A 138501-nucleotide genomic window follows, 5' to 3' on the forward strand; every position below is an offset into this window, starting at 1 on the left:
TTAGATTAATCTATCCAAAGAATTATGTTCCAGAACTGGGATGGCTTTTTTAGATGTTTTATGGCAAAATCTGGCCTTCCTATTCTTGAGGCTGATGAATGGTTTGCACCTTGTGGTGAACCCTCTGTATTTGCTCTTGTGAAGTCTTCTCTTTATAATAGACTTGGATAAAGATATGCCTACCTCCTGGAAAGTGTTCTTCACTTGGCTGGATGTTGTGGAGGGGTTTTTCTTTATCATGGAAGAGATCCTATGATCATCTACCACTGTTGTTTTCCGTGGATATACAGGCCTTCTTGTGTTGTAGAGCTTACCAGTGCGTTCTTTATTTCTCAGAATGTACCAAATTGTTGATTTGGCCACTCCTAATGTACCTGCTATCTCTCTGATACACCCAGGCTTTTTTTGAAGCCTAAGGATGGCCTGTTTCACTTGCATTGAGAGCTAATTTGACCTCATGTTGTGGGTCCACAGCAACAGTTTCCAAATACAAATGCCACACCTGGAATCAACTCCAGACCTTTTACCTGCTAAATTGATGAAGAAATAACAAAGGAGTAGCCCACACCTGTCCATGAAATGGCTTTTGAGTCAATTGTCCAATTACTTTTGGTCCCTTGAAAAAAAGAGGGCTACATTTTAAAGAGCTGTAATTCCAAACCCTTACTCCAATTTGGGTGTGAATACCCTCACATTGAAGCCGATAGACTACACTTTAGGCACACATTCATTATTTAACTGTAACTTGAATATATTTTGGTAAACAGCCAAAATCACAAAACTTGTGTCAGTGTCCAATTATTTCCGAACTGTATGCATGACGGTTATTAAACAATTTCCTAATTTCAGACAGACCACTAAATATTTTAGTAATGTTGGATAATTAATTTCACGACTGATATAACATATGCTTTCATCAAATAAATAGTAATTGCATGTTTTTTCTTTCTTGAGTTCGATACCAATCTTAAGGCAGTGACCTTAGGTGCGTTGAGTTCACTTGATCATTACCTAGCTACGTTGCAGAACGCTCTTACAGGAACCACACGTTTAACGTTAACCTGTACTGAAATATCACTAAAAAACAAACATAAAAAACAATAATTGGTTGAGAAATGCTGTCTGTATTCCCACTGCACGTCCAACCAAACGGGATGAAACATCCCTCAAAGTCTTTAAGTACGATTTTCCAGAACGCCAGAAACGCTCAAGCACCGTACCGTTCAATTGAACGTCCCAAAACGTAAACGGAACGCAGCTTCCGTGGCATTACGTGAGCGTGCGCGCTTCTGCAATCTGCACAAAACAATTCAGCGAGGTAAAATGGCGTCGGGTGCCATTTCAACGGAGTCAAAAAAAATAACAGATTTACGAGTAATAGATCTCAAATCTGAACTTAAGCGAAGGAATTTAGATGTCACTGGTGTGAAAAATGTTCTTATTGGCAGACTGAAACAGGTAAGCATTTCAAGGACGTTAACGTTACCAAACGTGAATCGATGAGAGGCCGTCCTCGCTTGCGACTTTTTTTTTGCACAATGACGCCAGCTATCGTTACGCGGTCAAGTTCGTTATGAAATTAAGGTGTTACTACGTACAGCTCACTACTATTTATGCGAATACACGTTCCGCTTAATAACTAGCCAGCCACTCAACATTACGTCGCCTTGAATTCGGTGTTTGTTTTGGAACTGCTGTTCTCGTGCATGCAGCATTTGGTTGTTTTCTCATCTACTAACTACAGACAGCACTTAAGCTTAATCGATGTGTCCAGTGGTGCATGGTTATTGGCTAAGAAGTTATTCTCGACATTTTCATAATGGATGTAGAAAGAGGTTTTGTTTAGAAAACTAGCGTTTTTCCAAGGCCCAGGTGGCACCGATTTCGTAAAATTGTTTGATCAATTAGCTAGGTAGTTAGCGTTCCCATCATCATGCTGCCCAAATGTCAACAAGCATATATTTTTATTATTGTTTTATTTTGACAGGCCATTGAGGAGGAAGGCGGAGATCCAGAGACCATTGAGATTCCACTCTCAGCAGACACACCTACTAGGAAAAAAGTTAAAGGTAGTTTGACACTTAAGTATACTTTTCTCATGTGCTGTGTTCATTGTTTCTCTTTCCAATGTGTATGATATTACACCATTACTTCCTTAGGAAAGAAAGTTGATTCAGACACTGATAACCCAATGGAAGATGAGCCCTATTCCAAGGGAGATGAGCCCCACCCCATGGAAGATGAGCCCCACCCCATGGAAGATGAGCCCCACCCCAAGGAAGATGAGCCCCACTCCAAGGAAGATGAACTTTTCTCCTTCTCCAGGGAAGATGTGCCCCACTCCAAGGAAGATGAATTTTTCTCCTTCTCCAGGGAAGATGGGTCCTTCTCCAGGGAAGATATAACAGATTCCAAGACCAGTGAACCTCATACAACAGAGGGAGGATCTTGTACCAGGGCAGAGGAATCTCCTACCAATGCAGAAGAATTGCTTACCAATGACGATGCAATAGATTCCACAGAAGACAACTTTCTTTTTAAGGTGATTGTCACATTTACAGTGCTGTGAAAGTATTTGTCCCCTTCCTGATTTCTTCTATTATTGCATATTTGTCACAATGAATGGCTTCAGATCTTTATTCAAAATATAAGACTAAGAGAACCCAAGTAAACACACAATTTTGTGTTCAAATTATAACTTTCTTCCTTCACAAAATGTTATTATCCAACACAAACTGACCCTGTGTAAAATAGTGATTGCCCCCTTAGTTACTCAATGAATCCATTAACCAAATGTAATTGATCATTAGATTGAATTACAGCAAATACACCCAGGCTTGATTACTGCCAGCCCTGTTCAGTCTAAATGTGACTTCTATTGAATCTCACCATCAGTGTGAAGTAGGCTACAAGGTCTCAACAAGCAGCACACCATGTTATGATTGAAGAAAAATTCCGGAGCAGATGAGAAAAACATTTGAGACATATCAGTCTGGAAAGGGTTACAAATCAATTTCTAAGGATTTGGGACTCTTGCAAACCACACAGAACCATTATATCCCAATGGAGATGGAGAAAATTGAAGCATTGGGGAATCTTCCCAGGAGTGGCCTGTCTACCTATATTCCTCTGAGGGTGCAGTGACGACTCATCCATTAAGTCATAAGAGCACCAATCTGAGCAACATTTAAGGGACTGTAGGTCTCTCTGGCCTCAGCTAATGTCAGAGGTCATGATTCGACCATTAGAGATGGCAAAAATGGATTTCATGGGAGAATTGCAAGACACAAACCACTGCAACCTAAGAGAAACAGTGCTTGTCTCACATGTGCAAAGAAGCATTCTGATGACCCTTAAGCCCTTTGGGATAATGTCCTGTGGACAGACAGACAGACAGATATGATGGTGTGGGTGTGCTTTCTTGCCTCAAGGCCTGGAAGACTTTACATCATTGGAGGAACTGTAAATTCTGCTCTCTAGCAGAAATGTCCGAAGGAGAATGTCTGATCATCAGTCCGTGATCTGAAGCTGAATCGTTATTGGGTTATGCAGCAGGATAATTAACCTTAAACAAGCAGTTCATGCCTGAAAACCCTCCAATGTCTCTGAATTACATCAATTCTGCAAAGAAGAATGGGCAAACATTCCTTCACAACCATGTGAAGGACACATCTCCGATTATAGAAAGCGATTGGTTGCAATTGTTGATGCTAAAGGAGGTGCAAGTTATTCATTTCAGTGGGGCAATCACATTTTCACACAGGACAAGTTGGTGTTGGGTAACTGTTTTCCTTAAATACAGCTATAATTTCAACACTGAATGTTGGTTACGTGGGTTCTCTTCATCTCATTGCATTTTGTATGAAGATCTGACACCACTCAATGTGACAAATATGCAGTAATAGTGGAAATCAGGAAGCGGCAAATACTGCTTGATGGCACTGCATGTTGGTATTTCTTTTAGATCATTGGTACTCAGATTTGTTTACTCTGCTTCTGAGTATTTTTTTAATTGTATTCTTTTTGGTCTCTTTTCAGGATGCAGACGAGAATGATGTTGAAAAAGGTATGTTAGTTTTAACATTCTACTGACTTACCCTTTTTCCAGGTATTCTAGCAGCCTTTTCGTTAAGGTGGGAAACAGCTATGCCCCCTGTCGCATTTATGACTGGCATTTTCCTGGTTTGCTGGCTGGACTTCCAGCCGGCTACATATCTAGGACTCATAGTTAATGAACACCCAACACCAGAGACATCTGGATTGTGGAGGACTTTTATTATTTTCTTTGGGTCATATTCCGCCCTTTGATGCTTCCTGATTCCTCCAGACATGACGAGAGGGCTCTATCAACTATACAGACTGCATGGTACATTCCTTTAAGATACCGATATCTGGAGTCAACAGGCTTCTTCAATCACAGGAAATGGTGTGCACCAAAGATGCAAACTAGGATGAAAGGGAGATTCTGTGGATACAATTGGGGACTCCAGCCCACCACAGTGTGTTCTCCCATAGTATCCTGACTGCAGGACAGATGTCTTGGAAGGAGAGAAGAAATCCTCACTCAGTATGTTTAAAGACCAGCCAGGACATGATGTTACAACTAGAGGACACATTTGATAAGGACTTGAGTCAGTCCCTACAGTCACAAGGATGATTAAAGATGTATTTTTTTCCCTAACCATCCCAAGTCACTTGATGAGACAGACTTTTACGAAGGAAAGAAGACCTGGGGAATGGACAAAAAGACTAATGGGAGCCCAGGGCTGTCCAACAGCCATAAGACGTTACTGATTTTGACAGCAATGGCTTCAGGCAGATTCTTTTTTGTTCTGGAAGAAGTGATACAGACGTCCTTCTCGTTTTAACAAGTGCCCTCTATTTAATCTGAAGAACGGGAATGGACCTCAAGCTGACAAGAGCGTTGAAGAGTAACTTCACTGTACAGTACCCATAAACTGTCAGGACCACAAAGGAAATGTGTGTGGTGAAAATGACGTGAAGATTAAACCCCACCACCATTTTTCAATGAGGAATGTATGCTTTGTATGTTCCTGTGGTTTTCTACCCTTCGATGACGACTAATACTAAACTTGCTTTCTATTCTACTTTCTAGGTCAAGTAAGAGACATGCCAATGTTAAACATTGTTTTTTTGCCATGTTTTATCCTTATTAAATCCCTCAGATGTAACTGATACAGATGATGGTACTCGCGAAAATTCTATACCTCCACCCAGTGAGGACGGCCTCCCAGAAGCCGAGGTAGAAGCCGAGGCAGATGCCGAGGCAGAAGCCGAGGCTGAGGCCGAACAAGAGCCGGAGATCGAAACTGAAGCTGCCATCTCCACAAAAGAAGATGAGGATGATAACATATCGGTCATACTCCAGAATGAAGATGCCATCACGCTGGATGTTGATGGCGATGACCTCCTGGAAACAGGTAAACATGTGAAACTTCCAGATTCAGAGGCAGACAAGGGCTGTGATGAGCCAGAGGCCTCTGCTGAGACGAGCCCCGAGGATGACATGAAGATGGAAGTGGAGGGCCATAAAGATGGTAAGAAAGATGACGGGACGAAGGTTGACTCCTCCAAGAAGGAAAGCAGAGATGCCTTGAAGAAAGCAGAAATGGGAGACAAAGACAAGGATTCTGGGAAGAAAGGCCCCTCGTCTACTGGGGCATCAGGTCAAGCAAAGAGGTTTGTCTTTCTATGTCAGTTCTTTAAGATACCAAGTTCCAGCTCACTATGAACGCAGCATTGTGGGTAGCCTCAAGATTTTTTTTCTTTTTTTAATGAGAAATGTTCGTTGATGTACCTAATGATCCTTCAATTTGTTACTTTCTTTTGGTTGTTTTTTTCTGAAGTTTGGTAATTTGTGGCATTAACCAGGAGCTGAAAACACGCCTGTTACTTTCACCTTTCCAGCACTTTTATTGCCTTTTCCAGTTCCCACATAGGGCTTAAAAATGCAGTAGTTCCTGTGATGTCAGTTTGTCAGAAACCTATGAAATCATTTGCTGTGAAGTCGAACGCACTCCTGAAGATCTCATTGGTCCGGGGAGTAAATTGGCTCAGAACATGACCCATAACACCCGTGGAAAAGCAATGAAAGAAGCCAATATGGGAGTTTTGTCCGAATGCAAACTTTGCCTTTGGGAATTAAAAAAATATATTTAAACCAAGATGTGTTTTTGTACTTAAGTTCCACAAACTATACGTCAGATTCCACAGGGTCTTTCATATTCCGGCACTCATATCTTGTTTCTTGTTGTTTATGTTTGCTAAATCTGCTTTATAGTTCTTCAAAGGACAGAGATGGAAAGGCTACAAAAGATGACAAAGGTAATTTATTTTATTAATATATTTCTCAAGATGTCAGCAGCAGACTTATTTAATCACTCTAGCCCCAGGTAGTTATTGGATAAATGTTGGGATCTTTGGGGAAAGTGTGCTTACAATGGTGCTAAGCCTATAACATCTGGTTTTTAAGTATTATAAGTATTCAGGAAAAGATTTGGCTTCAACTCTGTGTGAAATAATAATTTGCATATAGAAAATAAAATAAAAATTAATTATATTCCACAACAGTCATACATTAAGCAGAAAACACTTAACATTGAAACAACAAAACATGTCAAAGGGATGTAATTTATGGCCTTAATACACTAGACCATACACTAGACTATACTGAGTAACAATGTAATTTTTTCCAGCCAGCATGGTTGTTGTTGCATCATGGTATGCTTAAAGGGGAAATCTGAAATGTGTATATAAATGGATTTCTTTATCCTAAAAATTCGCACTCGAGCTGTTTTACCCAACCAGAATCGATAATATCAGCTTACTTTACTTTTAGTGTTCGTGAACAAAGTAAATTAAATACTCTTATTTTAAAAACCTACCCCCCTAATAATGTTGGTATATCATTTATTTATTTTCTATCAAGTCTTAAACTACAAATAACCAAAGATATATTTCCCAGAATAGGTAACATATTTCTTAATCCATTTATGTATATGCCTATTCTGTCAAGGATATTTTATATGTACAGTATAAATTCTTGCAGCCACCCCCTCCATATTGATAACTATTGGTCTAGAGTTAAAGACTCTGACAGAGTTGCAGCTTTTGCAATTAATACATCCACTGATATGGGCGTGAAACAGACCATGTTAGGAAAATAAATATAATTTGGAGTGCATCATCCCTAATGTGCGGACACATTTTGCATTTGAAGTCTCTGAGGGTGTGCATGTATGCTTTTGAAATGATCCTTTTTCAGGAAGCAGCAGCAGCAGTAGTACAAGCAGTCGCAACATATGGGTGAGCGGCCTTTCCTCCAACACCAAAGCAGCTGATTTGAAGAACCTTTTTGGCAAATATGGGAAGGTAAGCCAAGCACTTGAAACATCCATAAATGGTCCCTTAAGTCGGGGCACTGCAGTTTTAATGGTTTAATGTTTTTACTGAATGGTTGTCATGATTTGTGCTTGGACTTGAGCAGTGTCTACTCTTTTCCTGCAATACATATGCAAGGCCCACCGTGCCTTAAATTAAATGCTGTTGTCACAGGTTTTTAGTGCCAAAGTGGTAACTAATGCTCGCAGTCCTGGAGCCAAATGTTACGGATTGGTAACAATGTCATCTAGTGCAGAGGTGGGAAGGTGTATCTCCCACCTGGACCGCACGGAGCTTCATGGTCAACAGATATCTGTTGAAAGGGTAAGTTGACAAAATACTGTTTAAGTTCACTTAGAATGTATAGAATCTTATATTATTTACTATCTTTCATAGAATATATTTTTCCCCTTTTGGTTTTTCTCTAATCGTTTTGTTTATGTTGTCTTATTAGGTTAAAAGTGATCCTTTCAAGAAAGAACCTTCAAAGAAGGAATCAGAGGACAAAATAAGCTCTGGCAAGTCGAGTGACAAACGTAGTGCTGTGTCGAGTAGCAAGTCTAGCACTGGCAAGTAAGTTAAATAAAAAAATGCTTGGGTTTTTAGAATGTACTGTTTTGAAAAACTCAGTACACCACTGTACTGTTCACCATATGTAAATATAGGAGAATGTCATATAATGGTTAATCGATGGTTTGTGGGTCAATGACGTCATATTTCAGGAGGATATCATAAATATCGGAAACGCAGCATGGAAAATGACTTACTTTGAAGTAATTAAATCACAATTAAAACGTAGCTGCAAAGATTAGATTGATTGCCAGTAAGCAGTCAGTACTTGGATATTTGAGTTTTAAAAGAAACATGAGGCAACTAACAGAGTTCCAAAGAGGCCGAGTTGTCAGTGTCTGAATTTCAGGTGTATCGGTCATTGAACTACCTAATTATTCAACAGTGTCAAAAATCATGACTGCATATGCCGAACATGGACATATTGCAACGGCACAAAGGAAATGTGGTCGAAAGTCATTGCTCACTGACGGAGACCGACACTTAATAGAATTGTTGCTGAATACCACAAAACTACAGCCTCCAAAATTACCACACATTTAAACCAGCACCTCTGTGATGCAGTCTCAACAAAAACAAAACATCATGAGCCTCACAAGCTGGAATTTATGTCAGGGTGCCATTGGGAAACCACTTGTATCCAAGGCCAATGCACCAAGATTCATAACTTGGTGTGAAGAGCATAATGTCTGGACCCCTGAGGAATGGAAAAAGTAATATGGTGTGATGAGTAATTTTTCACACTTCTGGACTGGTTTACGTTTGGAAAGCGCCAAAGGATGCGTTAAGCCCACAGTGTCTGCTGCCAGCTGTTCAAGATAGTGGGGGATCCGTAATGGTTTGAGCGGCCGCCTCGCAGGAATTCCTTGTGTCCAATGATTGCTCTGCATGGTGGTATAAACTCCAAGGCCATTTTAGAAGAGTAGGGCAGCTCCAGTTCTTGGAATGCTGTCATACAAGTCCTGAACTGTATGTAGTGGGATTATGCATCTTTCTTGAAGAAGTAAAGAGAGAGAGAGAGAGAGAGAACTTTGCATAAATGTTCAATGATATTCAGATCTGGTAATTGGGGAGGTCATGTAAGGCATTTGACATAGCTTAGTCCTGGCGTTCATAAAACCACTCATGAATTTGTTCAGTGGTGCCACTTACTGGTTTATGATCCATGGCCCTACTTCTTTTTCTAAGATATCTTAAACCAGCAGACATCTGTATTCCCACAGAAATTTGCCGATTAGGGCCTAATTGCTATTTCAGTTGTTGGAGCAGTTGACCATTTCTGAACAGTGTTGCTAACCAGATGTAGGGATGCAAATAACTATTTAGTTAGTTGCAACTATTACTAACAATTTTGATTATCGATTAAACTGTTGATTAATACTGTGATTCATCTGATAGAAAAAATACATTACTTTCAAGTGTTTTATTTAAAATTATGTTTTCAGTTATTCTCATACTTATACAATGCCTTCATTAAAACAACTGTAGGCAGTAGTTACAAAACAAATAAGTGTGCAAAAAGGGTTGTCATGATAGCATTTTGATGACTGTTGGAAATGCATTGCTAGGTTCTATGTGAAGCTGGTTGAGAGACTTTTGACTGATACTGTAAATGTTAATGCAAATTGTAATGCATTTACCTACCTCAGCATTTCTGTTGTGGAGAAATTTGATTAGATAAAACTTTGTCATTGAGCAAGTACTGTACGATGAAATTCAGTTAGCATCTGACCAGAAGTGCAAATAGAAGAGGGCATAAAATGTACTAGTATTAGGGTATGTGTACTACAAGTGGAATGTTAGATGTGCAAAGAAGGCAAATGCAGTACAAATGGCAATAATAAATGTGCACTTAAGGCAAATGGAGGAGGGCAGAACATTTAAATATAGTGTATGTTACAAATGGGATAAAAATGGCCATTCTAAATGGCATTCTAAATGTGCAATCTAGGCAAGTTGAAGGAGTAAGGTAACATGTGCAGAGATGGCAGCAATGAGGTCCTGAGGTAGACATGTATTATGCAACATCTGGAAAAAAGCAAGTACGATGGCAATTCAAAGTGTGCATTGAAGGCAAGTTGAAGGTGCAAGGTGGCATGTGCACTTAAAATGCAGGGATAGCAGCAGTGAGGTTCCCAAGGTAGACACGTACCTGTAACAACTGAAAACTACCTTATCAGACTTTGCAAGGCAGTGTCAGAGTCTGGTAGTACAAAGGGAGTAATGCAACAAGGTCCCTGAGAGGTGGGGGGTATGGTTAGTGATGGGTCACAGAGTTCAGCAGGGTTACAGTAGAAACTGTTCCTGATCCTGCTGGTCTTGGAATGAAGAGACATGTACCGCCTGCCTGAGGGTAGGAGAGCAAACACTTTGTGGCATAGATGTGAAGGATCCCTGATGATGCTGTGCGCCCTGTGCTGACACCGCTTGTGCTCTACGGTTTTCACCACCCATTGCAGGGACTTCCGATCATCTACGGAGCAACCACTAAACCACACTGTGGTGCAGTTAGTCAGAGTGCTCTCGAATGTGCAGTGGTAAAAGTTCAGCCTCCTCAAAAAGTACAGGCGCTGCTGTGTTTTTGTGACCAGGGCTGAGGTGTTCAGGGTCCAGGAGAGTTCCTTGGAGATGTGGACACCCAGGAATTTGGAGCCACCTTCGTGCCATTGATGATAACTGGCGCGTGACTGCATCCTTTAGACTTCCTGTAATCCACAATGAGCTCCTTGGTTTTCTTTGCGTTGAGGGTCAGATTGTTTTCAGCGCACCATGCTGCCAGGCGCTTGCCTGACCACCTCTCTGTATGCTGGCTCATCATTGTCACTGATCAGGCCTACCATCTTAGTGTCGTCTGCGAACTTGACGATGATGTGAAGAGGGAGTACAGGAAAGGGCTCAGCACACTGCCTTGTGGAACACCAGTGTTCATGATCAGGGTGGAGGAAGTGATGTCTAACCTGACAGATTGGGGTATGTTGGTTAGGAAGTCCAAAGTCTTGTTGCAGAGAGGGGGGCTGATCCCCAGGTCATGGAGTTTGTTGAACAGCTTAGAGGGGATGACCATATTGAATGCTGAGTTAAAGTCTATGAATAGCATTCCCACAAGACGTGGACATATTTGACACCATGTAGATAACCAAATAATCAGATAACGAGCGATGGATTAAAAATGGAAATAGTATATTTTAAAACTGAATTAGTTAAAAGATCAATGAAAAATAAGCTATTTTTAACCTAGGCCTGTATATAAAATAACAAGAAATCAATCGGACTCAACATTTTTGGATGAGTATGCCTACTACATTTAAATGAGGCTGACAACGCGCTCTGCGGATATAGCCTACCATGAATAGTTTATACAACCATATCAAATATAAATAAACAATCCGCAAAAGCAAGTTTCAGACTCTAACATATGGCAAGCTGATCTGATATCCAAGCAAGCATATTGATATATTTTTTAAATTGCTCAGGGGCGAGTCGCGAGTGCATGGGGGTTACGGTCCAGCAGTTAAACACCCGCTTGGAAGGCACTGAGGTCGCAGGGATGGGCATGTATTGCCAGGGGAATCTTCATTTAGCCTACCTTCCACCAGTGTGTTTCCATCCCGCGGTAGTAGAATGTCCTGCAGAAACTTAGTTCATCTCAGTAGCGCCTTTCTATGCTACCAGTGACTGCACCATGAAAAGGAATGCTACAGTGGGGAGAACAAGTATTTGATACACTGCCGATTTTGCAGGTTTTCCTACTTACAAAGCATGTTAGAGGTATGTAATTTTTATCATAGGTACTCTTCAACTGTGAAAGACGGAATCTAAAACAAAAATCCAGAAAATCACATTGTATGATTTTTAAATAATGAATTTGCATTTTATTGCATGACATACGTATTTCATCACCTACCAACCAGTAAGATTTCCGGCTCTAACAGTCCTGTTAGTTTTTCTTTAAGAAGCCCTCCTGTTCTCATTACCTGTATTAACTGCACCTGTTTGAACTTGTTACCTGTATAAAAGACACCTGTCCACACACGCAATCAAACAGATTCCAACCTCTCCACTATGGCCAAGACCAGAGAGCTGTGTAAGGACATCAGGGATAAAATTGTAGACCTGCACAAGGCTGGGATGGGATACAGGACAATAAGCAAGCAGCTTGGTGAGAAGGCAACAACTGTTGGCGCAGTTATTAGAAAATGGAAGAAGTTCAAGATGACGATCAATCTCCTTCAGTCTGGGGCTCCATGCAAGATCTCACCTCGTGGGGCATCAGTGATCATGAGGAAGGTGAGGGATCAGCCCAGAACAATACGGCAGGACCTGGTCAATGACCTGAAGAGAGCTGGGACCACAGTCTCAAAGAAAACCATTAGTAACACACTACGCCGTCATGGATTAAAATCCTGCAGCGCACGCATAGTCCCCCTGCTCAAGCCAGCGCATGTCCAGGCCTGTCTGAAGTTTGCCAATGACCATCTGGATGATCCAGAGGAGGAATGGGAGAAGGTCATGTGGTCTGATTAGACCAAAAAGCTCTATATTTGTCTAAACTCCACTCGCCGTGTTTGGAGGAAGAAGGATGAGTACAATCCCAAGAACACCATCCCAACCGTGAAGCATGGATGTGGAAACATCATTCTTTGGGGATGCTTTTCTGCAAAGGGGACAGGACGACTGCAGGGATATCACGAGATCTTGGCCAACAACCTCCTTCCCTGAGTAAGAGCATTGAAGATGGGTCATGGCTGGGTCTTCCAGCATGACCACGACCCAAAACACACAGCCAGGGCAACTAAGGAGTGGCTCTGTATGAAGCATCTCAAGGTCCTGGAGTGGCCTAGCCAGTCTCCAGACCTGAACCCCAATAGACATTTTTTGGAGGGAGCTGAAGGTCTGTATTGTCCAGCGACAGCCCAGAAACCTGAAGGATCTGGAGAAGGTCTGTATGGAGGAGTGGGCCAAAATCCCTGCTGGAGTGTGTGCAAAACTTGTCAATACAGTTAACCATTTTAATATTATTTGCAAATAAGAGATGCGTCAAACGCTTACCAACATAATCTTCCGAGGAGTCTCTGACTTTATACATGCACAATCCATATGTATTACAGTGAAAAGGGGTGTGGTAAGTTGTTGCCCATCTGTCTTGTGTCACAAAGGCTTTACCCAAAGGGTGGGCTGTCCCCTCACCTAATCCTTCCTGCCAAAATGTTTACTGTTGTGTTTACCTAAAGGAGCCAACTGATCTTACTTCCCCCCCCCCCCCCCCCCCCCCCCAAGGACCACATTCCTAAGGAACAAAAGACTGACACCCTTCTTTATCTAGGCATGAGGACATGGCCCAACTACCAAATTTTGCAGGTTATCAAATACTTCTTCTCCCCACTGTATATCCTGGTTCCACCTAATTCATTAACCGCCAAAAACATTCACGGTAAATAGATGTTTATTTAACACTTCAACAAACAGTGTGGCTCCACAAAACGAAAGAGTGACTTGCTTCTACCAGGTGTTGCAGTACACACTGGAGAGAGAGAGACCTTGTGTAATTGCTCTCCTTCCTTCTCACACATGTAATATTACCACTGTCACATTTACAAACCTAAATTAGGAATGCAACCAAGTGCAGAACCAGTGTACCTGCAGGGCCATACGCGATGAGCTCAACACCACTGAAGGCAACAACGAAGTGGAAAGACAACTTTTTAGGGATACAGATCCATTCTATGACAACTTTAATAGATAAGCATGGACACACTGACACTTGTCACCATCTATATCAATTGATTCAGGACAAAAATATGACCAATGCACGGACCAGCACCACAAAGGCAGGATGATATAATATGCTTTCACTCACCAAAGCTGAGGGCTCACATGAAGAGAGGTGGCACGGCAGTTCTTCATCTGGGGAAACTTTTCGATGACTTTGGGAATGATGTCATGTAGCTGCTGAATCAGCTGGCTTTTGATGGACGAAATGGCTAAGGCGTTTAGTCGCGGCTGTCCCATGGTATTGCAAGTGAAGGTTTTTACCCTCTTCAAGGTGGAAAAGTTCCTCTCTGACTCGGATGTCGTTATAGGTGTTATGATCATTTTCAGCAGAGGGACGGTTTCAGCAAAAGCCTCCTAGGTTGTTCTCATGGATGGATCTTAACAGAGACAGGGCCGTCTTACAATTGTGAAGCACAGTGTGGCAGTACAGAGTGGTCAGCTCAGACTTCAACTTTTCCTTGTTTCCTAGAGGCCATAGTTTCACTGCACAGTCAAGCTCAGATGTAGGGAATGACAGGACACATTGTGGGAAGAGCGAGCTGTCAACCAGCTTGGCAGCAATCAGGTGGTCACTTTGAAAACCTCTGCTCCACCTGGGAGATGACTGTGTCGCATGCCTTCATCACCGGCGCTGTGTTGGTTACTCGTTGGCCTGGCTTGTGTTTTCCATCATGAACGATGGCAGCCCATTCATCAGTTTGCTTCCGCATATTCTGGACATTCTCCACTGCTAATCCCAGATGCATCGATGCGCCGTTTTTGCAGAGTGTTGTATAAAACATCAACTTCTGGCATAAGGAATAAAAAAAAATTCCAGCAGCTGCAGAAAGACTCGGTCCCAGAGTTTTATTTGAGAGACTGTAGGCCTCACTTATGGTGGCCTTTATCCCATCCTGATTGTGTGCATATGTCCTCCATACACAGGAGCAGCGCAGAAGTTTTCACAAACTGCATTGACAGTTCTACTTTTAAAGTTCTACTGTTGCCTCAGCAAGTGCCGCAACACGTTTTGGAGCGCCAGAGAAAAAGGTAGCAAAAGCAGTTGAATCTGCAAAAAACACCTTGAGGATGCGTATCCTTGCTGAACAAAGTTTTTTCCCTGACGGTACCTCTCTGTCACTGTATTTTTAGGCAACATCTATCGCAACACAACCACCATTTGGGATCTCCCTGTATGGCATCAAATGTCTCGTCCACTTGCTTGGCTATCTGCTCCCGGTACACTTCATACATTCAGTCTAACAGTTCATTTTGCACAGTGCAAGATGTCCCTTTGAAGATGGGCTGAGCTTCATAGTGCCTCTGAAGTCTTGAATCGCCCTCACATATAGTCTCGAATGCATCTGAATATTCCAGGATTCAGGGAGTCCGTCGACTCGTTGTGCCCCCGCAGTGTGGTTTCACATTTTCCACAGTTAAGTACATGTTACGACCCGACTGGTAACGTACTTGTTTTCCTCCACCTGTTTGTTATACTGCTCAATGGAGCGCCTGTATGCACTGTCAACTTGGACATTTACCCTTCCAAGTAAGCCCAATTTCACAGCATTGTCCAGATGACTCCCACTGCTCTCATGTTTTGCAATCCTCTCAGAAAGATGTTTCAAATCTTTGTAACCCGTCCTCAACCAAGTATCATCTCCACCAAATAGCAGACATGGAAAACCACTTAAACCACGTTAAACCTGTGGTTACTTTTACCAGCAGTGAGTGATGACAATATCCTGTGGCTGATGGGCACCAAGTCGCTTTACTTCAATTTCTCCCCCAAATTAAGAGTTTCAAACTGGAGTATGAAATCCACTTTATTCATTTTCTCAAGTTATCTGGTGTTTTTAAAGCTAACAACCTAGCTAAGACCATCTACCCTCCTCGCTCTTCTTGCCGACTAATGTTTGCGCCAGATAGACAGCCAATCAGGTCTGAAATACAAAATGACGCTGTAGTGGGGTTACCGGCTGTCAGCCCCACTTGGCATCAAATGTTTGTGATCTACATTGATCACACTAACATTGAGCATGCGTATTAATATTTACGTACAATATACATTGCATTGTGAGAAAGTGGCTTGCCCCACATTCACGCTTAGCCTATGGCCTACTACTGTGAACTTGAATCATCAGAACGCAGTATGAAGAGGTAAGGCAGGGACCAATGAGCATGAAATAAAATCCTAACACACGATGTGCAATTTAGGAAAATGCTATATTCATAGATAATAAATTGTAGGAAGTAATCTTTGAGAAATAAAAAATATTTTTGCTCGCTTAATCTTTCATTGGATTATACCGCAGTAGTTTATTCAGAGGGTTCCCCGCCCAAATTAGTTACATTGCGTTCTCTATTAATACCAAACTGAAATTGCCTACGTCGATCAAATAAATGGGCGTCAATCCAATTCTTAGCGACAATTAATCGATCTTTAATTAATCCGCAACATCCCTAGTTAATCGGTAACTGAGCGAATGGTTAGCTAGCCGGATCTGCTCAACTGTACAGAATCTCAACGTGCTAAAGGTTCAAAAGTTAGGTAACTCAGCCATGCATTCAATATTAGCTATTTCTCAATTAATACTATTTCAAGAGGAACTATTTCTCAATTAACTTCATGAATACCAAGTTAAATGAATGACGAATTCAGATGCAACCGTTTATGGCTACTGTTTATTCCTGTTCACATGGAAACTGTCAGCGGGTTAATGTGCTGTATCACAACAATTGTAAGTGTTTGGGACTGGTGGTGCAGTCAGGTGTTTGTGGCGCTTTATAGTCTGAGGCGTGAGATTGCCCATGCATCCGCATCAGTTGCTTTTAGAATGTCGTTTGTCCTATGTGAAAGAGATTTGCGTGAGTTCTCCTGTCCATTTGTATGTTTGACTTGAATGCCTCTGGGTCAACCTAGTAATGTAAACCATACACAATAATAATGTAATCCCTAATTCTATAACCGGAAATTGTCTACATCCCCATTTCCCAAAAAACAGAATGCAATGATGTGCAAATCACATATCCCTACATTTTATTGAAAAAGGTACAAAGACAACTTATGTCAAATGTTGAAACTGAAAAATACATGCACATTTTGCATTTGATGACAGCAACACATTTAAAAAAAGTTGGGACATGGGCATGTTAGTTACTGTTATATCACCTCTTCTTTTAACAATGCTGTGTTTGGGAACTGAGGAGACCAACTGCTGTCGTTTTGCTTAAAAAAGAATTTCGGCTGCTCAACAGTTTGGGGTCTCCTTTGACATATTTTCTGTATCATTATGTGCCAAATGTTTTCAATGGTGACAGGTCTGGACTGCAGGCAGGCTAGTTTAGCATCCAGACTCTTACCATGGAGCTATTGTTTTACGTGCATAATGTGGTTTGGCTGAAATTAACAAGCCCTTCCCTGAAAAAGATGTTGTCTGGATGGCAGCATATGTTGCTCCAAAACCTGTTAATGTTGTTCAACATTAATGGAGCCTTCCAGATGTACAAGTCACTTGTGCCATGTGCACTAATTCACTCCCATACCATCACGGATGCTGGCTTTTGAATTGTGTGCTGATAACAAGCCAAATGGTCCCTCTCATTAGTCCGGAGGTAGCAGCATCCAAAGGACAGTTTCCCACTTCACCTCAGTCCATTTTAAATGAGCTCAGGCCCAGGGAAGACGGAGGCTGTTCTGGATCTTGTTTATGTCTGGTTTCTTCTTTGCATGGTAGAGTTTTAACTTGCATTTGTGGATGCAGTGACGTACTGTGTTCACAGACAGTGGTTTTCAGAAGTGTTCCTGGTCTGTTTTTAATGCAGTGCTGTCTGAGGGCCTGAAGATCACGGCCATCCAATATTGGTTTTCGGCCTTGTCCCTTGCATAGGGATTTCTCCGGATTCTCAGAATCTTTTTTTAATGATATTGTGTACTGTAGATGAGATCCCCAAACTCTTTACAATTTAACGTTGAGAAATGTTATTCCTAAATTGTTGCACTATTTGCCTGCGCAGTTTCTGACCTGTTGCCAGTTGACCAAATTTGCTGTGTGATATTCCACCAGTTTTTAGCATTACGCAACTTTTCCAGTTTTTTTTGCCTCTGTCCCAACTTTTTTAAATGTGTTGCTGGCATCAAATTCAAAGTTGCCATATATTTTTCAAGAAACAAAATGTCTGTTTCAACATTTTCTATTGAATATAGGGTTTAAATGATTTGCACATTAATTGCATTCTATTTTTATTTACATTCTATACAGCGTCCCAATTTCTTTGGAAAAGGGTTTGTACATGACTGGTTATTGGGATCCTGGATGTGCAAGTTATTCATAGCTGCTCTTTTTCATCCCCCTGTAGAACCCAGCAATTTTCAAAAAAAGAGGACAAAAAGTGTGACAAATCATCAGACAAAGATGGAAAAGAGTCATCCAAGAAGCAGGAGTCTAAAAGCACAAAATCTGAGGCAACATCCTCAAGCTCAGGTCCAGATTCCTCAAAGAAAGATGATAAAAAGCACAGTGGAAGTATGTATGCTCCATCTCTGGTTTATTTTTCTGTTTAATGTTAAAGGATGGATGAGCTAAACATCTCTTGCTTTGTGTAGGGACCAAGAGCCCTGGCAAGATGGTAGTTATTGATCATGCAAAAGGAGACCCCAACCTCAACAAAATGAGAGCTCCTTTTCGAAGGGGAAGATTTGACAAGCCAGGTTTCACCAACAACACCCATATGATGCAGCGGAGACCCAGATATTTCATGCCTTCTGAAGAGGTTTCTAGCAGTTTTTGTTGCTTACTATGTTATAGTATCCAGGCATCTATGTTATTTATTCTACTTTCTACAAATTTGCCTCAACAAATTTGCCTTTCCTAGATGGAAATGAATAAAGGGAGGCTTTTCCCTAACAAAGGAGGGAGCAAAGACATCCTCCCCTTTGAGAAAATGAAAGAGCAGAGACTGCGTGAACGTTTGGTCCGACTGGAACGTGTCCGCAGAGCTGTGGAGCTGCGCAGGTTAGCCTCAAACACACGGCACTTGTTAAAACATTACTACTGTGAAGGTGCTGCGTAGGAATATTTCTGTCACTTCTTGTACCATTAGGCGGCGTGAGATTGCTGAGCGGGAACGCCGGGAGCGTGAACGTATCCGTCTGATTCGGGAGCGGGAGGAGAGGGAGAACCTGCTCCGGGAACGCCAGAGGCTGGAGGTAGAAAGGCAGAAACTGGAGAGGGAGCGCATGGAGAGGGAAAGACTGGAGAGGGAACGGATCCGCATAGAGCAGGTACTTGTTGTACTGCTGTATCTAATCATTAAGAATATTTAGTTGACCAGGTTGAATCAAATCGCTAAGAATGTTTACCAGGTGGAATCGAATCACTAAGGATGTTTAGCCGACCAGGTGGAATCAAATCAGTAAGCATGTTAAGCTGACTTGGCTGAATCCAATCGTTATTATTATTATTATTTTAAAATAAAAGATTTACATTAAAGCAATTTATTTTTAAGGAACATTTAACAACTGTTATGGTAGAATGTTACTTTGGCCTTCAGTGAGAGCTTTTACGTTGCTTAGGCCTTAAGTCTTTGAACAAACATATTGAATGAGATTAGAAATCTTCTACTTTATATATTAACTTGCTATAAACTATATATGTATTTTCTTTAATAAAATAAAATGGTTGAATATCTTTTTGTAAAATATACTGGGGTATGCAACTCCTAGTTAGGCAAAATAGACCTTTCAGACAAGAGAGAAACATCCACTGGAAAAGTCCATGCCATGAATTATGCCATTACCTGCTTGTTTTCACATGAACACAGCGTTACTATATATCTTTGCATTAAGCTAGCTAGGCTATGTGTGGCATTTATGTCAAATAAATGTTCTTCAGTTAACAACCTTTAACGTGCATTATTGCCAGGTGTTGTTGAATTCATGTAAGTAGCCTAAGAAAGATGTCATTTGTAAAGGCACAAAGGCGCTGATGTTCCGTTGTCTTTACATTACAGGAGCGCCGTAAGGAGGCAGAGCGTATGGCCCGTGAACGGGAGGAGCTGAGGAGGCAGCAGGAGCAGCTCCGATATGAGCAGGAGAAGAGGAACAATCTGAAGAGGGGCCGGGATGTTGACCACAGGTACAAATGGCTACACTGCAGATGGGATGTTTGTCTGGGGTTCTGCTTTTTGTACTCAGTGCTGTTGTTCCCCCTAGACAGGCAAACCCTGTCTCGTACTGTCCCAGTAGGTCTGCAGACTGGGCTTCCTGACCATCAAGCGAACATCTTAAGATTAATGTCTCACTAGTTTACTTGGCACCTAGTTAAAGAATGGTCTACATTGAAATATTTCAGTCGAAGGGAAGATCCCTATTGGAATGCCAACAAGAAGATCCAGCCAGAGTCTGAGGGCCGACTCAACCAGGGATCCGACTACAACCGCCAGCAGAACCGCTTCACCGAGTTCAGCCCCAGAGAGAGAGAGAGAGGCTTCCCAGAGACTACAGCAGTGGAGACCAACACTTTTGGAAGGTGAACATGATTTATTTTTTTATTACTTATTCCTATAGTGCTTTTTGCAAATACAGAAATGTGAAATATAAGTCAAAGGTTTTTAAAATGGCCTTTTCTACATCAATGATTTTCACAAACTGCTTAAACAGAGATCCTGCCTAGCAATCATATTTTAAAACCTTATCAAAGAAAGAGTTTAAAACAGGCAGAAGCCTACAGAACATCTGGGTTCCAAGGGGCACCCAGTCCTTGCTGGGCTGTGTTGTTAGCCAAATCTAAAACGTACAAGTGACCCATGGGTCTAAAATACCTACCCACTAAATCTGGGATTATGTAGGGCACAAAAAGTCTGTTCCTGACGAAAATCTTTTTCAGAGGTGAGTGCTGAGGTCAAGACATTTTATCTCGTTTGTGAAAACTATGTGAAAAGCCACAATGACTATAGAAATGAGCTACCTAATTGGCTACAACCCTGTCTCCCAAAAAGTTGGGACACTGTGTAAAATGCTAATAAAAACTGAATGCAATGATATGCAAATAATTTATCTCTGTACTTAATTGAAAATAATACAAAGACAACAAATAAGCTATTGAAACAGATTTTTTTTATTGTTTTGGGAAAATTACAGCAACATATTTCAAAAAAGTTGGGACAGGGGCATGTTTACCAGTGTTGCATCACCTCTTCTAAAAATATTCGGTAACTGTTTTGGAACTGAGGAGACCAATTGCTGTAGTTTTGAAAGTGAAATGTATTTCCATTCTTGCTTGATATAGGATTTCAACAATGCTCAACAATTTCAGTGGCTCAACAATTGTCGTATTGTTCGTTTCATAACGCGCCAAATGTTTTCACTATGTGCAGAATGTGGTTTGGCATTGTCTTGCTGAAATTAACAAGGCCTTTTCTGAAAATGACGTAATCTGGATGGCAATCGGTGTTGCTCCGAAACCTGTGTATATTGTTCAGCGTTAATGGTGCCTTCACAGATGTGCAAGTCACCCATGCCATGTGCACTAATACACCTCCAAATTATCACAGATGCTGGCTTTTGAACTGTGCGCTGATAACCCGGATGGTCCCTCTCCTCTTTAGTTCAGAGGGCGTGGCATCCATGTTTCCCAGAAAAAAGTTAAAATTTTAATTAGTCAGACCACAGGACAGTTTTCTACTTCCTACAATCCCTCTTAAATGAGCTCAGGCCCAGAGAAGGCAGCAGCATTTCTGAATCTTGTTTTTTTTTTCTTTGCATGGAGTTTTAACTTGTCCAGCGTTGTCCAGTGTTTACAGACCGTGGTTTTCGGAAGTGTTCCTGAGCCCATGCAGTGATTTCCACTACAGAATCCTGTCTGTTTTTAATGCAGTGCCGCCTTAGGGACTGAAGATCATGGCCAATTAATATTGGTTTTCGGCCATGTGCCTTACATAGAGATTTTTCTGGATTACTCACTTTTGAAAATCTTTACACAACTTTACAAGTGTTTTGTGCCTGTGTCCCAAATATTTTGAAATGTGTTGCTTGTATCAAATTCAAAGTGGGTATATATTTTTCAAGAAACAATAGACTGTTTCAACATTTTATATATAGATTTTCTATTGAATATAAGGTTTAAATTATTTCTATATAATTGTGTTCTGTTTTTGTTTACATTTTACGTAATGTTTTTGGAAACGGAGTTGTAGTACTGTCTACCTATTAACTATCTAGTTAGCTTGTGTTTGGCTCTGCACACCTGCTCCTGGGTTCTGCCACTTGACTTAACTAGCTTCCCATTGGAAATAACAGTATCTGTCTTGGGTTAGTTCTAAAAACATCCTCACGCTTTGGTAACAACAGGCATAATAGTTAAATCCTGTAATTTTGTTTTAAGGCGGAACCGCTTTGACGGTGAGCCTGAGGCCAAGAAGACCCGCCCCGCTGCTCGTAGGGACAGCTCTGGGTTTGAGCGCTACCCCAAGAACTTTGAGGCTGTCCGCAGAGCCGAGCCTCCCCCACCTCCACGCACCGACATCAGGGACACAGACCGTAGAGAGATTCGAGACCGAGATGAGCGCCGGGCCGTGCCCATGCCGGAGCGCCGGGCCGTGCCCATGCCGGAGCGCCGGGCCGTGCCCATGCCGGAGCGCCGGGCCGTGCCCATGCCGGAGCGCCGGGCCGTTCCCATGCCGGAGCGCCGGGCCGTGCCCATGCCGGAGCGCCCAGCAGGGGGCAGAGCACCCATGCCTGGTATGTCTCATACTGGACGTTCCCCTAGAGACACGGGTCACACAGGGCATGCCAGTCATTCTGGTCATACGGGATGGAAGAACGACGTCCCTAAGGGGGACATACGGTGAGAACAGAAGGCTGTCTAGTGTGCTTGAGTGATTCTAAAATAGTAGTCAAGTTTCTTGGTTTAACACGTGACAATAATCATCTCTGGTTATGGTGTGTAGTGGAGCTGTGCGTACCGGGGGTATGCGCCCTGAGCGGTCAGGCAGAGGTGGCCCGGGGCCGGCTCTCAGAGGAGGCTCCTCATCCAGCCGCGGTCGGTCGAGCTTCAGTAGCCGAGATGGAGGAAGACCCATGGTCATGGCTGACCAGGTAGGCACCTCACAAATCCTGCCACGACTCTTTATCAACACATGCGATAACCTTCATTTTGTCTGTTGTGGGTTACACTTGTGCTCAAAAGTTTGCATAGCCTTGGAGAACTGGTAATATATGTACCAATTGTAAAGAGAACTTGAATGAGCAGGCAAAACATGTCTTTTATTTTTTATGGGATTCACATTCAACTGTAAGTCATATCAGAATGGCACAATCATAAAACAAAACATGCCAACAAAGAAACAAGAAACCAGGCATGCCTAGTTCAGCTGGCCCGCAATAAAAAGCGATGATCATTGTTGGCCTCTTTGGATTCGAACTATGGTCTCCCACGTGAAAAGACGAGAGAATCGTGTAGCCAGCGAAGGTTTTGTTTATCCTGAACACATTGTAATACATCATTCGAAAATCCAAGCCTTGTGCTTAGGGTCATTGTTGTGCTGGAAAGTCCAAGAGCGTCCCATGCGCAGCTTTTGTGTACCAGAATGCAAATTGTCTGCCAGTATTTTCTGATAACATGCTGCATTTATCTTGCCGTAAATGTTCACAAGATTCCCTGTGCCTTTAGAGCTCACACACCCCCAAAACATGAGTGAGCCACCACCATGCTTCACAGGGGTGATGGTAATTGTTCACTGTAAGCCTTGTTGACCCCTCTCCAAACATAGAGCTTTATGGTCACAACCATAAGTGCTATTTTGGTCTTGTCACTCTAAATTACAAATTACGGTATGGTCACGGGGGCAGCAGCTCCAGTAGGGGACCCCAAACTTCCCTTTCCCAAGCCACATTTGCCAGCTCTGACTGGGGGATCCCGAGGCGTTCCCAGGCCAGTGTCGAAATATAATCTCTCCACCTAGTCCTGGGCCTAACCCGAGGTCTCCTCCCAGCTGGACGTGCCTGGAACACCTGCCTAGGGAGACGTCCTGGGGGCATCCTTACCAGATGCCCGAACCACCTCAACTGGCTCCTTTCGATGCAAAGGAGCAGCGGCTCTACACAGAGTTCCTCACGGATGGCTGAGCTTCTCACCCTATCCCTAAGGGAGATGCCAGCCACCCTTCTGAGAACTCATTTCAGTACCTTGTACTCGCGATTTTGTTCTTTCGGTCATGACCCAGCCTTCATGACCGTAGGTGAGGGTAGGAACGAAAATTGACCGGTATATCGAGAGCTTTGCCTTCCGGCTCAGCTCTCTTTTCGTCACAACGGTGCGGTAAAGCGAATGCAATACCGCCCCCGCTGCTCCAATTCTCCGGCCAATCTCCCGCTCCATTGTCCCCTCATTCACGAACAAGACCCCGACATACTTGAACTCCTTTACTTGGGGTAACGCCTCATTCCCTACCCGGAGGAGGCACGCCATCGTTTTTTTTTTTTTTTTTGCTGAGAACCATGGCCTCAGATTTAGAGGTGCTAATCCTCATCACAACCACTTCGCACTCTGCTGCGAACCGGTCCAGTGAGTGCTGAAGGTCACAGACCGATGATGCTATCAGGACCATATAATCCGCAAAAACCAGCAATGAGATCCCCAGCCCACTGAACTGCAACCCCGACTACGCCTCAATATCATGTCCATAAAAGTTACAAACAGGATTGGTGACAATGCGCGGCCTTGGCGGAGGCCAACACCCACCATGAACGAGTCTGACTTACTACCGAGAACCTGGTTTTTCTTTGTATTTTTCTTTGTATCCTGAACAATTCTTCTGGCAGTTTTGGCTGAAATCTTTCTTAGTCTACCTGACCTTGGCTTGGTATCAAGAGATCCCCGAATTTCCCACTTCTTAATAAGTGATTGGACAATACTGACTGGGATTTGCAAGGCTTTGGGTATCTTTTGATATCCTTTTCCATCTTAATGATGTTCCATTACCATGTTAAGCAGATCTTTTGACAGTTATTTTCTGCTCCCCATGGCTCAGTATCTAGCCTGCTCAGTGCATCCACGGGAGAGCTATCAACTCATTGACTATTTATACAGAGACACTAATTGCAATTTAAAAAGCCACAGGTGTGGGAAATTCACCTTTAGTTGATATTTTAACCTTTGGGTGTCACCTTATTTGTCTAAAACAAGGCCAAACATGCAAAGGTATGTAAACTTTCGATCAGGGCCATTTGGGTGGTTTCTGTTATTATGATTTAATAAGGAGCCAGACAACTGTGTAATAATAAATGGCTTCATATAATCACTATCCTTAAATAAGACAGTTTTTTTGCATGATCAGTCAATGCCAAAATGTTACAATTTCTGCCAGGTTAGCCAAAGTTATGAGCACAACTGTAAGTTAAATATTCTCTCGCCCCAGCATTTCGGCTCTGGTCGACAAGTGGTGGTGGAGCGTCATGGCCGGGACCAGCCGGCCCCCAGGAAGGACTGGCACAGTGGCGCTGGTTCCCAGGGAGGGGGCTTCCCGGACAGTCGCAGGATGGGCGACAGCCGCGGGAGCATAATGGCCCCACACTCAAGGTACTGACAGCACATTTTGGATCTTTTGAGCTTCGTGGTCTTTTCCTATAATTTTTCTGTACACTTATGTATTTTGGAAGATCTAATGAATGCATGTGTTTTTGTTTTTCCAGCCACTCTTCATCTGGAATGAACAGAATAGTACAAATCACCAACACCAGTTCCATGTCCAGCAGTGTGAGTGGATTCAAGCCCTTCAAGGGAGCGCCTCGACGCTTCTAATCACTTCTCCACAGATCAATCTATGCTTATTTTTCAAAAAAAACAACTTTTTATAACTTAATTTCTCTTTTTTTAATTGAGTGTTAGGTGTTTTAAGAGGCTGGCTTCTAGTCTTAAGGTTGACATAGACATTTGTTTTTGTATAGATTGTTACCTCATTGTAGGGTTTCCTAACAGTTCTGTTGTGACCATAAAAACAACCCAGTGCACATATGTTCCACTTACCTTAAAGAATTTTACAGTTTTAGTTATTTGTAACAAGTTTGTGATGTTAACTGCGCCTCCCTGAACTGAAACTGATGTACGTAATGTAAAATGTCAGCAGCTCAATGTATTCCACAAACGTTCAACTATGCTCCGGGTGCTGTGAAAGGTTATTTAATTAAACATCTTGCTAATATTGTCTTTGGCGCCCTACATTTGAGTCTCATGAGCAGATTGGCATTTATCATGACACACGTACTGAAGGATGCTCTGCCTTGGAGGCTGAATTAATGTGATTGAACGCATCTCATTAAGTGCATATACAAGACATCACAAGATTTGAATGCTTGTAAAAAGAAAACAATTTTTGTAAATATTGTCCATGTACTTTAATAATCAGGCTGAATGTCCCTCGTCTAAGGCATTTTGTTACAGAAGAAAAAAAACTCTATATTTTGCAATGGTACTGTAATAGGCTACATGTATATAGATAAACATTTGAACCATCCAACACTGGAGTATTGAACTGTTCATAATCACAACATAATAGGTGGTTCCTTTTTGCTTGTGGTTTAACGTACGTGAAAACATTAACAGAAGACATACAATTGCAGTTATTCTCTGAGGATTGCTGAATGTCAATAGGTAATGTTTTCATCTCGTATTCAGCACTACATGCATTACAAAGTAATATTGGGATTCATAAATTAGCATTGCAGCTTGAGAACACACAAAAATAAACTTATACAGAATACATTTAATCAATATGGGGACTCTGCTCCAGGGCTGTTGTTTAAAGTTCTCAACCTGGATTTTGCCTGTAGGATCAGATGCATATTGTAGAATAAATATAAAAGACATAAATTGCTTCAGTGGGAACTCTTATTTGTATTTATTTAATCCTATCGAAAATACAGGATGATCACTTGAAACACAGGCCCCTGAGTATTTGCTGTAGAATATCTGAAATATAAATATTAAATTTATTATGTGAAACTACTCATCTATCCAATCACTAATCAACACGTTTTGATAACTTTTAAAATATTCCGTTCTCCCCTGGATGCCCACTCAGCTCCAGAATCACATTGGTGACATTTTTATGTAAAAAGCAATGCAAGCAAACATCATGGCCATGTCAGATGAACAGGGGAAGAGCTACCTGATGTTCAAGTTGCAGCAATTTTTATTGAAAGGGGCTACACAGTACTTTGTGTACTTAAACCAAAATGTTTACTTAGCCCTTTCATACCTGCGTTCACCAAAGAAACAACATTTTCAGCATTTAATGTTCAAATGTCTGTTGAAGACCTTCTGTTATACCATTGCCAGGCATTATTCCAGTATTCCATTACAAGGTACCCAAAGAACAATAGCACTCTAGCACATTTTCTAATTCTGTATAAAATGAGGTATTTTCTCTTCTCTTAGTAGTGCATATCAATGTAACAGTGCAAAACCAATTACAATGACTACATGTTCAAGGACTACCTTGTTAACAGATTATTGTCTACAGTATTTACCCCACAACCACTAACAAATCTCACAAATAATAATGTAGAGGTTCCAAATACAAAATCCATCTGATTAATTAATTTGAGGAACAACAATCAAATTCAAACATAAAAAGACATCTAGATTCTGGCAAATAAGGTAGTGTAATAGTCCAAAAGCAAGCTTATGCACAGTAATTCAAAATAATAGTGTGAGGCATGCATGAAACCTCTTGCTCCCCTAAACATATTGAAACAGTCAGAGTGTGGGCCTATGTGAGACTAACTGTTGCCAAGGTAAAGTCATCACCTATGGGTTAGGCCATTGGGAAGAGGGTTAAACATTAACAAACATAATGTAAGCTGAGACATGACCTTTAGTGTGATATTTAAATTGGTCTTGTCTCATGAAAAAATTATATGGATGTTGTCCCTGACACTCAAAGGGACACTGACCTTTGACCTAGCCACACAATTGTTACAGATTTGTGGGCTTTTATGATTGGTTTGCTCCAATGGAATCAAATCATTCATTTAAGCTTGCAAGATCAGTGTGGCAGACTCAGACAATTCTCCCAAGTTTCACAAAATCACTGTAGTCCTTAATGTAAATTACTCTGGCATTCCATATCCATCTTTTTCACACTTGTATCAACGTTGGTGTTTCTCTTGAAACCCTTTTTACTCACTCAGTACGTCTGGGGTAGTGATAACAACACAAAAACAGCAGCTTAATTTGCTCTGCAGCCTTGAATTTCATTATGGGTAAACCTATTTTAGTGTGAAGACAGGCCTGAGAAAATGTCATTTCTGAGACTATTATATCCATGAACCTAACTAGCAATAATTATGCACAACCTGATAATATAAAATAAGTTGACCTAGCTAGCTACCATGTGTTGAAAGCATGTGTTACTTATATGTGGTGGTTAAACATTTACATTACAACTATTCTCTTGAAAGAGTGACTACAGGGTATATTAAATACTTTAAATTTATACTGGTCTATATCAAGAATTGCTGTTGCCAAGGCAGCTAATACATATCAAACAATTTGCAAAAGACACTCAAGGATATGTCCCTTCAGAGAAGGCCTGAGAGCATTTCTGATTTCTACATTAAAATCTACAGATTGTCTCATTCTGGTAATACACCTGTTTCCTTTTATCCTTAAAAAAGATATTGTACATGTAAGGCGTTTTATATACAGAGTATGTGTGGTCTTGCACAAGCCATTTAGACAGGCTGAGCTAACCCCAGTCTTTAAGTCCAGCCTGCAAAGAAGTTGTACTGCTCCAAGAGGAAGCCAGTTGTCAGGTAAGAATAAATACTAATTACAGGACTTGTCCTTAAAGGCTGGGGTTGTCCATTTCTGGACAATGAGAACATTACATGTAACAAAACAATGGGAGACCCCTTAGCTAGCTACACTGTGAGCGGTCTCCCCTACAACTGGGTTTCTACATTTGACATACAACACAAAGCTTGAGTAAAGGCATCCAGCTGGAATGTATAGATAGAAGACTGTTAGTTTCTCAGGAGGAGGCAGTACCACAGTAGGCAAACCACTAGTTGGCTCTGTCATAAATGCGTATTAGGTAGCCAAATATGTACATAACCTATACGAATTAGTCTGAAAGTCGGATGTTGTCAGAGGAGCACATTGATTCAAACACAGCTAAAGTAGATCCTATTTCCGGAGCTCAACTAGGTCATGACTCAGGAGGCTTCAGGTTTCCCACAATTAAACCATTTTTGTCATATCTTTACATTGAGACATTTTGTCTGCCAGCAGAGCTATTTGACATTGGGCCCTTCAGACTATGAGTTTGGGACACCAGTCAAAAGCTACGTTTCTAAGGGCAAACGGCAGTGAGTCACCCCTGTCAAATTAGTTACACGGTCTTGTGTTTCCATGGGTTTGTCTGGAATTATCCAGATTGTTGAAGATATGAAGCATATAAACCAAAAAAATAAATACAAGGCATATCTTGCAGTCCAACTTCTCTTACACATTGTTAAACAAAGAAAAAGTAATTGTTTGCTATTTCCAAGTTGTAATGAAGAGCAAATAAATTAATGCAGCTAAGCAAATCAACCACACACACATCAGAATAAAAACACGCCGTACTCCGGAAAGGCAAATCTGTCTTACGGGCAGATAAGGTTTGGTAGAAACAGCACTGCATCTATGTGACTTCCAGGCCTCTCAGGAAGAACAGGGATGTGGGTAGTATTTAGTGGGGATACAAAAGGCTTGTCACAATGGGGTCTTACATTAATTTCTAACTGGCATAAACATAAATTAATCCCTTTCAATTTAAGAAAATACTAAAATAAAATATCTCTGAAACACACACGCGCACACACAAAATCACAGATGCAAACACACACAAATGCTAACACACATATAAATTAGTATTTTGGCATCCAATAATTTGGCAAAAAATAGGAATCCAAAGGGCTTAGATATTTCACTAACTGGTATCCCCTATGGTTGCAAAAAGAACTTTCAGAAAACCCAGGAAATGTATGAGAAGTTCCCAAAATATTGCCACCCTAGGTGATAGGGGCATCTGTAAGTGTAACATATAAGCACTCATGAGTGCAGGATGACCTTTTAAGGGCACCCTACTGTCACCTTATTCTTTACCCTATCCGACTTTAACCAAACTCTGGATTATCTCCAAATGGAAGGAGCTAAATGAATAGCCAATCAATAGCTAGCAAACAAAATGTAACCAAAATAGGACACAAATGTACTGTAAATGTTTCCAAAATAGCTTATAAACAATGAAAATTAATGAAAATGGTTACCTTGAAAAAATATGGTGACATGAGTGATATTTCCGATTCTGAATTTTTTCCTTCCCGGCATCCAGTTTCAGTGATTTTTCTAGTGTTGCTATAAAATCACCCTCAATAACCTAGACCTCACATCACAAATATATTGCACTGTGCGACTTGTAACAATGTTTGGCCAACTGTACAAAAGATTTGTGGTAGTTGTCATAGCGTCCCTTCCTCTCTTGTCCATGGCCCACTGAGGGTAAGGATGGCAGGCACCAGTGGCTTAGGAACAACAACTCAGCAGTTTGTCTCGTCGCTATCTCTTGCTCTTCAAATGGGGCTGTGCGTAGGGTGTCAGGTCAAAGTGAAAACAAATGCTGCCCCCCTCCCCTTCTTTCTCTCTCACAAACACAAACACACATCCATTCTCTGTTACAATATAACACATTTGTCTTTATCCTTGGCCTCTTTCTTGGGTTTACGCTCCCCGGCAGAGGGCTGTTTCCCTGGGCTGGGTGTAGTTCCAGCTGCTGTTGATGATGCCGCTGCTATTGATGTTGCTGCTGCTCCAGGCGCTGTGGCTCTGGCTGCCTCATCAGCACCCTCTGCTGGCTGCTGCTGTCCCTGCTGCTCAACACACAGGGGAACAGGAGTTTAGGCTGGAGCAGTGCTCCAGAAAAATAGCTCAAAAAATGAATTGCTCTATCCAGTTCAGGGTTATATCAGGCTTCTCTTGACCAGATGAGGGAGTTGCTGAGTTTCTGGTTCCATAACGTCTGGTTCTCGTTTAAATTATAAGGTTAAGTAAGTGAAATTTAGGTTATTGGCTTGGCAATATATATCATAATCGTTGGGAAGTGCTCTATGAATTAAAAGCATTATTATTAATAATCACCCATGTCTTTACGTGAATTTGATTATTAAATCATGCCTCGTCATGTACAAATTTACTGTCAGTTATTTTTTGTCAGTTATTACTTGGGAGAAAAAAGTAAGAGACAGAGTTTGTATAGTCAAAGCAAAGCCAAATGTACACCGGACAGTCAACACAAGGCCGAATCTACACCAGATAGTCAACACAAGGCCAAATCTACACCAGATAGTCAACACAAGGCCAAATCCACACCAGATAGTCAACACAAGGCCAAATCTACCCCAGATAGTCAACACAAGGCCGAATCTACCCCAGATAGTCAACACAAGGCCAAATCTACACCAGATAGTCAACACAAGGCCAAATCTACACCAGATAGTCAACACAAGGCCAAATCCACACCAGATAGTCAACACAAGGCCGAATCTACCCCAGATAGTCAACACAAGGCCGAATCTACCCCAGATAGTCAACACAAGGCCAAATCTACACCAGATAGTCAACACAAGGCCAAATCCACACCAGATAGTCAACACAAGGCCGAATCTACCCCAGATAGTCAACACAAGGCCAAATCCACACCAGATAGTCAACACAAGGCCAAATCCACACCAGATAGTCAACACAAGGCCAAATCTACCCCAGATAGTCAACACAAGGCCAAATCTACCCCAGATAGTCAACACAAGGCCAAATCCACACCAGATAGTCAACACAAGGCCAAATCCACACCAGATAGTCAACACAAGGCCAAATCCACACCAGATAGTCAACACAAGGCCAAATCCACACCAGATAGTCAACACAAGGCCAAATCCACACCAGATAGTCAACACAAGGCCAAATCCACACCAGATAGTCAACACAAGGCCAAATCTACACCAGATAGTCAACACAAGGCCAAATCCACACCAGATAGTCAACACAAGGCCAAATCCACACCAGATAGTCAACACAAGGCCAAATCCACACCAGATAGTCAACACAAGGCCAAATCCACACCAGATAGTCAACACAAGGCCAAATCCACACCAGATAGTCAACACAAGGCCAAATCCACACTGGTGTTGCTTACCAAAAGTATGGTAAATGTTTCTGAAGCCATGTTACAGTTTATAAATTAATCTGTTTTAAAATATATGGCAAAACATTAAAATTGCAGTCGAGCCAACACATTGGTAGAGCCACAAGAAAGAGTAATGGAACAGAAACCCACAATCCAGTTGTGCATAGGTTTTAGAGACTCAAATGTAATTGCTACCTGTGTTCCTAACATGTTGAATATTGATCTAAGTATATTAGTGTTTTATTTTTCATTAACATTTTGACATTTCAATTACAACATTTCATATTCAAAAAAGTTAATTAACTTTAATCACAGTTTTTAACAACAAAATTCTTGAAAGGAGGGTGAATACTGCAATCCTTAGATCCTGCAATCCTAGAAATTGACCAACCTCACCATACCACTCAGCTTGTTCCTGTTTCAGGTTTTTCTAAAACTACCTCTCTGATTTTAATGAGACCTCCTTCCTCCCCCTTCCCTCCGTAGCCACCTCTCTAACCTGTGCTTGTGCTGCAGCGGCTTGCTCCTGCTCTTGTTCCTGGTAGTATTGGGAGGCTCGACGGTCCTCCTCCTCCTGTAACTTCTTGGCCAGCTCCAGGTCACTGATGCCCTCAGGAAGCGCCTCCCACTGCAGGTCCTGACTCTGCTGTTCCTGCTGCAGTGACAGAGCCATCAGGTAGTCCTGCATGCAACACACAGAGAGAAAAAGAGGAAAAAAAGACCAGGTCAGTGTGTTTCACTTAACTGTGTTTACACTGTTACTAGAGTGAGAAAACATTACCCATTTTCGGGGCTACACAACTGATAATTAATTCATAACCCTCATGTAGAGTGAAACCAATTGTCACATTTGTCAGCAATGATTTTGAATTTTTAAGCTCTTGAGCTTAAGACTGTCTAGGTCTGAGTGGATGATAGTGTCTTGATCAGAGTGTCTGGGCCTGAGTGGATGAGAGTGTCTTGGTCAGAGTGTCTGGGCCTGAGTGGATGAGAGTGTCTTGGTCAGAGTGTCTGGGCCTGAGTGGATGAGAGTGTCTTGGTCAGAGTGTCTGGGCCTGAGTGGATGAGAGTGTCATGTTCAGAGTATCTGGACCTTAATGGATGAGGAAGTCTGGACCTTAATGGATGAGGAAGTCTGGATCTAAGTGGATAGGACTGTCTGCATCTGAGTTGATCAAAGTGTCTGGGTCCGAGTGTATAAGACTGGCTGCGTCCGAGTGTATAAGACTGGCTGCGTCCGAGTGGATGACAGTGTCTGGGTCCGAGTGGATGACAGTGTCTGGGTCCGAGTGGATGACAGTGTCTGGGTCCGAGTGGATGACAGTGTCTGGGTCCGAGTGGATGACAGTGTCTGGGTCCGAGTGGATGACAGTGTCTGGGTCCGAGTGGATGACAGTGTCTGGGTCCGAGTGGATGAGACTGAGCAGAACGTGTGGACCATGGCAGGTTGGCCGGGTCAGCCAATCAGCCGTTGGCAGCAGGGATAATGAAGCTTACAGGGGTCACAAACCCACATGCATTATTCAACAGCCGAATGGAAGTGCGCGGCGACACAGCGCAGCACAGAGAGGGGCGCCACACGTCACTGTGATCTTCTCATCAGGCATTCAGGCATCTAAACCTTGAGAATGTGTGTGTGAGTGGTGGGGTGGAGAGGCTTTCATCATCTATTATTTAGGAACTTTCCCCTACTACGTCTCCAGAGTAGATCAGGCCAGGAAGCCGAGGGGAAACAAAGGCCCAGATAGAGAGGATGTGTGCAATATTTACTGTAGCCTATTTTACATGCTAGTCTGTTCATCTTTGGAAGAGATATGTAGTGAAACAGGCAGCAAAATGGTTGCCTGTTTTAACTAGATGGGCGTACTGCTTTGTTTGTAATTGTTCTTATTACTGAAGTGGATCTGCATCAGAGGGCCAAACTTGTGGTGGTCTGACCTGGTCTATCTGGTCCTGCTGTCCGCGGTATACTGTCTCTGGGTCTGACGGGGGTCGCAGGCGGAACTCAGAGTCACAGAAGTTGCCATCCCCATCTACGTTGTGTAGGCTCTCCCACACCACCTTCTCCTCCGTCAGGAAGCCCTGGTCAGTGACCAGAAGGTACAGCTGGCCCTGAGCACACCAAATACACACGTAAGACCAACAACGCGTGTCAAATTTTAGACAAGGCATAGACAAAATGCAGTTTGAGAAATGGAACAGCTGCATAATGTAGTGAGATGTTAAAATGTTTTTACATTGTAAATACCTTGATCATTGACTGTATTACAGAACAAAAACACCTGAATAATGCATGGACAATACATGGAATCCAGACAAATATCTTAATCTTTCTTTTAATAAATGTTAACTGCACTTCGTACTGTTAGTTGCCCTGGATAAGTGAGTCTGCTATATGACTAAAATAAAATCTCATATATTAGCATGAAATTACTCTCCATCAAACCAGCCTTTTCATGATGAAAAGTATTTTCCCGAAAGACAATTTGTAAACACCCTCTCACAATCTCTTTCACCATGGCTTGTTTCCAATGCCAGCAACAATATAACCAGAAAGTAGAAATACTTTGTACCAAAATAACCCCCATCTTTTGGAAACGTATACATAGTTATGTACTTTCGTTTTTCCTCAGTAGGGTAAAGACATACCAAATACAGTGTGACTGAGCTGGTAAATATGTGTATTTTTGCATTGGCTTTATTTTGTGACTGGTGAGTTGGTTTAGATTATCATCTAATCAAATAAAAACATTTCTATCCCGTTTTCTCTTCTCTTTGGCAATGTAATTGCTGTGTCAGTACTTTAATCCCATGAATATATCAGATTTGATAACAATGTGGGTCAAAATGTTTTTTTAATTACATTTCTGATTTCCGACTAAACCCCATCCTTTTGCAACTGTGGTTCATATTTTTCCCCAATAGCCAGATCCAGCAGAAAATGTGGTTTGCATAAGTAATGGTGTGAATATGGTCAGCCCCTGGATAATTGTCTGTTACTGAGGATGGCTTTGGCACTGGTAAAGCTCTATCTTGAGGTCATGCGTGCAACATACTGCTTGCTTCAACTGGCAATGATGTTCTTATACATATACATACAAACCCGATTCCAAAAAAGTTGGGACACTGTACAAATTGTGAGTAAAAAAGGAATGGAATAATTTACAAATCTCATAAACCTATATTTAATTCACAATAGAATATAGATAACATATCGAATGTTGAAAGTGAGACATTTTGTAATGTCATGCCAAATATTGGCTCATTTTGGATTTCATGAGAGCTACACATTCCAAAAAAGTTGGGACAGGTAGCAATAAGAGGCCGGAAAAGTTAAATGTACAGATAAGGAACAGCTGGAGGTCCAATTTGAAACTTATTACATCAATTGGCAACATGGTTGGGTATAAAAAGAGCCTCTCAGAGTGACAGTGTCTCTCAGAAGTCAAGATGGGCATAGGATCACCAATTCCCCCAATGCTGCCACGAAAAATAGTGGAGCAATATCAGAAAGGAGTTTCTCAGAGAAATATGGCAAAGAGTTTGAAGTTATCATCATCTACAGTGCATAATATCAAGGGAGGTGTTCCAGGCACGTCCAGCTGGGAGGAGAACTCGGGTTAGGCCCAGGACTAGGTGGAGAGATTATATTTCGACACTGGCCTGGGAACGCCTCGGGATCCCCCAGTCAGAGCTGGCAAATGTGGCTCAGGAAAGGGAAGTTTGGGGTCCCCTACTGGAGCTGCTGACCCCGCAACCCGATACCGGATTAGCGGATGAAGATGAGATGAATTTGCATTTTATTGCATGACATAAGTATTTGATCACCTACCAACCAGTAAGAATTCCGGCTCTTACAGACCTGTTAGTTTTTCTTTAAGAAGCCCTCCTGTTCTCCACTCATTACCTGTATTAACTGCACCTATTTGAATTCGTTACCTGTATAAAAGACACCTGGCCACACACTCAATCAAACAGACTCCAACCTCTCCACTATGGCCAAGAACAGAGCTGTGTAAGCACATCAGGGATAAAATTGTAGACCTGCACAAGCCTGGGATGGGATACAGGACAATAGGCAAGCAGCTTGGTGAGAAGGCAACAACTGTTTGGCGCAATTATTAGAAAATGGAAGAAATTCAAGATGACGATCAATCTCCCTCGGTCTGGAGCTCCATGCAAGATCTCACCTGATGGGTAATCAATGATCATGAGGAAGAACTACATGGCAGGACCTGGTCAATGACCTGAAGAGAACAGGGACCACAGTCTCAAAGGAAACCATTAGTAACACACTACGCCGTCATGGATTAAAATCCTGCAGCGTACGCAAGGTCCCCCTGCTCAAGCCAGCGCATTTGTCCAGGCCCGTCTGAAGTTTGCCAATGACCATCTGGATGATCCACAGGAGGAATGGGAGAAGGTCATGTGGTCTGATAAGACAAAATAGAGCTTTCTGGTCTAAACTCCACTCGCCAGGTTTGGAGGAAGAAGAAGGATAAGTGCAACCGTGAAGCATGGAGGTGGAAACATCATTCTTTGGGGATGCTTTTCTGCAAAGGGGACAGGATGACTGCACCGCATTGAGGGGAGGATGGATGCGGTCATGTATCGCGTGATCTTGGCCAACAACCTCCTTCCCTCAGTAAGAGCATTGAAGATGGGTCGTGGCTGGGTCTTCCAGCATGACAACGACCCGAAACACACAGCCAGGGCAACTAAGGAGTGGCTCCGTAAGAAGCATCTCAAGGTCCTGGAGCGGCCTAGCCAGTCTCCAGACCTGAACCCAATAGAACATCTTTGGAGGGAGCTGAAGGTCCGTATTGCCCAGCGACTGCCCCGAAACCCGAAGGATCTGGAAAAGGTCTGTATGGAGGAGTGGGCCAAAATCCCTGCTGCAGTGTGTGCAAACCTGGTCAAGAACTACAGGAAATGTCACTCACAGTTGACGAGTACCTATTACAGACTTCTACATGCTTTGTAAGTGGGAAAACATGCAAAATCGGCAGTGTATCAAATACTTGTTCTCCCCACTGTATGTAAATATGTAATAATCATTAAGAAGCCTGAAAAAAAACATATACATGTTGTGATAAGTTGCTTCGATTACCACTCCAGTAATGGAAATCCTTTATGCTGAGTAGACCAATAGCATATAGGAACACCAGAGACATTCATGGTTCTCAGAGTGACAGAATTAATGGACATGCTCAACAGCGGCTCTAACAAATTTCTTGCGACACAATGGGCCATAATACAACTCCTTTTACTCCTCAATAGAATAGAAATATTCCTTTTTTGTTGGAAGGCCATAAAAATACCAGGAATTCAGATAAATGATTACTGGTGCTTCCTTCTGCACGCTACTCCTAACCAACAACACCTCTTCCACTTTAATAATTTAAGCTGGAGAGACATAAACAACTTTTCACATAGTCAGGCTATTCCAACTTTTATTTATAATATTTGTATAATATATTGCTTCTCTTTCATCTGAGTGGCAGACATACAGTTGTGCTCAAAAGTTTGCATACCCTTGGAGAATTGGTAATATATGTATTTGTAAAAAAAATAAATAATAATAAACATAATTAAAAAAAACATGAGAAGGCAAAACATGTCTTTTATTTCTTATGGGATTCAAATTCAACTGTAGGTCAACATTCACATTCAGCAGAATGGTACAATCATAAAACAAAACATGGCAACAAAGCAAAAATTAACTGACCCCTGTTCAAAAGTCTCCATACCCTTAGTTCTTAATACTGTGTATTGCCCCCTTCAGCAATAATGACAGTGTGCAGGTTTTTGTGCAACCAGGTTATTATGAGTTTTACATTTTCCCCCCTCAAAGATTTCAGTTTGTTTTTCAATTTAATTGTTCAATGGTCATATTAAAGGTGGAAAAAGTTCTGACATGATTTATCTTTGTCTCATTCTTTTACATCACAAGAACCTGGCATTTTAACAGGGGTGTGTAGACTTTTTATATCCACTGTAGCTACCCATTTGTCTTGGCAAAATGCCTCCAAGTCATGCAAAGTCTTTGGTCGTTTTGCATGAACCGCACTTTTGAGATCTCCCTGTGGTTCGATGATATTAAGGTCAGGAGATTGTGATGGCCACTTCAGAACCTTCACCTTTTTCTGCTGTAACCACTGGAGGGTCAACATTGTCATGTTGGAATGTCCAAGAGCGTTCCATGCACAGTTTTTGTGCACAAGAATGTGTATTGTCTGCCAGTATTTTCTAAAAACATGCAGTATTAATCTTGCCATCATTTTTCACAAGATTCTCTGTGCCTTTAGAGCTCACACACCCCCAAAACATCGGTAAGCCAACACCATCCTTCACAGTGAGGATGTGTATTCTGTTCACTAATAGGCCTTGTTGACCCCTCTCCAAACATAGCGCTTATGGTTGTGACCATAAAGCTCGATTTTGGTCACTCCAAATTACAGTGTGCCAGAAGCTGTGAGGTGTGTCAAGGTGTTGTCGGGCATATTGTAACCTTCAATTTCATAAGAAATGTTATTCAGTTTAACACAATGCTTAGTGGTGTCTAGCAAAATATTCTAACTTGGCGTGATGTCAATGTATGACAAAATGATCTAATGTTGAGACACAATTTTATGACAAGTTAGTGTGTCTCAAACGGCCCCATAATTGTGTCTCAAACCGCCCCTCCAAATCAAATGAGCAAATGTAAATTAACAACATAAAAAATCTGATTTTTCTTTATATTAGAAAGGTTCTTTGCATTAACTTACTGAAGCTCTAATAATTTCTCAATGTGCTCCATTTATCATATTCTTGACCTTATATAATAATTATTTAAATAGTCATTTGTTTAATTTATATTTGACCCCACATATTTTTCCTTTGAAAACATAAACAATACATACAACCCAATGCAGACATTTATTTTGAAGGCAGAATACGAAAATCTGAAGTCTTATTGTTGCTACCTAATGTACTGTATATAACGTTTCATCACAGACATTTATTTTGAAGGCAAAATACGAAAACCGGAGGTCATATTGCTGCTGCCGAATCTCTAACGTTACCTACATTACGTTATTCCATTGTGGCTATCGAGTTGTGAAACTTGGCTAGCTAGCTTCTTACCTTGAGTTGTGGCTTAGACGATGTTGCTCTGCTCTGATGTCCGTGTGATAGTAAACGGTGCATGATTCATTGAATCTTTTCATGCTCTGCTCTTTCATTGTTTACAGCAATTTAGTTCATATGAGATAATCTGAATTTGTAAATGAAATATGTAAATGTACATAAATTACACTGAACAAAATTATAAAAACTTCTGTTTTTGCCCCCCATTTATCATGAGCTGAACTCAAAGATCTAAGACTTTCTCTATGTACACAAAATCAATCAATCAAATGTATTTCAATCAATCAAATGTATTTATAAAGCCCTTTTTATATCAGCAGTTGTCACAAAGTGCTTTTATAAAACCTGGCCTTAAACCCCCAAGGAGCAAACAACAGTAGTGTTGAATTTCAAAAGGCCTATTTCTCTCAAATATTGTTCACAAATCTGTCTAAATCTGTGTTAGTGAGCACTTCTCCTTTGCCGAGCTAATCCATCCACCTCACAGGTGTGGCATATCAAGATGCTGATTAGACAGCATGATTATTGCACAGGTGTGCCTTAGGCTGGCCAAAATAAAAGGCCACTCTAAAATGTGTAGTTTCACTGTATTGGGAGGGTCCGTGGGGGCCCGAAAACCAGTCAGTATCTGGTGTGACTACCATTCGCAGTGCAACACATCTCCTTTGCATAGAGTTAATCAGGTTGTTGATTGTGGCCTGTGGAATGTTGGTCCACTCCTCTACAATGGCTGTGCAAAGTTGCTGGATATTGGCAGGACCTGGAACATGCTGTCGTATACGCCGATCCAGAGCATCCCAAACATGCTCAATGGGTGACATGTCACATGAGTATGCTGGCCATGCAAGAACTGGGATGTTTTCAGCTTCCAGGAATTGTGTACAGATCCTTGCAACATGGGGCAGTGCATTATCATGCTGCAACATGAGGTGATGGTCGTGGATATATGGCACAACAATGGGCCTCAGGATCTCGTCACGGTATCTCTGTGCACTCAAAATGCCATCAATAAAATGCACCTGTGTTCGTTGTCCATAACACACGCCTGCCCATACCATAACCCCACCGCCAACATGGGCCACTTGATCCACAACGTTGACATCAGCAAACCGCTCACCCACACGACGCCATACACACGCTGTCAGCCATCTGCCCTGTACAGTGAAAACCGGGATTCATTCGTGAAGAGAACACCTCTCCAAAGTGCCAGACGCCATCGAATGTGAGCATTTTCCCACTCAAGTCGGTAACAATGATGAACTGCAGTCAGGTCGAGACCACTATGAGGACGATGATCATGCAGATGAGCTGAGACAGTTTCTGACAGTTTGTGCAGACATTCTTTGGTTATGCAAACTGATTGTTGCAGCAGCTGTCCGGGTGGCTGGTCTCAGACGATCTTGGAGGTGAAGATGCTGGATGTGGAGGTCCTGGGCTGGTGTGTTTACACGTGGTCTGCGGTTGTGAGGCCGGTTGTATGTACTGCCAAATTCTCTGAAACGCCTTTGGAGACGGCTTATGGTAGAGAAATTAACATTCAATTCACAGGAAACAGCTCTGGTGGACATTCCTGCAGTCAGCATGCCAATTGCACACTCCCTCAAAACTTGCGACATCTGTGGCATTGTGCTGTGTGATGGAACTGCACATTTTAGAGTGGCCTTTTATTGTGGCTAGCCTAAGGCACACCTGTGTAATAATCATGCTGTCTAATCAACATCTTGATATGCCACACCTGTGAGTTGGATGGATTATCTTGGCAAAGGAGAAGTACTCACTAACACAGATTTAGACAGATTTGTGAACAATATCTGAGAGAAAAAGGCCTTTTGTATATATTGAGAAAGTCTTAGATCTTTGAGTTCAGCTGATGATAAATGGGGGCAAAAACAAATGTGTTGTGTTTATAATTTTGTTCAATGTATTTAGAATCAGTGTGTTCTTTTTCTAACATTTAAAATGTCATGGTCATTTATCACATTCCAAAATGTTTCTGCATACTGTATAAGAACAAGCCGAATTCTATATAAAATCTTTAGGGGGAAAAAATCCTATTATTCGCTCAGCGCTTTCGGACATTCAGTCACCTACAACAACATTTCGAGCATGCTGTTCCACAATCGCAGGTGGTAAAGCACTGGATCAAAGCTAGCCAACGCTTTTGAGTGGTCAGTCACCTTAAACTTGATCATGGTGCTGAAGTGGTTGTTCCTGAAGAACACACAGAGTTCTCCTTCCTGCACGGTGGATGTGAGCTCACACAACCCATGGTAGGTCAGCTGGGTGGCTGTGCTGTGCAAAAACTGCTCCGCCACAAAGCCTGCAGGCAGAGAGATGGAGGGAGGGTATGAGTCAGTGACAAATGTACCGAGCAGGGACGCATTGGAGGAGCAGTTAACGTACCAACAGAGACTCCAGGACTGACAAACAGAGATATAAAGTGATGTACAGACAAAACAAGAGGATAGACTGTGACACAACCACCGAGAAATAGACACAGAGAGAGATAGATGTGTATTGAGGGAGGGATTGGCATAGTGAAGCCAATATAAAGAGTTTGAAAAAAAAACTGAGGTGCATCTCGCCGCCTCAGGGACTGACTCACTCTTTAGTTTTTTTAGTTTTTGTTTATTTATTTGATGATGCAACTGAAAGCAGAAAATAATCAGACCAGAAGAAAACGTGCCTGAGACAGAAATACCTCTGAACTGCCCTGGGTGAGCAACATGAGCACCGTGAGAGACAGGAAGAGAGCTCAACTAAAGCCAGCCCTGCGTTCATCTCCTCAGTGCAAAAGGAAGAAACGGAGGAGTGAATTATCAGCCGCACGGAGTACCCTGCCAGTCAAGGCTGGGAGAAAGAAAACAGCAGAGAAAGAAAGAAAGACAGACAGAAATCGGCACAAGGCCTGGCTAGTCATGTCCACCCACCTTCGCCAGCCAACTCGCTGCTCACTGACTGTTTGCAGGAGATGATCTTCTCCACCAGCTGGTTGTAGCTGCAGTTACCTACTGCCTTTACAGTGTCACCCATCTGGAAGAAGGGAGAGAGAATAAATCAACCTTGGTTCTGTTCTACTATGCACTATAGAACAAGCTAAATTGTTATGTTCCCAAAATATCTACAATTCTTGAGAGGAGCTGTGTACTAACCGATCAATCTGACAAAAAATGTGTTTCATAAATAATGACTGTAGTTGGTTTAGTGTCAATATTGCAAACAAACAGAATTTGACAGAAATAGCTACATAAGGTAGTAGATACATAAAAGTAGACACAGCACTCCAACATTGGTTTGAGGAAGACAGCAATAAGTGACAAGACTTTGATCTCACAGTAAAGCAGACTTCTGCAGAAGTGCATGATTATGTTTCAAGCTTCTACAACGTGCTAGCAGCTGGACCAAAACAAAACAAAAATGTATCTATGTCATCTGGCTGAGTGTACCTTAAATTGGTCGGAGAGAGGAGCATTCTCACCTGCGGGTCCACCAGCCAGCCGTGGTAGAGAGGGATGTCCAGCAGGTCAAAGACAATGCACTCCGGGGTGTACTCAAAGACCCGGACCCCTGTGAACCTCACATTGACATCCAGTCCCGTCTGCAGCTTGTGGAGAACGGCCATGGCGTCACTCATGTTCTGGCAAACGACAACACTCTGTCTGGGTTACTTCAAGGTCTTTAGTCACATACTTCACCAGTCACACTCCTCAGACACACACACACACACACCCAGACTCATACACACCCAGACTTTTTTCATGTCCTTTCCTACCCACAAGTAAAAAAAAAGAGGAAAATACTGTAAATCCATCAAAACAGGGAGCTTCTTCAAATTTCACATGTAGCGGTGTCTCACATTAAAAACACCCCCGCGGGCGATGTGCATGTGTGTATTGAGACACGTGTGGACAGTCGCGGGGAGAACTAGTTGTCACGTACCGGACCAAACGGCAACTCCACAACAGCAGTAGAGCGCTTCAGGGTTAGTAGCAGCACCTAGCCACATCAATGATAACCTCTGTGAAGTAAATGGGACCCACACAGAGAGCCTGAAGAACGGTTGGCCAGGCCCCGGTCGCTTGTTTTTAATAGTCCCACTCAAGCTTTTAAAGAATAAAGATTGGATTGCTGATTGGATAAAAAGTCCTGACATCCTGTCACATGTTCCACTAACAGCCTGGAATCAATATTTCAATTCCACCACCCTGTGGTCGAGCTGCAGAACCCCCCCCCCCCCCCCACACACACACACCCCTACACCCCCCCCCCCACACACACACACCCCTACACACACCCCTACACCCCCCCCCACACACACACCCCTACACACACCCCACACACCCCTACACCCCCCCCCCCACACACACACACACCCCTACACACCCCTCACACACACACACACACCCCACACACCCCTACACCCCCCCCCCCCCCCACACACACACACACACACACACAGCCAGCCAGCTATGCTTTCACTGGCAACTGACTCCAGACCTCCATCCGCTGGTAAACAGAGCACAAGGCTGGAGGAATGGCTGCCTGTCTTACAGACAGTCAAGAGCTTAGCTTCCATTTCCATGTCACTGGCACCCTGACTGGACTGCCCTCTTAGGCTGGACATACAATTTCTGCTCCGCATGAGTCCAACTGAATTGTGTGCACTTACAACAAGCACTCGTCAATCTGCACTCATGGATATAAGCACTGGCAGAGACACCACATTATTTTTAGTAGCACCTCAATCTCAATCAAATTAAATATTCCATATATCGTGTAACCATAAAAGTGCCGTCACATGAATAATGCTACAGAATGCTAATTCTCTGGAGGGCCCTTTATCAAGGCTTCAGCATCCTGACCAGGGGAAGCCTTGGCAGAATAAACCTTCCCCGAGCTCTTCAGTTTCTCAGAGTTACTGTTTAACAACCGCAAAGCAATCACTATTTTAATCCACATATCCTTCTGCAACATATGATGTTTGAAGCCAGAGTTTATAAATAGAACTATCTGTTAGGGTGAACTCGTTCAACACTCTTCAAAATCATAAAAGTAGCTAGCATGACTATTCAAATATGCAGCAGAGGATATCAAACAAAGGGAAGAACAAAGTTTGAATTGTTCTTTTTAATTCTTCTATTTTTGTTTGACTTAAACACTGGTATGCTAAAGACCCCCTCCCTAGTGAAAGACATCCGACTGTACCCAACCCACTCTCTCCCCAGTCATTGTGTGTGGCTCCTGGATGAGTGCACTGCCACCATGCTGATGCAGGGCTTACACAGCCAAATCCAAGATGATCCCACAACTGTTTCCGTCCAAACTGCCTCAGAGCTTCCATCCTTTGTAGCATTGCAGAAAGCCTATGTTTAACTGAAATTGGTCAGCAATGCTATAAGTTATTTTACAGATCTCTTAAAAATGAATCTGTTAATGGTGTAAAAGCATCTGTACCTTGGGCAGTGCTCACACTGGTAGCCGTCACAACTCTAACTATCTGGACATCTGGGCAGACAACACCAAAAACACACTGCCTTAACCAAAAACACACTGCCTTAAGTAAAAGCCCACTGCCTTAACCAAAGACACACCGGCTTAACCAAAGACACACCGGCTTAACCAAAGACACACCGGCTTAGCCAAAGACACACCGGCTTAACCAAAGACACACCGGCTTAACCAAAGACACACCGGCTTAGCCAAAGACACACCGGCTTAACCAAAGACACACCGGCTTAACCAAAGACACACCGGCTTAGCCAAAGACACACCGGCTTAGCCAAAGACACACCGGCTTAACCAAAGACACACCGGCTTAACCAAAGACACACCGGCTTAACCAAAGACACACCGGCTTAACCAAAGACACACCGGCTTAGCCAAAGACACACCGGCTTAACCAAAGACACACCGGCTTAACCAAAGACACACCGGCTTAACCAAAGACACACCGGCTTAGCCAAAGACACACCGGCTTAACCAAAGACACACCGGCTTAACCAAAGACACACCGGCTTAGCCAAAGACACACCGGCTTAGCCAAAGACACACCGGCTTAACCAAAGACACACCGGCTTAACCAAAGACACACCGGCTTAACCAAAGACACACCGGCTTAACCAAAGACACACCGGCTTAACCAAAGACACACCGGCTTAACCAAAGACACACCGGCTTAACCAAAGACACACCGGCTTAACCAAAAGCACACCGGCTTAACCAAAAGCACACTGCCTTAACCAAAAGCACACTGCCTTAACCAAAAGCACACTGCCTTAACCAAAAGCACACTGCCTTAACTAAAAGCACACTGCCTTAACTAAAAGCACACTGCCTTAACTAAAAGCACACTGCCTTAACTAAAAGCACACTGCCTTAACTAAAAGCACACTGCCTTAACTAAAAGCACACTGCCTTAATAAAAAGCTGGAAATTGTATAAGACTTATTCTATACTGTGCCTGGACTAAGGTGACAACATCAATATGAATATAGCTGGAAATACACTTTAACCATTAGTTGTAGGTCACCAAGTTACACTTTGCTTTATTAATGTAGCCTTAATTCATGTCACAATGCAACAGCCCTGTTGATCCCACCAGTTACAACTACCGTCATACCACAAGAGGATCTACAGAAATATTTTCACAAGTTATTGTCTAGGAATTAGCTTATCTGATATGCTTTTTTTACTCCAGGCCTCATTTGTAAAAGAAACCAGGGTGAATTTACTCCCTTTTTCAAAAGATAAACATCTAGTTCTGGACCATAGTCTAACATCAGACCACTGCAATTACAACATAGACCACAATAAGTAAAACAATGAATAAATAAAGTCAACATGCTTAAATTCACACAATGTACCATTAGAATAAATAGCTAGGACTGTACAGCAGCCAAAACAATCTCCACTGACAGTCACCTAGACTTTGGTACATCCACACCCATTCCTTCTCTAAACTCTGAACAAAGACGTCCGAGAAACATCCACAGATGTCCCGGCTCTTGCCTCAACAGTGTGGAGGAGGAGAGGGGGAGAAAAGGAGAGGAGCCTCAGTGCCACTCCCACATTCCAGGCAGCAGGAACACGGATGGGAGTTGCATGGAAAGGCCATCCCTGCTGAGCTTTTTGAGCCACTCATAGCCCCAGCGCTGGCCTCAATCTGAACCCAGTCATGCATCCATGAGTACCCACCCACAGCCATGTGAAAAGATATGATCTGCAGGCTCGTGTTCTGTTTGCGGGCCCGGCAAGACACAGCTTATGTAACTTACTATATAGGAGCTTAATGCCGCTCCAGTGCAAGCAAGCAAGCAAGTTTATTTATATAGAATAATTCATACATCGAAGCAATTAAATGTGCAATTAAAAGAAAGAAATATATAAAAATACAATAACATAAAAACAAATACTCAAATGAAAACATCAAAATAATAAATAATACAATAAGACAACAAAGATAAAAAATGGGATAAAGACATAGGAGGTTATAAGGCTAAACAGTGTGGTTAAGTTTAAGTGCTCAGTCATAGGCACGTGAAAAGAGAAGTGTTTTTAACCTGGATTTAAAAATGTATACGTTTGGGGCACGTCTAAGATCATCTGGTAGTTTATTCCAGTTGTGTACAGCATTACTGCTAAACGCAGCTTCTCCATGTTTAGTTTGGACTCTGGGCTCTACTAGCTGAACTGTGTTCATGGATCTAAGAGCCCTGCTCGGTTTACATTCTTCAAAACATATCAGAAATGTATGCAGGTCCTAAACCATTCAGAGATTTATAAAATAAAAGCACCACTTTGAAATCTAACTGACTAGAATGCAAAGATTTAAGAACCGGAATGATGTGCTCTGTTCTCTTGGTCCTGGTTAACATTCTAGCAGCAGCATTCTGAATGAGTCTTTTTGGGTCGTCCAGTTAAGAGACCATTACAATAGTCAACCCTACTAGAGATAAAAGCATGGATGAGCTTCTCTTAGTCTTTTTGGGACACCAAGCCTTTGATTCTGGTTATATTTAAAAAAATGATAGAATGCTGTTTTGGTGACCGCTTTGATATGACTGGTAAATGTGAGGTCTGTCTATCAGAACACCAAGATTACACACTTGATCTGGTTTTAAGGGCCCGAGAATCCAGCTCTTGTTCTTTTTTTTTTTTGCCAAACACACTTTTATCTTGGTTCATCCTTTATCAATTTTGGTTCATCCAGATATTTATATGCTCTATACAGTGACACAGAGAATCTATTGTGCTGTTGTCATATGGTTCGAGAGCCATATATATTTAAGTATCATCGGCATAGCTGTGGTAGTTAATGTTCTGTAGAATTTGGTCCAGAGGTAGCATATAGATATTGAACAAAAGCAGTCCGAGAACTGATCGCTGTGGAACTCTGCATGTCATAGGCACCCTATCAGATTCATGATTACCAATGGTGACAAGGTAACTCCGGCCATCTAGATAATTTGAACCAATCAATGACTGTCCCGGAGAGTCCTACACAATTTTCCAGCCTATCTATAAGTGTTCTATGATCCACAGTGTCAAATGCTGCACTGAGATCTAATAGAACCAGAACTGTTATTTTATCAGAATCAGTATTCAGCCGTATATCATTTAAAACTTTAATCAGGGCCGTTTCAGTACTGTGGTGAGGTCAGAAACCTGACTGAAATTTGTCTAAGAGAACGCTTGAGGTCACAAAATTCCTGAGTTGACTGAAGACAACCTTCTAAATGATCTTGGCTATAAAAGGGAGATTTGATACAGGTCTATAGTTGTTCATTATAGATGCATCCAGTGTTCTCTTTTTTAATAGGGGCTTAATGGCAGCTGTTTTTAGAGATGTTGGGAAAATGCCCGATAGAGAGCTATTAACTATTTGCTGTAGGTCCACTGTTATAGAGTTAAAAAAAAAAAATTAAGTCTGCTGTCAGTGTGTCGAGACAGCAAGTGTAAGCTTTAAGATGTCGAACTGTTTCTTCTAGGGATTTTTGATCAATTGTGTTAAATTGCGACATAATAACCAAGTTATGTCTTGGTGGTCGTGGTGACGGTACAGAGTCCTTGTTAGACAGTGTAGTTCTGATGGTCGGTCTAATACTTTAAATGTTTTCACTAAAGAAACATGCAAATTCATTAGTGCAGTGGGTTGTTCTATCCCAAGTCATGTAACCATAATCATCATGCTGTTTATTTCCATCTTACATAAACATACATTCGCTGGTCAAAGTCACTGACTTTGAGGCGCATGGCTGTATCATCATCATCCTGACATTAGAACATTCTAGATTTCTAGATAGGAGAGGACAGCATCTACAGCTCCTTAAAAAATGAAGAAAGCACTGCACCTTTTTCTTTCCTTTCCAAAAAAGTCGAAAAATTAAATTTTGAGTGAGGAACAGAAGCATTCAATTTGCAGTGGGCTCTTAATTTTAATCCTTCTGTTCCTCACTCAAAACCTTCCTTTTCAAATTTTTTAAAAAGGAAAGAAAAAGGTGCAGTGGTCTGTATAATCATTAAACAGCAAGCAGGGGTATTTTGAGTGTAGAAACGAGAATGAGATAGCTGCTGCCTTAGCCATGTTGGCTCCTGCTCTGCCCATTAGAGATCTAAGAGAGAGGGGGATGCTCCATAGCCTGAAGACTGCTTACCTCTGGCTTCCAGCCCCCTCTCTCTGCCTGCACGCCTGTCATATGCTCCAATATGCACCTACTGATAACAATTCTCAGGCAACAACAGTCCTTACCTGTTCATAGTTGAGCCGCTGAGCTTCAGAGATCTCTTTCGGCTTGGCGTCTAGGATGTAGTCCCCTGCAGGCAAAGGAAAGACAGAGGGGAGAAGACATCAGAGAATGTGGGTGGACAGGACTAACCGACACAGGGTAGCTGAGGGAGAACATGTCATCAGAGTAGTCCTCTGCAACGACATCACAAGGCTGGCCGACCACCTGCAGGCGTCAAAGAAAAGGTTGATGCTTGGTAATGTGGGTGGATTGACTTCCTGCCTTTTGGGCCCTGTCCAGGTTCTCCCTTAGATTGGGCCACAGGGTCAGTGGACCCCCCGTCTCAGCCCCAAGGTTTTATTCTGCAATATTATTGTGCCAGGGGGAGTAGGATCAGTTCTCCTTCTCCATTGTAAATCCTTGTTAATCTAAGGAATGTGATCTCTAACATTTCCTTGTCTCCTGCTCCGTTTAAACTAAGGAGGACATGAGGTCTTGGACCACACCTCAAGTGTACCAGGCTCGAAGGACTCGCAGCTGTCCCTGTCCAAAGTCCTCCTGGTTGTGTGGCAGAGCAAGATGATACCTGATGATTTCGGCTGCCACACCGATGACCATTCCCCCCTCCCACGGATTGTCCCTGTCCTTTTCCACCTGGTCATACCTTCTGACCTGGATTATGTTTTATAGACTCTGGACACTGCCCACATGTATTTACTAATTACTACAATTTGTACTCTTAAAATGTTCACCCGGCACAACCAGACGTGGACTGGTCACTCCTCCAAGTCTGGTTCCTCTCTAGGTTTCTTTCTATGTTTTTGACCCTTTTAGGGAGTTTTTCCTAGCCACTGTGCATCAACACTGTTGTTGCTTGCTCTTTGGGGTTTCAGGCTGTGTGTTTTGTAAATGCACTTTGTGCTTTTACAAAACTGCTGATGTAAAAAGGGCTTTATAAATAAATTTGACTGAAGAGGTGATATTATTGACCGGATTCCGAATCCGTGACAGGCGTTTTATCCCCTGCTAGAGGTGCTGTGGGGAGTGTTAAGCACTGGCCAGTGTTTTTTCCAGGTATGGCTCAACCAGGCAGTTTGGGTTCAGTCGAGGCCCCTAGAGAGGTGTTAAGGGCTCAGATTCAGGGCCTACGAAGGTCAGTCGACGGTGCAGGCAGGGAAAGCCTTGCCATTTCAACCACGATGGAGAGAGGGCGAGAAGGAGACAGTCTTGTAGTGTTAATCACAGTGCACCTGTCATCCACCCATTACCACCCTCCCCTCCCTGAGCACCGCACAGCACCGCAGAACAGAACACAGTCTCTTACTGTTGAGAACAGACCAACGTTCAGTGTCTGTAATCTCTGTGCCCAGAGGAATCCCCCCAGCTATCCCTCTGCCTGCCCCCGGTTTCCTACCAGCTGACCGTAGACACCCTCTCTGGGCCTCTACTCTTGCTTTGGCTGATTCACTGCCCCCCCTCAACAGAGGGCTGAATCTCAGCATCAACCGCCAGCATCTTGTCCATCCTTGTGGGCCTTACGGTATGTATTAACACAGTGTCTTTGTGAGCAGGTCTTCTAACAAGCCGTTGCGTTTTCAATGGACATGAAACAAACTGCAGTGTGAAGCCCAATGCTGAGGCTAGGAGATGAGACTAACTGCCTGGTCCTGGACACTGCAAAAGATGATGGGATTTCCCAGGGCCCAAAGCATTCCTTATGTTCTCTTACCCACTTGCTGGAGTTAAGTCAAAGACGTCTCTACGAACTCAGAAAGCCACAATTTATAGGCATTATTGTATAAGAACGGAAGAGACTGTTCATCCGGGCATATCTGAGTTTATAAGCACAAACACAGCCTGCATAATTTAGTTTAAGGTCAGCAGCGTGCAGGAGAGGGATCGCAACAACCATGAGAATCCCTGTGGAGGCACAGGCGAAAGTAGAAAAACAGGAGCAATATGAAATGAAAACGCTGTGTGCCTCAATTGCTCGTCACCTTTGATTTGCAGGAGGGTTTTAAACAGCTAACGGAGTCATGTTTCTTTGCTCTGAGAACTAGCAATCATACAGGGGCATCAGTTGGAGCAGATGAGCAAATGTTGCAGAACCACAGAGGCAATAGGTTTTTAGCTTCACAGCAGCTTCTGACCAGTATTGACCATAGAGATATGGGTTAGAGTGTACACTTTGTTCTCTCAGATGCACACACCCGCTGTCAGAGAAAAGATGAATTTATTTTAATATTGCTTTGTCCAGTCTAAATGGTCTCCTCTCTCAGTGTTTCATCTCACAGTACTAGCAGGGTATGGTTTCTAGTAAAGTCAAGTCTATCTTTCTTTGCTGCTCTCTCTTAAGGGAAGTTTTAAAGTAAGGTCCAATTAGATTTGAAAGTCTGACTATGAAATGCACACACTGACTGTAGATTACAATTTTCCTCCAGCAAAATGAACCCAAATCGAATGCATGCAATCCAATTATAATTGAGCGGTTATGGATACCAAGCTCTATGGACCCATAAAGGCTGATTCTGTGAGGGGGAAACATTAGGCTGTTCCATTAACAGAGTTCAGTAACAGACACAATGACTAATTGTCCCCCACCATGACATCCAGCGGGCACTATGGATTGGTCTTCGTCACACATGCAGTGTCTGAAAAAACCCTAGTCTGATTTTGATGAAATTCTGATTGTTGCAGCATTTTCCTTAAGGGGGACCAGCATGTAAGCATTTAATTGAATGGTCCTGGTGTATCCTGTTCATACAGTGGGGGAAACAAGTATTTGATACACTGCCGATTTTGCAGGTTTTCCTACTTACAAAGCATGTAGAGGTCTGTAATTGTTATCATAGGTACACTTCAACTGTGAGAGACAGAATGCAGAAAATCACATTGTATGATTTTGAAATAATTAATTTGCATTTTATTTCATGACATAAGTATTTGATCACCTACCAACCAGTAAGAATTCTGGCTCTCACAGACCTGTTAGTTTTTCTTTAAGAAGCCCTCCTATTCTCCACTCATTACCTGTATTAACTGCAACTGTTTGAACTCATTACCTGTATAAAAGACACCTGTCCACACAATCAAGCAGACTCCAACCTCTCCATGGCCAAGACCAGAGAGCTGTGTAAGGACATCAGGGATAAAATTGTAGACCTGCAAAATGCTGGGATGGACTACAGGACAATAGTCAAGCAGCTTGGTGAGAAGGCAACAACTGTTGGCGCAATTCTAAAAAAATGGAAGAAGTTCAAGATGACGGTCAATCTCCCTCGGTCTGGGACTCCATGCAAGAGCTCACCTTGTGGGGAATCAATGATCATGAGGAAGGTGAGGGATCAGCCCAGAACTACACAGCAGGACCTGGTCAATGACCTGAAGAGAGCTGGGACAAAAGTCTCAAAGAAAACCATTAGTAACACACTACGCCGTCATGGATTAAAATCCTGCAGCGCACGGCACCCGTCTGAAGTTTGCCAATGACCATCTGGATGATCCAGAGGAGGAATGGGAGAAGGTCATGTGGTCTGATGAGACAAAAATAGAGCTTTTTGGTCTAAACTCCATACGCCATGTTTGGAGGAAGGAGGATGAGTACAACCCCAAGAACACCATCCCAACCGTGAAATATGGAGGTGGGACCATGTATTGCAAGATCTTGGCCAACAACCTCCTTCCCTCAGTAAGAGCATTGAAGATGGGTCATGGCTGGGTCTTCCAGCATGACAACCACCCGAAACACACAGCCAGGGCAACTAAGGAGTGGCTCCGTAAGAAGCATCTCAAGGTCCTGGAGTGGCCTAGCCAGTCTCCAGACCTGAACCCAATAGAACATATTTGGAGGGAGCTGAAAGTCCGTATTGCCCAGCGACAGCCCCGAATCCCGAAGGATCTGGAAAAGGTCTGTATGGAGGAGTGGGCCAAAATCCCTGCTGCAGTGTGTGCAAGCCTGGTCAAGAACTACAGGAAATGTCACAGGGTGATTTGATTCAGTGCATGTACCTAACCAGCAGACAGGTTGATTTGATTCAGTGCATGTACCTAACCAGCAGACAGGTTGATTTGATTCAGTGCATGTACCTAACCAGCAGACAGGGTGATCTGAAACAGTCCTGGGTAAATTAGACCTGGGTAAATATATCCACTGGAGATGCACTATGAGGGCAGGTCTACAGTCCTCCTGACGTTAGACCTGGGTAAATATATCCACTAGAGATGCACTATGAGGGCAGGTCTACAGTCCTCCTGACGTTAGACCTGGGTAAATATATCCACTAGAGATGCACTATGAGGGCAGGTCTACAGTCCTCCTGACGTTAGACCTGGGTAAATATATCCACTAGAGATGCACAATGAGGGCAGGTCTACAGTCCTCCCGAAGGATCTGGAAAAGGTCTGTATGGAGGAGTGGGCCAAAATCCCTGCTGCAGTGTGTGCAAACCTGGTCAAGAACTACAGGAAATGTCACTCACAGTTGAAGAGTACCTATAATAAAAATTACAGACATGCTTTGTAAGTGGGAAAACCTGCAAAATCAGCAGTGTATCAAATACTTGTTCTCCCCACTGTATGACACATACAGAGATTTTAATTGCATCATTTATAAAAAACAATGTTTACCATTGATTGGTTGTATATAATATATTCCAAACTTGTGCATCCAAAAAAACGCTACACCTAGGTAATAGTACGTAATATTCCCACATACGTTCTATTTGATTGTAAATGTAAAAAATTTATTCACTGTTAAATGAACTTCCTTTCTTTGTTTTTTGAAAGCCTCAGTATTCCTGGATGTTTAGAGTGGTGGAGGGGTAGACAGGTAGTCATTGATGCAGAGAAAGAAAAATAAGATTACTGTTGAAGGATATCAAGGACAGAAGAACTAAATGGAGCAAAAACATGCAACCAAATAAATGAAAAGAAGATTGTGGTTGGATGGCAATTCCTACAGTTAGGGCCAGTCATATTGTTGTCCCCCTATTATTCAGTGTTGTTTTAGATTCAGTTCATGTACCTAAATAGCAGACAGGGTGATTTGATTCAGTGCATGTACCTAACCAGCAGACAGGTTGATTTTATTCAGTGCATGTACCTAACCAGCAGACAGGTTGATTTGATTCAGTGCATGTACCTAACCAGCAGACAGGGTTATCTGAAACGGTCTACAGAAAGACAATTTAACTTAGTTAACAAGAATAGGAATACAGCAACCTGTTTTTCAGATATTACAGAATTGCATGTCTACAACACTAACCTAAACGACACAGCTGAAAAGGGAAAAAGGAGAAAGATTTGAAAACATGCATTGTGTATGCCACTTGGCATTAATGTAACACTGCAAAAGGGCTGGTCTACAGTACTTCTGACATTAGATCTGGGGAAATATATCCACTAGAGATGCACTATGAGGGCTGGTCTACAGTCCTCCTGACGTTAGATCTGGGAAAATATATCCAAAGAGATGCACTATGAGGGCTGGTCTACAGTCCTCCTGACGTTAGACCTGGGTAAATATATCCACTATGAGGGCTGGTCTACAGTCCTCCTGACGTTAGACCTGGGTAAATATATCCATTAGAGATGCACAATGAGGGCTGGTCTACAGTCCTCCTGACGTTAGACCTGGGTAAATATATCCACTAGAGATGCACTATGAGGGCTGGTCTACAGTCCTCCTGACGTTAGACCTGGGTAAATATATCCACTATGAGGGCTGGTCTACAGTCCTCCTGACGTTAGACCTGGGTAAATATATCCATTAGAGATGCACAATGAGGGCTGGTCTACAGTCCTCCTGACGTTAGACCTGGGTAAATATATCCACTAGAGATGCACTATGAGGGCTGGTCTACAGTCCTCCTGACGTTAGATCTGGGAAAATATATCCAAAGAGATGCACTATGAGGGCTGGTCTACAGTCCTCCTGACGTTAGACCTGGGTAAATATATCCACTATGAGGGCTGGTCTACAGTCCTCCTGACGTTAGACCTGGGTAAATATATCCATTAGAGATGCACAATGAGGGCTGGTCTACAGTCCTCCTGACGTTAGACCTGGGTAAATATATCCACTATGAGGGCTGGTCTACAGTCCTCCTGACGTTAGACCTGGGTAAATATATCCACTAGAGATGCACAATGAGGGCAGGTCTACAGTCCTCCTGATGTTAGACCTGGGAAAATATATCCACTATGAGGGCTGGTCTACAGTCCTCCTGACGTTAGACCTGGGTAAATATATCCACTAGAGATGCACTATGAGGGGAGGTTTAGTAGCTAGGTGAGGACCAGTATGTGGAATATGACTTGGGTAGACTTTTGAATTAATGTTACTTAGGGAAGTCACACTGAGACAATGGTCTCTTTTAGAGTCCTGTTATAGATAACCCCAAAACATTTATACAACAAAAAACAGTTAGAAAAAATTTTGACACATTTACTGTCGACAATGCAAAGCAAAATACGTATCGTTAAACTATTACTTAACAAGGTCCCCTTATAGCCATCTGAAATGCCCTAGATGCATCAATAACACCCAAGTCAGCTGGGATTGAAGGGATCTAAAACGTTAGCCATCTTTGAGACTGTCTGCTAGCCTGGACGTCTCAATTAGTCAAAAAAGAAAGGGACAGCAAATAGACGGCAAATAATGCTTTGACCTAAGTACGCCAACCCTCTACTACAGCACGCTGTGATGTTAACTGTAACGCATATTAATAAAGACAGCTGCATATTAAGTGGCAAAATCAGAAACATAATGAAAGTTGACTGTATGATTTATTTTTACTGTGTAACAAAGAGCTTTACCTATTCCTATAAAAACTAAAGGAGAAGGTGAAGCTGGGCATCAAATTAAACAATGTTTCTCTTGGTCCTTAAAGGTTACAGTATACTTGAAGTACATTATTTTACCAACGTCTAAATGAAACTATGAATTCTAGCAATAGAGAATAGTTGGCCAAGTCTCCAATAAGGCACTTCTATCAATCATTTTTAAAGAAAACGTGTAAAGGGCGCACAGAGCCTTTTCTCCCACACACAGCTGTCCCCAGTGTGAGTGATAAAGATGAGAAGCTATGGGAGCAAGAGACCAAATGTAAGTATTTAGTTTTATGTTTACCAGTGTAGACTGGTTACAACATGGACATTACATTGTTATTGAATGCCTAAATGTCTGTCTGCCTGCTTTACTCTGGACTACATAAGTAGTCAACCCACTGGAATTTGTTACAAAGTGTAATTGAAATGGATTTAGTAGTGAATTATTTTGTCAATGATCTCAACAAAAACCTTTTTGGTGCTCTGAAATAGGGCATCTGTTTTTTTGGAAACTCTCATTTGGAAAACATCAAATATTTTGTGTAGGTCAATCACCAAATAATGGAACGTTTCAATCAAACTTTGGAGGAACAAAAGTCCAATGTTGTCGAAGACTTATGTAAACCACTGTATATAGCTAGCTGTAGCCATGTGACTTGCTGTGTTTGTGACCAAACCATTGTTTGTGAATGTGGTGGGTCACCTAAAACACAGGCCAAAGCACGTAACACCCATAAAGGGTGTGACAAATAATAATGGATAATTTCTTAGCTTCAGAGGTTTATCCATTAACAAGTTGTGTGCTTGTTCTGGGATGTATTCCTTAGACGTTTACTGAGGGAATTAATTGTGTACTGTTAAAAAAATATGCATACATGGCAGTGTATTTTTGACACAGATGAGAAGAGTTTTAATCAACCATCTGTGAAAGTCTTAAAGAGGTAGTTCAGGATTTTAGCAATGAGTATATTTATCTTCTTTATTATGGTCAATAGTCAGTTCTTTGGTATCTGCTTCCAATATAAAGGAAGTTATATGGTGTATTGTCAGACAATGTTAAATTAATTAGAACAGTGACTTAGTCTAAAGTACATTTACATATTTACATTTTATTCATTTAGCAGATGCTCTTATCCAAATTGACTTACAATAAGTGCATTCTATTTAAGGTGTCTTGGAAAAACAATATCTGACAATCATAATAAGTACATATTCCTTCACTGAAGCCAGCTGGCAAAGTCAGTGCCAGAGAAAACAAAGTAAAGTGCATATTTTTCAAATTTTCTGGTAACAGCTAATGTTTCTAAAGCTCAAGTAACAGCTAATATGCCTGTTGTTCACAGGGTCTTCCATGCACTGTGCAGTAGTTTGCAATGTACTTCTAACTGCATTCTGATTAATGAAAACTGTATTCACAATTTAATCTGAAGATAAACAGCTGCTAAAATCTCTAATTATCCCATTAACATGATTTAAAAAACAAAATATATTAACTAGCCATGTATTTAGTTAACATTTGAGTAATTTTGCAGGTGTTATTCACAGCGACTTACAGTCGTGAGTGCATACATTATCCAATGTTTTTATCCTGGCCCCATATCCTGGCATTGAACCCACAACAATGGCGTTGCAAGCTCTACCAACTCAGCTACATGACACCAACACACACTACATACAGTGCTTTAGGAAAGTGTTCAGACCCCTTCACTTTTTTCACAGAAACCCAGTGGCCTTCATCATTCTTAAATGTATGTGTGGAACCACCAACACCCTTCCTAGAGCAATTGGTGGAGAAGGGCCTTGGTCAGATGGAATCCACTCCTCTGTAAACAGCACACGACACTGAGAAACCTTTTACGTGCCTTTTGGAAAACACCAAACGGGCTGTCATGTGCCTTTCACAGAGAAATGGCATCTGTCTGGCAACTCTATCACCAACGACTGATTGGTGGAGTGCTGCAGAAATGGTTGTCCTACTGGAAAGTTCTCCCATCTTTACATAGGAATTCAAAGAGACCATCGGCCCTTCTTCCCAGAATGATCAGTTTGGATGGGCATCCACCTCTAAAAAGATTTTGCAGGTTTTACTACTTACAAAGCATGTAGAAGTCTAATTTTTACCATAGGTACTCTTCAACTGTGAGTGACGGAATCTAAAACAAAAATCCAGAAAATCACATTGTATGGTTTTTAAGTAATTAATTACCATTTTATTGCATGACATAAGTATTTGATACATCAGAAAAGCAAAACTTAATATTTGGTACAGAAACCTTTGTTGGCAATTACAGAGATCACACGTTTCCTGTAGTTCTTGACCAGGTTTGCACACACTGCAGCAGGGATTTTGGCCCACTCCTCCATACAGACCTTCCCCAGATCCTTCAGGATTTGGGGCTGTTGCTGGGCAATACGGACTTTCAGCTCCCTCCAAAGATTTTCTATTGGGTTCAGGTCTGGAGACTGGCTAGGCCACTCCAGGACCTTGAGATGCTTCTTACGGAGCCACTACTTAGTTGCCCTGGCTGTGTGTTTCGGGTCGTTGTCATGCTGGAAGACCCAGCCACGACCCATCTTCAATGCTCTTACTGAGGGAAGGAGGTTGTTGGCCAAGATCTCGCAATACATGGCCCCATCCATCCTCCCCTCAATACAGTGAGATCGTCCTGTCCCCTGGGCAGAAAAGCATCCCCAAAGAATGATATTTCCACCTCCATGCTTCACGGTTGGGATGGTGTTCTTGGGGTTGTACTCATACTTCTTCTTCCTCCAAGCACAGCAAGTGGAGTTTAGACCAGAAAGCTCTATTTTGTCTTATCAGACCACATGACCTTCTCCCATTCCTCCTCTAGATCATCCAGATGGTCATTGGCAAACTTCAGATGGGCCTGGACATGCGCTGGCTTGAGCAGGGGGACCATGCGTACGCTGCAGGATTTTAATCCATGACGGCGTAGTGTGTTACTAATGGTTTTCTTTGAGACTGTGGTCCCAGCTCTCTTCGGGTCATTGACCAGGTCCTGCCGTGTAGTTCTGGGCTGATCCCTCACCTTCCTCATGATCATTGATGCCCCACAAGGTGAGCTCTTGCATGGAGCCCCAGACCGAGGGAGATTGACCGTCATCTTGAACTTCTTCCATTTTCAAAATATTTCGCCAACAGTTGCCTTCTCACCAAGCTGCTATTGTCCTATTGTCCTGTAGCCTATTGTGGTCTTGGCCATTGTGGAGAGGTTGGAGGCTGTTTGATTGAGTGAGTGGACAGGTGTCTTTTATACAGGTTACGAGTTCAAACAGGTGCAGTTAATACAGGTAATTAATGGAGAACAGGAGGGCTTCTTAAAGAGAAACTAACAGGTCTGTGAGAGCCGGAATCCTTACTGGTTGGTAGGTGATCAAATACTTATGTCATGCAATAAAATGCAAATTAATTATTTAAAAATCATACAATGTGATTTTCTGGATTTTTGTTTTAGATTCTGTCTCTCACAGTTGAAGTGTACCTATGATAACAATTACAGACCTCTACATGCTTTGTAAGTAGGAAAACCTGAAAAATCGGCAGTGTATCAAATACTTGTTCTCCCCACTGTATAGACAGGTGTGTGCCTTTCAAAATCTTGTCCAATCAATTGATTTTACCACAGGTGGGCTCAAACAAAGTTGTAGAAACAGCTCAAGGATGATCAATGGAAACAGTTCAATTTCCAGCAAAAATTCTGAATTCTTGAATATTATGAAAGGTATAGGGAGAGGCAAGAGGAAAAATTTAGCTGATGCTCATATACAAAGTGACTTATAGTAGTGACTCATCTTCATACTGGACCGAACAGATCAGAATACTTTCCAAAAGCAATTTACGCTTTTCAAACTACATAATAGTATCCAATCCTAAGGTACAATGCCTTCTGGTAACATTAAAAAAAACTTTCAAATGAGTGATGATATGTACTGTATTTTTACATTTCAGACTCTTTAACATCCATAACAGTGTGCAACATCATAATGATCAATTATCCACACAAAGGTAACGTACTACTGGAAAAAGAAAAATATTTTCCATTTGTGACTTCAGCCAGGTCTTCCTTCAAAACTGCCATCCATGTTTGTTTATTTTATTTAAAGCTTAAAAAATGCAATAACTTTTTCAAACATTTCACGTCAAATTGTCCAACTAATAAATTATTCCAATGTTAGAGCTTCTGGTTTATCAATTTATATGCCCAAATATTTTACATGAGATGTAGAAAGACACCTCAGGTAATAACGGGCGACTGATTTCTCAGCAGCTATATACTTTTGGTGCACCAAAGCTTAAATCATATGAAATCCATATTAAGGCTTTTATTATAACTTATCCTAAAGCTAATTGCACCAGCCAATCCATGGTCTACTGAATGGAGGAGAGGAACTAAGAAAAGTAAGACAGGCAGGCAGTGAGGCAGGTCCTGTGATTATTCAAACAGTAATGCCTTCCCAGGCAGTGTGGGATATAATTACAGTCCTCCAGTACTGTTATTAAGGTCACATTACTTTTCCCAGGCTAATTTCTACTACAGCTCAATGCTCAACTGTGCCTGTGTACTAAATTCACTGGCGGACTCATTTCTGACATCAACCTCCAGGCAGTTAGAAAACCAAAGAGAGATACAGTACTCTCCATTCCTGTGAGTACTGGCATAGTCACTTTACTTTATTTATTTTTTAACCAGACTTAAAATACAGGTCACAACTGTAAATGTAAAGACAAAAATAGAAACCAGCTTTATACTTCACCCTAAGAGGATAACAAAAGAACAGGTCACTGAGTTAACTGACTTTCGGCCTTTGATTTATTAAAAAGGATTTCACTTATACTCACCAAGATATTCCATCAACTGTTCAGCAGTTATGATCTCCATCATTGGTGGCATCTTCACCTGTAACAGAAGCAAACATTATTCAACAAACCCAGGAATACTACTTTAGCTATGTAACAGCAATAGCAATAGCAAAGCAATACTACTTTAGCAAAAATGTATGAAAATTAGCTATGTAACAAGCAACTCCCTGCCCATTATTATGGTCCTCAGTAAGACATACACCCAAAGCTGTTAGGAAAGAATTGTGTTTAAAGTAATCAGAAGTGCACTGTCAGCAGTTACACAACTATCAGTACACATGCAGGTGTCCAATGAAAGTAATTACCTTTACAGTTGCTTTCATGGCACCCATTTTCACAGTAGGTAGTGAGGTTTTAGGTAAGGCTTCAGACACTCAAGTGAAGGTGCATACTGACCCAGAATATTCACTGCCTACCAGCCAACTGTCACTGGCAGTTTAAACATTATCTTTATCGTGTAAACATAACCAGTGGCTCAAATGTTGGATTCAATTAAAGGTTGTGCAGAGAAGGCCTAGCCTACTTGTAAGATAGAGGGAGTGAGCTGCAAAGGCAACAGTATGGGGAATATACAACATGATTCAGGATTCAAACCACCCGTGAATAATAATGTTACAAATGGTATCATGCCCATCAAATGTAGTCTCAGTGATTAGGTCATGACGTCAGTAATTTACCTTCCATGCCAGCAACAGGACATTCATTATGGCCAGCAATGGGCATGGGCCGTTCTCATTTTGGGTAATGATAGGCGTATTTTCTTCCTTCCACTTGATCCACTTGATGTGATATATGGACTGGCCAGCGCACCGGTCCTTAGTGCACGGTATCTTGGTTCCATCAGCACCATACTCGCTTTGTAGTGCTAGGGCCATCCCTCTGTCCTCCAAACCATCACTGTTGAGATCGGAACTGGGACAGGAATTTAGGTTCGAAAAGGACTCAAGTGAGTCAAGGCTTCTAGATTCTGCCGCGATGCTCGGGTCACTCCCACTCTGCAAACCCTCGGATATGCTATTGTCAATTGCTACTCCACATTTGACGTTTCCCGTGTTTGTTTTCTCCGGACATAAGTGTGTCGGTTTTACTAGCTTCACTGATTCAAGTGAATCCGACCCCTCAATTTGAACATTGGTAAACCTTGCCTCCGATTTCCCTAACGAGGTTTCGCCATCCGTTTTGTTGTTTACTAACTTTGAGGTGGCAACCTCGTTATTTCCTGTAGACAGTTGCGAGACATGTCCCATCCCGTTACTCAAATGATCTCCAGATCCAGAAGACAATGTCTCCGACCAACCACTTGACTGAATGTTCTTCTCTTGCACCGGGTGAGATTCGATCCTTTCTGGTAAATCAAATTTCGCAACACTGGAGATAGCATTAGCAGTGCTAGGATCACCAACGTTGCTGGCGCTAGTACAACTAACCAAAGTATTGGGAGAATGCTCACTATTCTTGCACGCATCGTTCGCTCCTTTCATTCCGCCAACTGTAATATCTCCCATTTCCCCTGCGATAGTGGCACATAGAATACTTCCTCCAACATCTCGATGTAGGTTTGCATTTTTCTCCATTTCGATTTACACACTGTCGACAGCTTTTAGCTATCTTATTGCAGCTCCAGCTTCAGCCCCACAGACGCCATGACATCTCTGCCAGTTACGTCACTGGAGAAGAGACCGTTGCGTTCAGGTGGTAGAGAACGTTTAGAGGCCTCTAGTGGACGAAAGACTGGCGTTTGAATGGCAACTCAAGTCATTTTAATGTCGTCGTTCTGTGGGACATTCAACTTTATTGGTTTATCATTTGTTATGAACGTGTTTTACCTAAAGATCTGAAACACATTTTGCCTAGTACTTCTAAACTTAACCAGCAGCACTCGTCAGCAACTAGGAGCCGGGAAGAGAAAGCATATATTATTAGTCAACATCCTCGATTGCAGAAGACTTTCAACAAGGAATCGTTAGAGCACAATAGGGCAAGACAACCCTTGTCTGACAACAACCCCAGATTGTACCAAAAGGCTTCACGTGAAATCCAATTAGGCACCATGTCATTTCTCAGTTCGTAGTCTGTGCATATTAATCAAAATAATGGAAAGGATTTACACATGCACTTGTCTGACTTCAAATCTTGAAATCTTAAAATATGAAACACCATAAATAAAATGTTTAACTCCTACTCTGGTTAATATTTTGTAAAACAACAGGGATTTTTTCATTTGGGTTTTTTAATCCCCTCACCACTTTCTGGAAGTAACCCGCTGAGTTTTATCAGCAACACAGCAACACATGGCACCTGCGGCCTTCTGAGCAAGTTGGTATCGGCACATACATGACAGTACCCACATTTTAGGGGACCTGTTTTGGGTCAACAGTGCCACTTTTACAACCACTGACTAAAAATAGCATAATGCATTTTTAAGCAATGAAGTGACAAATGGTAACATAGACTTTATGTACCAACAGTCATAAATATAAACAAAATAGTGCACACCTATGTGTAGGACATACCGCTATGGCACCTACTTTCATGTGCAAGAAAGTAGGAACCTTCATCCATATTCATAAAAGGCAACAACACAGGAAAGGAAACATTCAGGTGGCATGATTTTTGGGTTGAACTGTACTGCCTCTGTGACCTGAACCAGCCAGAGTATAATATTTGAAATAGTGTGTTTACCTAGGGTGAAATGGGTAAGTGAATAGAAGTGATCTGGTGATTGAGGGGCCTAAGTGAGTCAAATCTGCAGTAGAACTGGTACGTTTTATTTTTGGCCAGACTGGGGCCTACTTCAACAACGGGAGTCTTAGGGTTGTAGTTTGTAATGTTTTTTGTGGTCTGTTGCCTTTTCAGGCAGATGAGCTGTAAAAGGTCAGTACAGACGGATTTAGCATGAGGGACGGTATGGAATATGGGACGGTATGGGGATGAAATTCTCCACTATGTAACTGAACACCAATCCAATGTTCCAGTCCTCTTGGTCAACATATTTGGTACTTTCTCTGGATATAGAATTAAATGGAATAAGTGCAAAATGCCCATACAGATGTAGAACCACTCATTTATAAAAATGTCCTACTCAAACTTACTCCCTCTTTTGGACCCGACAAACGTACCATTTTGAAGGACCCTCCAAATATCCCTGCTGGGAAGAACAAATGCCATTAAAATGGAGTAAATGCACTTTTCGTTGCCCCCAGTGAGTTCTGTGGTTTGGCTGGGGCTTTCATTGAGCTGCTGTGGGAGCCAGGTTTTGCCTTTGGGGAGGAGAGGGTGAGGGCTTCTTTTCGTACCTCTCTGTCTTCAGTAACTCACAGGTGCCTCAATAGGTTTCCATAGTTTGGGCCAGGTGTTCTAACGATTGCAGGTTGACCTGCCCACCTACTCTCTGGAGCTCCCAGTGGGCCTTATCAATAATCATGGTCTCTATAATGTGATAGGTGCCTTTGGCAAGGTCCAGTCACTTCTTCCTCACCTGGATGAAGGCATACACCTGAACCCTCACTGGCTAGTCCCGTTGATAGGTCCCCTGTTGAAATTTGAGTGCCTTATCCCTGGGGGTCATGTTGTAATTTCATACTGTAGAGGATACACTGTTTCATAGCTTTCCCCTATGCTCTAAACTACACAGCTATTGGTCTGAAAACTTTGGGATCCTCTTTAACATCCTAGAGTCCCACCTGATCATGATCCACTACTACTTATCCCGTATCTCTGTAGCTCTGAAAGTACACAACATTGTAAAAAAGTTCTTATAAAAGACAGTTGCCAAGATCTTTCCTTATATTGTATCAGATTAAGTATGGACCAGATTAAAATTAGCACATATTTTATAAATATTTAAGCATTTGAACAATGAGACAAGGACAAATCATGTCAGAACTTTTTCCATTTTTAATTTGGCCTATAATGTGAACAATTCAATTGAAAAACAAACTGAAATCTTTGAGGGGGAAAATGAAAAATAAAAATCTTACAGTAACCTGGCTTATAACTGGGGATGTGGCTGTGTTCAGAATTAACCAATCACACTCAAACTCATGTTAAATACAAGTAATTACACACCTGCCATCATTTAATGTGACTCTGATTTATCACAAATAAACTTCAGCTGTTCTAGTAGTATTTTCCTGACATTTTCTTAGTTGCATCTCAGAGCAAAGCCATGGTCTGCAGAGAGCTTCCAAAGCATCAGAAGGATCTCATTGTTGAAAGATATCAGTCAGGAGAAGGGTACAAAATAATTTCCAAAGCATTAGATATACCATGGAACATGGCACAACAGAGACATTACCAAGAACTGGACGTCCCTCCAAAATGTATGAAAAGACGAGAAGAAAACTGGTCGGGCAATTTTGGCCCAAAACCTTGAGGCGTCCATTAGAAAGATGAAGAGGAAGTTCATCTTTCAGCACCACAACGACCCAAAGCACACATCCAAATCCACAAAAGTATGGCTTCACCAGAAGAAGATTAAAGTTTTGGAATGGCCCAGCCAGAGCCCAGACCTGAATCCAATTGAACATCTGTGAGGTGATCTGAAGAGGGCTGTGCACAGGAGATGTCCTCACAATCTATAAGATTTGGAGTGCTTTTGCAAAGAAGAGTGGGAAAATATTGTCACATCAAGATGTGCCATGCTAATAGACTCCTACCCAAAAAGACTGAGTGCTGTAATAAAATCAAAAGGTGCTTCAACAAAGTATTAGTTTAAGGGTGTACACACTTATGCAACCAGGTTATTGTGAGTTTTATATTTTTTATTCCCCCCAAAGATTTAAGTAAAAAAAAAATCAATTGAACTGTTCACGTTATAGGTCACATTAAAGGTGGAAAAAGTTCTGACATGTTCACTAGTACCCAACACTGCCAGTAATCAAAGTAAAAAGGAATGAACAAGGAAAGTCAGCAAGAGAAGGAAAATGGTAAGTACCGCAACAATATTATGTTTTGGAATGAAACTATACTGCAATACATACAGGTAAATACACATTCAGTAACACAGTAACAAAGGCCTTCATTACCTTGCATCTAGTAGTGTCAATAGCCAGATATGTTTTCTCAATCCCAAATAGACCCATATGCCCTACACTATGCAATTGTGGAGATCTGAGAGGGTTTAACAGGTGTTAGCAATCTGGTGATAGCCTCACCTGGTGCTCTGATAAGCTAGATGTAAGATCCATCATATTACTTAAATCAGTCAAACATTCTTAAATCTTACACAAGTGCATAGACTGTAGGGCATATGGATCCATTTGGGACTGATGTTTTGAGGTTCAGTTCAGTGTAATAGCCCCTTTTAGCCACACAGTGGCAGAAGCTACACACTGAAAGGATCAATAATGTACTGCACATATGGCTTTAGAAAGAATTAACAGCCCGGGCAAATTAGTTGCTTCAGGTCCAGAATATGACTCCAACTGTCTTTAGGATGGATAAGCCAGTGAAGTTAAACGTCCCACTGGATTGATTACATACAAAAACGGCAGATACCTTCAATGAGGGTATTGTTTTATTTATTAGAGAAGATACCACTTGGCCAGACACTTCTGCCATCAATAACATAATGGTGCTCATGGCCAGGGTAGCACAGGAGGATCAGTGCAGGGAAATAACAAAAAGTAAACACACATAGCTTGAGACAGTGCTACAACATTCAAGATTGCTCCTGTAACTATAGTCTAGTTTTTCATGCAAATACATCATATTAATTCATAGGCTAACTGCAGAGTGGTTTGGATTACGAATAATACATTTATATTGAATTTATTGCAGTTGATCTGTTGTTTTACACAAATGAAATGCTCTTTTGGTGTCTTATCAAATAAAAGCAGGCGGGACTGGTAGGAGGGACAACTACTCTGCCTGTGCCTGACGTCAGGCGGTTGGAGACAAGCGGTGCAAGGCCGTTGTGAAGGTGCAATAAACAGCGCGGACTGCCTGTGCCTTTAAGAAGTGCAAATCGAAACTGTAAAGCATTCGCGGTGTCAATGTACTGACAATGAATTTAATTGATATGGGCTTAATTCAACACTTGCTGTTGTTTAATTGCATATGGTCTCTTAAAGGTAAGTTTTACCATTCTAATTAATACAGCAAGGAAAGTGTTTTATTGCTTGCTAACTACCTAGCTAGCTAATCTGATTGAGGAAATGGTAGCAAGCTAGAATGGCTAGCAACATTAGCTAACTGGGAGGGGTGTCTCCTCAGGAAGCCTACTAGCTAGATGTCTACGAAATGTCTATCGAAGTCAAATTAAAAACAGTTTGATTTTCTTCTTACAAATACGAAATCCTTTATGACTGTCTAAAATGTATTTTTTTATTAAAAGTTAATGTACCTATCATCAACATTGTCCCCATCATGACAGGTTCAGCCACTTTCAGTCAGTTCTGTAAGTCTAGAAGTACTGTAGGGCAGATACGTTACAGTACTGTACTAGCCAGAGTTATCTATTAAAACTGATGTGTCCGTGTTTTCTGGCAAAATGATTCAATCCCTACGTAATTGCATAACATGTTTGCTATTTAAACCGAAAGGAAAGTATCCAAATCACACCTTTTGAGGATCTAAATGTTAGTGTTTTCTTGACATTGGTCATTCATGATATGCCCAGTGGCTGACTTTTCCTATTGTGCTTTATTTGTACATAACATAAATTCTCTATGGCTTGGAAGCAAATATGGCACATTTTCATGGCATGTTATATAGGTTAGGCTTATTTCTGCATCATAATAGAAGATTGTTTTTATACAATCAGCACTCAGACTTGAAGTACAGTGTTAAAAAAAAAAAAGGTACAACCCTTTTCAGATGTTTTCTGTTTTTGCAAACCTTGGACTTATAGTAAATAAATGGAACATGAATGACTAAGTGGCACAACATGTTATACTTATTTAATTTACTAAATTTAATTTATGGAACACCTAATGCACCATGTATGTAAAAGTAAATGTTCCGGGCCTCTTCGACAGGTTGTGTTGCTACTACCAACACTACTACCACCACCATGCTTGATCATTGTGTGGTTCTTTATGTGAAATGCAGAGTTTGGTCTTTGATAGACATACATTTGTTTTATATTTCTGTCATTCTGCAGTCGCTCTTATGCAAAACTAGTAACAGGTCCCATGCCATCCACAAAGCACCTTCATGATCGACAAGTATTATGAGTCAAACATAGGAAAACCAGAGTATGAGGGAGATGTGCTAGGACAAGAGTCTGGTGCAGTAGTCTTCAGTTGTAGGTCATGATTTCTTAAACCATGGGTCAGGTGTGCTAGATATACAACCCCATGCCTATTTATATGAATCATCTTTAGACTATTCATGTTAAGCTGATATGCTTTAGCCTACATAAATATAACATGAACAGTGTGAACTCTAAAAGAAAATGTCTTGTTCACCTAGGTCAGGCAGAAAGACCATTTAAAAAAACAACTTTACAGTGCTTATCAAAAGTCTACGCACCTTTATTGAAAATGCAAAGTTTGTTTATGTAAAGCTGGAATCAAGAACAATCATGTTGTGGTGCTTTACGAAGATCCTGGAAACAACAATATATCAGTGGGGGGAAAAAAAAGAATAATTTCTGGAAATTAATTAAGAAACTAGGATTTGGAACTTGGTTGGGATTCAGGCAATCACATTTCAAACCATGTGTGAAGGTAATTTGCTGTTACCTGACATCAATTGTAGGGATTCCGATTTGCCTAAAATAAAATAAGCGGTTCTTGTAGGGTTTTCAGTTTGATCTCATTGTTTTTGTTCTTCCCCATGATAAGGTCTGTCTCCATAACTATGTCTTAAGTTGACAATCCGTATGATATCAAATACGTTTCCCTTTCCTGTTTGCCATAGGCCAAAAGACAGATGCTGCAGGGTCTGTTTTTACCTGCTTTGACAGTCTGTTTTCCCACTACTGTGTGAACAAAAAGTGAGTAATTGATCTGCCTGAAGCGGCTGTGTGTTGCCCTGTGCCTCCTGAGCATTGAGCTCCTTTGCACTGATGTTATGTTTATTCGTCAATGGAAAGAGAAACATGGCCGTACTAATTAAGTGTTGTTTCAGAGACAGCTAAGCCTGATGACATTTCTAGAATTTAGCTTCAGGCTCATTGTGTTATCAAGGCTAATGCAGGGCTCCAGATATGTTCCCATTTTGGCATCATGTTTTTGAGTTGATGACCCCAAACCATGATTAAGTTGGAACAATTCTTTTAAGCAGCTTCCATACCGCCCGTTTCAGTAAACAAAAAAGATTTGGTGCTGTAGATATTTAACCATGCAAATTCACAAAGTTATAGATGTGAGGACCTTATTGATATCGAATCGGAAATATAATCGCATCAGGACCTTGTGAATCGGGATCAATTCGGGAAATCTTTGGTGATACCCAGCCCTAGAAATGTTTGTCTATTTATTGAAACTGAAACTGAAATCTCAAGTATTCAGACCCTTTGCCACCGCTACAAATGGAGCTCAGATTTCTTTCTTTGATCATCCCTGAGATGTCTCTAGAAACTGTTTGGAGTCCACCTGTGGCATATTCAGTTTGACATGATTTAGAATTACACGGGACTGGGAGACTGGTCAGGATTTTGTGTGTATTGTTTGTAGCTTGATGACAACCCCAAAACATATCTATTGTAAATTCTGCAATTAACACAATGTGGAGAAACTGAAGGGGTATGAATACTTTAAATAGAACATGTGCCTCCTAGTTACATGGATTACTAAATCATTATTAAGAATATTGCAGATATCTTCCTTGTCATTATTAAACAGGGTGTTTGCATAGACGCCTACGTTATTTTGCATCCAAGGCATGTGCGCCTCCCTCCCTGGAAAACCATCTATTCTCCACTGACTCCAGACCAGGCAGTGCTAGGGTTGTCACCATTATGATATTTAAGTTGACGACTAATTGTTACACAAATAATTGCGATTGCCGATTGAATTGTACATATTGTTAATTTTATTCTGCTATTAGGGTGTAAGCCTAATACTATTGTAAAAATAAACCTGGTGGATCCGGAGATGGTTGTTCAGATCTTTGGTGTTTGATTTTGAACGCCACCTTTCTAGAGCAAATCTGACAATTCGCCTCTAAATAATTGGGCTCAGTTGTGTTCGACTTCAGAATTAACACTAAATCCATGTTGTTAACGATTGCTCTTCACAAAGTGCCACCGCAAAGCAATGACAATTACATTTTCTTGCGCCTGGTGCTTTTTCGTCTCTCGCTCTGCTGCACATATTGTAGTTATTTGATATAACTTATTCAAAAATTATGTAAGCCTAATATGGCAAAACGTGCCTAAACGTTCAGTCGATTAATTCTGTAAAAAAATGTAATCTACAAGGACGATACATTTTATTTTCAAACTGGAATATGCAGTGCTTGACTTGGGCAGGAACAGTCCGGAACGGCGCTCCAGTGCTTCTAATTTTAGGCAAACAGCGTTCCGGTCCCTTTTAGGCAAAAGAGCAAGCCTTGTTGGAACAATTTTGATGAACATGTGCGTTTTGACAGTCAAGTGCTGGCAATGGACAATACCTTTCTATCCATGCATTTTAATGCACATTATTAAATTAGAACGTGGATGTAAATGACAAAATTCAACTTATGACAAAATATTAGTAAAATCATCAAAGCGTGTGGCAGGGCAGTGTCTCAAACCCACGACCTTCAGCTCCCCAGGCGGGCACACTACCCACTGCTCCAAATATCCTATTTGGAAAGGTGAGTAGTGGCCATACCAAGGTCGCTACAATATTATACACATGTTTGAGTGTTTTTTTGTTTTGTTTCTTTTGTCGCTCAGAGTTGATTCAAAACGCGTTTTTCTATAATTATGTTGAGAAATTACAAAGTTTTATTGTAACAGTTCTAAACCGGGTTTGAAGTAAACCTACTGAAAGTACTTTCAATAAATGATCTGCGCCGGAATTTTTTTCGAAGAACAGTCAGTCTTCTGCACCCCTGGGCTAGACATACTAAGTGATGGAAACGGACATAATTCGCATGGGATTGGTTGATACCTTTCTAACATTGGCTTAAAACTACCCTTAATCACGTTGAAAATATGATTTTGGAATCAAAATACTGCGCAAAAAGAGAAAATTGCTTCAAATAATTCTGATCTGGTTCAAATAATCGCGGTCAGGCAATTATGTAATAATTGCGACAGATCTAGTTGGTGTCAACTCTTCAGTGTAGTCACGTGGTTGTCAGCCAGTCTAGCAGAGTGCAGCCCTGTAGGGTAGAATAGTTCATTCTCAATAATAAATTGTTTGTTTAGCAATAGTACCACTCATTGGCTGATGAAGTAGTTATTTGTTTCTGACTGGACCTGTAGAATTATTTTGGTGGGGCTAGTCTATATTTTCCTATATCCTACAACACTATCAGTTAGCCTATGTTAAATGAATATGTAGTAAGCCAAGCCTTATTATATAGTGTTATTTCAGCTTTATCACCTGGGAAAGTACCATAGTTTTCACGTTATGTTGTGTTGACCAAACTGGCTAGTTGATTTAACCGGCTATCTGTGATTTAACATGTTTGAGGATCCCCGTTACCTTCTGCCAGTCACCAGCTACCCTTCATGGGGTCCACACAAAACAACAGACATGACATATTGCCGAACACTAAACAACGGCGCCAATCACGCTTACCACCGTTACATGCAGCAGATTTAAACTGCAAAATCCAATACATTTTCATTGTATAATTCACCTATTCTTTGTTTACTTAAGCGCATTGTAATCCCCAAATGATTTTTAATGCAAACATGTTCTTGGTTTACATGGTATTCCTCATACAATTCAAACATTCTTTGTCTGGCATTTATTCCCATTTAAAATGTTCTGTGAAAGATTTTTTGTACTCACAACAGATGCTGTTTTCAGTGATTTGAGATGGCAAAATTCCACACTCTCATTTCCCTAGATATTACAGTTCTTTGCTTTGCATTTTAGATTTGGGGGCTGTGAAAAGTCTGACATGGACTGTCTGCAGCCACTACATATCCTTTTCCTCTTCAGTAAATTTGCAAGTCCAAAACTTCATTTAATTTGTAATCAGTTGGTGAGATATAGATTATTTTTATTTTGTGTTCTGCCGTGTATGACTTTATGTACGCTGTTGTGTTAGGATGTGTTAAACCATGGTGTTTTGCTAGGTTAGTAGCCTGCTAAGCTAGTTAGCATTCTAAATTGCAAATATAAGCTTAGCTGGCTTAAGATGACCGCATTCAATTGTCTGATACCTGTTTAGATAGTTATGTGTTTTTATTCTTTTTTGTAAATGTCTCCATTGAAACTAAACTGCATGTGAAGCTATCCCTGCAGTACACACTCATGGCTGTGGTGTGTACTACTGTAAGCCCACTGTGACATGATTGGTGAACCTGTTTATGTAGAGTTCCATCCCAGGGCCCTGTGAGCTGACGAAACAATACGTGCCCCACCAACATGCACTGTGAGATTAAAAACGTTGTCACTACACAGACTGGTGACAGGAAATGGGTGTGCTGTGGGTGTGTGTCCTGTGTTTGTGAAAGATTGAAGAACACAAGAATTGAGTAAAGCTGAAACAACAACCTTTAGAAGTGTTGTCACTACACTGTTGTACTGTCATTAGTTTCCTGTTCAGGTACATGGGTGCTGAATGGTTTTTATGTTCTTAAGATGTATTTTGTGTTATGTTAGTTTTTGTTCTCTCCTGTAAGTTGTTCTCATTTGATATTCAACAAACTGAAATCTGTAGTCAAGCATAGGCTATATTAAATACATATCTGAGGTTTGTGATGCAGCTATGGAAAAGCCAAACTAATAGATGTTATTTTTATGATGATGATACAGGTTACTTTGAAAAAAAGGAAACACTTATATAAAGTCCTCATGCTTAAGTTTATGTATAAGAATTGCTGGGCATGCCAAATTGCCCTCTAGTTTAGTTAGCTTGACTTAAATGGGCTGGAGGAGATCTCTGTGACTTTGAAAGAGGGGGAATTGTTGGGACAGGTTTGGCAGGGACATCAGTGACTTGCCACACCTTTACTGGCTGATATTTCATATTCTCTGATATTTCATATTCTCTGTCTCTTTTACCACTATTGCTTTGCTCAGTCAAAATGTGGTGGATTTTGTCATGAGAATACTTTTTGACTTTAACCAATGATGTTTCACTCATTGGGAACTGCCCAATCATTTCTTATCATCCTCACCATACTGGTTTAAGCAATAACCTGTTTTCTCTTCTTTTTTGATGAAGCGAAATTGTCAGTTGTTTGGATAGTTTGTTCATTTAGAAACTAGTATCATGGTGGCTGATTATTTGCATTTCTGTTGGCCTAATTTACTATATTTGCCTGTGTTTATTTAACACACACCTGTGTTTTAACTTGCTGAGCAGAGTTTCCTGTAAGACAAACACTAATCAAAATCTAACTGTGGAGTTATTTTAGAAAAGGTAGGTTATCATACATTTTCTGCGTATGGGCAAGGACAGCTGTCATAAGTTTAAGGGGAAGCTGGTTACACTATTTGGGTACAAGAACAGATGAGCTTTGACCTGGTGGTGGAATTCAGAACCAGGGTTGGGATTTAGTATTATAGATTTCCGTCATGTCTTGTTTCGCCAGCGTCAAATCATGAATGCTGATTGGCTCACCATCGTGGTATATGAGACGTATACCCACGGGTGTGATGTCTTCGATTTTTATATCACAGTTTCTAATAGCCTTAAGGCATCTTGTGGGTTTGTTATATTGCCTATACTACTGCAAAGCTCTGTCCACTATGTGTTGTGCCTAAGAACCGCGCTTAGCCATGATATGTTCTCCATATAACCAGGGGCGTCTAGTCATTAGGGGCAGGTGAGGCACCGCCCCACCTGTTGTCAACAGAAAGAACTGCAAAAAAAAAGTTTTTATTTCTTGAAGATTACTTCCTATAATTTATTATCTATGAAAATAGCATCTTTCTAAATTGCATAGAATTTGTGTTAGGATGTTATTTCATGTTCATTGGTCCCTGACTTGCCGCTTCAGACTGCGTTCTTCTGATTCAAGTTTGCAGTAGTAGGTCATAGGCTAAGCGTGAATGTGGGGCTAGCACCTCTCTCACAATGCAATGTACATTGTACGTGTGAAAATATTAATATGCATGCTCAGAATGTCAGTGTGATCAATGTAGATCACACAAATTTGATGCTAAGTGGGGCTGACAGCCGGTAGCCCCACTACAGCGTAATTTCGTATTTCAGACCTGATTGGCTGTCTATCTGTCTGACGCCAACATTAGTCGGCAAGAAGAGCGAAGAGGGTAGATTGTCTTAGCTAGCTTTTTAGCTTCACAAACACCAGATAACGTGACAAAATGAATAAAGTGGATTTCATACTTGAGCACCGGTTTGAAACCCTTTATTTGGAAGAAAAACTTTAAGTGAAGCGACTTGGTGCCCATCCGCCACCGGATATTGTCATCACTCAAACTGCTGGTAAAAGTAACTGTGGGTTTAATGTGGAGTGGTTTTTGAAGAAAAAGTGGCTAACGGTTAGCATACAAAAGAAGGCACTCTTCTGTTTTCCATGTCTGCTATTTGGTGGAGATGGTACTTGGTTGAGGCCGGGTTACAAAGATTTGAAACATCTTTCTGAGAGGATTGTGAAACATGAAAGCAGCGGGAGTCATCTGGACAATGCTGTGAAGTTGGGCTTACTTGGAAGGGTAAATGTCTCAGCCCAAGTTGACAGTGCATACAGGCGCTCCATTGAGCATCATAACAAACAGGTGGAGGAAAACAGGTACGTTCTCAGTTGGATCAAAACATATTAAACTGGGTGGAAGTGTGAAACCGCACTGTGGGGGCACGACGAGTCGGTGGACTCCCTGATTCCTGGAATATTCAGATGCATTTTCGAGACTGTGAGGGCGATTTAGAGATTTCAGAGGCAATATGACGCTCAGCCCATCTTCAAAGGGACATCCAGCACTGTAGAAAATGAACTGTTAGACTGTATGTATGAAGTGTACAGGGAGGAGAGAGCCAAGCAAGTGGACGAGACATCATTTGTTGCCATACAGGCAGATGAGACAACTGATGTCTCCTGTAAATCACAAATGGTGGTTGTGTTGCGATACATGTTGCCTGACAATACAGTGAGAGAGGTTTGTGGAAGTCAAAGATAAAATGGACTCAGCCTCTCTAATAGCGTCACGGGTGTGCTGGAACCACTGAAGCTGGGAGAAAAGCTGATTGCTCTATGATGGTGCGGCTGTAATGAGTGTAAGTGCAGCCGGCCAAGAAGAGCATGTGTCTCTTTCTTACTTACTGACTGACTGACTGACTGACTGGGTGACTGACTCTGTACAGCTCCCGGACACAAAACAACAATGTGTGTAAGAAAACATCTGAAATCACCGCTGTCCTCGGTGGTCAAATGCTGCTGCATTCCCAGTGGACAAGCCAAGGACCCACAGCACACCAGTACGGGTTTACTTATTAACTATATTGTCATCAGTCATAGAAACAAGTGCTGAAAACATTGGCTGTCTTTTTGTAACAAATGAACTGGCTTTGAAGTAAAAATACTGGAGTTTTGGGGCAGGTAGATACCGAAAATATAAAGAAATATTGTTTTCATTTATATTTTACCCATCGCTAATGCCTACCCAGCTGGGTAATAATGGGGAGGGTAATTCATGGCCCAAACTGTTTTCATTTCCTTTTTTTCCATCATGTGTCTGTTCTGTCGAGCTTGTCTCCTCAATGACTGAGAGTATTTTCTGAAATATTATTGTCAGCCTACAGAATTAAGTTGACAAGGCACTACTTGTCATTGAGAGCTCTTACTATTTGGATTAGCAATTCATCCAAACAGGATACAAGTAAGGAAATAAGTAGGCTACATTTTTTCTTGCTTATATGCCTAGCATTAGCTGTCCCCTAGTCCTTTACCCTGTTTCATGGTTTAACCAGGCAAAGAAAAGGATTGTATTGGCTCGGTTTTAGGCCATTTTAATATTCCAGAGGTGTTTCTGTATCCACTTTTTACGGCTACATGAGGGTGGGGTATTATGTTGATAGATAACAAGCTCTCTTTTTATAATCCTTTTTTTGTGTCATGATGAAAAACCACTTCCTGGCATTTCCAGAAGTGGTCTTGTTTTCAAAGGCCCACTCTGTGCACAATTCATATAAGACCCCTTCCCCCTTCACTAGACAGTGACTGTAATTACATACATGGTCTCTTAAGGAAAGGAAAATTAAGCCTGGTGATACCATAGTAAAAGTTATTCATAGATTCCTGAAAAGGTTTCGAATTTATCAGTGTTGCCTGTGGTCTGACAATACGACCCGTGGTGTTCCATGCCCAGGGTTGGGGAGGAATGGATTAGGCCTACAAAAACTGTAATCAATGTTACCAGCAACAATACTGTAACCGATTTACGGATCTGTTTCTAATTACACTACTGTTTCTAAAACTATTTCAATAAAGAACTATTTAAAATATTAATTAATCATTTTTCCAACTTTGAAATATTTCTGAATTATGCTTTTAGAAATGTTATGTCTTGTGAATATCTCTCAAATCCCAGTTTATTTATTTTTGTCCAGGTTTTCAATGGAATCCCTTGGACTGTTTTGCATGATGGGAGTTTCTGTCTGTATTTCGTGTATGCTGTCTTTCAAAAATACAAACGCATACAGAATTGAGTCATTATGCAGCGAGTCTTCTGGTTGCATTACATTACTCTTTGCTGCTCTATTCAACTGGTTTGGCATGTTAACGGTTGGCTTGGCGGTTGGTAGGGCAAATCTGAGTATGCACTGCTGTGTTCATACTAAAGCCCTCTGATTTGTGATTTCATTCATCTTTTTGCCTTATACTCACATACATTCCATGGTGTCCAACTGCATTCTAGACAGCTATTATTATTGATACATTTGTGCGTTTGGGGAGGGCTGAGAAAAGTAAGCATCTAGCTTGGAATATTTTCCCTTGCTGACTCATTCATGAAGATGTCATAACAGGCCAGGTGTGGACTGATTTAGATTATTTTAGGTCATTTTGCAGGCCCCTTTACAGGTTTGGTATTGTTCAGATATTGGGCAGTCTTCAGCAGAATCTGGAGAATCTGTGGATGGGTACCATTCAGTGTCCCTTATATATTGTATTGAAGTCTATTGGAACATCTAGCTTAACAAAGTCTTTCTTTTTGCCAGCACTAATAAGATGGACTAACCCTTGTTGACAACCTCTTTAGGACTGAACACAGATACATGAAGGCTTTTCATGAGTTAATCTGATTCGGGAAGGAGATAAAGGGCTTCAGTGCCAAAATCCCGAACTCTCTTACAGATTAACAGCCGTAAAACATCAGCAACAAAGGACCTAGCCACCTCAGCCGATCTCTTTTGAACATGTTTTTTCTTTTTTAAATGGCAACCTTATGAGCTCATCTGGATTTTCTCCTGAAATAGTAACTTGCATTGCCCCTTTCCTCAGATCTCTCCTAGACGGTTTAAAGAATCTGACTCTTCTTTAAAGCCTATGTTGACTTGAGCTGGATTAATGGTAAGGCGTGGCAGATTAGCAGTTCTGTGTGCGGTGGTGAGTCTCGTGCACCAGCTGTGTTTATAAGCCTGTTTAGTCGGGCTCTGTGCTGTTGTCGCAATGGGAGCCAATCCCTCCCCGACCCTGCTCAGTCTTCATTAGGCAGAGTTGTGTTGAGGCAGACTGCCAGAGCATGCTTTCTAGCATCTCCAGGTTCCCTCAGTGTCACAGCGCTTTAATGAAATTGATGACCTGCTATGTCTTAACCTGAGCCTGTCTTTTTGCTTCTTGGCTTCTTTCTTCTCAGCAGTATGCCTTACCTCCACAGGGTCCTTTGTCCACTGTCATGTTAGGCGTTCTCCTGACATACCCTGTATAAACTGAGGACTTTATCAGTGGAGAGATTGCATCCTCGGTGAACGTTCTCTGCAACTGGCTTGGAACTTTCTGGGAGAGATTTACCTGCTTACGCTATCATAGAAATGATTTAAACACAAGAAGTTTGTGATAGCCATCATCAATTTTTTTTCATTATTATATTATGATTTTTCATGTTGTATTAGTTTTCCTGGTATAATTGGACATATTTTATTGGACATGAGTGATTTTTAGCTACTAGATTGGTGGGCATGATTTTAATCCTGTGCTGCAGCAGTATATGTGCACCAGAGGAAGCATCTTAAACTGCTAGCCCACCCTAGTCCACAGCTTATCTTTTGATTTATTACATTTCTCCTTTTACTATTTGCCTTCCCCTGCAAGTTCTCCCATGTTAATCTAATCACCTCAGTTCTACCTCTAGTCTTCAGCTGTGAATATGGAAAACTGATTATTCTCCAGATTAAATGGTCTTCTGTCAGCACTCCTTTATAGACAAGCATTGTTCCTCTGTCACACTCTTGTGCTGTGCACTTCAGAAACATTTATTTTCCATTCAACATCCACAGTGTAACCTTACTTACTTGAAAATAGAACAAAGGCAACATATCAGATGTTGAAAATGAGAAATGTTATTGTACGTTGCTATTTTGAATTTAATTCTGGCAACACATTTCAAAGAAAGTTGGGACGGGCAGGTTTACCACTGTGCTGCGTCACTTCTTTTAACAATACTCTAAGCATTTGGGAACTGAGGAGACCAATTGCTGTAGTTTTGACAGTGTAATGTTTTCCCATTCTTGCTTGATGTAGGATTTCGGCTGCTCAACACTTTGGGTTCTCCTTTGTCGTATTTTTCATTCATGTTTCATAATGTGCCTAATGTTTTCAATGGAGGAATGGTCTGGACTGCAGGCAGGCCAGTTTAGCATGCATACTTTTAGTACAGAGCCATGCTGTTGTAATACGTGCAGAATGTGGTTTGGCATTGTCTTGCTGAAATAAACAAGGCCTTCCCTGATAGTCTACCATCCCGATGATGTCTTTATCTTGCTCCAAAACCTGTATTGTTCAGCATTAATGATGCCTTCCCAGATGTGCAAGTCACCCATGCCATATGCACTAATGCACCCCCATACCATCACGGATGCTGGCTTTTGAACTGTGTGCTGATAAGTCGGATGGGCCTTTTCCTCTTAAGTCCAGAAGATTCAGCATCCAGGATTCCCAAAAATTATTTCAAATGTTTATTTGTCAGACCACGGGACAGTTTTCCACTGCCTCAATCCATTTAAAATTACCTTGGGCCCAGAGAATGTGGGGGCATTTCTGAATCTTGTTTTTATATGGTTTCTTCTTTGCATGGTAGAGTTTTAACTTGCATTTGTGGATGCAGCAACATACTGTGTTCACAGACAATGGTTTTCAGAAGTGTTCCTGAGCCCGTCCAGTGATTTCCCCTACAGAATTGTCTGTTTTGAATGCAGTGCCGCCTGAGGGCCAGAAGATCACACCCATCCAATATTGGTTTTCAGCCTTGTCCCTTGGGTACAGAGATTTCTCTAGAGTCTCTGAATCTTTTAATGATATTATGTACCGTGCATAATATCCCCCAACTCTTTGCAATTTTACATTGCCTGTGCAGTTTTTCGCAGAGTGGTAAACTCCTCCCAATTTTTACTTCTGAAAGACGCATCCTCTTTTTATTCCCAGTCATGTTACTGACCTGTTGCCAATTAACCTAATCAGTTGTGAGATGTTCCAGTGTTATTTTTTTATAAAATTCAAAGTGCCCATATATTTTTCAGCATTTTTTGTTGTCTTTGTACTATTTTCAATTGAATAAAGGGTTTAAAGGATTTGCACGTCATTGCATTCTGTTTTTCTTAACATTTTACACAGCATCTCACCTATTGGAAACCGGGCTATAGATTGTCATATTTTTTTTCAGTCCTGCCCCGCAAAAGAAATGTAATCAAACTGTTCAAGTGCATTAAGTTAGGCTTGCCTGGTGAATAACCTGACAAAGATCTAGTAAATTTACCACTGCCCTTTCCTCAGAGTGGAAGGTAACCTTTTGGTTGAGTGGCTTAGTTGAGTCAGAAGTGTGGCATAATGATTTAAAGTTTTATCGGGCAGTTACATAAATCATGAAAGAGAGTAGAGGCTGGTGGATAACAGTTATGTAGTCATGCAGAGGAATGACACTTCTTCAATCCTGCCATGCAGCAAGCATCATGACCATCCAGATGGCCTATCAGTCTCAACATGATCCTCATGATGGCGTGTTTTAAAAGGTCTGCGAGCCCAGTCGCAGACCTTCGTAGGAATGATGTAACATGTAACTGTTTCTTTCTATTATTTTTTTTTTTTTTACTATTCTCAGTATATGAAATGAAAGTGCTTTGGTGATCAAATTGATTTAAAATGTTTTGCCACTGAATTGGCAGCAAAACAAAAAATCCACCCCCTCTGTAGTTTGACAAATGACAATGTTGCTGCGTTGGCAGTGTGTCTCGGCTCTAATGTGTTTCTGGAAGCCGGGGATGGAGGGAGATGAGACGGGCTGGGGATAGAATCACATCCATATGAAGCTGCCTGGAAACTATGCCCTAGGAATAGGGTGAACAGTGTTTGTGTCAGATATTAAAGTGGTTTGAGTCAGCAGGAGGCAGCGCATAAGCCAGCTAGCTGCTCTTGATGGGAAGCGCCACATCATTCTGTGATGGGAAGGGGAATGGTGATATCAGTGGCAGAACACTGTGGTATGGGGTTATCATCTACTTTACTTGTGGGAGGTGTTCCTTCCACCATTTCAACACAGTTTATGCAAAAAGAGGCTGTGCACAGACCTATTAGCAGGCTGGTCCTGAAAACGGAGAAGGAAAAAAAATATCTGTGTCATTTTAAATGCAAACACACTTTTGCAAAAATAAATGCTTTGGATGACATTGATGGTAATATTGCACATATGAATGACTAGTTAGATGGTGGTCTTGCAGAGGGGCTGTCTCTGGAAATGTTGCTGGTTAGTCCTCTCAATATAATTTAGTGTCTTGTCCGTGTCTTAACATTTAATACATTGATATAAAAAAAGAAACATGCTTATTTACCATACTTAATTTTCAATCTCTGTATGCCATCCTCTGTGCCAAATTCTACAGAACCACAACATAAACTAACATAGCTATGCAGATGATACTCAAATATATATGGCTTTTGAACCGTATGATTACAGCTCAATAAACTCACTGTGTCACTGTATAGAGCACATAAATGCCTGGATGAATACAAATCGTCTACAAAGAAACCAAGATAAACCAGATTATTGTGTTTGTCAACAAAAATAAGAGAACTAGTATTAGTCAAGAGCTGGATTCCCAGGCCCTAAAACCTACAGACCAACTGCGTGATCTTGGTGTTCTGTTATACTCCGATATCAGGTCCACCAATCATATCAAAGCAGTCTCCAAAACAGCAGTCTATCAAACATATTGCCAGAATTAAGGGCTCGATGTCCTAAAAAGACCAAGAGAAGCTCATCCATGCTTTTATCTCTAGTAGGGTTGACTACTGTAATGGCCTCTTAACTGGACTCCCCAAAAAGACTGTAAAACAGCTGCAGCTCATTCAGAATGCTGCTGCTAGAATGTTAACCAGGACCAGGAGAGCACATCACTCCAGTTCTTAAATCTTTGCACTGGCTTCCAGTCAGTTACAGAATAGAATTAGAATAGAAGTGGTGCTTTTAAGCCTATAAATCACTGAATAGTTTAGGCCCGAACTACATTTCATGTTTGAAGATTATAATCCAAGCATGAGCTCAGGTCAGCTAGTAGATGTTTTTAGTCTAGTATTTGGTTTTATTCAATTGTATTTTTAAATTTTTCACTAGAACACATTAAATTGCTTCTGTATATGACTTGTGATATAAATAAGCTTGCTTGCTTATCTGCAAATACATGTTTTATTTTGAGATAGTTATATTATTAAGACCCCTTTGCACTTCTAGATTTGTCTATATTTGCAAATGTAATGCTTTGTCTATATGCGTTAAAGTTATGCTGTTTTGCCTGGCAACATAGCCTTTTGCCACATATAATCACCTAAGTTTTGTTGCTGTTGCCATTCCTCAAGTAGGATTCTTGGTGGGCTCTTTTGAATGTACTCTTAAGTGAGATGTTTTTATATCCTTCCCCTGATCTGTTTGTTTACACAAGTCATTTAAAATCCTTGGTGCTCATGTTGGAGCATTTTGTTAGCAATCTACTACACAACATATCTAACCTACACCAACTGCTGAAATTATTCTGAAGCGTTTTGCAACTTAACACAGGTGGGGGCCAATTTATTGTGTATGCATTTGAAGGTGATTTGGTTATGGCTGAGCTTTTCTATTATTGGAATTACAAGGAGGGTGGTGCCATTTACTATTATGACATTTTTGTGAAATTTAATTTCACAATAATAATGATTTCCATTATTAATGTGATATTCACTATGATGGTATAGTGTATTGATGTGGGAAATGCCTGAACTCTTAAGTTACTGACAAAACCAAATATGACAATGTGTTTGTGTCATGATCTTATGTTTTAAATATTCTCGTAGACACTGTTTGAGTTGGGCTGGTTTTGTCACTGAACCAAATGCATATAAACCAGTGAGGAAAGAGTGGTTTGGGATTTTAATTGATCCTTAAAATGCTGTGTTCACCTGTGTTCCTGCAGGTCAATATGGAAATCCTCTGAACAAGTACATCCACCACTATGAAGGCCTGTCCTACGACACCAAAGCCCTGCACAGCAACCACCAGCGAGCCAAGAGGGCTGTCTCCCATGAGGACAAGATCCTGCAGCTGAACTTCCACGCGCATGGAAGGTACATTGCCCTTCTTTTTGAGTTTTAGCCAACTTATCTGATTATTGTTGTGAGGCCACTTGAATTGTTTAATTGAGCATTAGTTGAGTGACATGAACTCAGTCAAAGGTGTTGGTTAGTCTGAACCAATCTGGTTTCTGCCTCCTATGCAAATGCAGCTTGACACTTAACTCAAACCTGTCCATGCTCAAAATAAACAGCTGACCAGTGACATCTTCCAACCTTTGTGCATAAGCTTTTCCTACCTGAGGGCATTTTTTGAAGGGAAGAATCTTTCAAATCTTCCTAAAACATTTCTGTTCATTGTGTGGGATTTTGGGAAACAGGAATTTCCAATCCTGAGTGCTGAAATCTCATGAATCAAAAATGAATTTCCTACACTGGCTGTGATGACACGAGACTTGTTCGTGAATGACTGACAGAGGGACATTGGAATGTAGAGGGCGTTTGCTGGTAACTGGGTCGAATGGCAATCCCCATTATTTTAGAAACTCCTTTCTATTCACACAATGTAACTGAGATATCTTTGGGGGTGGAGAGAAAAGATGGGATCATCGATCAAGGTGTAACCAAAAATCAAAAAAAGAATATTAAAAACAGTATTGAATGTAGTGAAAATATAATCAGTAAAACTAAATAAAGACCAAGTTGGAACCTCTGGGGATCCGGGGACCCCATTTTGTAAAAACCTTAGATAGTAAGTTTGGGGGTTTATCCTGTTACCTCAGAAGTTAGTTTGTCGCTAGTTAATGTCAGCCCATTGTTGTTAACTTGGAGTACTTGTTGTTGGGACTTGTTAACCTGCTGTGTGTCTGGTACAAGTCCTCGCTTGTTGTAATAGCATTGCTGATATGTTCATACTAAACTTAGTCGTGTTTCCCAAAATACTTACGTATGCACGTAATTCCTGCAGCAATGCATAGTTTTTTCCCCCACTCTACCCTTTCATGAGCAACCAGTGAACCAAGGACTCTATTGGCTTAATGGAATTATTTGTAGAAAGTTTATTGTAGAAAGTATAATAATGAGAGAATTTCGAAAACAATTGAATGACAGACTTCCCGCAGGTTAAACTGTTGTCAGAAATCAAATGTATTATTCTTCTGTAAATATTGTTGCATTAAATGTTACCATGACAAGGTTAACTTGAATAGACTATTATCTTTTTTTTTTTACGGGTTTCTGAATGTCCTTGATTTGGGATGGGTGCATACATTCCAGCCTTCTGCTCCTGTGAATGGTGTCAGGTTGTCTCACAAAGAACTAGTCATAAAAGCTGAGAAAATCAGGGTGTATTCATAATAATAAAAAACAATGGTATTATGCAAAAGAGTATGCTATTTGGGCATTCTTTGTATGGCTTGAATAAAAAAAACTATATTTTCACCTCTCTCATTTGCGGTTTAGAGCCGAGCAATGTATGAAAGGGATTGAAACTGTCTGAAAGTAGCCTAAAGGGAAGCACATGTTGCAAATATTTTACATATTTTACATAAATAATTTATTATATTCTGAGGCAGATTTGTTTAAGGAAAGTTTATATAATTTGTGTGGACTACAAGAGAATGCAATGCCCTATCTGTACTAGTGACTAATCATTTGTTGACAAAATCAGGCCTACTCCTGTTATTAGTGTCAAATGTTTTTTTCTACAAAAGAAGGCAAAATAATTTTGTATTATTTGCTGCTTTTTTAACAAGTTAGTTAATGCGTTTCGTTATTTCTGCCTCTGCCCCGTGTAAATCCCGACGTGTTCCAGCACAATACTGTAGTATCCTGTCACAATTTAGCTCATGCGTTTCAGTATGTGGGATGAGTCAATGGTTATTTGCTAAATAACTCCAGCTCCCGGTAACCTTGACTAATATAATCGCCAAGAAGCTTTTCCAAATCACACCTTAAAAACAAAACCCCAACCTAAAGGTTTATTTGGAGGGATAATAAAAGATCAGGAAAAGGGTTTCTTGTTTTTTCTTTTAGAGAGATAGCAGGGGGCTGACTCACTTTCTCCATGTCTCACACTCATTCTAACTCACTGTCCAGCTACTGACTTTGTACTCTGATGAGCGCCACTCTTCCAACAGGGCATGACCCCCCCCCATTTGGTCTCTCTAAAACCATCTGTACTGTACTAGACTGTGCTTGATTCCGCCAGCTCCATTGTTCTCTTTCTTCTCTGTCACAGAGCGGTTCTGAGTCCTGATGTCCTTGATGTCCTTGATGTGTGCTTGTAATCCCAGTGAAGGGATTGAAGTGTGGTCCTGTGTGTAACAGACACCAGCAACCCAAGGCAGAAGCTCCTCACAGAGCTGCAGTACAGCTGTCTGTAAAAGAGCTGTTGTATGCACAGGTTATCACGGCTAAGTTTTTACTTAGCCTCTCATCCCAAAGCTACTGTGTGCTCCGTCTTGTCTCACTGGGAAATTGCTTAGGCTACCATGTTTCTTTAGCAGGTATGTTTTTGTGTCTGTACAACATACGTACGTGTTACTTTCCTGTCTAATGATGACATGTCAATTTCAGCCAACCTCCCTTAACCCGTTTCAGTCCTATTCTAGTCAAGAATTCCTGGTTTATCTTTTAATATTGCCCTCTTTTGTTTTGAAAACAACTGGGGGTATCAATAACACATCTTAGGGAAATTGTGCTGAACGTATTCCCAGTAAGCAGTGTTGTGGTTTCCCAGGGCATCTGATATACTGTAACAGGCTTCAGTGGTCACTTCCTGTCTGTTTCGGAGGCTGGTATCAGTCACTGATTGTTCTGTGTGCGGGCCTGCAGGTGTTCACATTTGTCTCCCAGTAACCTCACCAGATGGGTGGAATGGGCTGGTATGTCAGTTGGCGCTCACCAGACATTGCCATCTCTGTGTAGAGCATAGTTCATAATTACATAGTGCCTTGACTTGAAGGGGAAAGCGTTGGTCTTCTGCAGCTGGTCCATCTTGTGTACCTTCCAGCCAATGCTGTCCCACTGGTGACCACAAATATTGTTTAGTTATTCATCAGACACTCTTATCCAGAGTGAGTTAGTAAATTCATCTTAAGATGGCTATAAATTAGATTAGATTCAACTTTGTCATTGAACAGTACAATGAAACCATAAGTGCAAATAGAAGAGGGCTGGGAATTTGAGTATTTAAGTGTTAAATAGATGTATATTACAAGTGGAATGTATAGATTTGCAATGAAGGCAAATGCAGTACAAATGGCAACGATGAACTAGTGGACAGGCACGCTCTAACAATACACAAGTTACCAGGCTATCTTAAAGGGGCCACGTTAGTTGATTTGCCTTTTCAAAACTTTTTCTGGTTTACCCACAGTTTGGGGGACACAATTGTCGGTTGAATTAAGTCAGAAACAGACACACAATGAAACGCACATTCCTTCTCGTGTGTGATCCCATTGAGAACTGTGCTGCAGGCAGTGTCCTTGCTATTAGAGAAGAAATGTTGTCTTTGTGTTTCGGTGTTTCTGTCTCCCAGTGCTGCTGTGTGAAAGGGCCATGCCAGTTCTATAATAATGAGTCCCTGGAGGCCGGTCATTTTCAACATGGTCCAACTCATTCCTCTTTCTTCACAACTCAGACTTTTGTGTTGGGATCATGTTGGGATCATTTTCTCAACACCCCTCCCATGGCATTAACATCCCTAACATTTCTTTAGTAGCTAACATCATGTCGATAGACCGTGTCTGTCGTCTGTAAGCTCTTTGCTTTCCGTTTCCTGTCTCATACTGAATGTAGTCGGATACTCCCCATGTTAATTCACAGGCTGTGTATCTGTTGTGAAAAGAAATGTTTTGCTATTATTTGCTCTCAGTCTGTTTGAAATGTGCAAGCTCTATCTTCTCCAAAACAGTTTCTGATTGAGTTAGAGGATGGTGCTCAGCACCTCTTGATACATTCAACCTTCTTGGGTAGCCAGTCTTAAGTTTCCCTGAATGCCGACTTTCCAGTTATAGCAGTGAAATGTGTGGATGTTTTGAATGTTTAGTTCTGAGGCATTTCCAGCTTTACATTCCAGCTGTTGAGCACCACCCTCATGACCGATAACGTGATGAGAGCGCCTCCACTACACACCAAGACCTGCGTTCCGACTCTCAGTACACGCTTCACATTACAGGCCTTGAATGTGCTGCAGGGAGTCTCTATCAAATGTAGCTAAATTGATAGTTCACCCAAATAAAATGACATTGTATAACAACAATCCATGCTTTGGCTTAGGTTTCCTGAGACTGCTTTTGTATGGTAGCGTTTTGTCATTTTTGGCACTAATCATATTCAATTCATTTGACCGATATAAAAAAATGGTCATGCGTCATGTCTACATCATCCGGTCGTTTGTTCAGGTGATTTAGACTCTTTGAAAATGGTAAGAGGAAAATGCTAATGTGTCCAGTGACTTGAATGGGTTTCTTCCTCAAATGCAAACGTTAACAAAACACGGGAGGCAACTTTTGAATTCGCTCTGAACGCGTGAACACTTGAGATAGAAGGGGTTGAATATCAAAGTGCAGCCCATGCTTGCCCCACTTTTGTAATGACTTCTAAATGACAGCTAAACTGCTGACCGTTTCATCCACCCAGTGTGTCCGTTGTGTTTTGCTCTTACTGTGTGCCTCACTCTCATTCTAGCTAGGGGTGTCTGGCACTTGGAAGGCTCTTCACAGAAAAAGCCCTTTTGTGTGCCTACACTCCAATCAGCACCATGCCTTCCTCCCACTCCAGCAATGAGCAGCTGGATCAAGTTACCAGAGAGGGCAATCCTGGGGCTTTACACAGTATTGGATCACATGCCACAGTATATTATACTCCAAAGGCCCAATACCAAGTGAGAGGCAGTGAGATTTAGTGCTCAGTCACTGGCTTTCTGAGTGACTTGGGTAAGATCCCCTTTGAAATCTGGTCAAGTAAAGGTTTTAATTAAAGTTCAACAGGTGACTGAAGCAAACATCTGTCCCACTAGAGCACTATGTTTTATAAGGGGACAGGACATTGTTGTTCTGAAAAGTCTACACCTTCACATGGCCACTCCCAAACACTGTTTATACCCCAGAGGGAGTCCACACCTTCACACGCCCCCTCCCAAACACTGTTTATACCCCAGAGGGAGTCCACACCTTCACACGCCCCCTCCCAAACACTGTTTATACCCCAGAGGGAGTCCACACCTTCACACGCCCCCTCTCAAACACTGTTTATACCCCAGAGGGAGTCCACACCTTCACATGCCCCCTCCCAAACACAGTTAACACCCCAGAGGGAGTCAACACCTTCACACACCTCATCCCAAACAGTGTTAACATTTCAGAAGTGAGCCCACTACATGACAATGTCCCTGAGTTTTCCCAGCCACCCTTTAGCTAGGGTGAAGGCTTCTTTATGTGAGTGTGAGCACGTGTTTAGCATGATTGCCCTGCTCATCAGATGTACCACAGACTGGGATTAGCATGCTAAACCACTGTGACGACGCGTGCCAGAATTCAGCTGACATGAACCCCTGCCACTGTAATCTTTCTAAGGCGAGTGTAGCCTAGCAGTTCAATGCCTGCCTTGAATGGATGGGCCAAACAGATGGATGACGCTTCTGCAGCTTGTGGTGTGTTGTAAGTGTGTGTTCTTGCTTTGTCTTGGGGCTACACCTGTTTGTGTGATAATGCATTAGCCTAGTTAGTTGGAGTCTTTCCTTAGGTAATCAAGCCTGTCTCAGGCTCTGGGCAAGGGAGTAGTAGTCCCAGTCCCACTGACATGCGGTCAGGTAGTGGGCCTAAATACTTCCCCCTGCCTGGGGCTGCCCTGGATTCAGAGGGAGGTCAGCAGTATGACTGTCAGGCGTTTGGGGCTGCTGCGTGTGGGCTGCACTCGGGACTCTCTGAATGATTCATTTGTCAGATCCTGCCTTTAGTCTAACCAAGCCCTTACTGGTTCTAAAAATCTCCCCCAACGTGAAACAGGGCCCTGTTTGTTTGCTCATGGACGCTGTTGTGAGTTTCCTGTGTATGTGTACTGTTTGTTATGGATAGTGTAGTGTAGATGTGTTTGTCTTTGTGACCCTGTGGGCTTTTTTGATTGCCCACAGGTACAAGTTCCTCTGCCCTTGGATGAATGTCTCATGGAGCAATAATGATGTCTGCGCAGCCTCTAGCCAGAGCATGGCAGAGATGGAACACAGCACCGGGCTAGCCAGCACTACCCAAATTTCTCTATGGCTCCCATGAGTTTTCTGCAAGGTCAGGCTGTTCAGTGATGAGAGCTTGTGGTGCTTGATCAAGAACAAGCATTTGTCTCTCTCAGGAGAACCCCCTGGGTCAATACTTGCAAGTTCTTGCTTTTCTAGTGTACATCCGACGTCTGCCTGAATTTGTTGTGTTTAAAAAACAAAAACAAAAAATAGATTAACATGGCACATTTAGCTGACTATCTACCAAGACCAGCTGACAACAAGGATGATTTCGGTGAACAAATGGCAGTGCAGCCTGTTAAAGACTGTTGTTGAACATCAAAAATGTTGTCATTTCCTATAGTTTGTTCCAGACCTGTATGATCAAAGTTAAACCGCTTCAGTCTGCTGGCTAGGGTGACCTACCTCAAGAAGTACATTTTGTTTTGGGTGCTAACTGTCGATGGTATGGTGGAAACAACCAGTTCTTAATAAATCCATGTTAGATGCATTATAGGGCTGGTTAAACAGAACTTTTGAAATCCTTTTTAAGTCTGTAATTTCAGTGCTTTGAATATATGCAAAACTCCCCATAGCTGTTATCATAAACATGCATGGTGTTTTTGATAATGTTCCTCAAAGCATTACCCCCTGGGAAGCCTGAGATTATGTAAGTGGGATCAAAGCATATGATTCTGGTTAGATCGGGATATCGGTTTTTGCTTAAGTCAATAGCTCATTGTATTCTCCTGGCAAAAGACATTTTACTTGTGCGTCATTGCCGCAAAATCTGTTGACACCCATCGTACCGGCATTGTCACTTTTGGCATAACGTGTTATTGCAATGTACTGTGTCTTTATTCAGCTTCCCAAAACAACAGGAGTCGGGCAGAAAAGGATTATGTTAGAAAGTCATGGCAAGCATGCAAACATTACCTCGAGGAGCCGGGTGTGCGGCAACAGTTTCATACCTCCACGGCAGGATCTGTGGTCAGCATTGCCTGACTGTACCTGTAAGTAGTTTGTGTTCATCGCAAAGTTAGTTCAATCTATACTTTTGTTTATTTGCATGGCTGGCTAACTATTAACATGCATTGAAGTCCCTAAGCGTAGCTGGTTAAAGTTGCTATTATCAGCTACAGATAATGTAAGCATTCATTAGCTCCTTTAGACACCACAACATTGGCTGGATGAAAATAAGGTTTAGCACAGGTCTGATCTGGGCTACTAAAGGTTTTGCACTGCCCATGGATTCACTGCTGTTGGTAACTTCTGTAGTGACGTGTTTCTTCACAGTTGCCACATGTTACTGTATGCAGTGTGTTACATCAGTGTTATGCATATTAATAAGGCTAAACTGTAGCCTGTGGCGTCAGCGGAATTATCTGAAGCGGCAATAAAGCTTCCTGTTTTTGTCTGTTATTGGGGCATATCTCACATATCTCTTTCTGAAAGCTGATTCATGCTCTTTGACATTGTGTCCAGAGGCCTGTAGATCCATTGATGTTACCCTGGGCTTCTCAGACACACATGGTCATCTTTCAGGCAGCTCATGGGCTGGATTTTGTGGGATGACATCATCCGTTGATTGCCAGTGGCCTGGCCTTAAGGGTGGACCGTCCCCAGTTACTCTAATGATTTTCTGATGATTTGCACCGGTTTCTGTGCACCTGGTTCTTGTTTTAGCCTTTTTATGTGATGGTAAAGGTAGGGATGTATTAACATATTCCACATAAGGAAATGTCATTTCTGTTTATTTTAATTACATAAAGGGTTTAAAAGTAAATTTTGTTTATGTGATTTGTTAAATTAGATTACCTAAATAAATGAATTTGGTTGGAAATTAGCTCAAATATCCATATCCAAATATATATTGATAAAAAGACAACAGGCCATATTTAATGTCACAGTAATACAGGCTCTCATCCATCAGAAGTAGGTAAGCAACCCGGGGACATTGTAAAATTGTCTAGACTCACTGATAAAACTGCTAAATGCGTAATTCCCTTTCAACATCAATATTTTAGTTTTTAAGGTTTATTGTAATTCAACATAATTAAATAAGTTATAAATAGGCATTGATATTTTCCTGCATAGTAGGAATGACTCCGCTAGTTTAACAGGGTTATATCAGCAAAGTCATTTTCATCCTCATGAAATCTACTACGGAATCTACCTGTATTTTTTTTCAATTTAGTTTTTATTCAATTTCTATTTTCTTCAATGTTTAATCAGTCATTAAGTGATTTTTCTGTATTGGACGTTCTGGTGCCATCAGAGGAATAACCTTGTGCTGCTGCTGTAACATAGACATCGATGCAGGGGATTATCTCACTGACGGGACTGACAAGTTTATCCAGGCGCTGGAGCGCGTGGATTGAGATACCGGGGTGGTGCAGTAAACAGTTTTGGGAACTGTAATTCATCAAGGATGACTATAAAATGCATGTACAGACATGGCATAAATGTGCCCCTGGGGACAGCCGGGCAAGACTTCGATGCAGAAATGCTCTCACAAAGGGACTGACGGGTTCATCCTAGCGCTGGTGTGCAAGGATTGAGATACCGGAGAGTCCCCCTGGAGGGTGGTCAGAGAATCGTAACTGTCTAACTGTGTTTTAATTGTATTGCATTATCACTGTAACCAGAAACTCCAATACTAAAACAGCCCTACTTATACCCTTTAATAATTAATATTTGAAAAGCATTGATTCAAAGCTTTCCATCAGATGCATCATTTATGTTTAGGTAAACAGAACTTTGACCTCTGCTGTAGATATCTGATCAAACCTGATTACATTGCTTTATAAAGTTAATGCTATACATTTTTAAGGGGTAATTCACCCCCCCCCCCCAAGCTGTTCTATTCTGTACATTGTTAAATTAAAATATGACAAATATGTTATGAAATTCTTTCTGAATCGTTAGCATGCAACGTTATATTTTTAAATCAATTGTGACTCAAGTCAACTACAAAACACACTGCAGTGTTCTTTCTGGACAAGCTGTGAGTGTTAGAATAGATCTGTAACATTTTAGTATTCAGTCTTTATCATGTTCCTTGCGGTGCATCAGTGGACAGTAATCTTATTTTATGACAAGTTTTCTGTTGGATTTAGTTCAGGGCTCCTACTTGAAACAGCTTGGCCACTCAAGGACATTTGCCTCTTATTCCTTCCACTTCTACTTTAGCTTTGGTTGTCTTTCAGATCACTGTCATGCTCAAAGTTCAACTTAAGTTCCTCTTCCAGCTTTCTGTCAGAGGGCGGCAAGATTTGCTTGTGTTAGATTTACACCAAACACAACACTTTGCATTTTTTTTAACTTCAGGCTGCAAGGTGGTTTTCAGTAATTGTTTACTTCTTCCCACCCCACTTTACGGGATAGGTTTGTGGAGGGCTGGTGATATTGTTGTCATATGCACACTGACCACAGTCTTGGTCATAAAACCTTGTAGCTCTGGACACTTAGTTCAGCCTACTTAAACAGACGACTTTATCCTGAAATCATGTGAATCTCTCCAATTTAACAGAGGTTGAGTCAGTTAACTGTGTGTGATTTCAAAGTTGAATGGTTATAAATTGCAAATATTCAATTATAATCTGGTTTTGTATTTTTAGTATTCAGTTTAATTTAACAATAGTAAACACATTCCCCTTACAAATGTTGAGTAAATGGTGAGTAGATAAGTGAAAAAATGCATGAAACTCTGTGTAGACTTTCTGTTGGATGTTCTTTCTATGGGACGCTCTTCTGCCTTTGCCTATGGGCTCACTTGACTCCCTTTATAGCAAACTCTGCTGACCTTTAACAAGGGAAGTGATTTCAGATAATGGTGACCAGCTTTCACAACTCTGATCATTATTCACTGGGGTAGAGAGATGTTTATTGTCGTTCAGATGTTTTACATATACAATGTGTCTCTGTCTGTCTCTCTCTGTCTGTCTCTCCATCTGTGTGTCTGACTCTCTTTTTCCTGAAATACTGTATGATTGTCTCTTTCACATTAAAGTTCAGCCGTCAGAGAGCGGTCTTTTGGCAGTGCTGCCATCTGAGGTTGTCCCAGCTGGCAGCTGCTTCAGGCAGGCAGGCCAGCCGGGCACTGGTGGGTCTTTTCTGGGTTAAACACTCACTCTCAGGGTTTATGGTTGTGTGCTTTCTGTCCACCAATGCTGTTGTAGAATGAATGTGTTTTGTCCTGCCTCCTTGTTCCTGATTCGCTGACCACGCCATGTTCATACGGATGCATTTGAACTGTAAAATTGCTTCTGCTGCCTGTGCAGTTTGAAAGCTTGTGATCCTGGTGGCTTGAGAGGCATGGGAATAATGGAAGCTGGAGGGTTAACTAGTGTCATCCATATCGTGGTGGAGCCTTTCCTGCCTTCTAGAAACATGTGATGCTCCCGTATTTTTAATTAATGTTTTAATGAATTAAACAGACTTTTTAAATGCCTCACCAGGTTTTATCTTTTAATAAAACTCAACATTGCACTGACAACTATTGCTATAATGGTTTCATTCAGTTCACGCGAGGCTTCCCTGTAAAACCCTTTCTACTAAAATGCTTCCCCAGCTCTATTTCTTAGTCTGCTTTTAACGACTGCGGCCGTGACTTGGTCGATGCCTGGCAAGGTTTGTCTAGTTATGAGGAGGAAATGGCTGAAATGATGAGGCCATATCGATTGTTATAGGGCCCCATTAATAAGGAGTGGAGAGGCCAGAGGCAGTAGTGGGTGTGCCGGGCTGAATAACAAGTAGAGGAAGTGGCAGTAAATCTAACCTCAGATCCTCAGTGGCCTAATGCTGGGTGTATACGCAGGTCAGGCTGCTCTCCTTCCTCTTCATCTGTCACTCTATCTCATTTACTTACACTCGCTGTCTCATACCTCGCTGTCTCTCACAATGCCTTGCTTGCTCTCTGACTTCCTCTCATTTTCACACACACTCAATTCGACCTTCCCACCCTCACTCGGTCTCTCTCTCGCCCTACAAACGCTGTCGCCTAACGTCCCCGGCTGCAGTAGGTATTAATAGTGTGCTGAGTCCTTGAGAAGCTCAGGAAGAATTACCTTTCCTATCCAGGCTCCCCTCACATATTTCACCTGGTCTGCTGTGACAGACAGGGCAGGTTGGAGGGGCCGCCCAAACCGACTCAACCAAACCGGTAGAGAAGACAGATGGTGGGTGCTAAGGGATTCCATTGGCTTTATCTGAGTCAGTCATTACAGAAAGAGAGGCGGACAATGAATCAAATTTCAAAGCATTGCAGTCACATGTAGCCTAATCATCACACTGTTAGTTGAGAGAACAGGGTCAGGCAGGGGGTTGAAGGCCTGCAGTTTAATTGTTGTTATAGGCTGAATGGACCGTAACTTCGGCTTTGCGATGGAACTGCCAGGCAGGGAGATTGTGGGTTGTACACACACAGTGAGAGGAGGTAGGGTAACACTTGGCTTCGCAATGGTAACAGAAATAACAAGGTGTTTGTGTTGTGTTTATTCCCACAAACTTCTGCTCCTCTGCTCTCAGTCCAGATACAAGGTGGGGGTCCACAAACAACAGAATTAGTGATGCTGCAATGCAGGGGGATTATGGAGGGGTGAATCCTGAAGAGCCCTAATGCCATATCGCACTATTCTTTTTGACTGTTCCATTTTCTTTTAAATTATTTGTGGGCAAATCAGCCAATAGATGGTATGGGCAAACTTGTGTAGAATATATCCCTCCGTTTATATATCGATTGGATAAAGTAACATTTTTGTTCACATTTTCTAAAAGTATGCTTTGCACTGTCAGTATAACATTTGCTTAGCAACCCACCCTGAACTTTATCAAACAGTTATTAAATGGGGAGTTTGAAAAATGGAGTTTGAACAAATTGACATGGTTTTATTATTATATAAAATAATAAATAAATTAAAGCTGTAAATTCCAAATGTATTGCAGTGTTATATTGTGATACATGTGGAAACACAAGAATTGTGTGACGTTGTATCTGAAAGTAAGTGATATCCTATATAATATCGTATCTCAAGGTCCCTTTTAATTCCCAGCTCTAGAAATGTTCCTGTTCCATTCTTGTCATTTGTTTGTAGGTGCTGTTCCTATGGTGAATCAAAGATGCACAGCAATGTTTTCTAATCTATAAATGAATAGCTCGCCACCTGCAAACCATTTGGTCTCATGTTTTGTGGGTTACAGATTAGCTGAGCGGTGGGGCGGTGCCGAGTGGTGGTGGAATGTTTTTTGACATGCATTGACATGTCGCTGGGGTTGCCAGCCTTTCAAAATTCCTGTTATCTGGACTGTCTGAAGTTGCCTAAGTAGTCCCTAAAGTAGGATGTATGATTTAAAAAAGTTGTAGGATGATTTGAATCCTGAAAGCTGATTGGTTTGAAAGCGGTGGTGTACGGTCACAGTAAAAATTATTGGCCCCCATTTTTCAAAATACATTTCTTATTGTAGATTCTTCAAAGTAGACATCCTTTTAAAATTGGCCATGAATGCTTTCTAGGCTTTGCATTATCTCAACCAGCTTCGTGAGGTAGTCACCCGGAATACATTTCAAATAACAGGTGTGCCTTGTTAAAAGTGAATTTGTTTCCTTAATGTTTGAGTAAATTAGTTGTGTTGTGAAAAGGTAGGGTTGGTGTACAGAAGACCATCATAATGTCTGTAATATAATACTCCATATTATGGCAACAACAGCTCAAATAAGCAAAGAGAAATGACTGTCTATGATTACTTTAAGACCTGAAGGTCTGTCAATTTGGAAAGTTTCAAGACCTTCAGATTGCAACCTCAGATTGCAGCCTCAGATTACAGCCCAGATAAATGTAACAAACCCTTCTCAAAATCAACTGTTTACAGGAGACTGAATCAGGCCTTTATGGTTGAATAGCTGCAAAGAAACCACTACTGAAGGACACCAAAAAGACGAGACTTGTGTGGGCCCAGAAACTCGAGAAATTGATGTTAGACCGGTGGAAATCTGTTCTTTGTTCTGGTAAAGTCAAAATGTAAGAATAAAACTAAATATCTGCAACAGTGTTCTCAACGTAACAGTCTACTTCTGGCTAAATTACTACTCTAAACGGTTCTCTAGTGGAATGTGTTTCATCCTACAAATACCTTGGGATTTAGTTGGATGTAAATCTGTCTTTAAATAAAAAAAGATTAAAGACTAAAATTGGTTTCTTTTATAGAAACTAATCATATTGGCCACGTCAGCATAGGATAGATGCTCCAGGTTCTGGAAGGAATCCTCTGGATGCAGTGGATCATTCAGGCTTTCGTTTAATCTCTGGTGCAGATTTTTGCGCACATTATTTATTACACACCGCTCAAAAACATTAAGGGGACACTTAAATCAGACATCGGGTCTCGATGAATGAAATATATCAAAGATCAAAATCTTTACTGTACATTGTGTAATTCGTTGAGAATATAATGACCTAACAAAGGTCCACGGAAACCAGAATCCCCAGCCGATTGAGGGCTGGATTCAGACCCACGCCAAAAATCTAAGTAAACAATTGAAATCACACGCTCTTCCAATTTGCGTGAATTTCATCATGGCAACTCAATGTATGCACTCCCGACATTGTCTGAGCCTGCTCCTGATGCGACGGCGGATGGTCTCCTAGGGGATCTCCTCCCAGACCTGGATCAGGGCATCAGTGAGCTCCTGGAAAGTCTGTGGCGCTACTTGCCGTTGTCAGATGCACTGATACAAAATGTCCCAGAGGTTCTCAATTGGATTCAGGTCTGGTGCACAAGAGAACCAGTCAATGGCATCAATGCCTTCGTCATCCAGGAATTGCCAACACACTCTGTCCACTTGAGGCCGGACATTGTCCTGCACCAGGTGGAACCCAGGGCCCACAGCACCAGAGTAAGGTCTGATGATGGGTCTGCGGATTTCGTCCTGGTACCTAACAGCTGTAAGGGGCCTGTTGGCTAGCCCGTGGAGGTCTGTGTGACCCTCCAAGGATATGCCTCCTCAGACCATCACTGACCCACTGCCAAACCGGTTATGCTGTATTATGTTGCAGGCAGCATAACGTTCACCACGGCATCTCCAGACTCTTTCATGTCTGTCACATGCTCAGTATGAACCTGCTCTCATCTGAGAAGAGAACCGTACGCCAATGGTGGACCTGCCAATTCTGGTGTTCTCTGGCAACTAGCTACGAAGCATCAGTAATCGCTGATAAAAAAAAAAAAGGTCTTCACCCTCAAGAGCATTGGCTGAAATAACATAAGCTAGCTTGATAGCCAAAATAACTACACAAAATTTGAAAAATAAGACAAATGACTGGCTCATTTTCAGGCATACAGTGATCTCCAAGTGTCGGGAAAGTGAAACATTTTGTTTTTGTCGGCACTTTGGATTTGAAATCACTAGCCTTATGCTGTTATTGGTTTGCAATGGGTCAAACTTTCCTCCAGCAGATGAACATGGTAGAATAGAATGCAGAGAAATGCAGCATTTCGAATCAGACACTGTGCTTACCCTCCATACCAGGTCATCAAGACGTTACAAATATGTTGTTGCTTCCCTCAGTTGTGTTGAAAATATATGTTATTTAACAGACTCTTGTGTTGGAAGCGACATAGTCATGTGTGCATACAGATTGCACTTGGCAAGTAAAGACATGTACCGTGGTTGCAGCAAGGAGTTCTTGAGGGATGGTAAAGAATGGGGGCTATAATTGGCTTGTCATGTCTGCACAATAAGCTCAGGTTTTTGCATGCTGCCACCATCTTAGCAACTTTCTCAATTTGGTTTCAGAAAGCGTACAGATTACTGTATTTTTCTGTTTACCAATCATATTTTTCACTTCCTGTGAGCCAGGCAAATGGATGTGCATTAAAGTTTTAGTATTATTTCCATTAAATATAACCTGCCTATCTCTTCACATCTTTACTGCTGGAGTGCTGAGGGAAACTGAGGTGTTACAATTCACCTTGATGTGGTGGGAGCGCCTGACATATTTCAGCAGAATAGGATGGGTTTCTTGTTATTATTTTATATAAAAATTCTATGCTCAGATTTTTCTTTACGAAACTTTAATTACCTACCGTTCTCTTCTATCTGTATAGATTTTCCTCAGGAGCTACTCAGGATTACATAAACTCTCTATGAATAATATAGAGATGTATGCCATTCAGTGACAAGTAGAGAGAAGAATTGCTATATTTGACATGGTTGCAAACTGTACTCTGAGGGTCTGGGAAACAGTAAGTGTCTGGGTTTCAATTAGTAATGATGTTTAAAGTGTGAATTATGGTAGCTGCGAGCTCTCAATATGATCAGCCTACAGCCATTTGGAGATTTGATGTTTCATTTGGATACATTTGGGAGGTTGGGAGTTTGAAAGAGAGAGTGTTTGTGTCCTATGTGTAAAAATCATTTACCATTAGAATCTAGATCTTTCAGAATTGACCTGCTAAATCCGCAGTTAAGGGGTTTATAATAACAATAATAATAACTTTATATAGCTCCCTGTTTACAAACTCAAAGTACTTTACATTGGGGAAAATGCACCCAGCAGTGGTGATGTTAAGGCCTGGGCCTACAGGCTTTAGCCTCTGATCTTTTTGTGGTAGCCCCAGGTCTTTTGATCCAATTCTAAACAAATATTAGAATTGTATTATTTAATAGTATTTTATAGTTTTTAACTTTCCTGTCAAGGACGGATCAGCATATTTGTTCAATGTCACCTCTGGGGAATGGTGCTTCACCCCAAGGCAGCATTTACACAGGCAGTCCAATTAAAACTAAATGAAATTGGCTGTGAAAGGCCCATTGGTTAAAAAATAAATACCTGTATTGGGTGACTATATGAGACCCTCGACAAAGTGTGGTAACCCTGGTCCTTCAGTTCATGTTTTTGATTTAAAGGGGTTTGGGATTTTGGCAATGTATTTTCCCAAAGTTTTGCAAGACTGTTCTACCTCTTTTCCTTCATATCGACCAAGATATTCAGTACCATTCAAAAGTTTGGTCACTCCTACTCATTCAATTTTATTTCTTTATTTTGATGATTTTTCACATTGTAGAATAATAGTGAAAACATCAAAACGATGAAATAACACTATCAAAATCTGTATATTTTAAATTCTTCTAAATAGTCACGCTTTGCACCCTCTTGGCATTCTCTCAATTAGCTTCATGAAGTAGTCACATGGAATGGTTTTCCAACAGTATTTAATGAGTTTCCTCATATCCTGAGCACTTGTGTATTGCTTTTCCTTCACTCTGCAGTCCAACTCATCCCAAACCATCTGAATTGGGTTGAGTTCGGGTGATTGTGGAGGCCAGGTCATCTGATGCAGCACCATCACTCTCCTTTGGCAAATAGCCCTTATACATCTTGGAGGTGTGTTTTGTGTTCTGGTACTATACATCATCCAAAGTTCATCTGACTGTTGTAATGGGTAAAAGGCCCATTGTTAAACCCCATAACTGTCCCTTTTATCAACATGGAGGACCAAAGGCCTGATTTATTTTTTAAGGGTGTTCCTAGATGTACTCCGTTATAGCCGTGTGTTTACACATTACCTACTGGTGAAATATGGCCACCGCTTGTTAAATGAAGAATAGTTAATAGGGCCTTTTTTGTAATGCACAAATTAAATTGTGATGATAATAATAATGTGGAAGTTTAATTATTTTCCCATTGCGAGTACATGGAACAATTATTAAGTCTATCAATGTATGGGCCTATCATATAATTTAACTGTGTTAGTGCATGTCCAGTAATTTAATTTAATGAAATGACCGACTGAGTGGTGGGAAAACAAATGGAACATGCTGGAACATGTTGTTTCCGAGGGACATTTTGGCATTTAATGCAATTCAGTGTTAGTTTATTTGATGATTCAGAACATATCATTTTCACAAAATGGGTTTAAACATATTTTAGAAAGGCTGGCAAATAATGCATTTTATTTAGGTGGACATCCAAGCCCTATTCTCCAGTTGTTTAGCAACGTGCACGTTTAAATAGTACCTTGTTGGTAATTCTGGCATCTCACCAAGGATGGTCCAGCCCATAGCTTTAAGTGTAATCATCAACAATCATCAGTCCAACTTGGAACTCCAGGCTGGATGACCATAAAAAGCAATTTTTCCTAGCTGTAGCATTGTCTACGTTCCTAGTCCTGAAACCATTGAAGTCAAAAGTCATGCATTTCCCAGTTCCTAGTTTAGAGTTGTTTTAATTGTATTTTTTGACAGCACTCTTCGCATGAGTGACCAGCCGGGAATGAAATAAGTTCCTTGGGACAACCTTGATTTCAGCCAACCCTTGGCTCCCTGGTGTCCTTAATGCTAGCTGGCTAAAGAAACACAGGATTTTAGTTGTTAGCAAAGTTCTTTCACTGAAGGCTGTTTACTCACCTCACGTCAGTTCAAACATCGTGTGGACATTCTGGCTAATGAATGTGCTAAAATGTCTATTGATATTGTATATCAGTTGTTTTCGATTTCCTGTAAGATTGCTATTTGATTTCAGACCTGGCTTTGCTGGGTTAGATGATTACACACCCTGCATGCTATTAGGAATATTTATTTAATATTTAGGAAAATTTTATTATTATTTGGAGGCTTGGCAGCCTGGTAGCAAACTTTCCACACCCTAGTATAGGGAAACCCTGACGAGCCACTCCTCGCTCCACTTCGCTCAAATACTCAGCACCCTATAGAATGATGAGACTAGCTGGGTGAGAAAGGATAGAACTGCAGGAAAAGGAGGCCACAATTTATAGACTGGTGAGTTTGAAATAGTGTGAACATTTTCCCTGTTTGCCAGTGAAGCTATTTCCCAGATGCCTCATCTGTAATGAAATATCTGCCTTGTAAGTTACTATCTCCAGCCTTGTTTCTGGCAGCACTGGATTGCTGAGGCTCTGAAGTTGAGAGCAATGGGGCCGAACCACTTTGAATACTATGACAGGACACGTCACACGCAGCACCTGACTTTCACAAAGGAAGCAGCCTAAATTGAGATGTTGTCGCACCGAGACTAGTCGCCCCTCTCCACACGCACGTACTAAACCAAAGCTAATCTGATACAACTGACTGAGCCTGGAGGGGAGTGGCTAGGATTTACTGGAGCTCACTGACGCCAAGAGATTATTTAGAGGTAAAGAGAACAGGAAATGATATGGCTGTTTGTTAGCATTTTGGTAGTCATGTGTTATGTGTTGAGGAAGGTTTGGTTTAATAACCTTTCTAATATGTTTGAATGAGAGAGTGGCTGACGCATGTTTCCACTGGCCAGACTGGGTGGTAGGGCAGGTGGGGCTTAAACAAAAACCTCCATGAACCCTAATGTCCATGATCTCCACTCAGCACAGGAAGTGGAGGGGACTATTTTTTTCCTCCCATAGCAACAGGATCCATTAGAGTTGGTCTTCCCTAGCAACAGCTGGAAGGATCAGAGCAAAGTTTAAGCCGAGTTTATCCTGTCAACCCAGAGGCTAAACCGCCGGGGATGGTAACCAACGCTTGCTCACATGCTCCTCTCAAGCATCTGTGTTGGAAAGTGACACGCAGTGCAACTTCAAGCAGACACTCGCTGCATTTAAAAGCCAACCAGGCTGTTTGTCAGTGTAGCTAGATTAACCACCTGGCCCTGGCGGTTTTTCCATAGGCCGTCCCCTAGATTTGCCTGATGCTCCCACTCAGACAGCTGGACAGGTATACTACTGGGTGAGGAAGAGGTCTGTAAAATGAGGATCTGTTTAGGTTCTGGTAGTGTTCTCCAGTGAAGTGACCCACTTAGCCTGACATTTTCAGGACATGGCTAAGATCATCTGCCATGCTTTCCTTCTTTTTTTACCTCTTATTCCCTCACACACACACTTTCCTCCTCAATTCCTCATCTTTGATTGGATTGATCAGGGATATCAGACCGTTATTCCATGCAAAATAAATTCCAAATACTAAAACACAAGTGCCTGATTAGGTTATGTTAATCTGTCCAAATTATTTTGTTGCCCTGAACTAGGACTATGTGTCAATGGTTTAAAAAGCTGAGAATCTATACTTTAACGGTTTGATTTCCAATCAATAGAGCTAAATGAAAAATGAAATCTTCACTGTCCCAATAATTTGAGGGCACTGTAACTTTAGGATAATTTTTCAATACATTTTTCAAATAAACTGGCAATATACCAAATTCCATTCTAACCATGTATCCCAAGCCAGCCAGAGTGCCCTCGACTGCTCAGTGTTGCTGAAAAAACTCAGAAGGTGACTTCTACAGTCAGTGAAGGGATCAATAAACCCATCCACTTCAGGTCACACTTGGGACTTGAATGACGCATTTCATGTTCCACTTCTAAATAACAAAACTAGTAGCGATTTAGAAGAAATATACCTCAGATATAGGTATGAATGTGAAATTGAAGGTCCAGGGGGAAGGTGTTCATATGGGATCTTTGCAACTTCATAGAGGATGTATTCATTTAGTGGGATTTTGGAGAACTTAATGGAATGTGCTGAGAGTATCTAATTTGATTTGTTTGAGAGTGCCTAGGAAGTTTCTGTAGTGTGGGGGATGAGGATGGAGGAAAGGTATAGAAACCAGAAGTGAGATTAGGCTGTTCTGGTCTATAGCGTGTGCTTCTATTGAGCCCTGGCACTGAATGTCTGTTGAAACCCAAGTCATTTTGTAACACAATAGGGATGCTGCTGATTTGGAGTGCAAACCGCTCTCACTGGGCTGTATTGCTGTGTCGACAATATAGGCCTGTGGGAACAAGTTTGATATAGAAATTTACTAATTATTTCCTGTCACTGCAATTCATCTCATCTCTATCAGTCTCCCCCCAGCCTGGATGTCTGCCTGTCTCTCCGCTGGGTGCATGCTTGTTTCCCAGCTGGGTGCCTGCTTGTCTCCCAGCTGGGTGCATGCTTGTCTATTTGAAACAGGTCAATGTTGCCGTTCCATAATGTAACATTTGTAGTATGTCTTTTCCCAGGCAAAATGTTACATGTAGCAGTAATCATTTAAAAATAAGTTTAATTTGAATAGCACTTTTCAATGTTATCTCAAAAGTTATCTGAGAAAATGTAATAAGATGATGATGATGATGATAACAAATATATTTTAAAATAAAAGCAAAAGCTGATATGGCAGTAGTGGGCTTAGAGCTAAACCCATCAGATTGGGCCTAAGACAGAAAAATGCTTTTGTTTTGAAAGTTCTTAGTGAATGGAGAAACTCTTAGATGGTCACAATGAGCAGTACGGAGTGGCTGGAGCAGAATGTGTGACGTTGAGAAGGTCACTGATGTAGGTGTGGCTCAGTCTTTTTAAAATCAAGCGTCAAGTTTTTTAAGTCACCCTGTAGTTGACCAGATAAGTCATTGTCAGCTCATGCACGAATGTGCTACAGCATGCTGCTGCCATGGATGCAGAATCCATGGGAATGCATGGCCCGTGCACAAGGCCTATGCATGGTTTTAGAAGTGAACGGTACCTCCTGACCCATGGGAGTATGTTAAATTGTTCCTGGAAGGGGAGAGTTATCCCTCAGCCATCCACCCCTGCTCGGTGTTCAGCATGCATGTGTTCCCTCTCTGGTTGCTGAGACATTAAAGGATCGCTACACACAGCTGTAGTCTTTGCCATCATTACCACTCTAAAAATACTGCTCTACATTTGAGAAGACAGAAAATTTATGTAAAAATTGGGGTAATTTTGTGCAGCCGTTGGTTGGTAAATTTGTCGGCAGTATGTTTCTGTGTAAGTGAAGAAAATTATATTTTGTTAATGTGTGAAGGGTCTGTTCTAAAAGTTGTGCTGTTAGCCTAGGATAACAAATAAATAGTCAGTTCATACAATATGCAGTACTGTGCAAAATTATTTTAAAGCCACCGTAGAATTATTTTTATTATATTTATCTGGGCCGTAACTGTTTATTGTTGTAAAAACACTACAATATAAAACGTGAGGTTATATAAATAAACAAAATTGCAATAAATAGTAATGACAATTTGTGTTGTATCATGAAGAAATGTGATGAAACTGGGCAAGTTAAAGACAGAAATCAAATGAAGTCTGGCACCAAGGTACACACTTCAGTCGTGAGTAGGAGTCTTACGAGAAATGGGCGTCTTTGACTGATTGGTAAACACTGTCATAATGACCAAAACCTCATGCAAAGACGATAAGACTTTCCACTAGGGGTGGAAGTCTACAGATGGAACAGTCACAGTATTACATTGGCCCTATCAAAGACCCAACCTCAACATGACTGAAGCTGTGTTGGATCACTTGGACAGGGAAGATAAGAAAAAGCTGTCAACACAAAACATGGCAAAAGGAAGGCCATACAAATTACTGTTGTTTTAAAAACACATGTTTTTGTTTATTTTTTAAAATTGTGTAGTGTTTTTTTAAAATAATTTAACACTTAAAACTTCGATAAATAGCTTCATTTTTTGAACAACACTAAGTTATTGTAGAGCCTACTGCTGCTTCAGAAGTGTTTGTGGTTTCAGGGCTTGACATTTTGGAACCCATCCAGGCCAGTGGGCAGCCCTGTCAGAGGCCTATTTGGGTAGAGAAGAATAATTGAATATTTCTATTTTTAAGTGTATAAAATATATTTAAAAAATATATGAAGACCTTAAGCTTTTGGTAATTTAAATTATTCATCACACTGAAGCTCCACACACAGCCTATAGCATAGTTTGAGAAACTATACCAGAGACAGCTGGTTATTAGGTGGAAAAGACTGATGGGCTAGAAAAGCATAAGAAAAAATACTTTTGATAAATAATTGAAATATAAGGAAATTATGGTTATGCATTTCAAATATTTTTTAATGTTTTAAGTCTTGGATCAATATTTGCCACTCTTCATACATTTGAATAGCCAACCTTGGTAATCAGACATTTTCTCAAGGATATTTGGCTAGTTATGGGAGCCAACATAATTATTCTCCAATATAATTAATTGGTAATTTCTTACTGTTTTCTGAGAGCTGAAGTGACTGATTTATTATAGTTTCTAGACACTTCCACCTCTATTCGCAGCCCCTGATGGAGCAGTTTATATACCTTAGCCAATATCAAAGTTGTGATAAATTCCCTCAGCAATAGGCATTGGTTTAATCGGCTAGGCCTACCAACTAATCATCTCCAAAACCACTACCTCAAGGTGTCTTGTGCACCCAAGCACCAATTGATGTGTTGTAACGTTCTTAGCTGAACGGTCTTGATGCATGCTGCACAGACTCAAGGCAGAACTCAAGGCTGTTGGTGCTTCATTAAAACTTGTTGAATGAGAGAGTGTTGGGGGCTATTAGCTGAGTGGCTGGCTCAGACTGGATGTGTTCGTTTACATGATCTAACATCAGAAATGCCACTCCATTTGATGCCACATCACACAGTATTTTGGTTCTCGGAGATCAAAACATAATCCTTTACTCGGTATGGTGAATCCTATAATGATACAGTCCCTCCTTAAAAGACAACTTCAAAAGGTTGTTCCAGGCTGAAATGCGCTGTGCCCAATAGCCTGGGGAACGGGTTAGTATAGGATTCACCATGCTGTGGAAAATCTGGCAAGGGCAATATGCAGTAAATACATACACATCTGTTGCGTGTTGGTTTGTTTCTATGCCGTTGAAACGTGGATGGTTATTATTACAGCATCTAATGTTGGTTTCAGTGGTTTTCCATTCAGGCATTACATTATTAAGAGGTCCGTCATTATTGGTTTCTCCTTTTAAAGAATGAAAAACCCCATGGGACAGTGGGGCAGTGGGACCGGGGGACAGTGGGGCAGTGGGACAGTGGCCCGGTGTTGATCACTTGGTGAAAGAATGGTGTTGGCAGTGTTCTGGGTTTGATCCATACGAGAGCCTGTATGGACTTCCATGGCTTCTGGGCCTACATTTCATGGGGATTTATTTTCTATAGACTATTACAGTTCAGATATAATGCTTACGGTGTACAGTAATTTCTCAGTCAATCCTGCAACGTGTTCTCTGAGAATAGACAGTAATAAACAGCCTGTAAAATAGAAAAATGTCACCTGTCTCCAGTTTCAGTCCATTTTCTGTTGTTGTGGTGGTGTGTTTTCCCAGTGTGGGGGTCTATGAATGGTCCCAACCAGTGGCCATCTACTTACCTGTCTTAACACCAGCATGCATGTTTCTGCCATTGTTTTAGTTTACTTGAGGACCAAACCACCATCCAAGAGTGGTAAGAGAGAGGAATTCAAACTTGTGGGGACATATCAGTGGTCCCCATGATAAACATTAAAAAAAAGTTACATTTATGGGAACATTTTATAGTTGGTTAGGGGTAATCCCCCACACACCTGTAACTCCCAGCTCTGAGTTGTAGAACTGACCAGGTGTCCAGAAACCTACCAGCAGCCCTGGGGGCAGTCTTTGTCAGGGGGCTGCTTTGGGCTTGTATGCCCTCGTCAATTTCAGATGTTGTTTGTTACCCAGTAAGAGTACAAAGGGGCCCTGAGCCTCCCTCTGTTGTCAACAAAGCGAATTAACCGTAGCGGTTCACAAAAGTTCACTTTTAATCTAAGATGGCGCTCTCTTCCTTTTCTGTTAACTGAGGAGAAATTATATGGTTTTGATCGTCTTGTTTACTTATCTGATTGTTGCTATATTGTGTAATATTTGTCCTCTAGAGGGATTGGCCTTTGTGTTGCTTCATGAATACATCGTATCCATTATTATGCATTTCTGTATAGTACAGTAAAAGGACACATGGAATCAGTGTTACCTACTCAATGTACTGTCTTTTCATTACCAAGATAAAACATTTGTTTAACTTTCAAGATATCATATTCTATATAGATATTTGTAACTTTGTAACAATAATTCTGTTGCACAACCTCACAATTTTCTAAATGTTCTTTGGAAATTGTAGTATCTGGTCCTTGTGTTCCTAAGAAATGCTTCATAAATGGGAGCACTAATGTCTGTCTCTTGGCTACAGTCCTATAATTAAACCTGGTGGGTGGGGAAAAAGGAACTTGTGCCAACAGATTCCGTGCAATAGGTAGTGATGGTTTTCTGATAGGACAGGTGTGGTTCTCTGAGTCATCAGCCTTCTTAGGAAAAATACTGCTTAGTACTGCTGTACTATCTCAGGAACGTGCCCCTTGATGATATATTAAAATAGTGTTTACTAAACAAATTCATTGATTTAGAATTTCTTTTTATCCACCTGCACTTATTCTGACCTCGTCCCTGACAGATAAGACTCTTTGGAGCATGTGTGTGTGCTCAGAACAGAGTGGCATAGTCCGTAAATCAGAGTGGGGGAGCAAGAACATTAAGTTATCTTCTTAAATTCTACACAGTACATCATACAGATATTTCCTTGGGATCTTCCTTGCTTTCTAAAACCTTTGTGATGAATTTCAAACCTTACATCCCTAAAACGGAAATATTACCAACCAGTCTGGAACTACTATAACAGACTCTCATAGCTCTTACTTCATGGTTGAAAGCAGAAGGGCTTGTCACAAATGCCTTGCACCACCCAGTCCTTCAGGAGCTTTCTTTCTGACTAGACGGATTTAGGTACTTTTGGATATGATAAAAATTTTGAAGTGTTTCCATGTTCTTTTTTCAGGCATTTCAACCTGCGAATGAGAAGGGATACAAGCCTGTTCTCTCCAGACCTCAAAGTGGAGGTGTCAGGGGAGGAGATTCCTTACGACACATCCCACATTTACACTGGAGAGCTCTTCGGTAAGTCCGTCATTTGTTTCTGCAATGACATCCTCATGCCCATAGGCACAATAGATTGTTACCAGGGAAACACTCCCTCTATCCAACTTGTTTATTAGCTTTCATTTGCATCCATCTTTGGCGTGTCAGAGGGTTGTGGGATTGTAGAGCAGGCCCGGAGTTGGAGCTAAAAGCCCAGCCACCACGAAGCTGTTATTTCAATAACTTAGGAGTGGGCCAGGTCAGCCCCTTATTTTCAGTCTATTCATCTTAGTTTCATGCGATAGGACTAGAAGGGTAGGTAGGAGGTGCTTGAATAGCAGTGTGCCTGACTAGTAACTACGGTCACATCCAAGAGCTGGTGGCCCACACCCCCAGACCACCACATTCCAGATGAAGCTGGGATTTCTAACATTGTAAATTGATCTCCACTCCGTTCTTGTCTGTGATTACATGCTTTTGTTTACAGTGCCTACATGTGGAGAATGTGTTAGGTGGGTGTGTTGTTAGTCATTCCAGGACCGCCCCCCTCTCCTCAAGCACAGCTCTTATACACACAGGAAGGACTTCCAAGGTGTGGTTGTCCGGTCATGTGATGTTGTGTTTTTGTGCTAAGCTCTCAGATCCCATCAGGCTCAGCTTCACTCCCACCTCATTATTCCCAGAAGCTGTCATCTCTCCACTGCAGAGCAGACTGTGTAATTCAGATCAGTCTCCACTGGAGCACCCCCTCATCTCTATCAAATGAAAATCTGGAGATCTGTTTCCTTTTAGAGAAGCAGCACTGTGTCGATCCAAGGACAACGATATTGTAGCCCCAGGCTAGTTCTCAAAACTATAATATGGAGTGATTCAAATTGGAATGGTTCTACCCAAAAACCAGACATTTATTCTTAAATGTGGACAGTCAAATGTGGACTTCAGACTCAATCAAGATAATGATGCTGATGTATTCATTAATTCAAATGATTTTAAAATCTGAAATCTAGACGTGCTCTGCTGTAACGACCATAGTTGTTTGTGTTACCTTACATAGCTCTCCAATTTTCTTTAATTAATATGTAAGATATATATGTAAATTCAAACTGACTTCGCTTACTTTTTAGAGCCTGTTTTTCTGACATTATCATGTCTTCCAAGATCCTATTACAGCAGTGACATAAAATCCTCACTCATCTTCTGTGCACTGATACGTTTAATTGCCAGGCTCACTCTGGCTTACTTAAGGAACATTTAGAATAGTCAGATGATGTTCATGTCTGCAAGGCCTTGATGTATGACAGAGAACTTGAGCCTTTACAAAATCAAATCTAAAAACTTGCTTCATAACCTTGCTTTGTGTAAGTGGACAGTTTCCATATGAGAGATGAAACCCTACAAGGAACTGGTAAAAAAAAGACTTCAATTTTTCCACTTCCACTGCATTTTTTTGCTGTCGTCAATCTTCAGAGAAATAGTAGTTGGGCACTCATTACGTAATCACGCTTCAGCAAGCAAGGCTGAGTGCCAAAAGCTAAATTGCTGCAACAACAAATGTAAAAAAGTGTTGTAATGCTCCTCAATAATACTGCAATTAGGAATCCAAAATGCACTCCCAAGCTGAGTTGCAGTAAATGTCAACGTCTTTCTCTCATCAACGCATAGCAGTTTAATGCATACTTAGGAGCACATTAAACACAACACTTTGTTGAAAAATGTAGATGCACATTAATAAATTTTTCTGAGCAAAATGAAAAATAAAGTATTAAAGAATATACGAATTGGCAGCAATGAAAAAATGCAGCACTAATTAAGAAGCCTACATTGGTATGAATCCTGTCTACTTTTGAAGCTCATCTCCAAAAGAAGTGGACAGGTTTCTGTCCCACCAAGTTTGGATAGTAGTGGTAGTTACGAACACTTTCCTCTGTGGCTACCAGGTTCTTTGCTTGTTAATTTGTTTACATGATCAATAAGATTAGTGGCTCAAGTAGTTGTATAATGGATCTTTTATGACTGTCAGATGAGGTCCCACGAAATAGACAATTGAAAAATATCTGTGATTTGTGTCATGCATTTTCAACAGTTTGATTAAGGAACTAGCTGTATTTCAGAAGTGGATATATGGCAACTAATTACCACTCTCAAATGGATAGTGGTGTAAAGCTAGACATCATACATGGGACCAAAAGGTATTGACCCATATGTTTCTCAATGTTAAGATATGTTTGGGGATTCTACATGACAAGAAAAATAAGTGTTCACATTTGTGGAATAGAAAGTATGTTGGTTTTGATGATAATGAGGCTACCTCAGGTTAACTTACAAGACAACTTTATCGTCTGTAATAGTGAATTTTCAATATATGCTATAGGCCATGGCGCAGTTTTTTGTGCAACTGCAATACTAATAAACATGGGTGGCCAAAATGAGCTAGAGCTTGCTGGTTAGCTTCTCTTTTGTAATATGAAGTGGATGGCTTAAGCTAGACTGGATGTAATGGACAAGTGTTTGTTTACTTTGTCAGATGCTGATACCTTTGGAGCTATGCCTCACTGTAGGTTAATTAGCCAAATTCAGAAGTTGACAAATACTCTGTCCCATAGAATTCTACAAATAATCCCACTAAGGCCAAATTCCAAAGGTTCTTGTGCCGGGCTCCTTTGCACAATAGCCTCTGGCGATAAGGTTGAGTTGTATGATCTGTTTTAGCCTATTTGTTTCCTTGATTAATGTTGCTTGACTTTATGCTTAGTTTTGCATATGTTTTTTTTTTTTTTATGTGAGTGAGTGACAAAATGGACACGATAGTGTGTGCTGACTGCGGAGTGCCTTTTTCCGAATCCACGATAACGACACGCCCTTACAAGGCCAGCTAAAATGTTGCTTAATCTGGGCTTTGTCAGTGACTTGTGGAAGAAAGAAAACTGCTGATGCACAACACTTCAAAAATTGCCTCTTGTGTAAGTTAAGTTTCTAGATGTCAACTTTAATTTGAGACCCTAAGTAAAACAAAAAAAATCTTTATTTTTATTTGTGATCTTTCGCTGGGCCTGAAACTGTGCTACAGTTTTGTTTTACCTGATCAGTACGATCAGATTATCCCAGTTCTCATTAATATACAGGGCTCAATGTTAAAAACATTTGCCAAGGTCCAGCAGGGCAAGTGGGTTTGAAACAGCCTAGTGGCCGACTGGCACTGGCCCGTGTCAATGGAAACAGACAGAATTCTGGACTTTAAGGTGAAACACCAGTGTTTTGGCCCAAATTTGTTTTTTACTCTCTTTCCTTCCAACATTTGTAATTTCAGTGTTGCAACATATAACCAAATACTTTAGTTACTTAACATCGTTAGTCCTTTATGAGTTGCATTCTGGATACATAGAACATAAAAAACATTCACATTTCTAATTATAAAAATTTATAAAAACATGTATGCGCATGCAGGTACCCTGTATGTGCGTTTGTGTTTTCCCCTCCTGCTGTTTGCCCAGGTGTCATTTATGTTCCTGATTGTCGTCGTTGGTGTTTCCCACCTGGCAGTCATGAGTGCATCGTCTGAATGCTGAGGTGGACCAATCAGTGGACACTCCTCCTAATTGCACCACCTTTTCCTTTTTCCATTACCCAATCACATCACACATCCCCTAGTTGAAAAACCCAGTCAGTTGGTTCTCCCAGAGAAACTCTTTTGCTTTGCCCCACATGGACATAGACACTCTTGAGATTTATACCCTTTTGATAGATATATACCCTTTTGTCTGTCGCCCTTGGGCATACACAACCCCTAGGAAAACTGTCTAAAAACAATAGTTAGAACTGAGCGGACCACCCACTGTATTTTTTATTGGTTAGTAGTCAGCTAACCGGTTCTTGAGGCAGGTTCAGTTTAGGGGTGTTTGGACTATATTATTTAATTTCTTGGGTCCCTTTCCCTAACCCCTTTACCGTGCATTTATAATAAACGTTTTATGTTTGACGGTAGCTTTGGTTGTCTGTGTCGTCTGTTCTCACTGTGCCTTTTCACTACACTAAATGGCATGTCAACAAAACATTTGACTTTTAAACATTAACTTATTCACCCCAGGGAACAAGGCGCCCGGCTGGTCTGTCAGTTACTGGGTATGCGGTTGTTATGAGTCATGCAATCACCCAATGGGGATCTGCATTTAAATTCCTGATACGACCAAGGGCCCTGAAGATGCATTGTCAGCCACTCGCTTGGCTGTCATGCAGACCAGTTGGTCTTGCTATTGCTATGGCTGGTCAGGGACTGTTTGAGAAGGTTGTCATTGCCTTTGTAAGGAGCTGCAAGGCATTTATTTGTGGGTGTGCCAGATTACGTAACAACTAGAGGATGTCCGGTGTATTATTTATTTTTTGCAGTGGACCGATCGGGTCGATGATTTGCTAGTTTTATTAGTCCCAACGTTATTTTTTACTGGCCCGGGACCGTTGTGCCATCCTTATTGTCGAGCCCTGCTATAGCATTTGCTTCCTCTCCTGTTCTCTAACTGAATGTACAGTCCGTTGTCCTTTGGACCCACTTGTATTCTGAATTATGGGAACTCCTGTTGCTAATGCTGTGGGGGTATCAGTGTCTGTTCTAAGCCCTCCTTGGCACAGCAATCAGACTTGATCCATGTGTGAGTAGAGGATGGAATTAAACCGCTCAGCTCTGCCCTTTCATGCCCAGATGAAGCGTTTCCTTTCTGGCTGACCAGGGTCACACAGATCCCTTAGGGTCTGAGCCAGTGAGTAGTGTCTAAACTGTCTTCTGGAGATCAGAAGGGGGATTTTGTCTTTGGATATATCAGAAATATCGGGCCCTCTGTATTGTTACCTAGTGTTGCCCAACATATGACCACAGGTGAGTGAGAAGGAAAGTATTAGGATTAAAGAAATAGTATTGAGGAAAATGGGATAGTAGTGTTGGTCAGTTATTTCGGTCACTGAATTGCTTCATCGTAGCCAAAACTCCTTTTCACTGTAGCTTGTGTTTTTAAGCTAATATAGCATAATTAGTACATCATTTGTTTTGAGCAACCACCTACATTACTGATTGATGTTTGCTTTTACTGAAATTATGCCTAATGTACTGTAGTGGCATTGATTGAAACCTTGTTTTGTTTTTCTCACTTTCACTGTGAAAACTAGTACTAACACTAGTGTTCCAGGACAAACTCCATGGCTGTAGCCTGGAAAAACCATCAGAAACTCTGGGCCCTGCCATACAACATGCAGACAGCTTTTGTCGGAAAGAGGTGGATGCACAGTGGGAGAACTGTTTTCTGCAGCTGTCATTATCTCCAGCAGGGAGAGCAGAGCAGAGAGAACCACTGGGCTTCTTTCCTCTGGAAATACAAACCCAGCTGGAGAAAGCAGCTTTCTGGGTAGCCAGGAGGTTGGCTAGTTGGTTAATTGCACGTGTTTTTCTGTAAACAAGAAACTGCAATGTTGTATTTTAAATATAATGGTGAGGGTACTCTGTATAGTCACAGTTTATGGATGTAAATTGAAGTTGGCTGTCTCAATGGCTTAGCCATTCCTTCATTTAAAATCCAATGTGTTGGAGTACAGACACCAAACTGTCCAAATACTTACAGGCTGCAAATTATCTTCCATGTAAAGGGAGGGACCAATATGAAGTTCTAATTCTTAAAGCTAAACCTTGTAACTTTGTTACCTGAAAGCAATATCATATTTTCTTTAAAGCCATTTAAGATACTAATTTTTTTTCCCCTCATGAGTAAGGAGTATATGCACAATTTACAGAAATATGTAATAGTAGACCTCAGGTTTTGTTTTAGTGGTTTTACTAATATCAGTTTTATTGATACATTTTTTTTAAAGTGATTCAGAGTTATTTCATTACCTATTGTACATACTTTGCAAAACACAAAGGCCACAACAACTGCAACAAAACTTGACCCATTTTAGATTAGATAGCTTGGTCAAACAATTACATCATTGGTTGAACTCTCCCACTGCAAAATGTGAAAGGTTCAGCGGTGGAGCATAATTATGTCTGAAACAACTCTGATCACTCATAATTAGGGAAACCGAAGAAGGTACAGTGTCTAAGAATGGATTTCCCCCTTAACAAGTAAAATGGGGTCAAAGCCTACTTTATGTAGTGTAGAATTGCATTAAGTTAATTGCCTTCTGTTGAACTATTGCCCTCCAGAAGAAATATTGATTGCGATTGAAATTAGGTTAACAGAGGTATTCTTCAAGGATAAATTTGGCCTTTCATGTAAGAAGCCAATGAGGGATACATAGATATTTGCCAACTGTCCGTAATTCTTTACTTACATTAACCAGAGTCCCGGCTCTCATTAGAAGTACTTATTTGTCTTGTTTGAAGGTCAAAGAAAAGGAGCAAGATGAGTCTTTATAAAACAGACAGACAGTGTGATATAGTGCACCCCATCCTGACACTGCTGCTTCAAGTCATACTTGACCTTTGAAGTTATGCATATTCCCCCAATCAGCGAATGAGGGATGTCTACCATAAGCCCAATTAGAACTGCTATAGAAAGCAAGACACAGCGGGGGTTTATGCTTGTGTAATAAGTAGGGCTGAACTGTTGGTATCGGTTATGTCTTGTTGTTGAGGAGCTATCTGTGTGTCAGCACTAAGGTCTGCTAGTTCATTCGTGTGAACGTTTTGAGTGTGCTGATCTCACACGTTCAGCAGTCATAGTGGATTGCGTGAGGATTCACCCCCACGGATGTTCACATTTTGGTGTTATGATCTGGAATTAAAATAGACACACAACTCTTTGAAGCTACTTAATATTGTTACAACCGGAAACAACAAACTTCAATACTTTTTTTGATCTGGTTTTGGCAGTTTTGGCTTTGCGCTTTTTGGATTTAGTTCAATAAGTTATTTTTGTCACATCCTCATTCTGAAGGGGTTGTCTGTGTCAGCAAATTGGCTCAAATCCCATGCAACTAAGACTATTCTGTTTTTCATTTATCGGTATTAAAACAAAGATGATGGGTAATACTTTGTATAGATCATTGAAAGAAAATGAAATTAATTTCAGTTCCTGTTTGTAACTCTACAAAATGCTCAAAGGTCCTTGTGGGCTCATAACCCATACAATCCAGTTGAATTGTTTTCCCGCTGCAAAGCTGAGTTGACCACCTTCAGTTTAGCATCCTGACCCGAGTCTTTGTCCTCCAGGTGAAAAGGAAACACTCACCCACGGCTCGGTGGTGGACGGCAGGTTTGAAGGCTTTATCAAGACGCACCAAGGCATGTACTATGTGGAGCCCACTGAGCGGTACATCAGAGCCAAGGACGTGCCCTATCACTCCGTCATCTACCACGAGGGGGACATCCGTGAGTACACATCATTCACTGCTGTCATCTTCTCATTCACTGCTGTCCTCTTCTCTGGCTACCCTCGTTTATTCTTTCTGTTTAACACATGCAAAGAAGTGCATAGCTTTATTTATTTACTGAATAAAACAAGTTTAACAAATCTTTTTGTTCACTCTGGTGACCCTTTTTAATATAAAAAGTATTCCCAACCCATGTGGGGTGGGTATCGAAGATTATGGCGGACACAATAATGATAATAATAATAATAAAATACCTCTTTGGCTTTTGTTCCAAATAACACAGATAGATGCCCCTCATTGAAAGCGAGGATGGCTTGTTTTAACAGCAGCGGTTTCTGTGTCATTTGTTTTGAAAAGCATGAAATGAACTGAGTTGGCTCTAACGTTTCTGCCTCTCGATGCCATGGTGTGTTCTTTGTAATTACGCTTGTTGTTGTCATCCTCTGACAGTGGTGACTCATTTGTTCACACTTTACTCTCCCCACCTCTGCTACACCGCATGCCCTCTCTGTCACTGTGAACAGTAGGCTGTCACCTGTCACAGGTCAGGGTCCGTAGATAGGGACATCTAAAGGAGATTGGTTGCCAGAGACCTTTCTTGTAAGCAGAGGTATGTACAATGAAATTCTCTGGAGTGCATACTGAGCGGAGTGTGGGTCTCCAGTTCAAATGGAACTCCGGCAGTCCGAGGAGAGGCGTTAGCGTAGCACTGCCAGGCGTTAGCGTAGCCCTGATGACTGGTGCAGTCAAGATGAGACACTGACAGGCGTTAGCGTAGCCCTGATGACTGGTTCCGTAAAGAGGAGACACTGACAGGCGTTAGCGTAGCCCTGATGACTGGTTCAGTAAAGAGGAGACACTGACAGGCGTTAGCGTAGCCATGATGACTGGTTCAGTCAAGAGGAGACACTGCCAGGCGTTAGCGTAGCCCTGATGACTGGTTCAGTAAAGAGGAGACACTGACAGGCGTTAGCGTAGCCCTGATGACTGGTTCAGTAAAGAGGAGACACTGACAGGCGTTAGCGTAGCCATGATGACTGGTTCAGTCAAGAGGAGATGCCAGGAGCGCTGCCAGGAAGTGTATCTACTACCTTGGCAATGAGTTTTGGCAACAGCCTATCAGTCAGAGATATATCAGAGGTGTGGGTGGATTTCTATATATTAATCCTATCTGCTAGTTCAACATACAGTACTCCAGGATGTGTTCACATTATTCTTGCTGCACGCTGACTCCTTGCTGTACAAAGTGTTTGATATGTTTTGATATCAGATTAATGTTTCCTCATAATAATTTAGTCATTTATTTGTTGCATATTTAGCAAAATTCTTAGGGCAAACTTAACTAACATATAAAGGCAATATTCCATTGGTTGATGCCACATGAAGATAACTTCTTTCAGCTCAGTGTGAAATTCAGGTTTTAACAGTAGTTATTTAATTAAATCATCATTCTTGGGAATCAACTCATTTATGAGTCTCTTGTCACAGATATCCTTGTCTACTCTTGGATGTTATCAAAGACACATTTCAAATGCACTTCAAGCAAGTGTATTTTCTTGCTCAGTCTTCATTTTTTTTTTTTTAAATGACACTTTAGTTATAGCTAGCTCTCTGCCATTATTAACATTCCTTGAGGAAACCATTTTTCAATGATTTATTATTCACAAATGAAAGCTTGTGTTGGTGAGAGGGTAGAAGGACAAATGGTGAATAGGAACTATTTGCAAATGGATGGCAAATGGAATAAAAAGGAGTAACTGACTCTCGATGGCCTTTTAAATAGCATCTCAGGACATTCACTGCAGGCACAATGGAGTCCTTTCTGCCTACAATTGGACACATTGTCAGGCCAGAATGTATTGTTGTTTTGTTTGATGGCTCAGTACGTCCAGTACAGAGACATTCCTCCCCACTGACCACAGGGGTTGACTTGAGCCCTACTCGCTCGTCCTCCGACTCCTTGACCAGACTGACCACTAGTGGTGCTTCCTGGTGACAGTATGATCTGCAGACCAGAATGCAAATTAAGTGCAGTCAGTGGGTAGGACTGTAATTACTGACGGGTTTTAGAATTTTGTCCTGACTGATAGACAGTTGTTATAATTGAAATGATGTGCCAAAAAAATGGTGTATGTCTGACCAAACGTCAAAGACCACGTTCCTTAAGGCCACATAGCTGAAGGACTGTTTTACTGTACAGCACAGAGCTGAAGGACTGTTTTACTGTACAGCACAGAGCTGAAGGACTGTTTTACTGTACAGCACAGAGCTAAATGACTGTTTTACTGTACAGCACAGAGCTAAAGGACTGTTTTACTGTACAGCACAGAGCTGAAGGACTGTTTTACTGTACAGCACAGAGCTAAAGGACTGTTTTACTGTACAGCACAGAGCTGAAGGACTGTTTTACTGTACAGCACAGAGCTAAAGGACTGTTTTACTGTACAGCACAGAGCTGAAGGACTGTTTTACTGTACAGCACAGAGCTGAAGGACTGTTTTACTGTAGAGCACAGAGCTGAAGGACTGTTTTATTGTACAGCACAGAGCTAAAGGACTGTTTTACTGTACAGCACAGAGCTGAAGGACTGTTTTACTGTACAGCACAGAGCTAAAGGACTGTTTTACTGTACAGCACAGAGCTAAAGGACTGTTTTAACTGTACAGCACAGAGCTAAAGGACTGTTTTACTGTACAGCACAGAGCTGAAGGACTGTTTTACTATACAGCACAGAGCTAAAGGACTGTTTTACTGTACAGCACAGAGCTGAAGGACTGTTTTACTTTAGGCAACAGAGCTAAAGGACTGTTTTACTACTGTCCTCTAGTTGTTTGTTCAGATGGAGTGTGTCCTTGATAATTGAGACTGAGTTTGTGTTTTGTTACAAGGTGTTTATCTTCCCTTATTGGGGCTTATTCATTCCTCAGTTCAATGTGTGTTCAATATTACGTCCCCCAAGTGGCTGAGAGTGTATGTATGAATGTATGTATGTATGTGTGTGTGTGTGTCGGTCTGTCTGTGTCTTGTCTGTCTGTTGAATGCTGTATCTTGGGCAGGGAGCCCAAGATAAAAGGAGTTGACATTATTTGTGTTGCAATTGCTGGCAGAGTCCCGGCCAGTTAATTTGTGAGGCAGCCATTGCTCCCAGTCTCAACATAGGCCCCCAGGACTAAGCACTCACAAGAAATTCTGTAGAATCAATGCATGCATGGAATTATATGATCCCAAGTTATAGATGTGATTGCTTATCGGGGCTTGTCGGTACAGTCTGATGTCTGTCTGTTTTATAGTTACGCTGGGAACTTCTCGCAGACAAGTCTGAATTGATGTAGGATCAGACGCCATGTTTGAAGTCCTGTCAAAAGTATCTGGAGCAACTTGTTAACCAGGAAGGGGGGGCGATGGCTTTTGTCATCCTCACTCCTCATTAGTGAGAGAGGGACACACATACTCTGGACACACATACTGACGCTCCTCACCCTGCTTCTTCTGTTCCATAGCCTACTTGGCAGCTGCAACAGACCCGTCATGTTGGCTATGATCACTGCACCATTCCCCCGGCGCTGAGAGCCCCAACCCAGGGCACCGAGTGCCCCTCACTCTGCCAATACCCTAAGCCCCCCAGCCACTAAGGGGTTGTGTTTACCTCCTTGTGTCCCACGTGACTCCGGTCAGCGGTTTTCCCTGCCTATGTTAACTAACCAGGGCAAAGTAGAAGAGGGACTCCCTCTCTCAGAAGATCACAGGCAGTTTGCTCTGGATGTATGAAGTCTGGGGAAGAATGTGAAAGCCTGTGCTTGACTCATGCAGGTGTAATTGCTACTTGCATTAGCATTCATGCCTGCTGTGAGGGTAAAGAGTGTATGTTACAAAAAGCCATTAGGCAAGTTTCACATTTCCACAGGCTACTTTGGCTTTTTGCAGTGAGTTGTGTCCCTGTTCTATTGTTTTCCTTTAGGCCTGTGTTTCAGCTTATCTGTGTTGTCCTAGACATGGTGATCTCTGGCTTATTATTCTACAGTGGAGCTCTGTTAGATGATGAGCCTGTTTGCATGTTAATTGACTCATTTAGGAACACGATGACAGGGATGGGGCTTCTACAACTAACTGGCTGGTGGCTCATCAGTGGGTGACATCTTAGAGTGGAGTCAGATGAGATTAATTGGATTCCTTAATCAAAGCTGTGTTCCATTTCATTAAGAAATTGGCTCCATGCGCCTCCTTGATCTTTGCATCTGATTTCGGCAGATGCCTGAGAACAAACAGACCTCTTGCTGATCAGCATGTTAGCTTGGTTGTACCCAGATTTGTTGGTCTTCTGTGTGCCCTGAGGATGACCCCAGCTGCTTTCTGTGTGGTCCCACTGGAATGTTCCAGCATTCAGCCAGTACCCACACACAGGTTTTTCATAACCTGACCTTATATAAAATGGCGTCACAGACGAGGCTTCATCATTACCAAGGTTTGTCTACCCTGTACATTTTGGACTTAGTGGGAGACTCTATGGTACCTCTTTGATCCATATGCAACAACTGTATTGCCAAATTCTGTACATGAAAAACGTTCACACCATCTAATTGTTTTGCCTCAGGACATATTGAATCAGGTTGTTTTTTTTTTACCTTGAAAACAATTGTTTATTGACATTTAGCAGTTACTGTATATTAGACAACGGAAAACTTTCCCACTATTGTCACTAATTCCATTTTGCTTCAAGCTAATGGACATGCTAATACATATATTTTGATAATTAATGTGATTAACGGGTTAGGCTTGATGGCTAGGTTAGGCAGTATGAAAGTTAGGGAATGGTAAGGGTTTAGGACTGGGGCTAGCAAATATGGAACGACAGGGCTAGGTCCCCACAAGGATAGGAAAATAAGTCTGTTTAAAGAAAATATGATACTCAGACACCAGCTTTGGGTTAAACCGGGAGAACCACTAGTCTAAAGTAGTAGTGTCGATCCTTCTTTTCAGAGCCACTGTCAGAGTAAAGTATCGCAACTAGTCAGGGGAAGGTTATTTTGAATGAAGAGGGCTTTGTTATTCTCCAGGGCTGGAGGTGATGCCTGGGGTGAACGCATGATTATTCACATGAATTAGCATAGGAGGTCCGTGGGCTAGGCCTCATTCGTCTGGAAGCTGAGTGAGAGAATGTGAGACAGCGAGAGAAGAGAGGGTGAGAGCGAAGAGACTACTTCTGGATTAGGGAAATGGGTGCTGTCAGACAAGCCTGGTTATTAACCACAGCGGTCACCCTCCCTGTCCACCTAATGACTGCTGCCATGTAATAGGTCTGCTGTACGTGAACACATCTCCCAACACCCCTTCAGCACAATAGGGGTCTTGCAGCTAGTGAAGAAAGGTGTGTTTTAGAGGACCTTTCACATTAGACAGACCGTATGCATAATATTCATTTACCTGGCTTTCTATTTTTCCCCTCTAAACATGTAGCTGGCTGACAGTATTACAGGTAATGTTGGGCTCTTGCTGATGTGTTTCCCTCCCTCCGGCTCTCTCAGATTACCCTCATAAGTATGGCTCAGAGGGGGGCTGTGCTGACCACTCTGTGTTTGAACGGATGAGGAAGTACCAGGCCTCGGCTGTGGAGGAGCCTCTGAAGGTGAGCTGATTGCACCCAGCCATGGACCTGCCCTACAGCCACGCAGGCCTTACCACAAAAGGACAGCCGAATACACAATGGTCCTGGATCACTCTGCTAGCATACACCGATCCATCTGGATAGTCTTTATTATGTTCAATAAACCACAGTGATGCAAAGCCTTTTTTAAATTACAAAGTTGTTATAACATTGGTATTATCAGTTTCCATTTATTTTTTGTATCCATGTAAATTCCACAGTGTCTTTCTGCCCTATTGTAAAATAACATAGAGCACGATTATCATGAAGAGAACCATTTTGGATGTGTAACAACAGTCAGGTTCCTGTTATTGTTCCTGTGTTCCTATCCCACTTTACTGTGCGCTGTTTCGGTGTTGTCAGAGGAGTTCTCCTCAGGAGAGGAGTTAGACCAGGTAGACTTCTCTCTGCTCCTTCCAGATGTCTGGCCCCTCTTCCTCCAGTAGTAGTACTGGCTCTGTTTGTTATCCCTCTTATTTCTGTTCATCCCTGCTGTCCTTGTCCATCTTCCCTCTCGCCATTGGCTCTCCATCACATCCATCTCTCCGTCCTCATTGTTTAAGGGTAGTTGTTGATGTGGTTGTTGTGTTTGCAGGAGGAAGACCGCTCCCGTGGATACGGTCCTGTGGTCCTGAGGAAGAAGAGAGCAGCCCAGATAGAGAAGAACACCTGCCAGCTCTTTATCCAGACGGACCACCTCTTCTTTAAGTTCTATGGCAGCAGAGAGGCTGTCATTGCACAGGTATTCTGAGTACACACACACACAGTGTGTCATTGAGTAGGGGAAAACCAGGGCCGGTCTCTTAATTCTGGCAGAAATAGATTAAAAACAGAATAGTGTTTGACAGTGGGCCTGATGAGTTTTTGTTGGCTGCTTACACCTGGCCAGCCAAGCAGGGTGGGGTTCTTCCACCTGTCTGGGTTCTGTAGTATAAAATGGCAACAGTAAAGATGGAATGTCCCATGAATGACCGCCGTTTTTCTAATTTAGTCTTCATTTTAAAAATCCTGTGTAATACCAGATTTCCAGGGTGTACTGTGATACAGGCTTGGTTGATTTGATGGACTGTACAGTGATACAGGTTTGGTTGATTTGATGGACTGTACAGTGATACAGGCTTGGTTGATTTGATGGACTGTACAATGTTACTGGTTTGGTTGATTTGATGGACTGTACAGTGATACAGGCTTGGTTGATTTGATGGACTGTACAGTGAAACAGGTTTGGTTGATTTGATGGACTGTACAGTGATACAGGCTTGGTTGATTTGATGGACTGTACAATGTTACTGGTTTGGTTGATTTGATGGACTGTACAGTGTTACAGGTTTGGTTGATTTGATGGACTGTACAGTGATACAGGCTTGGTTGATTTGATGGACTGTACAGTGATACAGGCTTAGTTGATTTGATGGACGGGTATGATGGGCATTGAATGAAAGTCAGCGGTCCAGCTATACAAAGTCGCAATATACACCGATCAGCCATAACATTATGACCTCTGACAGATGAAGTGAATAACACTGTTAATCTAGTAATCATGGCACCTGTCAGTGGGTGGGATATATTAGCTAGCAAGTAAATATTTTGTCCTCAAAGTTGATGTGTTAGAAGCAGGAAAAGTAGGCAAGCATAAGGATCTGAGCGATTTTGACAAGGGGCAAATTGCGACAGCTAGGCAATTTGGGTCAGAGCATCTCCAAAACTTAAGTCCTTGTGGTGTGCAGTTTGGACTACTATCAAAAGTAGTCTAAGGAAGCAAAAGCTGTGAACTGGCAACAGGTTCATGGGTGGCCAAGGTTCGTTGATGCACGTGGGGAGCGAAGGCTGGCCTGTGCGTTCCGATCCAACAGATGAGCTACTGTAGTTCAAATTGCTGAAAAATGCTGGTACTGATAGAAAGGTGTCAGAACACACCTGGGGCTAAGTAGCCGCTGACCAGTCAGGGTGCCCATGCTCACCCCTGTGACCACTGCCGAAACCACTGCAATGGGCACGTGAGCATCAGAACTGGACCACGGAGCAATGGAAGAAGGTGTCCTGGTCCGGTGAATCACATTTCCTTTTACATCACGTGGATGGCTGGGTCTGTGTGCGTCACTTACCTGGAGAACACATGGCACCAGGATGCACTATGGGGAGAAGGCAAGCCGGTGGAGGCAGTGTGATGCTTTGTGCAATGTTCTGCTGGGAAACCTTGGGTCCTGCCATTCATGTGGATGTTACTTTGACATGTAACACCTACCTAAGCATTGTTGCAGGAATGGTTTGAGGAACACAACAATGAGTTCAAGGTGTTGACTTGGCCTCCGAATTCCCCAGATCTCAATCTGATTGAGCATCTGTGGGATGTGCTTGAAGTTGCGTGGCCCCACCTCGCAACTTACAGGACTTAAAGGATCTGCTGCTAATGTCTTGGTGCCAGATACCACAGAACACCTTCAGAGATATAGTGGAGTCCATGTCTCGACGGGTCAGGGCTGTTTTGGTCGCAAAAGGGGGACCTACGCAATATTATGCAGGGGGTCATAATGTTATGGCTGATCGGTTTATGTAGGTGTTGACATACCATTCAGAATGAGTATGTTGGGAATCAGGTTGAGGAAGGCTCCAATTGAAGAGCACAAATTTTTTTCCCCGTTGTTTCATGCATTACATTCAGCTTTTGTTAGGTCTTTAATACCATGCTGTTATTTAGCTGATGTTCCATCTGTGCAGCTGTTCCACAGTTCTCATAATCTAATGGAGACTGTTTTATCCTCCAGATCTCCAGCCATGTAAAGGCCATCGACTCTATCTATCAGAGGACTGACTTTCAGGGCATCCGGAACATCAGCTTCATGGTCAAGAGGATCCGGGTGAGTTTGTGTGTAGTAGGAAACAATTTTGGTGTGTCTGCCGTGTGCGTGTCTGCCATGTGCGTGCTAGCTGGGTGTTTTCAAATTTGAATTAGGGGTTAAGTATAGGCATTAAGGTTTAGGAGTTTAGTTATTTTTAATGGTTCTACATTGCCAGTCCTCACCGCGTGCGCATGTGCCTGCATTACTGTAGTATGTGTCTCTGTCAGAAACTTTCTGCTCCTCACATGTAATGAATCAAATGAAAAATCTGGCAAAGTAAATGTATTTCAAGAATAAGCTTTAACAGACTTGCAGTTAAATTAAGGCTTAGAATTATGGTTAAGATTAGAAATTCAGGGTTAGGTTGACAAATTAAAATTAGATTTAGAGTTTGGGTAGTTTTGGGGTTAGGGTTTGTTTTAGGGTTAGGGTAATCTCTTGCCAGTCCTCACATAAATATCAAAACCGTTGTGTGTAGTTACTGACCCCTGACTGGTCCATTCCTCTTTATTGCCAGATAAACACCACCAGTGATGAAAGAGATATAACCAACCCGTTCCGCTTTCCTAACATTGGGGTGGAGAAATTCCTGGAACTCAACTCCGAGCAGAACCATGATGACTACTGCTTGGCCTACGTGTTCAGCGACAGGGACTTTGATGATGGGGTGCTTGGCCTGGCCTGGGTCGGTGCTCCTGCAGGTACCCACTCATAACCCTCCTACTGAGTAGGACAGTAAAATATTTTTTGTTACGTTATTAACAGATTACGTTTAGAAAGTTAAGCTTTACCAGAATGATGGAAAGAGGGAAGTATGGAGAGAAACTTTCCATGATCCAAACCATACCACTAAATCTGTGAAATGGTTTGGCGGTACTGTTATGGCTTGGGCGTGTACAGTGGATATAAAAAGTCTACACACCCCTGTTAAAATGCCAGGTTCTTGTGATGTAAAAGAATGCCACGTCAAAGATGTGCCACGCTAATAGACTCCTACCCAAAAAATTGAGTGCTGTAATAAAATCGAAAGGTGCTTCAACAAAGTATTAGTTTAAGGGTGTGCACACTTATGCAACCAGGTTATTGTAATGTTTGTTTTTGTTTTTCAATTGAATTGTTCACATTATAGGTCACATTCAAAGTGGAAAAAGTTCTGACATGATTTATCTTTGTCTTATTCTTCTACATCACAAAAACCTGGCATTTAACAGGGGTGTGTAGACTTTTTATATCCACTGTATATCTGCCACTGGAACTGGCTCACTGGTCTTCATGGATGTTACTCCTGATGGTAGCAGTAGAATGGATACGGAGTTGTAAATGAATCCTCTGCTCAGATACAAGCAAATGCCTCTGAACTCACTGTCATAGCTACCAAGGAGTTTTTCTGGGTGAAAATGTGAAGTCTATCACCGTGGCCAAGTCAGTCACCCGATCTGAATCCAATTGAGCATGACTTTCACATGCTGAAGACAAACATGTACGAGGTACAAAAGCCCTAAAACAAGCAGGAATGGAACATAGCTACAGTTCAGGCCGGGCAGAGAATGACCAAGGAGGGTGCCCTAAGTCTGGTGATCAGGGCCCCCTGAAACGATATGTGCCTGGGCCCCCTCACCTATAGATGCCATTGATATAATTAGAATTAGTGAATCATAAACCTTTACCCGTGTTAGCTACAGCCCTGCTGGTGATGTCAGTCTCGCAGATTTCAATAAAAAATTGCATGCACAGGTTATGCAAGCAAGCTCTTAAAATGACATATTTTTTTAATGTATTTCTGTCCAACAGTAGAAAAAATTAATTGTCGGTATCCAAATGATTTTTGGAGTACAATCCAAGTCACCCAAATGTTCAGTGGTCTGTGAGAGCCTCCTTGGCTGCAGTCTTTCTGATGGGCGGAGGAGAGGAAGCGAAGGATATGCTGCGGACTGATGTTTATCAGACCACTCAATGAACATCAGTGTGTCCATTAACCCAGCACACACCCCTCTGATAGGCCACTCCATCTCAGACACCGCAATGTTCCACCTCTTCACTCCTTGCTTTTTCTCTCTCTCGTTCTACCAGAATGTCTGTAATTTAATTTCAAAGGCCACGGTGTGGCATTTTAAATGCATTCTCAATTTGTTGAGTATTTTTGTAGTTCTTGCATGCTCAGCACTTTTCTGTGATATCTGCCTTCACCGTCCCTGGGTGTTTTTCAAAACATCTGCATTGTCTAAACTACGTTCCCTCAAGCGCAGAGGATACATACATGTAGTTCTTAAGGCATACTATTTTATTGGGAAAGCAGGCTTTCTCGTGTTGGATTTAGAGTGCATGGGAGTGAATTACAGAGAAAATACAAGCTGTGCATGTCAATAGCACATTATAAAGCAAGCCTGTTCCTCACATCTATGCAGTGCAATGCTGCTAAATTGACTTTCCATAAATAGTTAGCGCTTTTTTACATCTAGGATTGTGAAATGGATAGTATATATTTTGTCTTGATAAGTTTGACTGGCAGTGCCGATAGGATGTGTAGGATAGTGCTTATAATAGAGCAGTGCATGAATGTGATACCAAATTTTTCACTACTTCATTTGTAATTTTATTGCTGGCTATCACTGTTATATCTCAGACAGTTTAATAGATTATTTCAAACATAATTTGCATAATTAGTGAGTGCCTTAGTCACTTTAATCAAATTAGACCTAGCACAAATTGAGTGTGTCATTTGAAGGGATTGGATCCCTGTGTTCACTATGCTAAGGTAGATATAAAACAAATTGGTCTGTTTGGCTATATTGTTTAAAGCAATAGTGGCTAAACTGATGATATATCGCATAGGCAGTCTGGAAAAACTGGAGAAATTCAGATTTTAAGAGGGGCTGCTGTTATGTAGCTAAAAAGTACAGTACTTTCATAAATGGCTTGAGTTAATTAGTTAAACATCCTCACATTTGTGAGCTTGCATAACAAAATAAGTTAGCTGTGCTAAGCCCAGGTATAATGGATGCCATAGGACATCAGTGCTATTCCCAAGAAACAAAATCAAATTCCCAAGGGCTGAGATATGGTTAATAAGCTAACATGACAAATACAAATGTTGATTAAAGATTTTTGTCACCATTCAGTTGGCATACGCTATGCAGTCTTTGTAAAATGATTTGTGGCACTCGCTACACTTCATGCCATTTATCCCTTTATGATTTTGACTGTACACATACAATGTGAAACAGTCCATGGAGATGTTCACACGATATTTCTCCAGCTTGCAACATTCTCTGATCTCGCAGCCGGTCAGTCAGTCAGTCAGTAGTACTGCGATGACAGGAAATATCAATGAGGCAGCTGCAGAGCAGGGAAATGACTCTCAAACAGACGCGAACACACACACAGTAGTACAGGCACATCAGTGCTAGCTGCAGTGAATGGGACAACCCAGAGCTCTACGGCACCTGGGACAACCCAGAGCTCTGTGGTGCAGGCTGAAAACAGTCCTGGTTAGAGCAATTCTCTTCCAGGAATTAATACAGACAAATTAGCAATGTTTTAAGCGAACTGAATTGATCTGGGTCGGTAGAGCTGAAGAAGAACAGGGTGAGCGTGCTCGACTATAGATTTCCCTTAGAATGCTGGAGTGGTGTGGACATGGTAACAACCACCACTAGAGACGCCACTCAAGCCTGTGTAATAGGCTGCTTATTGGCTTTGATTCATTACCACACTCATAAGTGCCTTAAATGAAGACATGTCCCTCATGCAAACTCACGCATGTCTGTAGTGTAAAGTGCTTTGCTTTAATGTTCGTGTGCTTAAAAGCTGTTGTGGTCCTGTTTAGCACCCTGTTGGCCCCCATACACATTGTGTTGAAGTCAGTGACTCTTTCCTCCTTGTTTCTGCACTACCGCATTTGAAGTGTACAACCTCACCTTACTCAGTCCAGGCACATGTTTTAAATCTAGATCGCTGCTACTTTATTGGTAGGGTTTCCTTTAAGTGCTGTCAAACCCCCGCAGCTTATTCAGAATGCTGCTTTCCGTCTGGTCTTCAACCTTCTCCTACGTCATCCCGCTCCTCCACCCATTCCACGTGCGTCCAGGTGAACTTCACATGCACTCCCAGGCCGTGGTTCTTCCTTACGGAGCAGCATGGGAACCTGTCCTCACTACCTCAAGGCTATGTTCAAACCATACGTCCTTGCTGGAGCCCTTCATTCTGCTCCCCAGCTGGTACTTCACGGAAGGACAGCTTCCAGTCCAAATGGTGGGACCAGCTTCTGCTTGAAGCTAAGACGGTAGATTCCCTGGTGGAGAATTCTGAAAACCTGCCCTTTTTAAAGCCTTTCTAAAAGAGTTGGTGTTCTCGTGTGGAGCTGCGCCCTTCAACTCCCCTGCTGTGTCTGAGCTGTCACATTTCCCCTGCGGTCGTATTCAGCACCACCTGGCCGTTCTGTGCTCCTTTTCCTGCTGCTGTCTGTCTTCTCTACCCTGCTGGTCACTGAGCCCGCATGCCCTCTGTTCCCCTACAAAGACTTGTGCCTTTTTACTCCTGACAGAACATTTGTTTTTATTTAGTCTGATAAGCGCCTCACGGTCACTTTTTAAAGTGTAAAAATATGGCCACGGAATATGTCCTTATATAGTCCTGTGGTTTAATTTGTGGTAGACAATGCTCCTCTGTGGTGGGTTGTGTATGATGAGGTTGATCAGGTGAAGTACGGTATGTGATGATGATTTTTTTTTTTGCTGTGTCCTCAGGGAGTTCAGGGGGTATATGTGAAAAGAATAAGCTGTACTCAGATGGCAAGAAGAAGTCTCTGAACACAGGAATCATCACCGTGCAGAACTATGCCTCCCATGTTCCCCCCAAGGTCTCCCATATCACATTTGCCCATGAGGTGGGACACAACTTCGGCTCCCCGGTGAGTATTCCGGCCGGGTCTGACTCTGGCCTGGTCTAAACAGTTGTAGGATTTACAATGGCAGGTAATTAAAGTCCCAGTAGATAGGAATGTCCCCTGGGAAGCGGGGAGGTCGATGCTCATTCCCTTCGTTGTCTTCCCTCTGGTTTGACAGCATGACTCGGGGTCGGAGTGCACCCCGGGAGAGTCAAAGGCCCCGGAGAACAAGGAGCGGGGTAACTACATCATGTATGCCCGCGCCACGTCAGGCGACAAGCAGAACAACAACCGATTCTCCATCTGCAGTATCCGAAATATCAGCCAGGTTCTGGAGAAGAAGAGGGGCAGCTGCTTTGTGGGTAAGGCGTGCATATGTGTGTGTGTGTGTGTGTGTGTGTGTGTGTGCAAGCGCGCATGAGCACGTTTGAATGAACATCCAAGTACAGTACCAGTCAAAGGTTTGGACACCCGTTCACTTAATGTAAGTGTGTCCAAGCCTTTGATTGGTACCAAATGTGTGTTCATGTTGCCTCTCATCAGTCCCTCCTGTCTGTGTACAGAGTCTGGCCAGCCTATCTGTGGCAACGGTCTGGTGGAGGCAGGGGAGCAGTGTGACTGTGGTTATAGCGACCAGTGTAAAGATGAGTGCTGCTTCAACGCCAATGAGCCTGATGGCAAGAAGTGCACACTCAAGCCTAACAAAATCTGCAGGTCAGTGGCCAGCACACTCAAGCCTTCAAAAGTGGCCAGTAATGAACAACACCATGTTGGGGTTTCCTGTTCAGTATTTAGGCTGTGTTTTTGTTCTGCTGATGTGGGTATGTCTGTGTTTTCAGTCCCAGCCAGGGTCCCTGCTGCACATTTGACTGCGCCTTCAAGGGCCCTAGTGAAAAATGTAGAGAGGTGTCGGATTGTGCTGAACAGGGCATGTGTAATGGGAACACTGCCCAGTGTCCTTCATCACAACCAAAAGCCAACTTCACCACTTGCCATGGAGAGACACAAGTCTGCATTAACGGGGTATGGTCTCGCTGTCTTTGTGTCTCGCTGTCTTTGTGTCTCGCTGTCTTTGTGTCTCGCTGTCTTTGTGTCTCGCTGTCTTTGTGTCTCGCTGTCTTTGTGTCTCGCTGTCTTTGTGTCTCGCTGTCTTTGTGTCTCGCTGTCTTTGTGTCTCGCTGTCTTTGTGTCTCGCTGTCTTTGTGTCTCAATGTCTTTGTGTCTCAATGTCTTTGTGTCTCAATGTCTTTGTGTCTCAATGTCTTCGCGTCTCGATGTCTTCGCGTCTCACTGTTGTTTGGCCTCAATATTTTGCTGCCCCACTGTATTGACTAATTGAGCATAGCTGACATTTCAGCCTTGTGTTTCCTTCTCTGTTTGTCTGACAGGGCTGTTCAGGTTCAATTTGTGAGAAATATAATCTGGAGGTTTGTACCTGTGCTAGCACTGATGAGAAAGATGACACAGATCTGTGCTATGTTTGTTGTCAGGAGAAAAGTAAGTTCCTTTTATTTACCTTTAACCATTATCATTGGATCATTCTGGTCTATAGCTCCCATTACAACATATATGTTAAACTACGACACCCTGCAAATATTACTGGGCCAGTTAGCATGTCCTGAAGCAATGACCCGACAGTTGGGTTTTATGTCTCTCACCCACCGCCCAGTGAAACCTGACACCTGCAGCAGCACGGGCTCCGAAAAGTGGATCAAATTCTTCGACAAGAAGATCACCCTGCAGCCTGGCTCCCCCTGCAATGACTTCAAGGGCTACTGCGATGTGTTTATGAGGTGTCGGCTCGTGGACGCAGACGGCCCCCTGGCCAGGCTAAAAAAGGCCATCTTCAACCCGGAGCTTTACGAGAACATTGCGGAGTGGATCGTGGTTAGTGTCCCCGGCCCAGCCAAAGCCCTCCTCGTCCCACTGCAGCACTTATCTTGTTTAGGATTAGGGTGGATTAACATTTCTGGAATTCTCTGGTGGTATAGTCGGTGGTTTGGAGGTTTATTCCCTCGTGATTTTGGAAATCCTCCATGGAGGATATCAGGGAAAACAGCCTTCAAAATAGTGCTACAATATTAGTACACGCTAATGCTTAAAATATTGGCATTAAAATGTAAATGTTGTAGGAACTGAGTGGGCAGTATTTTTAGCAACTCTCTTCATAACACGTTCTTACCATTTGAATACTATATAAATGTTATGCTTGGTTTAATCTGTGTTTGTGTTCCAGGCCCACTGGTGGGCAGTGCTGCTGATGGGCATCGCTCTCATCATGCTGATGGCAGGCTTCATCAAGATCTGCAGTGTTCACACACCCAGCAGCAATCCCAAACTGCCCCCGCCCAAGCCACTGCCAGGTGGGTGCCCCAATGCTTCACTGGAGACAAGGGGAGACAAAAGCGGGGTCCCATGTGCTTTATTCCCATGGAATAAAGACCTAGTTTGTTCATTTCACAAAATTGTTTGTGTGTATGTGTTTGTTTTCCGGTGTTGAGGACCGTGTGTTCGTGTTGAGGACGGTGTGTTCGTGTTGAGGACGGTGTGTTCGTGTTGAGGACGGTGTGTTCGTGTTGAGGACGGTGTGTTCGTGTTGAGGTGTTGAGGATGGTGTGTTCGTGTTGAGGACGGTGTGTTCGTGTTGTGGTGTTGAGGACGGTGTGTTCGTGTTGAGGACGGTGTGTTCGTGTTGAGGACGGTGTGTTCGTGTTGAGGACGGTGTGTTTGTGTTGAGGACGGTGTGTTCGTGTTGTGGTGTTGAGGACAGTGTGTTCGTGTTGTGGTGTTGAGGACAGTGTGTTCTTGTTGTGGTGTTGAGGACAGTGTGTTCTTGTTGTGGTGTTGAGGACAGTGTGTTCTTGTTGTGGTGTTGAGGACAGTGTGTTCTTGTTGTGGTGTTGAGGACAGTGTGTTCTTGTTAAGGTGTTGAGGACGGTGTGTTCGTGTTGAGGATGGTGTGTTCGTGTTGAGGACGGTGTGTTCGTGTTGAGGACGGTGTGTTCGTGTTGTGGTGTTGAGGACAGTGTGTTCTTGTTAAGGTGTTGAGGACGGTGTGTTCTTGTTAAGGTGTTGAGGACGGTGTGTTCGTGTTGAGGACGGTGTGTTCGTGTTGAGGACGGTGTGTTCGTGTTGTGGTATTGAGGATGGTATGTTCGTGTTGTGGTGATGAGGACGGTGTGTTCGTGTTGTGGTGATGAGGACAGTGGTGTTCATGTTGAGGTGTTGAGGACAGTGTGTTCGTGTTGAGGAAGGTGTGTTCGTGTTGTGGTGATGAGGAAGGTGTGTTCGTGTTGTGGTGATGAGGACGGTTGTGTTCATGTTGAGGTGTTGAGGACGGTGTGTTCGTGTTGAGGACGGTGTGTTCGTGTTGTGGTGATGAGGATGGTATGTTTGTGTTGAGGACGGTGTTCGTGTTGTGGTATTGAGGATGGTATGTTCGTGTTGAGGACAGTGTGTTCATGTTGTGGTGTTGAGGATGTTGTGTTCGTGTTGAGGACGGTGTGTTCGGGGTGAGGACGGTGTGTTCGTGTTGAGGACGGTGTGTTCGTGTTGAGGACGGTGTGTTCGGGTTGAGGACGGTGTGTTCGTGTTGTGGTGATGAGGACGGTGTGTTCGTGTTGTGGTGATGAGGACGGTTGTGTTCATGTTGAGGTGATGAGGACGGTGTGTTCGTGTTGTGGTGATGAGGACGGTGTGTTCGTGTTGTGGTGATGATGACTGTTGTGTTCGTGTTGAGGTGATGAGGACGGTGTGTTCGTGTTGTGGTGATGAGGACGGTATGTTCGTGTTGAGGACGGCGTGTTCGTGTTGTTGTGATGAGGACTGTGTGTTCGTGATGTGGTGATGAGGACGGTGTGTTCATGTGCCTCATGCAGGTACGCTGAAGAGAAGGAGACAGCAGCAAAACAGCCAGCAGCAGCAGCGCCTCCAACGGCAGCCCAGAGAGGCCTGTCAGATGGGCCAATTGAGACGCTGAGACGCTGGGCCCCTCTGTGCCTTGGTTCTTCATAGTGCCTACAGTCAGAACCCTTCACTCCAAAGAGTTACCTGCACCGATCATTGCAAACACCCATCTGCAAAACTAAAACGAGCTAAACTGATTTCAGTAGACAAAACAGACCAGACCTAACGGACTCAACACCACTGCTCTGAGAGACAGACAAGCTGTCATTCACACAGCTACACAAGGAAAATGTTGAGATCTCTCGGCAAAGACGGGATAGGAAATCACTTATTTCTGTTGTATGGTCTTTTTTTCTTCCAAATTTATTTTTTTACTGGCATTGTGGTCATGCAGCATCTCTCCTCCTGTAGGCTTCCTTTCTTTCCATCTAGTTTTCCTTTCTGAAGTGCTGCCCTCATGAGCAGGAAAACAGGACTGCAGGTGACATGGGTTTTGCTGCCAATCAAGGCCAGGAAGTGAGACCTTGTAGCAGAAGAGACTAATTTGCCAATGTAATTTAAATTGTTTTAAATGAAAACAGGATGAGAAAAAAACATGCAGGCTTTTATTTCTGAAGCGTAAATGTTCTTTCTGTAATTGTACAGATTTTGCTATAGATTTTCTTTAACTATTGAAATTGAATTGTTTTCCTGCTGTCGTATTAACATTAGTTGCTGTTTAATTCACTCTCTCAGGATTAATAAAACTACAAACAGATGTAGGGGGATTGGTGAGATGACTGAGTATGGAGGTCCTGTACAGCGTTCCTCTGAATCGGCGGTTTAAGACTCCTGCTCCTCTATCTGCACTGATACCAGTTGGGCTGAATCAGTCTGGGTCACATTTAGTAGCTGCTGTGGGGTGGATCTGAACAGACTCAGTTATCAGAACATGGGTGGAATGGCAACAAATAGATCTGAATAATATGAAAGCTTGTCACAGAGGCGTAGAGGCTGCTGTGATATTTAGGTTTGATATTGTGTTATATCATTGGGCTAGTCATAAAGTGTCATTCTGTCAGGGTTGCTTGTAGCGCCGCGGTATGGGAATGTGACTGGGTCGAGGAGGAGCTTTTTAATAATTTCCTTAATTGTATTACATATTCTCTTCAGCAATTCTTTCCTACTCAATTCGCACTGGTGTCAATCAATCTCTGAACAACCACTAAATACAGCAGATGAACTATTCCCATCATTCCACATAAGAGATTAGGACAGTGCTTTAGCATACAAGGCTGCCGGGGGGGGGTGGCTGGTTCTACACCTCAAGACTCCGCCAGGGTCTGTCTGGGGCAATGTAACAGATTATCACAGCCACTGCAATGTGCTGGTTTGTACTTGTCCCTTCTTTGTTCAAATGCAACTTTGTTTGACCGCAAAAGTGGTTACCTAAATTAAATGCAGTTTTAACACTAGAAAGGCCAAGTGAGTCATTTTGACTCCACCTTCAACAGTTAAACATCTCCCTGACATTTAGGTCGTAGTCTCCTCCATTCCTGACATTTTCTAAACATTTATGTTCTAATTTAGTTTCTACAACCATAGTTAGTTTTTTTCCCAGGTTGCCAAACATTTTCTTTTTTCTGATCCTCCTACATAGTCACATGCAGGTAATGCATTTGGATTTCTGTATAGTATACAGAGTAGAGCAGATGTTGAGGTTTACAAACCATTGACAAATTGCTTTCAAACTGAAGTCAAGATCACTATTTCAAATATCGGTCTGTTTATAGACACAATATATATTTTATATTTTAATTGTAATCATACACAATACCTTCCTAAATACAACCAAATAATTATTTTTAACAGTTTTAGACTAAATAAAATGACTCCTCATTGGCGTGAAGGAGAGACAAATGATGTCTGGCCTTTCTAGTGTGAAGTGCAACACCCATAGTAATATTTGAATGCCCTGTTGTATACCCATTTGAACCCAACTTCAGGGATCTTGTGTACTAATGGCATGCATTACGAGTATGATGAATGGTTAGCCAGATGAAGAACCTGGATGGCTTTAATGTGATTCTTGTTTTTGATTCTTTCTTATTTTTCAGATTTTATCAGTACTGATATTTGTATTTGTGGAATTGTATTGACCAAGTCCAACATTCTCTTTTCATGGCTTAATGTCTGAGTATCCAGCTATGTCAAGCTGCTACATGTGCAATGATATTGAAAAGGCTACCAGTTACCTGTCACTTTTCTCTCTTTTGCAACCATTTTCTTGAAAGAGAATTTCACTTGGCAACTTTTTTGTTAGGTTTTTAAAAGTAGTCCATAGCAAGGAGGAACTGATTTAGTTTTCTTTTAACAGCCATTACAAATGTCAGATACATTTCAGCCTCGCTAGCTTAAAATCACTGGAGGTTATAGGGGAATGTGAGCATGTTCTTTTGTTCATGGCTAAATCACCTTTTAGTGACATAATATACAACAAATATGAGTGGATCTTTGGTGATTTGGATAAAACACATATTTTTAAACAGGCTAACAGCTCTCATTGTCTGGTGCTCAAGTTAGGTGAAGTATGTATTGAGTGTTTAAAGAACTGAAACATGGATGACAGTTTCTCCTAGCCCATTAACTATTGTCAGAATGTTGAGTCGTCTAACAGCAAGTTGAAATTCTCCTTTCATTTCATGTTTGTCCTAGTCTGTGGATAGTGTGAAGACAAACAATGTGCCTATATGGAGTGGTCAGATTTTCTGAGTCCATAGCCGCTCCACCATCCGTCTGGAGGTCCATGGGGTTTGTATTGCATACCCCTCAAGGACAAACGCATCATTCAGAAGGCCGGATGTCCAAAGAGCCTGTATCAATTTGGTGGGCTGAAGTCTCTGGAGGCATGAGGAGACTGATTGCAAAAGTCAACGTTGATTTCTGTGGTCTTTCAGAAGGTCAGCTTGACTAGGGAGAGGACATGGAATTAATGTATGGTCCTGTTTGCATTCCTGCCTTTGTGTGGCAGGTGTTGAAAACATTCCCAAACCTGTTACCAAGGTCTCAAATATTTCCCTGAATGAACAGACTAATACCCGAAGGTTGTGAGGAAACCCAGAAGTCCTTAGACTTTAATTTGTTTATCCCATATGAATGCTATGGGACCATTGATATGTCTGGCTCATTAGGACCCATTATGCCTTATCAGGTCGTCCCTAGCCAGTAGAGCAGAACTAATGACAAGCTGGCCTCTTCACATACCATTGCCTTCATTGTTTCTTCCCAAAACTGGTACATGAAAAAATTCAGATGTATATACATGTAGCCACATACAATATCAAAACTTGCAAAATTTAAATTAATCATTCCTTTAATCTTAAATGTATTTATTTCTTTCCTTCTGTTTGGTGCTGGTGGAAATGGGTTTGTGCTGGATAATAAAAGATTGTTTCTCATTGCATTTGCCATTAGTAATGGTCTTTGGGGTGTGATCATCTTAATTCTTTGGTATGATAATATGTGGGTGTATGGGTGAGGCACCTGGGATTTGCTTTTCTGTGTTTTGTCTTGCTAAAATAAATTGAGAAAAAGTGCACTGAAATGTAAGTGATGTAAACCAAGAAAATCCAGACTGGAAAACATTTCTGCTGAATTCTGAATTCTGCTGTTTGATTTTAATGTTTGCTGTGTTTTATACAGTATCTTCAGATGTCTTTGATTACATTTTTTCTTCTTGGTTCTGTTATCCATTCTATTCACTTTGAAGATTTTTACTAAATTTGCAAAAGGTATTCTGCCAAGTATTTAATTTTAAGTACTTGAAATGCATTAATAAAAATAGACTTGATCAAAAATGACTGGAAAATCATGTCAGAAAAATCATTACATAGTAGATTTGTTCTTTGTCACTTACATGGATGAGCCAGATGGAAGGCAAACTAAGTTTTGGACATTTAGTACCCGAGAGGTTAATCTCTAGGTTGTTTCCTTGCACCTAATAACATAATGAAAGTTATTTTTAAACAGTTTTCTGTATCATGCACAACCCCAAGGTGGACAGTTTCTCTGTGTTGGCTCTAGTGAATTCATAGTCCTGGCTTCTCTTGTACTTTGTCAGTACTGAGAGCAGACAATATTGCGTGCAGCAGCTCTATTCCGATCTTCACAATGATGTCTATTAACTAGTATTAATCAATATTTCCACAACACCAGTTGTGCAATGAAATGTCCAATTATGTCCCTGACTTATATCTTGCCCTGCAATAAATTGAATGCTAAGTAGTACTTCTTCAGCATTAAATAGATTCCACAAATTGATTTCTTTTTTGTTTTATCACATATCCTCTGCCATGCAACTCCTTTGAAAAGTTTACAAATGTATCTTCAGTGTGATGCATGTGTCTCATAATCCATGGTACTTTAGATGAATGCAACACTGTGAGGTATGTAGAAGCAGTTTATACAGATTGTGCTGCTTTGATTGTCCTTGCATGGTCTGTCTATGTAATTGACATGAGAAAAATGTAATTCCTTACCCCGAAGGCACATTTTTGTGTGCCTGGCCATTATGCTGTTGTTCTGCCACCTCTTGTCTCTTGGCCGTCCCACACCTACGGGAGAGCAGCTCCAGCTCAACCCACTCAAAGCCCTTCTTGTCCTGGAATCCCAATGCTGGAAGGTTTTCTCTAGAAACTAGCACAGCGATTTTTATTTTTGCTCTCCAAGGTTCTGAATTGGGACCTGTTTTTTTTACCCTGATTTGGTGATATACAGTATGTGATTACGTTCTTGCTCAATTGTATCACACCCAGGACAGTTGATGTTGAGAAATGTGTCTTCCAAAGCACATTTGATTGTGCCTTGGCTCTTATCACACTGCTTGCTCAACCAGGCATTCTAAAGCAGAATCCTAGCTGGCCAGAAACAACACTTTCAAGCTGCCACCAGTTGTTGCTAGAGCTAATTTCAAGGTTTTACTGTTCACCTACAAATCCAAAATTTCTCTCGTTATAACAATTATCTCCCTATAGTATACCTGCGCAACAAGATGCAGGTATCCATATTGTTCCTCCACTTTCTAAAGAACCAGCTGAAGGCAGGGCTTTTTCCTTCCAAGTTACATTTTTGGGGAATTATCTGCTTATCCATGTCATAAATGCAGACTTGTACTTAAACGTGTAGTAAAGGGGATATCATAGCCATTCTGATTTACTGCTATGTGAACTGTAACCCTGAATTCTGAATCCAGTACACAATAGGGAGTACTTGAGGATGACCGGACAATCCATTGATGCTGAGGTATTTTGGTGGCTCCAGGAGCCAAACTTGTCCTGGATAAGACCTATTTTACCCGGACACAGCTGGGACAGGGCGCAGTCCTGTTGTGTGCGGTCCTGTCTTATCCAATGTAGTGTCAGACAAAGCCTGTGTATCATTGGAGAGGGACTAAACCCCAGGAGAATTAGGCCCGTGAAAGAACCGTGTGTCTAATGGAGGATATTTATCCACACAGCTACCTCAGCTGTTCAGTCCTGCTCATCAAGGCTCTGTCTGCTGTGTGGGGGGGTCAGTGGGATGCTAATGATTCATTTTGCATTAATGCATTTCTCCTGCTTGCTCGGATCATGGGAAAATGCGCCTTTAATTTACGTACACAGTATGTGAAGCAGAACGGAATAGGTAGGGGGAGTTGCTCCAGGTCAACCAAGCTACAGACAGACGTTAGTATAAAATGTATTTACTCACATTGTGTGGCAAAAAGCAAATCCGTCTTTGCCACCAAACCAGCATGACACAATAATTACAATGGTATAGTATCCCTAATGAGTATTGCTATCTGAGTTAGAGCGAATATATTTTTCTTCTGAAGCCAAGTTTTTGGGGCTTTTCTTCACATTATGCAAATACATTCACTTGGGCCAAATACATATTCTATTACTTGCCACAAAACATTATCCTGAAAAACAGATTTGTAATTACCTGACCATAATAACCAATCAAATGATTCTCTGCCGCGGGGAAACTTGCAGCCCGAGCATTCATGGCACGTCTTTTCCCCACGCTATGCGTGAGAGGGCACACTCACTCAACCAACGACCACCGTTAGCTCTGCACGCGGACGATGTCTCTCCCCTGCCTGGGCAGTGCTGACCAATATGCATCACCCATGGGGCCACTTGTCAGCTGGCAGCACAGTCAAGGCGCCAACCTAGACTGTGGGGTTCAGCTTGGTGCTACAAAAGAGAGCCTTAGACTGTCTCCAGAAATGTGATAAAAGCCTATGTTCTGTTAGTAGGTATAATACACAAGTTGTCTGTTTATGGAAACTGAACATTGAGTAGTAACGCATCACAGCTGTTTATATTCTTGTAATGTGAGATGGGGGTGGATAACAAACTGTCACGTTTTGTGGGCACATTTCACAATTATTTGCAACACGAATCGGCCGGTTGATTGTACAAGCATACTTATACAGAACACATCCATCTGTTGGTATCCATATGTATATGGCTTAGATTTCCTCAAAGTACACACTATGCTGTCAGATTAATATACTTTCTTCCTTCAACTTCCATAAAGCAAAGGGGTTTTCTTCACTGATAAAACCACAGAATATTTTTTATTCTAGTTTATTGGTAAAAAATTTCACACACTCCTTTTTAACTGAAATTTG

General features: G+C 41.7%; 3 protein-coding genes across 5 annotated transcripts; 2 read left to right on the forward strand and 1 right to left on the reverse strand.

The window, feature by feature from the left end:
- The first annotated feature begins 1260 nt into the window (after positions 1 to 1260).
- sltm (SAFB-like, transcription modulator) lies at positions 1261 to 25942 on the forward strand. Its single transcript, XM_010880428.5, has 19 exons — positions 1261 to 1458; positions 1988 to 2069; positions 2160 to 2542; positions 4039 to 4066; positions 5187 to 5700; positions 6302 to 6345; positions 7286 to 7392; positions 7576 to 7725; positions 7856 to 7974; positions 18082 to 18248; positions 18329 to 18495; positions 18598 to 18737; positions 18826 to 19006; positions 19735 to 19859; positions 20076 to 20252; positions 22107 to 22568; positions 22672 to 22819; positions 25141 to 25301; positions 25415 to 25942. The coding sequence occupies exons 1-19, from the start codon at positions 1324 to 1326 to the stop codon at positions 25521 to 25523; spliced, it is 3399 nt and encodes a 1132-aa protein (XP_010878730.4). The 5' UTR covers positions 1261 to 1323; the 3' UTR covers positions 25524 to 25942.
- A 155-nt stretch (positions 25943 to 26097) lies between these two features.
- mindy2 (MINDY lysine 48 deubiquitinase 2) lies at positions 26098 to 62245 on the reverse strand. Its single transcript, XM_010880418.4, has 9 exons — positions 61194 to 62245; positions 60496 to 60553; positions 48830 to 48894; positions 42560 to 42718; positions 42012 to 42114; positions 41259 to 41401; positions 33889 to 34062; positions 32450 to 32632; positions 26098 to 30637 (listed from the first exon to the last, which is right to left on the reverse strand). The coding sequence occupies exons 1-9, from the start codon at positions 62088 to 62090 to the stop codon at positions 30443 to 30445; spliced, it is 1977 nt and encodes a 658-aa protein (XP_010878720.1). The 5' UTR covers positions 62091 to 62245; the 3' UTR covers positions 26098 to 30442.
- Positions 62246 to 66422: 4177 nt separating this feature from the next.
- On the forward strand, positions 66423 to 135682 carry adam10a (ADAM metallopeptidase domain 10a). 3 transcript variants are annotated; one of them, XM_013138492.4, is made up of 16 exons: positions 66423 to 66590; positions 82198 to 82348; positions 107142 to 107260; positions 114414 to 114572; positions 120097 to 120197; positions 120811 to 120957; positions 122981 to 123073; positions 123573 to 123756; positions 127801 to 127964; positions 128119 to 128302; positions 128504 to 128654; positions 128780 to 128963; positions 129329 to 129437; positions 129610 to 129827; positions 130177 to 130303; positions 131819 to 135682. In XM_013138492.4, exons 1-16 carry the CDS (start codon positions 66524 to 66526, stop codon positions 131917 to 131919), a joined length of 2259 nt encoding a protein of 752 aa, XP_012993946.2. In that variant the 5' UTR covers positions 66423 to 66523; the 3' UTR covers positions 131920 to 135682. The 3 variants fall into 3 exon arrangements, with proteins under 3 accessions (XP_012993946.2, XP_028980926.1, XP_028980928.1); XM_029125093.2 differs by lacking the exons at positions 66423 to 66590; positions 82198 to 82348 and adding an exon at positions 89438 to 89524; XM_029125095.2 differs by lacking the exons at positions 66423 to 66590; positions 82198 to 82348; positions 107142 to 107260 and adding an exon at positions 111896 to 112088.
- Positions 135683 to 138501: the final 2819 nt, after the last annotated feature.

Source organism: Esox lucius, chromosome 2 (assembly GCF_011004845.1).
Source record: "Esox lucius isolate fEsoLuc1 chromosome 2, fEsoLuc1.pri, whole genome shotgun sequence".
Lineage (NCBI taxonomy): Eukaryota > Metazoa > Chordata > Actinopteri > Esociformes > Esocidae > Esox > Esox lucius.

Coding starts and splice junctions, on each gene's coding strand:
- sltm (XM_010880428.5), top strand. CDS start 1,324: ATGGCGTCGGGTGCCATTTCAACGGAGTCAAAAAAAATAACAGATTTA. Junction 18,738..18,825: donor AGAGCTGTGGAGCTGCGCAG/GTTAGCCTCAAA, acceptor TTGTACCATTAG/GCGGCGTGAGATTGCTGAGC. Junction 22,820..25,140: donor CCATGGTCATGGCTGACCAG/GTAGGCACCTCA, acceptor CTCTCGCCCCAG/CATTTCGGCTCTGGTCGACA.
- mindy2 (XM_010880418.4), bottom strand. CDS start 62,090: ATGGAGAAAAATGCAAACCTACATCGAGATGTTGGAGGAAGTATTCTA. Junction 42,115..42,559: donor GCTGGCTGGTGGACCCGCAG/GTGAGAATGCTC, acceptor CCCTTCTTCCAG/ATGGGTGACACTGTAAAGGC. Junction 41,402..42,011: donor CAGCGAGTTGGCTGGCGAAG/GTGGGTGGACAT, acceptor CTCTGCCTGCAG/GCTTTGTGGCGGAGCAGTTT.
- adam10a (XM_013138492.4), top strand. CDS start 66,524: ATGAATTTAATTGATATGGGCTTAATTCAACACTTGCTGTTGTTTAAT. Junction 107,261..114,413: donor TTACACTGGAGAGCTCTTCG/GTAAGTCCGTCA, acceptor TTTGTCCTCCAG/GTGAAAAGGAAACACTCACC. Junction 114,573..120,096: donor CTACCACGAGGGGGACATCC/GTGAGTACACAT, acceptor CGGCTCTCTCAG/ATTACCCTCATAAGTATGGC.